This window comes from Lampetra fluviatilis, chromosome 28 (assembly GCF_964198595.1).
Source record: "Lampetra fluviatilis chromosome 28, kcLamFluv1.1, whole genome shotgun sequence".
NCBI classification, from domain to species: Eukaryota; Metazoa; Chordata; class Hyperoartia; order Petromyzontiformes; family Petromyzontidae; genus Lampetra; species Lampetra fluviatilis.
Window position 1 is genome coordinate 6,371,053 of NC_136302.1, and position 104,493 is coordinate 6,475,545.

Below are 104,493 nucleotides of genomic sequence, written 5' to 3' on the forward strand. Positions count from 1 at the left end.
CATATGTTTGTATAAGTCCATGTGTGTGTGTCTTAGTCGATGTGTGTGTGGGAATCGATGTGTGTAACTCCATGTGTGTGTGTGTAAGTCCATGTGTGTATCAGTCTATGTGTGTGTGTGAGTCGCTGTATGTGTGTAAGTCCATATGTCTGTGAGTAAGTCGATGTGTGTGTGTCGGTCGATGTGCGTGTGTAAGTCGATGTATGTCTGTACGTCGATGTGTGTATGTGTAAGTCCATGTGTGTGTGTCAGTCTATGTGTGTGTGTGAGTCGCTATGTGTGTGTGTAAATCGATATGTCTGTGTGTAAGTCGATGAGTGTGTGTGTCTCTATGTGCGTGTGTGAGTCGATGTGTGTGTGTGCGAGTCTGTGTGTCAGTCGATGTGTGTAATTCGGGGATGTGTGTGAATAACTCAATGTGTGTGTAAGTCGATGTGTGTGTGTGTGTGTGTCTATGTGTGCGGGGTGGGGGGGGTAATGGCTCGCGCACCGCGCTATGAACATGGTGACTGGAGTCCGATTCCCCATCAACAGCTGGCATCAGTGGTTTTGCGATATTTGAATTGATGCTGTGGCCCCTCGATTCACCAACCAACACCACCCAGGAGGGTGAAGTATGCTGAAAACATCGCCAATGACCGACACAGCATCACTGTGGACGCCTACATCTAGCAGTGGAGACTGACAAATAAACTTCACGGTAAACACGCATCGTTGGGCCATCGTTGTCGGCACGTGGTTGGAACAATCGGACGCCGTTGGTCCAAACGTTCCACGTTTTCACATTTTTTTTTGCCGGGTGTATCTCGGCTTGCGCCGCTGGGGCTGACGTGTATCCGATGGAACAAATACACGAAGGCGACCTCTGCCACAGTTTGGAATTTCTCGTAAGATCTTGGGTTTTTACTGCTAGCCATGAAAAACAGGAGGAAGCTACAAAGTCGCATGGTCAGTGTTGAGTATTTACCAGCAGTGCGCGCGATACCGGCGGCGCGATTGTCTCTGGCGGCGCTTAATCGCGCGTGGTGAGATGACATTTCCTTCCCAACTTTCAACGACAGCGAGCTGAGCAAACGCGTAGAACACGCGCGCGCGCAAACAATACACAGGAAAGAGAGAGAGAGATAGAGATTCGCATAGCCGGCTGACTTTCATTTTCCGTGAGCTGCAAAAATTCGGTGGGGGTGCGGGGGGGGAGTTTAAACTAAAATAAATAATTTGAATGAATCTTCTTGGTTCTTTCGGTAAAGTTACGTAGAATGGAAATAATAAAATAATAAAACATTATCTCACGACGTTTCGGCCACAACGCAAGCAGCCGTCCTCAGGTGGAGAACAGGTCTGTCAAGAAGACAAAGTCTGTCGAGAAGACAAAGTCATTGTCTTCTCGACAGACCTGTTCTCCACCTGAGGACGGCTGCTTGCGTTGTGGCCGAAACGTCGTGAGAATTTTTTTATTACGTTTTATTTTTATTATTTTATTATTTCCATTATACGTGACTTTACCGAAAGAACCAAGAAGATGAATCCCTGCAGTCACGAAAGCTTTAAATCGAAATTTGAATGAAGTTAAATAATGCTCCAGGCAGAGCCGTCCTTCGGGTGTATGGCGAATCGGGGCGACCGCCCCGGGCCCCGTGGTCTCGGGAGGAGTACTTCCGGTTTCGTGTGAAAGCGTCGAGGGGAGCCCCACGCGGTTTGATTTGCCCCCCGGATCTCGCACCGCCCTCCCCCCCCCCTATGGACGTTCCTGGCTTAAGGTGGTTATAGACTGTGGGGTGATGTGGTGGGCAGCAGACGGCTATTGCAGCAAAACCAATTATTGTACTATACTCATTTTATCCCACCCAAGGTCTGTATTCTGTCGAGCGCCACCAATCCATACTGACCGGCATAGTGAAGTATGGTAATTTAACCCCAGTGGTAACTCCCTCACCCAGTCGTGAATTGACTAAGAGCTGCACATGTAAAACTACATATTAAAAACATACATGTGAAGTTTATTCCTGTCTGTTAATTATATATTCGTAACTCAACGTTCCCCACCAGGCAACACGATGGTTATACCATGATTGTTTTGCTCTATGAACGTGAAACTCGAGTGACCCTTGCCAATAACATCAGCCACCAGAATAGGCATTTCGTATAACCATATCACCATTTAAAAATACATTTTTACACTTGTTGATATTTCCTGTAACCAGTTCAAGTTCATTTATTAGGTATAGCCCTGTGAGCCATGCGGCTCTTAAGTCGGGTGCAACCGCAACAACCAAAATATGAACACAGAACATCTTAAAGCGACGACGCGTAACAGAAACATCCTGGGATAAACCAGAAAATGTAAAAACACGTATTAAAACGCTGTGTGCAAAATCCCAATGTGGTGCAAGTCAACAATAACAACCATAAGACAATTTAGATTAACCATATGTTTTCGAATCACCAAAATAAAGCTATAAAAACAATGTAACAACAGTAATCATGGGAACAGTGATTCAAATTTTAACAATAAACGATATACATAACACGTACGACCGAACTTGCAGCCATAGCTGGCAGCATGACACTCCCAGTGTATGATGTGTGAGTGAGTCAGTGGTAGTGTGAGTGAGTGTATGATGTGCGAGTCAGCGTATGATGAGTAAGTCAGTGTATGATGTGTGAGTGAGTCAGTGGTAGTGCGAGTGAGTGTATGATGTGCGAGTCAGTGTATGATGAATGAGTCAGTGTATGATGTGTGAGTGAGTCAGTGGTAGTGTGAGTGTGTTTATGATGTGCGAGTCAGCGTCTGTAAAAAAAATCAAACAATGTCAAGTAAATACGCATTAACACTGCCTTGAAATAAACAAAATATATAATAGGCAACATTTCAGGTCTAGACCTTTCAGAGAACATAAATGGACGTGCTATATTTGAAGGCCCATTACTTGAATCTACGTCTATTATCTCTGTTTTCCTCTTTTAAGGCCACACACAAAAGCGATGGGTTTTTTCTGACTGTGCTTGTGCACCGCTGCCAACGTAGCAACAGCAGCAGAATCACCAAACAATGTGTGTCCATACGGTACTGTTTAATGGTACATCCTCAGAAGATGGTTAATCGTCACGGTAATCCGTGGTCTATCCACTGTTGGATACAGACAGACCCCCCCCCCCCAACACCCATCGCCATCTCTCATCACGGTTTACTATGCAACACAGACAAAATAGCTTGAAGAAGTCTTGTTAGCGAGCACACATGTAAAAAGAACGGCACACGAAGGGGTAGGTAGCCAAAATCACGCCCGGCCGTCTTTGTCTCCCAGTAGCGATGTTTACACACCACACCAGATACGCATTTGAGGCTGAGTCGACCTAGGGGAGGCCCATGCCCCGGTTCAGACAATCGTCACTGGTGTAAGCGGGAATTGAACTCGGGTGGCCGGGTTCGTAGCGCAGCGCGCTAACCGCCCCACTACCCCATTGCAACAATCCACGCATCAACATGCGCATGAGATGATTGCGTTGGTCCATCTGCGCGGGGGGCGTCCTTCTCTGTAATTTACTCGGCTCCCGCTCGCGAGCCGTGGGCTGCTGCTGTCGACCAGAGAATGCGACCTTCGCCGCTGGGGATGAAACGCACCAAAGGAGACTCGCAAACACTAGCGGGAGGTTTTTTTTGTTTGTTAATGTCATCGGTGTTTGAACACGCACACAAAGGCAAAGCAGATCACCCGTGCAGAGCTGTGGAAGAGCACACTGGTGGGTGGACAAGTGCTGCAAAGCGAGCATATCTGTTCGGAAGGAGTTTCTGGACCGGTGGAAATGTCGCCGCTGATGTTAGCCGTGACCGGGAATCGAACTTAGACTGCGAGGTTCGTAGTGCAGAGCGGTTACCCCTCCACCCCGACAAAGAGCCCCGTACAGCCTTCAAAGGACTGTTGGGGCAAGTGCTGTTAGTGAGGATTCATTAAGGGGTGGAGAGAGCAGCACGCCCGGCCGCCTTTGTCTCTCCAGCGGTGATGTTTACACACCGAACCAGCTCCTCATTTGAGGCTGAGTAGACCTAGGTGGGGCCCGGGACCGGTTGAAATACCCGCCACTGCTTTTGGCCGTGATTCGGAAATCGAACTCGGCTCACTGGGTTTCGTAGTGCAGAGCGCTCCCGACACACACAGACAAATAAAGACAAAGATCCGCCGTATAGCCTTCACATACTTTGCTATATTTCTGCCTGCCTCAGCAGTCCGCCTGCTGTATTTTTTCACCTGAAGACGATTGCTCGTGTTGCGATCGAAACGTCGTGGTTTTTAAAAATTATTTTTTTCCCTACGTGACTTTACCGAATGACCCAAAGAGTATCAATTCCTGCAGTCACGAAAGCTTTAAGTCAAGACTTAGCAAACTGCTGAGTCAAGTGCTGCGCACGCACACACACACACAGACACGCGCGCACTTTACCCACAAACATAAGATAAAGATCCCCCGTATAGCCTTAACAGACTGTTGGGCAAGTGCTGTTAGCGAGCACCTATGAAGGCCGGAACGGTACACGAAGGGGTGGGTTGGCCAGCACTACGCCCGACCGCCTTTGTCTCCCCAGTGGCGATGTTTACACACCGCACCAGGTACTCATTTAAGGCTGAGTCGACATAGGGGAGGCCCAGGACCGGTTCAGATAATCGTCACCGATGTTGGCCTGTAAGCGGCAATCGAACCCGGGTCGCCAGGTTCATAGCGCAGCGCGCTAACCGCTACACTACCGCTCCCCACACACACATACACACATACACACACACAGACACACACACATACACACATACACACACACAGACACACACACATACACACACACACTACGAACACACGCGTGCACCGTGACAGGGGGCGCTATGCCCATTGGCTAACGAACCCATTGATGACTCACGCGAGCGCAGCGATTTATGAACCAAACATGACAGCTCGAACAGATTCACATTGCATACCCACCCGTCTACCCACCCACACGGACACGGAGACGCGCAGCTGTACGCAACGTAGTGGACCGCACGAGGTCCCCTGCAAGAGCCACCGCAGAGACCGCCCTCCTATCACGACTTCATTGCAAGTTGTCTTCACCAATGCAGTGGTCATTTTGGTGCATTTGCTCTCTCGGTGTACCCGGAGGATTTACGCTAACTGCACTCGACAAAGCAGTTTGGAGATAACGCAGCTTCGCCGAGGGGGGCCTAAGTCCAGCTTGGAAGGCTTCAGTCTCGCATCGGTCCAACGTGAAGTCACCAGGCAGGAGCGAGAATAATTCGACGTCTTCAATTCGCGTGGGGCGCGTGAGTTTGACTCGACAAACATCGTGCGTGTCCGTGTAGGTTACAATGAACTCGGATCATTCAGGATTGACCAAATGATCAAGACGGCTGAAATCGAGGCGTCGCAATCGAACACGCGGAGGCAACAGACACACACACACACAGAGAAAGCCAAACAAAAGCAAAGATCATCAACAACAACAACAACAACAGCGAACTTCGTGTGACACGAGACGGAGGAAGAGCATCATACATGGGTTAGTCACCACTACTGAACGCACTGGCTTGCTTCCTCACCACTCGCTGAGCGCTGCTGCCGCTGCTAACTGCAGTGGGCGGTCGAAGACTCGGCTAAACCTATTCCTCCAGATTCCAAATGCTGGCGCGGGTCTGCGATGATGATGATGATGCCGATGATGTGAAACGCCGAGACAGCGCCGCAGCGGGGCCCTGCTATGGACATCAGCTGTAAGTAATTTGCTTTACGAGAATAATAATAGTTCATTCGATCCAATTGCTTGCGACGGGACATTGGGCGATGTTGTTCGTTTGCAACGGGTGTTTCCGAGCGTCAATTCGCGCATCATTGCCGACGTAGCGATCACGAGAATAACGAAACGGGCAGCAGCAGCAGGGCACGATAGGCACGGGGAATGTGCCTCCAACACCCTTGTGAAGTGTGACAGCCGCCGTGCTGTCATTCATAACACTGGTCAACAACAAAAAAATTCTGGCCTGGACTTTTGCAGCTGTTCTAGACTAATTTCAGGGTGCTGATTCCAAATCTGATCTCAGATTTGCTCTATCACATCTCATTTTATGCTATCGGTTTCCCCCATTTTCAATTATTTTACCCGAAATTAACTCTGTCACTTATGATTGCAAGTTGTTGCGAGTCAGTGACTGCTTTAGTGTTAAAATATGGTGCTGTATTTTTAGGATAGTGTGTTTATAATATAATTTTATGTAGATATCCACATTTATTTAATAGTTTTCTTCTGCAGTTTTTATTGAAAATGTAATATTTGACATCTCAAAAACCTGATGTGATAGACAAAAACTGATGCCAAATTTGGAATCGGCAACCCAAAATTACCTTAAAAACCGTTGGAATACATTGTGCCAGAAAAAGTGTGTTGACCAGTGTAATGTAGAACGCTGCCGTGGATGCACTGGCTAGCGCAGTGAACCTGCAATCCATAGGTCGCCCGTCCGACTTCCCGGCGCGGCATACGTCCTTACAGCAGTAAACACGTGGGCACGCCGCACTTAAGCTGATGGGCAGGTCGTGTGTGGTGGTGGGGTAAAGTGTGGGTAACCCCCACCCCCTCCCCTTCTTCCCCCATCTCTTCCAAGACGTTTGACCAGCGTGGAAAAGTAGACCAAGGTATCGTCACGAAATTTAGATGGGGCTCCTTAGAGCTCTCTTTAGTGGAGACAGAGTCTGTCTTCTCGACAGACCTGCTCTTCACCTGAGGACGGCTGCTTGCGTTGTGGCCGAAACGTCGTGAGAATTATTTTATTATGTTTTATTTTTATTATTTTATTATTTCCATTTTACGTGACTTTACCGAAAGAACCAAGAATAGCAAAATAGTCTAAACGCACGTTTGTAAATGTGGAGGGAAAAACCGGAGGACCCGCAGAAAAAAATCCACGAGACCACGGGGGGAACACGCAATCTCCATATATACAGGCGTCAGGGTCGGGATCGAACCCACGACCTCCTGCATACCAGGCGTGGTAGTTAATAGCTCGCCACCGTAACGACAGGATAACTTCGTCCAGAGGAGGAGAAACATAAACCACGGTCGGCTCGCGTCGAAATTAATCCAATCCGTCGGTTGGATGGATTGTTGCATCGCGAGACGACACTGAGAGATGATGATGATGAATGCCTATTTTAATAATAACAACACGGATTGTGTGGATTAAAAGTGCATGCAATGGTAAACAATTTCGTCCTGTGTGGTGCAAGAGTGCATTCCCGAGGAGTGTCTTGTTTATACAAAGCTAAGGCTCGAGTTTGCAGTGGTTGTAGCATGTCATTGCACGTGCATATTGCGGAATCGGCAACTGCGGATGGAGATGCAACTTTGGAGCACGATGCCACACACCTGGAATAAGACTCGAACTGACTAATTACACTTTGTGGTCGAACGGTAACTAATATGCTCGATGCGTACCACTTATTAGAATTACATGTTTGCAATTACGTTGACTCACTGTGGTCCCATGTATGTATGTAATTAGAACTTCTTTTGCGCCGTACGTAGCTGACCGCGCTAATCGAAGGTGTGGGGAAAGGATAACAAACTAAACACAAAAAGCAGCTCTAAATAAATGAGTTTTCAATCTAGATTAAAATGTGCACAGCTCCAAAAGCTTCCTAATATCGGCAGGAAGAGCGTTCCAGACGGCTGCAGAAGCGCATCTGAAAGCAAGCGATGCAGTGACCATGACCATACAAAGTCGACGTGTATATATACATCATTGATACAGTTTTAATAATTAACATTTAGAGGACATTGAATTACCACAGGATCTCATAGCTGCTTACATAAATAAAAATTAATCTCTAATTTTCCCATTGCAATTGTCCAAATATTCCAAAGGAGGGACCTCCTGAAAAGCAAAATTTAGACCCACCGAGAAATTTCATGGAAAATAAGACGTGAAATATGCTATTTCTGTTTTATATTTACAGTCATGCGTATTGGTCGTTACATAATAATTGTATGTATTTATTTATATCTGATCTAGGATCTGTTTTTTCCTTCTGTGTATAAAGTGCTTGCTAATAAAATGTATTACGTACGTGGTTTTGTTTTACCAGTTAAGGCCCACTGAAGTTTTTTCAGAAGCGACCTGGCCAAAAATGACAGCTCAACGAAGCGGTTTGTTTGATGGAAATTTATAGCAGCCAAATACTCTATATGCATACTCTTTGGTTCTTTCGGTAAAGTCACGTAGGTAGAAAAATAATAGATCACGACGTTTCGATCGCAACACAAGCAATCGTGATCAGGTGGGATAACCACAGCAAGAAAAAACTGCTGAAGTAGGCGATAGATTTGCCGTGGCACGAGGTTATGTAGGCCTCGGTAGTAGAGGCGGGAGAGAGAAGGGGGGAGGAGGACGGGGCATAAAGCGGACCCCGCAGTTTCTTAGTGTGGAGGGAAAAACCCAAAGGACCCGGAGAAAAATCCACGCGACCATGGGGATCACATGCAAACTCCAAATATACAGACGTCAGGGTCGGGATCGAACCCACGACCTCCTACATACCAGGCGAGGGAGTTAACCTCTCACCACCGCGGCGCCTCTGTTTAAAAAAGAAATGTCCATCGGTCTCTAACCAAACCTCCCAGAATGTGCCTGACTATTAATTTTAATTTCATTTTTTACCTACGTGACTTTACCGAAAGAACTAAGAGTATGAATCCTTGCAGTCACGAAAGCTTCAAATCTAGAATGACCTCATGAGATCTCAGAAGCCAAGCAGTGCCAAACCTGTATAGTGCTTGGATGGGTTACACTCCAACCATGCATGACAAATTGTTATAGGCTGCTGTGGGTCTATGTTGCATGCAGCAGAGAGAAATGCAGACAATTCCATTGTTCTTAGGTTTTTTCGGTAAAGTCACGTAGGTAAAACATTAAAATTAATAAAAGTAAAATAAAAATAAAATAAAATATTTTTATTAATTACATTTTTTTACCTACGTGACTTTACCGAAAAAACCTAAGAATATGAATCCTTGCAGACACGAAAGCTTCAAATCTAGAATTCCATTGTTGCGTTCTACTTCCGTGCTTCCGCAACGATGCATCTCCGCCTTGAACAACTCGGCACGCTGACCAGCGTCGTGAAGTACGGTCACATTACCCCCCACGGCACGCACGGCGTGGGGGGTCTCCTATCCAGCAGTGGATTGACAAAGGGAATGCGCAAAAATGCAACGATGGTATCGTCTGTACAACGTTAATAACAATATAAATCACTGTGTTCCATGGTGTGTAATGTTGCAGTACAGTAGAAACAGTTTACAACACAGACATTCTTTAGGGGTCTCCCTTCTGCCTGGTTGTGAAACATTTTACACAACCCGCTGCCAAACGACTGTGAGATCAAGCCCTTCCTCACGCCACGGACCCAGCTTCCAAATCACCCATGCACAACAACAAAAAATTAACTCGTAAAAAAAAGTTTTTCACTATAAATCCTTTATATGCGTGGCGGCTAGAGTCCTCTCGTCCTCTGGCTTGAGATGGCTGCCACCTATGGGTCAGATGATTGCCTGCCACCATTAAGCAATTGGTAATTAAATATAATTTATTTTTTCCTAAAAAGTGTAAAATTTTGGAAAACATTTTTGACGAAAATAAATTGTCACTCACACCGAGTCTGTGTGCAAAATGTCAGCTCGATTGGATTACGGGAAGTGGGTTAAAAAGACCGAAAGATTTGCACGGTCGTAAGCAAGCAAGCAAGCAAGTGAACTTAATATAAAGGATTTAAAAACCAACATGAATTACCATGAGCAGGCAAAAATAATATTCTTGGCCAAGTAAATAGCAATGTAATGATTCACAGTGTGGACGGAGGAGGGGCCGGTTACCGAGACAATAATTGGAGTGATTTCCATGGTTGATGGGGGCATTCCAACAAATGGTCCCACTTCTTTGACGACCGTCTATAGTCCAGAAGCTTTTCATTCATTCACACTGCGAAAGGTGCAGCGTTTCTCAGTGGGACACTGTTAGGGGTACGTGTTGAAGGCTGCTGTGTGTCTACTGTGCAGCATCTGCGGGATTTGATAGCAGGGAGAAAGCGTTGGCATTGAGGTGTGTAATGGCTCCGGGTTGTGTGGCCATACTGCACCATGCTGGTCAGTGTGGGAAGGGGTGGGGTGAGAAGGCTGCCAGGACTGGTTTAATTATCGCATACCGGTGATATGGGGCACCACGGTGGCTTTGAGGTGTTAACTACCTCGCCTTGTATGCAGAGGGTCGTGGGTTCGATCACGATCCTGATGCCTGCTGTATACTTGCAGTCTGCATATTCTCCTCGTGGTCACGTGAATTTTTCTGCCGTCCTACGGGTTTTCCCTCCACATTTATAATGAATATGCCTTTAGAGTGTTTGGCTGCTGGAAATTTCCACATGATACGCCACTACGTTGATTAATCATTTGTGGCCAGTCGCTTCTGAAAAAGAGTTATATAGAGCTCAGTGGGGCTTCACCTGGTAGAATAAAAGTAGTTTCGTTTTTTAGTTTAGATATTATCTGTGGCTAGGAATCATACTCAGGTTAAGCCACGTAGATAGAAAAAAAATGAAAATTATATCACGACGTTTCGATCGCAACACAAGCAATCGTCTTCAATATGTATTCCTACAGTCACGACAGCTTCAAGTCAATAATCATTACCCAGGTTTTTGCTGCTGTCCCCCGATCATAAATAGTTTAATTCATTTAATCGTTCAGGGTTGTTTGAACAGCAGGCAACGATTTCCTCTCGTTTTCTAGCAAAGCTGTGCCTTCCGCTTTTCATTCCGCCTATACTAAGAACTTGCGAGGCCCTAATGGGAATAGGAACAAATAAACACAGGACGCGGATAAAAATACACGCGACCACATGGAGAGAGAACACGCAAACTCGAAATGCACAGCAGGCGTCAGGGTCGGGAACGAACCCACGACCTCCTGCATACCAGGCGAGATGGTTCACATCTCGCCATCGCGGCACCAAGATTGGTGCTTGAATGGACGACAGGCAACCGTGCACAAGCAGGTTGCTACCATAGAACCTGCGGGGCGACAGTGTGGGGCAGTCGTGGTGACATCCACTGGTGACCTGTAATTTTATGCACCCACGTGTATGCTGCTCGCTCTCGTGAACTCGAACCAGTGGGGTGAAGTATGGTCCAATAATGTCCACGAGCTGCGCGGCATGGTAGGCCCTTATCCAGCAGTCGACTGAAAATGGGGCTTTTAAATGGTGATGATGATGATCTTGCTTGCAGTGCTAATCACTGTCGAGACACACACCATGTCAGTCATGGGAAGTACAATACTATCATTCATAATATAGGTGTTTTGGGTCAGATCGCGTTATTTATAAATGTGTCGTAACCCTCCACCAACCGAAACGGCCAAACAGTAAAAAAATATGTGACGTTTTCAAAGGACAGATTAATTGACTTCTTTAGCCCACCGGTGTGCTGAAGAGAGAATCAACAGAAAGCCTACGTGGTAAACAATACTATCAATCCATCCAGCTGTAGATTGACGAACGTTGATTTTTGTATGGCCATGTGGGCCTTTCCGGCACAGACGAGCGAACGCTCGCTGGCACCACCGTTGTCAGATCGCCTTTTGTCGCGCGCTGCCTTTGCAGTCCCACTTGCTGTACTGCTCGTGTTCATTGCCGGGGAGGCGGGGCCGAGCTTCGCCGGCTCCCAGGCCGAGACGTGTCCCTTCTCCAAGGACACGCGCACCATGCAGCGCTACCAGAACAACTCGGAGGACGCCGTCCGTGAAACGGTGCTGAACTTCCCCATCCACACCAACTCCACTCACCCCACCACCACCACCACGACCCCTCCCTCTCTCCCTTGCTCTGGAGCCGGGACCACGCACACCATCCACCACCTCTGAAAAATAAGAATAGGTTTGATCCGTTTTTGGCAATTATTCAGGAGGTGTTTAGATGTTGGAATACCACATAGATAACTTTTTGCAAGGATTTAAGTCTGCATTGAGCCGACCCACTTTCATCAGACCCACAATCCGACCTGTTTCCATTAGACCCACAACCCAACCCACTTTCATCAGACCCATAACCCGTCTCGAACATGCACACTTCTTTTTTTCAATAATATCCGTCTTTGTTTGGAATGCTCCGCTATTCGCGCAGTACGGTTTCATTGAAAGCATAAACATTCTAGGTCGTATCACGATAATTAACGAGAGTATGGCTATCGATAATGAAGACAATTGTGTATGATCCGTGTTATATGTCGCAGCCGTGCTGCTGTCAGTGTCATACATTGGGTTGGTGAGTGTGTGTGTGTGCTGTCATTGACTCGCGTTTCTCTGTGCTCAGAAAGGAAGCACCATTCGTATGAAGATCGTGCTTCCAGAACGGGGGATGCACTTTAAATGGAGGTTGCAGCCTGTAAGTAATTCCTTTTCTATTGCTTTAAATCTCATTGTTCATATTCTCTTACTGTTGTATTGTATTCCTTTACTGTCGTATGAAGCAGGCTCTGGGAGCCTATGGCCCAAGGGCCGTATGTGGGCCACAATTTCATTTTGTTGGCCACATGAGGCCGACTAACTTTGAAACGGCCCACAAACAACATGTATCCGTCAATGCAAGCATCTCAGCCGCACCAATCGGGTCCTAGAGGGGTAATGTGATTCACCTGGCAGCACTAGGCTTCTAATCTCTTCGTCTTATTTGTATTGTTTCTCAATTACTCTTTGGTTCTTTCAGTAAAGTCACATAGAAAGAAAAAACGAAATAACTAATAGATCACGACGTTTCGATTGCAACACAAGCAACCGTCATCAGGTGAGAACTGTATGTAAAAGCAAGCTCGGAGAGAGACAGAGAGAGAGAGAAACAGAGAGAGACACATAGAGGAGAGACACACAGAGAGAGAGAGACAAACACACACACAGAGAGACAACACAGAGAGAGAGAGACACAGAGAGACATACACATAGAGGAGAGACACATATACAGAGAGAAAAAGAGAGAAACACAGACACGGAGAGAGACAACACATAGAGAGACACAGAAAGAGACACACACAGAGAGAGACACAGAGAGAAACACACACATAGAGGAGAGACACATAGAGAGACACACACGCAGAGAGAGACACACACAGAGACAAGATTGTTTCTCAATTGTTCGGGCTCGTTTCTACCGTTCTTCCTCCACTCCATTAGCCTAATCGTAACTATGGCGAAACATGTAGATATTTTATTTTATAGATTGTACATAATTGATTCTCAACCGCAAGATTCAACGGATATGTCATTAATATAATACTACAGTAAGTCCTCGTTTAACGCGGAAGATACGTTCCTGAAAAGCGACACGTTAAGTGAAAAAATTTCCCCGTTGATAATGTCATGATAAAGTTTGTGTGAACTATGATGTACGCAGAGTAAGATGGCGGGACAAATAACTGTGGGCACGTCACCGCGTTGCTGTATTCCGCGTACCATATCCTACCGCTCAGCTGCACAGCTTAAAGAAGTAGTTCAGAATCAGAATCTTTATTTAGACTGGAGGAGGAAAATCCATGACCTATTAAGCTCTTTTTCGCAGATGTCCAGGAGGTCCAGTAGATAGTTCGTCGTCTACCGCTCAGAAACCGCGTTATAACGGGTGATTCCCGCGTTATAACGGGTGATTCCCGCGTTATAACGGGTGATTCCCACGTTATAACGGGTGATTCCCACGTTATAACGGGTGATTCCCTCGTTATGACGGGTGATTCCCGCGTTATAACGGATGATTCCCGCGTTATAACGGGTGATTCCCACATTATAACGGGTGATTCCCGCGTTATAATGGGTGATTCCCACGTTATAACGGGTGATTCCCACGTTATAGCGGGTGATTCCCGCGTTATAACGGGTAATTCCCGCGTTATAACGGGTGATTCCCGCGTTATAACGGGTGATTCCCGCGTTATAACGGGTGATTCCCACGTTATAACGGGTAATTCCCACGTTATAACGGGTGATTCCCGCGTTATAACGGGTGATTCCCGCGTTATAACGGGTGATTCCCGCGTTATAACGGGTGATTCCCACGTTATAACGGGTGATTCCCACGTTATAACGGGTGATTCCCACGTTATAACGGGTGATTCCCACGTTATAACGGGTGATTCCCACGTTATAACGGGTGATTCCCACGTTATAACGGGTGATTCCCGCGTTATAACGGGTGATTCCCACGTTATAACGGGTGATTCCCGCGTTATAACGGGTGATTCCCACGTTATAACGGGTGATTCCCGCGTTATAACGGGTGATTCCCACGTTATAACGGGTGATTCCCACGTTATAACGGGTGATTCCCATGTTATGGAAGAATCATGTTAAAGCGAAAACGCGTTGCGTGATCACCACGCTTGTTTGCACTGGCGACGAGATATTCATATTTGGGGCTATTGCTTGCGAGTGCGGGTGAAGGGCGGATGTCTAAAAATAACAGAACCCGGTTCGTGATCCAGTGTTTATGTCATTGTTGGGGAGTAGATTGCAGTCGTGTTTGCGGAAGTGAAAGATGTCTATAGATTTAGAACTGCGTGGCTTTACTCCAAACTTCCACGGTGGATGCTGCAAGTTGTATATCCTGTGTCTTGACCCACTGCTTAGTTTCCAGGTTCTAAGCCGCTGCTGCTGCTGCTGTGGTGCTGAAATTTCCTACCTTGGGTATTGTAATTCCATTAGCGTTGCTTCTTTTAGATTTGTCTTCATGTGGAAGGGGACTGTGATGCCAAATGTCTCGATTTGCAGTCATGTTCAGTCATATTCAATTAAACGATGTGCTGTGATTTGTGACAGCATTGTATTTCACTATATCCTCGCTTAGCCCTCTCCTGCCCCTCCCAACCCCCCTCTCCCACACTGGGGTCACCCTTGAAAAATAGCTCTTTAGTTCTATGGACCCTACCGCAGGTGGACAAAGTTAAAACAATAACCTTCACCGAGTGGATGTGAGCACTAGGCAAAAAAACAACTCTATACAGTCGTGATAAGAATAAAAATAAAAATTCTAATACAATTATAAACCTGCAATGTTACTTGCGAACAAAGCTTTTTGTGGTAAAAACACATTCAAGTCAAATACTATTAAAATAATCTATGCCTTGAGTTTCCTGGCTGGCTGCTGGCTGCTGGCTGGGCTCCTCTCTACCCCAACAGTGGATACCTGTGATAAAGAGCTTTATAGCTCACCGGATTCTTCCGGTAGAAATACATTTTTGACTTTGATTCGGACTCTCAAAATAGTTAGTGGCCGGGCCGTTTGTTGCCACCGAAATTAGCTGGGTAACCGGCTGAACGGGATTTTCTGCGCAACAGATAAATGTTGAGTTGAAGCAGCGGAACAAGTTGGGAAGACGTCATATATATAGCGACTACCAAAGAGGTAGGGAGTGAGGAATATGGGAGACTGACAAGGTTCGTTTAAAATTTCTGCAACCTTTTAATTTGTGCTCTTATCAATGTCATTATTTCGCCAGAATATTCTTTAAATCCTATATAATCTTGGCATTTTATTACGTAAAAAGGCAGATTACACCATTGGAACCTCATTTGCCAGTAACACATGGTGTTGGACCAGATGACGCCTTTTGGCTCTAAAGAAAGCTGTCTCGGGTGTGGACCAATCAATTTCAACGACAGTGCATACATTATCAGAGTTATGTTTTTTGTTTGCATTCCGACTGCAGACATTGTGGTCAATGCAAACATGACTCCTTGTAAAAAAGGTGTCAGTTTTGTTGCCAGATAAAAGGGTAAAAAAATCAATTATCAAGGCAGGTTACGTTGAGTGCTCCGAGTACATTGGGATTGTGACACATTTATTAACATGAACAGCTGTCTCTTATTTTCCCGCTGCAGAGCAACGGGTTCTCTACTCGTAACGTTAATAATACAAAATCAAACACAAGCCTGTAATTTACAATAAATTACATCATTGCTCTCCCATACACTTGCCAAACTTCTGGGCCAATGTTTTCTAGCGGCATTCGTTCAAGCGCGCCAGTCTCTGGCCCGGTGTTATTGGGGCTCCACGGTGATGAGACGTTAACTACCCTGCCTGGTATACATGAGGTCGTGGGTCTGATCCCAACCCTGACCCTTTGCATGTTTTCCCCGTGGTCGAGGGGATTTTCCTCCGGGGCATCCGATTTTCTCCCTCCACATTTAGAAACATCCGTTTAGAGCATTTGGCTGCTATACATTTCCACGTGATAAGCCACTTCGTTCAGCTATCGTTGGTGGCCTGGTCGCTTCCGAAAAAGAGCCATATAGTTTCTGAGTGACAGCAGCAGTGTCCGGCCTGTTAGAGAATTGCTGCCCGGTTTCCTGATGCTGTGTTGGGGGAGAGCCTTTCACGAACGGCGTGGTTTAGGGTCGTAGCCACTCAGGAACGTACAACGAAAACGTGGACATATCACGGAAAGAATCGGTCCGTTTATTTCGGATAAGGCCCATCCAAGGTAGCCATAATAATATCTCACAATACCAGCAGAGGGGAGAAACTCCACCTAAATCTGGTGTCTTGTAGTATTATTTTTACTATGGCAATAATATCACCGGGGCTCTGAATATTCCGGAAAGACTATCAGGACAGAAGCTGCCTCAAACAAGAGGATGATTCCTGGGGCGTAAAAAAAAAACCCAGGACAGGTGGCAAACCCTGTAGGAGCCAGTGAGTGCAAAAGCATCGATAATGTTGCTTCGCCAGAGCTCGGTGGAAGGGCTGTGAGCGTGACGCAGGGGGACATCCTCTGTAGGGGGGGGGGTGTTTGTAATGTAGGTCACGGCTCACCAAGCTGCAATCGCTTCCAGCGCGGGGTAGGGGACCTCCGCGTGCTTTTTTTTGGTCTTAAAGCAGCCCAGTCTCTCACACGTGACGGGCTTTCTGGCCAAATATCGTGCGGCGCACGGTCAGAGAACGTGCACGTTGATGCGTGTTGTGTGTGTGTCAATGTATATGTGCTATGTTGGAGGGGCGGTAGTGTAGTGGTTAGCGCGCTGCTCTGCGCTACGAAGCCGGCGACCCGGGTTCGATTCCCGCTCACGGATAACACCGGTGACGATTATCTGAACCGGTCCTGGGCCTCCCCTAGATCGACTCAGCCTCAAATGAGTACCTGGTGCGATGTGTAAACATCGCCACTGGGGGGACAAAGGCGGTCGGGCGTGGTGCTGGCCACCCACCCCCTCGTGTGCCGTGCCTGCCTTCATAGGTGCTCGCTAACAGCACTTGCCCTTACAGCCTGTTAAGACTATACGGGGGATCTTTGCTATGCTAGGGGAGGGGGAGCGGTCGTGTAGCCGCTAGCGCGCTGCGCTACGAACCCGGCGACGCGAAATCGATTTTCCCGCTCACGGACAACACCGGTGACGATTATCTGAACCGGCCCTGGGCCTCCCCCTAGGCTGACTCAGCCTCAAATGAGCACCGGGTTGCGGTGTGTAAACATGGCCACGGGGAGAGACAAAGGCGGTCGGGCGTGTTGCTGCCACACCCGCCCCCCCTCGTGTGCCGTGCCGGCCTTCATAGGTGCTCGCTCATAGCACTTGCCCCCTACAGCCTGTTAAGGCTACAAGGGGGATCTTTGTCTGTTGTGTGTGTATGTTGAGCTTCTTTCGCACCGTACGCAGTCAATTAGCAAGCGTGGAGCCGTCGCCCAGCGAAAGACTTCACGCAAACGCTGTCGAGGCTTGCCGATTAATTATTTATAGAAACTTAATGTGAACAGCGCGTGGTGGTTTCTTTATTTAAAATTTTCCCACCAACCCCCCCTCCCCCCTCGTTCACCAGCGGTCAGGTGGGTCTCGCTGGGGGGGTTGGGGGGTGAATGGGAGAGACGAGTTGTTGTTGAGTTGTTGACGAGTTGTTGATGAGTTGTTGACGAGTTGTTGAGTTGTTGACGAGTTGTTGAGTTGTTGACGAGTTGTTGACGAGTTATTCACGAGTTGTTGAGTTGTTGACGAGTTGTTGACGAGTTGTTGATGAGTTGTTGACGAGTTGTTCAGTTGTTGACGAGTTGTTGTTGAGTTGTTGACGAGTTGTTGATGAGTTGTTGACGAGTTGTTGACGAGTTGTTGATGAGTTATTGATGAGTTGTTGAGTTGTTGACGAGTTGTTGACGAGTTGTTGACGAGTTGTTGAGTTGTTGACGAATTGTCAACGTTCTCGGCAGTGCCGGCCCGAGCCTCTTGGGGGCCCTAAGCAGAATTTGATTTGGGGGCCCCCCTCCCACCACGCAGACTCATCTGTGCTAGAAGATTATTGACACAAATGTCACACTATAATGTTATAGCGAATATTATAAACGAATACAGTGAGGTTATGTATTAATAAAAAATAAAAACAACACTTAAAATACTTCACTCTTTTATTAAAACTTCTGAATACAAACGGTCACAAAAAACATATTAAATAAATTATTTGCAAATGTGCATTAAATGTGCAATCTTTTAAATAAAACCAAAATAGACAAACATTAATCTAATCAAAAATAGAATGTTACAAAAAAAAAGATACTTAAATAATGAAAGCAAACATAAGAACAGCAAGGGTTCAACAATGTCAACTGTACAACAATGACCTCAAAATCGTTCCTTCCTAGCTTTTCTGGAGGCAAAGTCACTAATGACATCATTGTATGGTATTGCTTGGCCAACTTTGTTATTAATACTAATGACTGCAAGTCCACTTAGTCTTTCCTGGGCCATTGAATTGTCAATGAGCCGTGACATCCGTGAGCCGTGACAAAGCAGCAGTTGTCGACAGAATTTTCTTGTCTTGAATCATTTATTCATTCATTCATTAATTCATTTATATCACTTGTTTAAGTTATTTAATTGTAAAAAAAAACGATTCGGGGGCCCCCTGGTGGCCAGGGGGCCCCAAGCAGCCGCTTAGTTCGCTTATGCCTCGGGCCGGCCCTGGTTCTCGGCCACGGTGAACATAGGCGGCGTGCCACGTGTGAGCTGGTTCTGGATGAAGCCCCCCCCCCTACTACTACACAACTATGGGGGTTGTTTGACCATACGGGGGGAATGGGGAGATGATGATAGCAAAGTCAGACGCCACTCAGCGCTGAGCTTACTTAGCCTTGGCCAGCAGTCTCACTCAGTGGTCGTGCGCTTCCCACTGCGACACCACTGCACGTCCACGTCGCGGACACACACGTGGCGTGCAGTCCTTCAAGTTTACTTACCCACCCCACACACCCCCAGGGTCTTTGCCTTCCCCTCGACACGAGTGAGTGACTCCCACTGTATGAACCCACTTGCCCTCGTCGCTCGGATGTGACCCCCATGCGCACTCGACGTCCGCTCTCACTTCCATCCCCATTCTCCTCCTCCTCCATCTCCTACTCCAGCCCCCCCTCCTCCTTCTCCTCCGTCTCCTCCTGCCCCCCCCCCTCTCCTCCTGCCCCCCCCCCCTCTCCTCCTGCCCCCCCACTCCTCCTCCTCATGCCCTCCTCCTGCCCCTGCTCAGTTTGTTTGCAACGTGTCTCTTATTTATTGTGTGGCGCTTCAAGACGTTCAGTTTACCCGATTTAGCTGAATATGAATTAAATCTGTCTTTTTGTTGCTGTGTACATTATATATTTACTTTAAGAGTCGGGACAACAGGTAAATAGGCAGAGGTCGAGAGGTTAACGTCTTGAGACTGGAGCTGCACAGGGAGCCGACAGCACGAATGGCTGGGGGAAGAGAAGAGTCGATGGCGCTGTGTGCAATGTGGTCCGTGCGTGCTGTCATGTAGGGGTGTCTGTGTGTGCGTGGGGAGTGGTGGTGTAGTGGTGTCTGTGTGTGCGTGGGGAGTGGTGGTGCAGTGGTGTCTGTGTGTGCGTGGGGAGTGGTGGTGTCTGTGTGTGTGTGGGGAGTGGTGGTGTAGTGGTGTCTATGTGTGCGTGGGGAGTGGTGATGTCCGTGTGTGCGTGGGGAGTGGTGGTGTCTGTGTGTGCGTGGGGAGTGGTGGTGTCTGTGTGTGTGTGGGGAGTGGTGGTGTAGTGGTGTCTATGTGTGCGTGGGGAGTGGTGGTGTCCGTGTGTGTGCGTGGGGAGTGGTGGTGCAGTGGTGTCTGGGTGTGCGTGGGGAGTGGTGGTGCAGCAGTGTGTGTGTGTGCGTGGGGAGCGGTCAGCGCACTGCACTACGAACCTGGCGGACCGAGTTCTGCTCCCTCCCATGGCCACCAACGCAAGCGACGAGAATCTGAAGAGGTCCCCTCGGCCGACTCGGCCTCAAATCACCTGCCGTCTTGTGCCGTCAGATGCCGGTGAAGGCGCGGGAGGTCGTGGAGGGCCTCGCGTCGCTCTCCCGCGCCCTGGAGCCCGTGAGCAACGCGAGCGACACCGTGCGCACCGTGTGGCTGGACATCAGTAACCTCGTCGCCATCGTCACGCAGACCGACATCAACGTAAGGGCCGGAGGTCTCCCCCCCGTGAGATGAGCCCGGACCCCGCGCGGCCAACGCCGGTGGCGATTATCTGAACCGGTCCTGGGCCTCCCCTAGGTCGACTCGGCCTCAAATGGGTACCTGGTGCGGTGTGTAAACATCGCCGCTAGGGAGACAAAGGCGGCCACCCACCACCTCATGTGCCGTGCCGGCCTTGCTAGGTGCTCGCTAACAGCACTTGCCCCAACGGTATCTGCAGGCTATACGGGGGATCTTTGTTTTTGTAAGTACAACACGCAGCATCTTCGTGGTAGCCTTGCGCCATACGAGTGGCGCGTGTACCGAATGTTCTGATGTATTAAAGATTGAAATTTCGATTTAAAGCTTTCGTGACTGCAGGGATTCATCTTCTTGGTTCTTTCGGTAAAGTCACGTAGAATGGAATAAAAAAAATAAAACATAATAAAATAATATAATAATAAAATAATATAATATAGTAATAGATATAATACAAAAATAACAAAAAAAAAATACTATTATAATATATTATTATGTTTTATTTTTATTATTTTATTATTTCCATTCTACGTGACTTTACCGAAAGAACCAAGAAGGTATTAAAGATATATTTCATTTACACTGCCGAGTGGACAGAGGCAGTGGTATGAAACAAATATCAAAGTGCAGCACCAGGAGATTGAATTCAACGGGGCGAACTCTGCATGGCAAGCCCGGTGTGCTAACTAACACGCAGCCTCCGATTCGCACGGCTCACTATGTACGGCGCGAAAGAAGTTCAACTTACATAGATACTCATCTTCTCAAACATAATAAAATAATTATGTTTTATTTTTGTTATTTTATTATTTCAATTCTACGTGACTTTACCGAAAGAACCAAGAAGATGAATCCCTGCAGTCACGAAAGCTTTAAATCGAAAAATTACATAGAGACATCGCGGGCTCTGTGTGCCATGCTGTCATTTTATGACCGCGGCGTTAACAAAATGAAGTTCTACGTGTTTTCCATTTTTGTCTCCAGTGGCAAAGTGCTCCTCCGGTGAGGAAGGATGCAAGGCCGAGGACAGTGGGCCTCAACATGGTCATGTCGGTGTACAAGGACTTCATGAGGGGCAAGGTTTGTCTCTTCCTGCAGGAGCTCTGCAGCCTCACGCCCTGCTTCTGGAAAGACAAGGAGCGATAGACACACCGCGGCGTGTACCCCAGTTCGCATCCCTGCCGCTCAACTACTGTTCCAGTGGCTCGTGATGGTGGTGGCAGCGGTGGCGGTGGTGGTGGTGGCGGCGGCGGTGGCGGCGGTGGTGGCGGTGGCGGTGGTGGTGGTGGTGTTGGTGTAAAACTCGCTCTTCTCTCTATTTGGCTGCATTCAGGGCTTCAATTCAGCCAGGTCTGTCGAGAAAATGTTCCCATATCCGGGACACCACATCCACCATAACTCTCGCGATGGGATGTGGAGATCCGGACAACAAAAAAAAACCTCTCGCAGCGTTTATTTTGCCGACACTGCCGGAACCTTCCATCCGACCTTTTGGCAAACAGCCCCCCAAAAAAACAATCGTCAGTGAAAGTCGCCTTGGCGTGAACGCAGGACAAAAGTAAATGTGACATGACTTGGAAGACACGGACTTAGCCGACACACTTTGCGAGAAGTGTTTAAAAATAAATATGTATGTCCTGTCGAAAGAGATCGATAAAGAGGAAGAAAGAGTTGGACTGTGTTGAGTTGTGGCCAGCACATTGCTTCGTGGTTGCGTCGCCACAATGTACGGTGTCATGTTTATACTGGTAGGAACCTCCTGGTTACACCAGCCCACAGGGGATTATTGTGTCCGTCGTGCAGGGAGGGGCTTGGTGGGGAGGGAGGGGCTGGGTGGGGAGGGTGGGGAGGGGCTGGGTGGGGAGGGGCTGGGTGGGGAGGGTGGGGAGGGGCTGGGTGGGGAGGGTGGGGCTGGGCGGGGGGTGGGAGGGGTGGGGCTGGGTGGGGAGGGGCTGGTCACCCCGTGGTGCCCTTATAAAACTCAACGTTTAACCTGCTCACGCCGGCTCACAGTCGGGCATATTTGCAGAATACACCACGCCGTTGTTGACCCTGGCCACTGACCAAGCAACCCAACGTTCCTACCAGCTCCCTCCGCAGGAATGTGTTTGTGTTTTCTCGAGTCAAATGCATTATTGTGTGGAATGTGAGCAGAGCGTTCCGATAGTGAACCTGGAGGCTGCGTGACAGCGGTTTTGACGAATAGCCATAATCCAATACCAGACCTCAGTTTCATGAGCTTATTGTTTTTACAACAACAACAAAAATTCATCACTGATAATTATAATTATGAGAAGAGCTTGCTTATATATTTTTTGTACATTAGTACCAACAAAATATATTTGTTATTTGTATTTACTCAAACACATAAGACACAAAGCAAAGTTTTATGACTGAACACCTTTACAATATATTGCTTGGTTTATATATACGCGTTAGATTTTTTCATATTGTTTGATATTGTTGTACTATATTTTTTATACATTTTTGTTAAGTTTAGTTTTTATATTATATGCTAAAGTTGAGCAAGACTGATATGAATAAAGTCTAGATCGGAATGGGTTTCCAGAGTTAGCTGGATGTAATGGGTTGGCAGTCCTTTTGTTAAGTAGAGTACACAGTGCGTAAACTAGTTCAGTATGTGTATTCACGACTAGCGTAGAGAATAGCTTGCTCACACAATAGCAATCATCTCTTAGAGCAGTGGTCTTCATTGCAAGGCCCGCAGGCCACTGACAGGCCCTGGTGGTCTTTAGTGCGGCCCCTGACATGCGGTCTCCAACGGTACACAACGAGCCAAAACACCGCCCATCATCGTGCTGCTGTCAAACCACGTGGTTTCAAATGGTGTAGCGGCCCTGACACTGACGATAATATACACCTACGACTGCTGCTAAATAGTCTTTGCCCTTAATACAGTGGTTCTAAGAGCAGCGTTCTTCTCTAACTTTCAGTGACACTGACGATAATACATCGTCAGTGTCAGGGCCGCCACACCATTTGAAACCACGGGGTTTGACAGCAGCACAATGATGGGCGGTGTTTTCACTCGTTGTGTACTGAAAGTTAGTGAAGAACGCTGCTCTTAGAACTATTAAGGGCAACGACTATTTAGCAGCAGTCGTAGGTGTATACACATTTGATTCCCTTTCCAGAATAGTGAATATTGAATGTACAGCCCTTTGTCAATCCACTGCTAGAGGAAGGACTCCCCATGTTGTGTGGGTCTTGGAGGGTTCCTAGGCTTGTAAAGATACACCTACTACTACTAGTATGCCGGGTGTGGGGGGGGGTGGTGCAGCGGTTAGCGCGCTGCGCTAAGAACCAGACGAGCAGAGTTCGATTCCCGCTCACGGCCAACACCAGTGACGATTATTTGAATCAGTCCTGGGTCTCCCCTAGGTCGACTCAACCTCGAATGAGTACCGGGTGCGATGTGTAAAACATCGCTACTCGGGAGACAAAGGCGGCCGGGCTTGGTGCTGGCCACCCACCCCCTCGTGTGCCGTGCCGGCCTTCATAGGTGCTCGCTAACAGCACTTGCCCCAACAGTCTGTTAAGGCTATGCGGGGGGACTTTGTATTTAGGCTTCTTAGACCATGCTTCACAATGGTCAGATTGGTGAAGTGGAGATTGGCGACGCAGGACTAGTTCAGATGTTGGCCATGGTCGGGAATTGAATTCATGACTTCATTCATTATTTGCGAATGGTGGGGGTGGCGCCGGGGACGGTGGGGCAATGGTTAGCGCAATGCACTGTGAAGCAGTTTGTGACCCCTGGTGGCGAGTGAGTGCTGAAACTGTTCCCGTGCGACCCCTTTTACTAATCCACACCGACCACGATGACCGACACGACGTGGGAAGGCCTTCACGCATCAGTAAAATTGACAGAGAACTAAAAATAGCTATAAACATTGTATTAGCCATGTACACAAATTAGTACCGCTAAGCTTTATCTGCCTTAGGTAATATCGATAAGTGCATTGCGTCTATGCTTGGGCTTACTTTGTGCTGGAATGCATTTCAGTGCACGCAGATCTTCAACATTAAACGAGCACTCGGATTGAGCGTAATTCTCGGCAAAAAAAAAACATTCCAAAAAAAGAAATCTCTCATCTCAATATTTGCTTCGGATAAACACATACCTACACGCAAAAGCAATCCATCTTCCTCCCATTCGGGCGACGACACTTTCTACTCAGTAGTTCATTGCACCTGAACACCAAGGCTCAGGTGAATCCAATGACCTCCGGGTGATGTTCATTTCTGCGATTGTACGATTACTTTCGGGAAACAAAAACAACAACCCAACAACGCTATTTTTTACATAAGCACGCCGTGATTTTCATTGTTGCCTCCATTGCACTTCAGCTATGCATCAACTTCAAATCGGCATTTGTTTGTGTCAGGGAGTCACGTGTTGGCAAGAGAACGCGAGCCTTGACTTTGGCAAGAAAGCTCTGGTTTTGCGCAAAACAAACGGGCGTGTGCTATGAATTGTATATGAATGTGCGCCATAAAAATGCAGTTATAGCAGCTAATGTTAAACAAGTGCTGCAGCTTTAATGTGCCTATGTTGGGTTCATAGGGAGATCGGTGGCCTTAGCGACTCGGCACATTGTTCTGTAAACATCCCTGCTTCTCCGATACTGGTGGCTCGAGTTCAATTCTCGGGCCAGTGGCTAAGAGAGATATCTTAACCGGTCATTGGTCACCCCCCGATCACCGATCCATGCTTATCTGTGTGGTTAAGTACCATCAAACACAACCTCCACGATGGACAGTCTGGAGAGGCCTCCATCCAGCAGTATCAGGTTCACCGTTGCAGAGCGTGCCTCTAATTAGCGGTCACGGAGGTAAAGTTGCATTTCGGGTTCGGCATAACGTTGGTGGCTCCGTAACGTGACAGGCCACGTTTGAACGCAACGGAAGTGTTCTTGTTATGTTTAATTGCCTGGATAATTGGCTCAGATGGCGAGATAAGGAATAATGAGTTTGGAGGTCACTCGTGGACTGAATGAAGCAACTGGGGAGAGTCGGCAATTGGAAAAAAATATTGGAGGAGGCTTTTATACAGCAGCGTGGAGTTGCTGGCTGACAACGACTAATCAGCTCCAAAGTTGAAGCAAATGCAAAGAAAAAGACACAAAGACACTTGAAGAACACAACCTAACGTAGAGGGCGCATTAAATGTAACTTTGCGTGCGTTTTATTTTATTTAAGATGACAATCAGTGCAGGTATCTGGTTTTTGGGCATTATATGTACAATGACATCATGTTCACTGAAAAAAAAACAAGCATTGTACTGGTGCTTTGATGTTTATGACGGCTTCCTTACGCATGTCTGTTTTAATAATGCATTTACTTGTGAAGCTCCAGTGTGACTTGTTTGTGCAGTGGTGGTCTTAAACGCAAGCGTCGGTGGTGGCTGTGGCGATGGAAAGGGCCCAAAGGATTTGTTAGAACAGATCCTTTATGATCCGCATTGCCCTACGTTCAACTTGCAATGTTTTATTCGGTGTTGACCACTTTCTCTGATACTTTGTAACGCCTGGCAATATAGCAGCATTTGGGTTTAACGAGCCTGACTCTACTGATGACACCCAGGTCAATAACCCCATCGAGAGTTTGGCTACTTGAACAAAAATGCTGTGAGGAAATATTGGTCCAGACGGGTCATATGCTGATGGAATAAAATAAATGTTTATTTTTTTTTTAGTTGCAAGAGATGGACTTTAGTTTCTTTTCTTGACTTTGATTTCTGACCAACTTTTATGAAGTCAGAGCGCTCCCCAAGGCTTAGTCAAAATAACGCTCCACAAATGCGTTGCTTGAAATCTGAAAAATATTGCATTAACCACAAAAAAAACCTCGATTTTATTTCCTATTGAATGCATGAAATCAGAAATGTATTTAATATTCCCCAAGTTAAAAATATAAATTCTTTTTGTTTCCAGATTCGTACTTAACCAAGTTGGTTGCTCACAAATGACAAAACTAATTTTCAAGAATGTTTTCTTTGCACCTGACTTGGATAATTGTCTTTCATGACAGGAAGGGTACATCCTCTCTTAATAGGTTCTACCCTTGATCTTTCTCTTCACGAACGTTTCATTAAGCGTGCTGAATTTGGGCACTTTAACAAAACTTTCAAAAGTAACCCTTTGAAATCCAAGAACTATTCCACAACTTCATGTCCGAGTCTAAAAGCAAGATCGCTTTTTTTCCACGGTCTTGTTTAACTGAGCCACTGCATACGGGGAAGGGGTGGGGGGGGGATGATTTTAGGAAAATAAATTAACATTTGATCGGACCTTTGCTATGATCACTCTTGGCTCAAAACTTCTCTCTACACTTGCACTTTAATGTTCTAAATGTGTGTTTTTTTAAACTCAATTGAGAGGGGTTAAGAGTCTTGGAGAACGGCAATGGAAATGGATGTATGGGGTTTAAACGCTGGGGCTTTAACGGTAAAACTAAGTTATTGTATTCTAAATTATTTAATGCACATTGTAAGCACTTTTGTAAATACTAGATGAATATATTTTTTATATAAATGCTATATATTTTTTACATGACTATAAATGCTACGTAAAATGTTAATAAAGGCTTGTTTATTTTATATTCGCATGGAATTCATGTACGTGTCTTATTTTTTACACACCAGCACTGCCCACGCATTCATGCACCGCCGATGTGGAGGGTGGGAGGGTTGGGTGACGTACGCACGTACGGACCCGGCTTCAACGCTGTGGAATGCGGGTGACGTCATCACGCAAGCGTGCGCGGTGACGTCATCATCCCCGCGGGTCAGTCAGTCAGTCAGCCAGCCGGCAAAACTTTTCTCTCTCTAGAATTTTTATTTTATAAAATCGTAAAAGAGTTCACGATTACACAACTCCCGTCTATGCTTACGGCCACTGAGCCAATTCTAACGAACATCTATTGCAGGATGTTTAATCTGACGGACTTCATCACACCAGTTCATGGTGGGGAGATGGGGATTGCAAATCTGTTGTGTGGGGGGCCACCGTGATAGTGATTCAACTAGGAGAGTGAACTTGGAGGAGCATTTGTTGATGCAGGGCCCAGCCCACCCACCCCAGTGCTGGCTCTGCCTTCTATGCATCCAGCAGAGTCCTCGAACGTTTAAGATTTCGAAGGTCGGTTTATTTAAAATAAGTCCAATCCAGTACAGAAATTGTCACTTGTCTGTTTTCCAATGTTCTGATTATCTACAACTCCCCCCCAACCAAAACCTGTAGAGACTAAACCAATCTGAAAATGCATGAACACACTCATAGCGAAGAATCGCGATTTGACGGTGATCGTTTAGGGGTGTATCGATGTATCGGTTCATAATTATTGGTTCCACAACGGCGCACACATCGAATCAAGTGCTATATGCAACCGATGATGTTCCATTCATGTACGTTCTATGTAATGGATTCACGTCACTCGTGCAACTGTTATATTACAGGTTGTTCGCCCCCGGCCTTTGGAGTCAAACCATTGCAAGTCTTCTGCGCAATGTCCCAGATGTGCCATGAAAATCGCTTACAGTTGGAAATTGTGAGGGTGTCTTTTGCGAGGTGTCATCGTGGGTGTGTGGCGAGCTGCCTAAAGAGCTGTCGCGATCGCAAGAGCCGCTTCGTCTCTTGCCGGTGCCGCTGCCCATTGGTCTGGAATGCCAAATATTTTCCAGAGTTGGGCCTCACAAGACAAAGGTTTTTCAATCTAGATTAGAAGTTTTCGTGACTGCAGGGATCCATACTCTTTGGTTCTTTCGGTAAAGTCACGTAGGTGGAAGAATAACAGATCACGACGTTTCGATTGCAACACAAGCAATCAACATCAGGTGGGAAAACCACAGCAAGATTTTTTTTGCTGAAGTGGGAGAGAGAGTTGCCGTGGAAAGAGGTTACATAGGTAAGAAAGGGGGAGGAGCAAGGGGGGAGAGGGAGGGGTGGGGGAGTTTCATTTCTTAGGTATAGCCCTGTGAGCCATGAGGCTCTTGACTCGGGTGCAACCGCAACAAACAAAAACATGAACAAAGAACATCTTGAAGTGACGTTTCGCAACAGAAACATCCAAGAAAAACCAGTAACAAAAATCTTCCAGAATAAAAAGCACCGTACATCAGCGCTGTGTGCAAAAATTCCAATGTGATGCTAGATGCTCCTGATGTACGTTGAACTTCTTTCGCACCGTACGCGGCCAACCGTGCTAATCGGAGGTGCGCGGGTGGGGGTGGGGGGGCAGCAAACTAAACACAAGAAGCTGCAAGTGCTGTTAGCGAGCGCCGATTGAAGGCCGGTACGGCACACCAAGGAGTGTGTGGCCAGCACCAGGCCCGACCACCTTTGTCTCCCCAGTGGGCGACGTTTACACACCGCACCGGGTACTCATTTGAGGCTGAGTCGACCTAGAGGAGGCCCGGGACCGATTCAGGTCATCGTCATCGGTGTCGGCGGTGAGCGGGAATCGAACTCGGGTCGCCGGGATCGTAGCGCAGCGTCGGGAATCGAACTCGGGTCGCCGGGATCGTAGCGCAGCGTCGGGAATCGAACTCGGGTCGCCGGGATCGTAGCGCAGCGTCGCGCTAACGGTTGCGCTATCGCTCCCGACACGGTCATACGGGAAACCACTCAAATAATAAGATCCCCTATTAACGCTAATTGGCTCCTACGTCACCAACACAACAGGAGCTCGAGGCAGAGGGAGCGCACGAAGGGCTGTCATCGGCAAAATTCGATGGAATCACCATTCGAACCGCGCATGCAAATGAATGAATAATAGGGGTGATATTAATATGTCGGGTTAAATAGAAAATGTTTTCCACATCAATGTCAAAAAGTGTTGGCTTTTTTTTACAAAATGTTGGTCTGGTAATGATTACTAGTAAAATGGACCACTGAGCAGCGTGGCGAGGTGTGTCACGCGGTGCATGGAGAGGCCCTCATCCAGCAGTGGATTGGCAAATGGGCTGTGCATGTACAACATTAATAAAGTTATCATTAAAGTTAGAATTTCATAAACCAAATCAACTGCCATCAAAATCAATGTTTATAAATACGCATTCAACACTTCCACCATTGCTTATTGCCACAATGTACACACACAAGTGCGTTAGATTGTCCATGCACACTGCACGGCGCGTGATATAACCGAATCGATGTATAAACAGTCTAGATGTGTAAGCGCCGCATCTATAAATAAGACGTACTTTAATATCGCCCCCGTCCGAGTTTTTACGACGTCTGGCCAACGTTGCTTTTCAACTTTTGTTCTCATGGCCATCTCTTTCTCACATCAATGAGCAAAATACCGCAACTTATATTGTCATCGTCGGATGTTTTAGCTTTCTGTCCAAATAATAACTCTGTGGGCCTCGCCTGGTAAGAAACACAAACTGTTTAGCTTAGTTTAATTCCTTCACTCTACACCATTCATACGTCTGACGGTAGTTGTGGCCCTCTTGATTGTGCTTCACGCAAAACATCAACACGCTTTATTAGCACGTTCTGTTTGGGGCTATCCATCTAGTACGTACGCATGGAGGGGGGAGGCGGGGTTAACCCAAATGCTACGCTTGCGTATGGGGGGTCTACTGACAATGTACGTAAGGAAACGGGGGGGTGGTGGTGGTCTACATTGGCCTTCAAAAGAGTTGGATAGTCCGGCGGTGGACTGCTTGTTTAAACACGTTAATATTATTTATCCTTGATCGTTATTGCGTGGATTAAATATTGGCCGTTCTATAGGATTCGGGGGGGGGGGGGGGGGTGCGTCAGGCGTACGTACGCAGGATGGGGGGGGGGTAAAAAGTCCGCGTGCATACAGGGCGGGGGGAGAGGTCAAGTTTTGACAGATTTTTGCGTACCTACTCAATGGATGGCCCCTTACGTGAAAAATCTAGCTGCGTCGGGTGGTGTCGCGGGTTTAAGGGGCCGTCCATAAATGACGTAACGCACCTAGGGGGGGGGGGGGTCAGACATTTGTGATAATGTGACGAAGGGGGGGGGGGGGGGGTTGAAAAATGTGACGTCACATCAAAATGCGCAACTTTATATAAATATAGACAACACGTTCTACTTAATTAAATAGACTTTTTAATAAATGTTTTCTCCTACAACATCAGAGTGCAGCGCCACATTAAATACACACTACAATGACAATAGTTTAAAGCGATTTGAAGCATTTTTTTTGGGGGGGGGCAGAGCTTTGTGACGTCATATTTGAGGGGAGGGTCTGACTTTTGTGACGCCGTGTGACTAGGGGGGGGGGGGGGGTCAAAAATCGTCCAAAATCTCGTGACGTCGTTTATGGACGGCCCCTAACGACGCACTTAAATTTACGCGATCTACCCCAAAAAAAAAATACCTTTATTATGGACGCTTCATTGGTTTGCGCGTAACAGAGCAGTCCAGTTGCTAGCGATGGGGGACCGACCCATTCCAACACCCGCATCCTGAAGGCTTTTACAGATTCTGCGTACGACGTTAAACGCCGGTGGCAGTTTACTCTTCAACGCCTGCACCGAATGCGTTGGCGCGTTCTGCACGTGATCCGCAAGCTTCGCGTGATCATAGGACACCGCCGTGCGCAATCCGTTGGTTGTACAGAAGACGGAGAGTTCGCAAATGAGCGGCCGAAGCTTTTTCCTTGCACACACGGAGGGTGGAGAGTAGGCGAGGGGGGATGGGGGTCTGCGTGAGAGCCAGACCAGAGCACACGACAGACAAGCCCCGAGCCGCTTCGTTGCTCGTGACTTCCGCTTAGCATTAAACGTTTCCATAACGTTTATTTAGCATCGACTTTTTTGCCCTTTCTGCGTTTTTTTATGTTACCACCCCCACCACCGCAGCCGCCTTTACAAACAAGGTCACGCTACAGATTGTGCACATTTACACAATCCAAGGGTGATAATCCTCGAGCAGCAAAAAAAAGCCACGTGGGAGTTCATCAATGCGCGTGTAAACGGACACGCGCAATAATGATGTGGGGTTGGGTCGAAAAAATTTGCTACGAAGATCGGAAGATTTTTTTTAGGTTTGTTTGTCTGTTTGTTGAGTGGAGACCAAATGAGGAGGGGAGATTGAAGACTAGATTTGAAGCTTTCGTGACTGCAAGGATTCATACTTTTTGTTTTTTTTGGTAAAGTCACGTAGGTAAAAAATTTCATAAAATAAATGAAAACTAAATTAAATCACGACGCACTTAAGCGGTTGTGCTTTCGCTACGCTGTCCCCGCCTGAAGAAGGACGCTTGTGTTGCGCCCGAAACGTCGTGATTTAATTTAGTTGTATTCATTTATTTAATTGAATGTTTTACCTACGTGACTTTACCGAAAAAACCGAAGAGTAAGATTGAAGACATCTGTGCTTGCACGCTCAGGTCAAGTCGTGAGGCAGTGCAGCTGCCGTGCACTGCTCTTTAAAGCAGATGATATAAGGTCAAAGTCAAAACGCTGGCACATCTGGTACATTGCGCAGAAGACTTGCAATGCTTTGACTCCAAATGCAGCGGGCGAACAACCTGTAATTGGTTGCGTGAGCTGAAACATACGAAACAAACATGCGTGCGAAAATGTATTTCAACCCAGCAAAAAATATATATTTACAAAATTTAAGTTTAGTTTTCTCTCAAATGAAAATAAAGGGAGCGAGAGAAGCGCGTAGCGGACGGGCGCGTACAAGGGGCACAGATTCACAGATTGCAACGTCGTCATCAAAAATAATGATGCTAATAAACTCGGTTTTCGACAGCGCAATGCGCACAATGCATCGAGGCGCTTAACATAAAGCTTCAGTCACGGATAAAGCGCGTTGTAAAAACAGGTGAGGTTTAAGATGCGATTTTTAAAAAATGTAACAGACTCAGAGACTCCCTAACTCACCGAGGAGGAAGGGAATTCTACAATCGCGGAGCAGCAAAAAGCTCCGTCTCTCACAAAGCATCAAAGCCTGGTCTCCAGAATAATGAGTAGTGGAACAGAATCAGCAGATCTACGTTATCGCAGAGAAACGTACAACGTACGCGGATCTGTGATATCAGAATCAGAATATGTATTTATACTGGGGAAATCCGGTGATCTATAAAGCTCTTTTTCACAGATGCCCATTAGTTTTCACAGATGAACAGTTAGTTTAGATCTTACGTTTTCGTGACAGCAATGTTCCATACTCTTTGGTTCTTTCGGTAAAGTCACGTAGGTATAAAATAAAAAAATTAATACATTTTTTTAAAATAAAAAAATTATAAATGTTTTAATGTTTTTTTTATTTTTATTTTAAATTTAGATTTTTTATAAAAATGTTTATTTTATTTTATACCTACGTAACTTCACCGAAAGAACCAAACAGATGAACAGTTGATATGTAGGAGTCCACTAATTCAGGGCCTTAAACGTGAGAAGAAAAAATAATTGAAAGTCGTTTCCTAAAGTCGATTCCGGAGCGAGGTAACGACCCCTGTGATCTCTCATCAAGTTCGGTTTCGAGAGGTTGTCCTGCTGCAGCTCCGTGTGAACGCAAGCCCGGTGATTAAGTTTGAGGGGGGGGGGGGGTGCAGGCCCTGTCAGCACTAGCCACCCGCCAAACCAAGGAGGTTAAACAGCGGATGGGGGCGGTAGTGGGCGGAATGGTTTGTTGCTGTAGATTATTTTGTGAATGGCAGCTTCAGAATAACTGGGTTGCAATGCGTGTCATCTAACACATGCCAGGATCGGAAACTATTTAGGTCATAGAATTGCGGGGGTAAAGGCGGCAATACGATGCAAGCACCAAAATAGGGCATGGATTTGGTAAAAAAAAAATTCAAGTCACCAGCCTTAGAAGACTTAAGATGTGACATTTTTAGTTTTGTAGCAGTAAGCGGTCATGCTGGCTAGATTTGTCAAGACAATCTAATGACATTGATATTTTGAAACTTGCGAAAAGAACATGACCAATGTCGATTTTGTAATTGAAGCCAAATCCTTGGGTCATTAATCACCCAAACGTCTGTTCAATTATCTTGATCATATCACGATTATAAAACATTTATTTTGTACAAAGCGCGTTTGTATATTTTGTATATTTCATAACATTTGCATACACAGCTATTTTGTGAACAGGGGCATGCACACATGTTAATAAAACTAAACATTGCATCCGTGTGTAATATTCTGCATCAGGAATAAAAAAGTAATCAGTACGGGCACCAAACAACCGCGACTTTTGCAAAATCAGACTCATCCGGGGTCTCTTACGTTCTCAACCGGTTAAACCAAATTAAACTTGAAACTTTAAAACGGGCCCAAAAGCCACAAACAGCAAGTAGCCAGTAACAAACACGACTGCCAAGGTGATTCCATCGCAACTATCAGACAAACTCCGGTCATCCCCGCAGCAGTTTTTGGCGAACAATCGAACAAAGACGGTGGCCACCGCATCGCGCGGGCATCAGATGTGCTTTTGCGGACTTCTGGAACGCTCCTCCTTCCGACATCAGGGAGCCACTGAATCTTGACTGAAAACTCAATTCTTCAGAACTGTCTTCTTGGTTCTTTCGGTAAAGTCACGTAGAAGGGAAATAATAAAATAATACAAATAAAACAATAAAATTCTCACGACGTTTCGGCCACAACACAATGGCACGCTGTCTTTCCGACAGCTCTGTTTCTTCACCTGAGGACGGCTGCTTGTGTTGTGGCCGAAACGTCGTGAGAATTTTTATTTTATTATGTTTTATGTTTATTATTTTATTATTTCCCTTCTACGTGACTTTACCGAAAGAACCAAGAAGACGAATCCCTGCAGTCACGAAAGCTTTAAATCTTTAAAACTGCTTTTTGTGTTTAGTTTGTTGTCTCTCCCCCGCACCTCCTATTAGCATGGTTGGCTAGTACTGTGCAAAAGAAATTCAACATATATACATGTTTCTTATAATATAAACAAAAACACATTATTGAGCAATTTTAGTTTCCGCGACCTCTCTTACAAAAGTGAATATGTAAAAAAAAAAAAATCTACATTAGAAAATATATTAATCTACATATTGGTAGCTCAAGTTTCTATCAAATCGATTCGGCTCGCTGACTGCGGTGGCTTGAACACTGCATTCAGAAGTGACACGTGTAAAAAAAAAGAGACAAGTGGTTTATATACACAAGGCATGTCGCGATACATCAATCAATTGTTGAAAATCCATTTCAATATTCAAGCTGATGCACGAACTGTGCGTGTGAGAGTCAATGGTTCTACGTCGTACGAAACGGGTTCACACTGGCTCGCACAGTCACTGGAGGTGCTACATTCACCACCAATGTAACCAAAACACTTTCAGCAGGGTGCTCCAAATGTCAGGACGCAGGGTTATATTTATTTTAACAAATGACTGACGGTTAATTCATGTTTCAACAAATGTTTAAACTGAATTCCATGAATATGAATGCATGCGTTTTCTTTGGAAATTCACGCGAGACTTTTTTTTTTACATTCATAAATTATCTTTTGTTTTCTCAATTCCTTCACAGTTCTCGGTCCAGATTTTTTAATGACGGGTTTGAGGTGGCCCCACAGGAAGAAGAAAAATAAATACTAATAATTATAATAGAAATAATATTAGCTTAAAGAATAAACAATAAAAATGTTTTAATGCCAGTGTCAAAATAAAAGAAAGAACCCGATGTCTCCTGACAAGTGGGCCATCTGGTATAATGCGATTCTTGAACAGAATCGTGGCAAATTATTAAATCACGGCAAAGCAAATTGTTACGTTAAATAAGCAACGCTCGCATAATGTGTATGTGCGAACACAAGCCATCTCTGACAAGGCATTCGCAGAGAGCCTACAGGGAATGGGAATCCACTTTTAACAATCGATGACCCCCGTATAGTGGTCAGATCTCCCGTATCGCCTGATCAATGCCCCACCTGCACATTAAGACAACGTCACAACGACGGTGTTAAGGCAATGCAGAGACAATGATGACAAGGATGGGAGCGAGGTTGGAAGCGCTTTCGTAAAAACACGAACTTAATAATGCAAAGGAACGTACAATGTGCCCAAAGGAGAATGCTACTCAATCAGCTGTGTGCGTGTCACCTGCTGTGACGCACAAGTCAGACACATGGAGGCTGACGAAGAAAAATGGGATGTAAGCTGAAAAGTGGGCAAAGGATCGTGGAGAGTCGTGTGCTTGCTCGGACTTACGATGAGAGTTAGGAAGGGGAACAGGCGGATGGGAGAATGCACGCAAGGCGGGGACATTGTATTGACTGTTGAGACAATTAAGTTGGCTTTGGCAGGACACATCGCAGATAGGATGACGAGATTGACCACAGAGTGGCAGCCAATGGGGTTTAACGTCGGCGCAGAGAAGGAGCAGTCAAATGAGTGTGTGTGTGTGCAGCAGCTAGATAGAATCTCAAGAGCCGCGAGAGACGGGGATGGCTTGGGGAGGCCTCCATCCAGCAGTGGATCGATCGTGGCCGAGAATGATGATAATACCATGTTGCCTGGCCTGCAGGGTAGTTGTGCAGCGACACATAAAAAGTCATTTTCGTCCTGTGTGGTGATTAAGTGGTCTCGTCCGGAAACGCGTTCCATAAACAGTTCACTCGGGGTCTTTATGTTTAAACTATACCAAGCGAAGCTCTGGCAACGATGCGTCGAGCTCGAGGAGCTGGGGAAGTCACGGCCCGTCAGACAGCCGACATCAGAGCCGGGACGATCTTGCCACTTATGAGGTCCTCCATGCCTCTTTGCAGCTGCAAAAGAGGAAGGAAATTCGGGGAAAGAAAATGACACTCAGCAGACGCGCTCCCCCGTTACGGCTCGTGACCCGTTGCCTCGGCGGACATTTGAGCAGTGTTCGTGCGCTGTGTTCTCTCCGGCACGATAAAATCGATCGGCTAGCTGAAAAAAGCAGGCGGGAGGCCACTGGAAATGAAGTCTGTCTTCTCAAGGGAGAACTAATCAGCGGCTTTCGGCTGACCATCGAGCAATGACGGCCACTGCATCGCGTGCTCCGGACCAATTGAAATGGGAATTGGTTGAGATGAGACGTGATTAATGTAGGCGGCTACGAGGTGCTGTGGGATTTAAATGCCCTCTACGAATGTAAATCGTTCAATCTGTGTCAATAATGTGACTGTACACGTGGACTTTATATGGTCACATCATCGCGTGCGTTCAGATGCGCTTCCGAGGCCGTCTGGACGCTCTTCCTCACGATATTAGGAAGCCACTGGAGCGATGCACTTTTACATTTACATTGAAAACGAACTTCTTTGGAAGTGATTTTGTGTTTAGTTTGTTGTCTTTCCCCCCATCCACCCACCCCCGATTAGCACTATTGGCTACGTACGGTGCAAAATAAGTTCAACTTATATACATACATGCAATAAAAAAAAACATGCTCAATCAATACTAAGCAGTATTAAAAAGACCATACACTAACGATACACATTCATAGTTAGCAATGCAGCAGTATGCAATGCAGAAATTTTATAACATTTTCCACAGTTCTGTATCACAAGGGTGCGTAATCCTAAAATGAAATAGGGTTACTAAGTGGTTGGCACAGTGCGTTGTTAGACCCAGCCACGACCCGAGCTCGATTTCTGTCAATGGTTAACATTGGTGGCGAGTGATATCAGAAACCATCCTCTGCCCTCCGTCCTGCCTTTACCAACACACACCGGAGCAGCGTGGTGAAGTATGGTTAGAAAAAAAAAGTTTGACTCGCACGGCATGAAGAGGCCTGCATTCATGTGTGTAGATTCAGAACGGCTCGGAGGTTTTTGTTGTTGTTGTTGTTGTTGTCGTCGCGATCCCTTTTGCGAAAACCCAGAGCGCAAAATGCATCTAAAATCGAGTGCACATTTATTTTTTCCGCCAGAAAGTCCCCTTTAAGTAATTACCGATGGGTCTCAATGGGTTCACCAGTAAGTTAGTGACGCAGATGACAGAGTGGGGTGTTTGATGCCACTGAGTGAAATAACGACTGAAGGTTCCTGTTATCTTGTTAAGGACATCGGCTGATGTGAAACCTCCCGCACATCGCTGACATGGAATATTTCTGTTCAAGAGAATTGCTGAGTCAGATTCTCTTTTGAACTCTTTGTGACTTATCTGGACATTATGCAGTGCGGTCGGTCTGTAGAAATACAGTACTTAAGCTGGATGAATGCGAGTGTGTGTGTCTACGCACAGAGTGGCAGTGTAGCAGTTCGCGTGCCGTGCTACGAACCCCGAGTTAAATTCCCGCTCAAGAACCAATGACGATTATCTGAATCGATCCTGGGCTTCCCCTAGGTCGACTTAGCCTCAAATGAGTACCTAGTGCATCGTGTAAAAACATCGCCACTCGGAAGACAAAGGCGGCCGGGCGTGGTCCTGGCCACCCACCCCATCGTGTTCCGTGTCGGCCTTCATAGCTGCTCGCTAACGGCACTTGCCCCACCAGCATGATACGGCTATACAGGGGATCTTTGTCTTTGTGCACACAGAGCGGAGTGGCGATGGTTAACACACAAGAAGTCCAAATCATGTCCTATCCTTCGTTCTCTGGAGGCCTGCAGCCTCTCCCCCTCGTGTGTCTAACCGAACCATCCTCCGAGTTCAATCTCCTGTTGCGGCAGTATTGACCAATGCTTCATTAAATCCCCTCTCCGCCTCCTCTCTGTCCACCCGCAGGGTACGCACATGGGTAGACCACCGTTACTTGATCGGCGAAAGACGTCTGGTCCACGCTGAGCAGACGTCTTGAAAGACGTCTGGTTAGCGTGGAAGAGTAGGCCAAAATTCCCACGAGAGCTCCCTCTAGTGGAGGCCCTTCCGCCAGCAGTGGCGTGAGCTAGCAATTCCTGGGTTGCTCCTTTACCATTTTACCTGTTATGCCCTGAGTGTAAATGTAGAAAGACAAACCTAATATCTGGCACGCGAAATGCCGTTTGTTGGTGACAGGGTATGATTTCTAGCTTTGCCTTCATCTGACACGTGCGTGTGCGCGCTGTTTGATTACTGTTCCAGGCAAATATTTAGAAGGGCATCCGTGGCAATGGGTGATCTATTGCCATTGTCCATGCAGCAAATGGCTCAGCAGCAATTGGTGTAGGGACTATGGACTAGATCACTGTATGTATGTTGAACTTCTTTCGCACCGCATGTAGCCAACCGTGCTCATCGGAGGTACGGGGAAGAACAACAAACTAAACACAAAAAGCAGTTCTTCAGAAATTAGTTTTTTTCAGTCTCGATGTAAACGTCCACAGCTCCAGTGGCTTCCTAATATCGAGAAGGAAGAGCGTTCCAGATAGCCGCGGAAGTGCATATGAAAGTGCGTGATGCAGTGGCCGTCTACGTTCAATGGCTAGCCAAAAGCCGCTGTGGGGCAGATTTGACAAAGTCGGGGGGGGGGGGGAGATTTAAGAAACTTGCACCATCGTTTCAACTGCCGCGCCGTGAGATAGAATCGAACCGGTGCCCTCTGGATTGCAAGTCCAGCGTGCTGACCATTACACTGTGGCAGCATTCTCACTTAATCTCCATTACATCAGCCTCTCCTCTCTCACTGCCCTCTCTCTCCAGACATTTTACAGCGTTGCCAGACAGACACATGATTTAGCAGTCGGTCTGGCACTGGGCAGCAGCAGCAAGCCCGTGCCATTGCAATGCTCAGCTGAACAGAAACGTAACATTTTCCTTTCAAATTCTAACCAAAAAAACTTTCAAGAAGAAGGGGTGGCTGGGTGGCCCAGAGCTCGGAGCATAAGAAGCCTGGGTTCAAATCCAGGAAAAGGCCTGTAATTGAATCTGGGTGCTGTAGTATATTGAGTGGGATGATCTCTCCCTGGTCACCAATGACTGCATAACGATACAAAGAAGTGTAATTAAATTTGTTTTTGCAGAAAAAAATAGTTTCTATATTAAATTAAAAATGAAACAAATATTTCAAGAGTTGTCACTCCATGAACATGACGCTTTGTGGCAGGGCGGGTGGGGAAGTGCTGCCCTCTACTGTGAGGAACAGAGGTCCCCGGAAGGAATCTCAGCGGTAGCTCTGCAAGATCTGCTTCCAACGGACGTTCTACACCTTGAAGGGTTGCACTGCCGTATGAGAGATCCGAAAGGACACTTCGTCCGATGGCACCGAGAGACCGCAAGAGAATTTGAATAAGCGATCGGTCACCCACAAAGGTGAGCGTGGTGGTAGGTTGGGTGAGGGTGGTGGTAGGCTGGGTGAACATAGTGTTAGATTGAGTGAGTGTGGTGCTAGGTTGGGTGAGCGTGGTGCTATGTGGGGTGAGGGTAGTGCTAGGCTGGGTGGGGGTAGTGCCAGGTTGGGTGAGGGTAGTGCCAGGTTGGCTGAGCGTGACTCTACGCCGGGTGAGCGTGGCGCCCACCTCTGCAAGTGTGACAGCCCCGACGAGCCGCCCGGCCGACGTGACGTAGATGAACTGCAGCCCGAGCAGCTCAAACAGCTTGTGAGCCTGCGAGGAGATCACAGCATGGGGGGGGGGGGGGGAGGGGCTCAATCTCTGGCGTCCGTGTGCTGGTGCCACGTTGCCACTGCTGGCTCGGTGCTCGGTGCGCCGACTGGGCTAGTCCCACGGCAATCGACCCGGAATGTCACAGGGTCAATGCACGTAATGTATTTTGAACTTAAATTTCGATTTAAAGCTTTCGTGACTGCAGGGATTCATCTTCTTGGTTCTTTCGGTGAAGTCACGTAGAATGGAAATAATAAAATAATAAAAATAAAACATTATAAAATAATTCTCACGACGTTTCGGCCACAACGCAAGCAGCCGTCCTCAGGTGAAGAACAGGTCTGTCGATAAGACAGAGTCATTCAGACTCTGTCTTATCAGAATTATTTAATGTTTTATTTGTATTATTTTATTATTTATGTTCTACGTGACTTTACCGAAAGAACCAAGAAGATACTTTGAACTTATTTCGCACCGTACGTAGCCAATCATGCTCATCGGAGGTGCGGGAGGAAGGAAAACAAACCAAACACAAAAAGCAGCTTTCAAGAAGCGAGTTTGTCAATGGAGATGATTTCAAAGTGCATTGCTCCAGTGGCTTCCTAATATCGGAAGGAAGAGCGTTCCAGACGGCCGCGGAAGCGCATCTGAAAGCGCGCTTTGGGTGCGAGACGTTCGCTCCGTGATGCCGCTCGCTTAGTTTGACTTTCCAGCCACGTTTGTGGTTCGGAAATATACGGCCAAAATTTAAACGAGTAAATGATAGTCCTGAGCTCACCCACCCTTCGGTGCTATCCACTCCCTGATTCTGTTCAAGTTCAGGCTCAAACCATTCTATGTTTCCTCTGCCTATGATCAACTGCCTCTTTCTCTCTGTAAAATAAACACTCCCATTGTTTATGTGCAGCGTCTTGAGATGCAGTCACATTTAGGCGCTGTATAAATCCACGTCAATCACATCTGTAAATGACGAGAGAGATGCAAAAAAAACCCCGATCGTAATAGAATCATCGTGCAGGCTGCAAGACCATACGTTTCAAGCAAGACACGAAAATTAGTAATAAGCACACAATGATGTCCTCAAGAAGTGCATTGTGGTAAATACACATCGTATCTTAATGTGTGTAACACATTTATTTTTTGTTCCTGGGTAGTAAGTGTCATTTTCCAATTGCTTATGCCTCAAAAGTACAGACAATGGCTATTATTCCCCACAAACTTTGCTTTTAAATGATAAAACGTGGTGTGCATTTGTGTCATTCCTTCGCACAAAGTCCTGGTCACAAAAGCAAAGTTTGTGGGGAATAAGAGCCATTTTCTTTACTTTTGAGGCCTAAGCAATTAAAAAATAACACTCACTACCCAGGAACAAGAATCGTGTCACATCGTGTTATCAGTGTGGTCAAATTGGGTGACACGTGGTGCTGGTCACACCACCGTCAGTGTACCGTCCTGGTTTAGCTCGGCAGCAATCTTGTATATGTGTACCTGCTGGATGCGATTGTTCCAACAGCAGTGAATGATTAAAAGTGCTCATTGTTTCCGAATGTAGATATAAAGAAGAAGTCTCTGGGAAATGGTTGGGGTTGGGTCTTGAGGAGTTGCAGTTGATATAAATCATTGTGTGTGTGTCGTGTATCATTTGCAAGTAGTGAAATGTTTTTCATAATAAAGATTTTTTGGGTTAGATCGTGTAAGGATGAACGTGACCTAACCCTCCACCACCCGACATAGCAAGTAAGGTTTGTCGCGTAAACAACTGGCGAATTTGAGTAATTGTTAATGTTGTGGATTTACTCTCCAACACACCGGTGGGCTGAAGTAGTAACTAATTGTAGTTTTTTTTTTATATTCTTGGTTCTTTCGGTAAAAGTCACATAGAAGGGAAATAATGAAATAATATTAATATAAAACAATACAAATTCTCACGACGTTTCGACTGCTGTGGATTTCACACCTGATGATGATTGCTTGTGTTGCAGTCGAAACGTCGTGAGAATTTGTATAGTTTTATATTTTTATTATTTTATTATTTCCCTTCTACGTGACTTTACCGAAAGAACCAAGAATATGAATCCCTGCAGTCACGAAAGCTTTATATAAAAATGTAATTGTAGTTTACGTGACAAACCTTACTGTCTGTGTCGAGTGGTGGAGGGTTACGACACATTTATACTTAGGCGATCCAACCCCAAAAACCTTTATTATGAATCATATTGGTCGCGGAAGCTTACGTGTTCAAGTGAAATGTTTACTGAGAGTACCTGATAGAGGGACGTCTTTGGAGAAAGCTGAAATGTGATTGGCTCAATGTCGCATCCGTCGAGTGTCTTTGGGGATTCCAACTCCTGGAGGGAAGGAGAGATGCATGGGGTGCCAATGATTGCCCCGCTTCATGTTGCTAAAATACACGTTGTCTGCTCTTCCACGATGGAATTCCAATTGTGCTATGGATGTCGTGTGGCATTAGAGAGAAACGTTTCCATTCGTAAATCTCGTACAAAGCAGTGCATCGTCACCACACGTTAGAGAATGGCCCCTGTTAGATAATATTACGGAATTACGATCCATGGTAGATTTTGTTTGGGCTGCGCCATATATTGGCCCGGTCAATTTTCTGGCGAAAGACCCCGCACCGCCCGACATAGCCAAACAACTTACATGGCCGCGCAGTTGCACGCGCGTCTAACAACGCCCCAATCTACTAATAGGGGTTTCCCCCTTTTTTCTGGCAACAAAACTGACACCTTTTGCAAGGAATCATGCTTACATTAACCACAATACTTGCAGTCAAATGCAAACAAAAAACAATACTCTGATAATTTATGCATTGTCTTTGATACTGATTGGTCCACACCAGAGACAGCTTTCTTTAGAGCCTAGTCTCATATGGTGTTCGACCAGATGACGCCAAAAGGCGCCCCAATCGTTGCTGATTCCACTCGAGCGGTCAAGTTGAGAGCAACTCTCACAACCAACTTTAGAAATCGTGTCACTGGTAACCCGCGTCGTGGATCTTCAATAAAATCCACGTGGTGGGAAATAAAAGTCAAGAAGTCAGAACAATCAATCAGCCTTCTTCAGCAGTTTTTTCTTGCTGTGGTTGTCCCACCTGATGCCGATTGCTTGCGTTGCGGTCGAAACGTCGTGACCTATTATTTTTCTACCCACATGACTTTACCGAAAGAACCAAAGAGTATCAACGTTTATATTTGCTACGAAAAACGTAACCACGGAACTACTTTCGAGAACCTTTCAATCCCATCTTATCCATACGATGGGTGCTGAACATTTTCTACTTTCCCTGATATCGAGGTGTTTGCTGCATGTCAATCAAACCGACACATTTAGTGATCACCACAGCTGGAAAAATGCAGAAATACCCGAACACCGAATTTAATATTACAGAGGTTTTTTTTGGCGCAGTATTTGATTTGTCGGGCTGAGACCATCCACCCGCTATGCTTGAGGACCTGGTTTAATCATGCTCGGCCAATTATTTTGGCGATGCTGGCTAAGCGCTCTGACACGATATTACCCCCCTGAGGCTGCTGGCCACCCACACAATCCATTGCTTTACTTTCACAAAGTACGGTACTCTATGCTGGCCAAATCGGCCCGAATGCATCCGATCTCGTCAGATCTCAGAAGCTGAGCAGCTTTGAGCCTGGACAGTGCTTGGTTGGGTGACCATCGTGCATAAAAGAGGTGTTCGAGACCAGCGGTCCCCAACCTTTTTGGCACCAGGGACCGGTTTTGTGGAAGACAATTTTTTCACGGACCGGGGGAGGGGGGGGGTCATCATTGGGTCTTTCCCCCTTTTCAAAGAAGCTCTCCAGCGACGCTTGTTTTTGACTCATCTTGGCCAGGGGTTAGAGCTTGTGGGCTTACCAACACTGTGACTGAGACAAGTGCGCAGTGTGGGAAAGAGGCGCGGATGAAAGTGGCCAATAATAAAACAATGGGGGCGGGTTCCACGCGCGGTCTCACCGCTCTCACCTCCTGCTGCTGTGCGGCCCGGTTCCTAACAGGCCACGAACCCCTGGTCTAGACTGCTTCGGCTATATGTTGTCGGCAGCAGAGGCCAGCAGAGGGCAACACAATCAATTGCTGTACTGTACCATGCTCCCACCAACCGGTGCTAACCAGCGCGGTCAAGTACGTTTAAATAACCCCCAATGAGCTGTTCGACATGGGCAATGCCCTCATCCAGCAGTAGAATAACAAAATGGCTGCACTGCCCTCTGCTGACCACCAGCTAGGCCCGCAAGCCACCTGTGCAAGCTGGCCACTCCTCAGAGCAATGTCCAAGCTCAAGTGTGCTCAGCTTCCGAGATCTGCGAGATTGGGGGCAATTCTGGGCTGATTTGTCCTGCAGGCACAGACTTGGGGTGTGTCGCCGTGCAGTCTGATACATCGCCCGCAGTGAGACTCACCCCATCCGCGGCCCGGTTTCTCATCCAGTGAACAAGTTCTGGTCTCCTCACCGCGCCCACCAGTATCATGGAATCTGAGACGAGAGAGAAAACGCAAGCAACTTCCCGTTGTTTGGAATAAAGATTCTAGATTTGAAGCTTTCGTGACTGCAAGGATTCATACTCTTAGTTCCTTCGGTAAAGTCACGTTGGTAAAAAATTAAATTAAAATTAATAAAAAAATAATGGAATAAAGATGCAAACCCGTTTCACGTGTGAAACCTGGGAGTATAAATATCATGGCAGTTTGGGGGCGTTGTTTTCTCGCCACCAACACACTTTGTTATTCCACCGCTGATTAGCACGGTTGGCTATGTACTGTGTGAAAGAAGTTCAACATAAATACATACACTCACCCTCTCACTAAACCCCAGAGGTGGGACAAAGTCATTGTTATGCAAGTCCAAGTCGAGTCGCAAGTCATCAAATTCATGACTCGAGTCTGACTCGAGTCCAAGTCACATGACTCGAGTCCACATCTCATAGGTGGGACAAAGTCATTGTTATGCAAGTCCAAGTCGAGTCGCAAGTCATCAAATTCATGACTCGAGTCTGACTCGAGTCCAAGTCACATGACTCGAGTCCACACCTCTGCTAAACCCACTCACTCGCGCACTCACGGTTGGCTACGTACGGTGCGAAAAAAGTTCAGCATAATGACGAATCAAGAAGGAAGGCAGTTAGGGTCTGTAAAATCAGCCCCAATCTCAAGACTGTTCCCAAAACAAAAATGCGTTGTGATCGACGAGAAACTTAAATGGCAATTTTCAGACGCACAGACAAGACACGGTCCGTGGGTCCACATGCCCCATTCTGTGTTTTGAGAATGTCGTCAGGCGCCGAGCGTTGCCACTCACTGTCGGCGTCCACCACGGGGTAGGCTGTGAGGGGCAACGACTTCAGGATCTTCTTGACGTGTCGCTCCGAAGAATCGCGCGTCAGGTAGCTGATCTTGGTGTTCATGAACTGCTCCACTAGAATGCCGTAGGCCCTGCGGCAGCGGACACGGACGAGCAAAAAGTAAGACAAAGATCCCCCGTGTAGCCTGAACAGACTTTGGGGGCGAGTGCTGTTAGCGAGCACCTATGAAGGCCGGCACGGCACACGAGGGGGTGTGTGGCCAACACCACGCCCGGCCGCCTTTGTCCTCCATTGACTGCTGTATTTACCCAAAAATGTCAGTGTGTAACGTGCGTGACGTCACTCCACGTCGACCAGCCCCCCTCATTAATAATCATTATAAGGTGACGTCCTCCAAATGGACACCCCCCCCCCATCATTAATAATCATGAGCGGGTGACGTCACTCCACATGGGGGGGCGAGGCGCCTCCTCCCCCCTCCTAGGCGTCAACTTACAACCCTCACTACAAAGGCAGAACCGTCACGTCACGCGATCTCCGTAACGCTGTTGAGACATCAAAGTAAAAAGGACGTCATGATGAACAAGGGATTATAACCTTTAAATGAAATAGGTCTGCATCACCGTGCCCTTACAAATTGCACACGAATTGATGCAATGAATATCACGTCGCGGTCTGCTTTTCGCTTGCAAGTTTCAGATTTACTGCAATACACCCCGTCATTGGACGGGCAAAAGGCTAGTGTTGCGATGTTTACACACTGTACCAGGTACTGGTATGAGGCTAAGTCGACCTAGGGGAGGTCCAGATAATGGTCACTGGTGTTGGCCATGAGCAGGAATTGAACTCGGGTTCAGTGCCGGATTAAGCTAGTGCGGGGCCTGTAGCATATGTTATCAAGGGGCCTTAAAAAAAAAAAAGTAAATATTAAAACACACATTTTTTACTTGCACAGTAAAGTAATTGTATTTTTCAATTTGCTATACAGCCAGATAATACGACAAATCACTAACCTTAAACACCCAGTCGTTCGTAAAAGTTGAAGGCGGTATAGTACTGTAGTAATAGAGCAAGTGCAGAATCACTGAACCGGAATTGATAGCTGGAAAGCATTTAGCGCGGGGCCCTTGAAAGTGCGGGGCCCGTAGCTACTCCATACGTAGCTACTTGTGCTACCGGGATAATCCGCCACTGGAAAAGTGCGAAGCGCCTGGCGATCCTTACCCGGTGCGGCCCGCGCCCCTCAACTTGGGGAGGTAGGGCAGCTTCTTAATCATGATGGTGCCGTCGTAGAAGGACGGCTGGAACTTCTGGGCGATGGCGTTGGCGACGAGCACGGCCACGAGCACGGGCAGGATGTGAGCGATCTGGCCCGTCACCTCGAACACCAGCATAGCCGTGGACACCGTGTGAGTGACCGCGCCGGAGAAGGCGGCCGCTCCTACGCAGCCATGCGGGGGACGGCAGGGGAGGATTTGCACGGGCGGTACGCGGCACACACCGATAAAGCGAAACAATTTTTTTTATTTTTAAATCCTTTATATTAAGTTCGCTTGCTTGCTTAGGACCGTGCAAATCTTTCGGTCGTTTTTTAACCCACTTCCCGTGATCCAATCGAGCTGACATTTTCCACACAGACTCGTTGTGCGTGACAATTAATGTTCGTGAAAATTTTTTTCCAAAATTTTACACTTTTTAGGACAAAAATATTATATTTAATTTCCAATTGCTTAATGGTGCAATGCAATCATCGGACCCATAGGTGGCAGCCATCTCAAGCCAGAGGACGAGAGGACTCTAGCAACCACGCATATAAAGGATTTATAGTGAAAAACTTTGTTTTTACGGGTTATACTTATACCAGGTATGGCTCACTGAGCTATGTAGCTCTTTTTCAGAAGCGGCCTGGCCACCACAAATGATCGTTCAACGAAGTGGCTTATCGCGTGGAAATGCATAGCAGGCAAATACTCTCAACGCGTGTTTCTAAACGTGGAGGGGAAAAACCGGAGGACCCGGAGAAAAATCCACGCGGCCACGGGGAGAACGCGCAAACTCCAAATATACAACAGGCGTCAGGTTCGGGATCGAACCCCACAACCTCCTGTCTCCCAGGCATCGTAGGTAACATTTCGCCACCGTGGCACACCGATTGCACGGCACGGTCATGGAGGAGGAGGGAGGGCGGTATTTCGTTATCTTTGTGCACAAACGGAGGGACATCATTCTCACCGCGTGCGCGCGGGTGCCTTTGTGTGTGCGGCCAGTGCGACCGTGACGCGCTGCGAAGCCGCACCTGCCAAGGCGTAACCTCCCGGCGTGATGTACACGACGGTTCCTTCCGACTTGATTCCGTTTGGGAAGATGTAAGCGAGGACCTCGCCAACCAGCCGGCCCAGCGCGGCGCCTGCCAAGCACACGTGCTTATCGCTCCGTCGAATACGACCGCCCGCGCGAGGTGACCGGTGAAAGCCTTGCGGCGTCTCGAAACTGTGGCACTGGGCCTTTGCAGAGTGTCTCATCGCTCATTAATTGGCTGCAAACAATCTGCCAATAAAGAGGGCCACAGAGCTTGGGCAATTGTTGGTAGCGCCGGTTCGCTGCCTGGCTGGAATTCCTGTCCGCCTCTGGTTCTTCAGTGGTTGTGCGGTGAAATTTGCATGAATGATGACGTGTCGCATGAAAACTAAAACATTTACACGAGCGATGGGCTCTGATGATGGAGCGGAGCAGGGTGTCGCACACTGCAGTCCTCGCGACCCACCACAAATCCACCACCTTTCCACGTTTACCCATCTGCTCCGGTGTTTGTGCTCGTACGCACATTGAACTTCTTTCGCACCGTACGAAGCCAACCGTGCTAATCGGAGGCGCAAGGGAAGGATGACAAACTAAACGCACGCACAAAAAAATTACACGTGAAGTTGTTACGCACCGCACGTGCCTGATGATTGGTATACATGCCGCCACATACGGGGGTGAACAGGCAACGTTGGAGCAGAATACGTTGGAGGTACACAGCGAAAAAATAACGTGACATGAAATTATTTTCAACCGACTGCCGGACGAAGGCCTCCGCACACTGTTCCGGTGACGGGCGTTGTTTGACCATACTTCACTCTGTTTGTCAGTGCGGGTTTTGTAAAGTGGGCCAGGGCGCCTGCGACCGGTTCATTTATCACTCGCCACTGATATCAGCCGTGAGCGAGAATCGAACTCAGGTCGCCGGGTTTGTAGCGCAAGTTTGAGAACTGCTCTGCCGTGGCTCCCTCTGACTGGCTTTTATAGAGATGGGAAACTACCACACGGGAGAAGAGTAAACTGACGGTTGAGAAGCCTTTTGTAATTCTAGATTTGAAGCTTTCGTGACTGCAAGGATTCATAACTCTTAGGTTTTTTCGGTAAAGTCACGTAGGTAAAAATAAATAATAATAAAAAATAATAGAAAATAATAATAGAAACGCCGTGATTTATTATTGAATTTCTAGAATAAAAAAAGCATTTATTTATTTATTTCCCCCCTACGTAACTTTACCGAAAAAACCTAAGAGTTTGAACCCTTTTGTAATTACTTGTGATGATGATGGTGGTTGTCTTGATGATGATGATGTTAATGATGAACCAACTCACCGTAAACAAACACGGGCATGAAGTATCCAGCGGGAAGGGGCATTGTTGTCGCGAGAATGAGCATCCAGAACTAAGAACACACGGCACAACAGCGGACGTGACATTGCAGCAGCGGAACCCAGTGCACTGTTAATGCCTCCCGACTCAGCAGATTCGCCACAACTCAGACTCGTGATTAATTTCCACCACTTGGGAGCCGTTATTTAAATAATATATAATATTTTTTTTCAGTAACTCTAGCGGCTGAACGAGTTACATGAACCAAGGACATATTATTATAATAATAATAACAATAATAAAATGTAAAGAATCACAGCGATTTGTCAACCATTTGTGATGGCCAAGTCGCTTCTGAAAAAGAGCTACACAGCTAAGTGGGCCTTACCTGGTAAAATAAAAAATAGGTATGAAATAAAACAAATCACGACGTTTCGGCAGACCATGCTTTCCCACCTGATGACGGACGCTTGTGTTGCGCCCGAGTCGTCGTGATTAATTTTATTTTATACCTACGTGACTTTACCGAAAGAACCAAAGAGTATAACAAATATCTTCTTGGTTCTTTCGGTAAAGTCACGTAGAAGGAAAATAATAAAATAATATAAATATAAAACAATAAAAATTCTCACGACGTTTCGACTGCTGTGGATGTCACACCTGATGATGATTGCTTGCGTTGTAGCCGAAACGTCGTGAGAATTATTTTATTATGTTTTATTTTTATTATTTTATTATTTTCCTTCTACGTGACTTTACCGAAAGAACCGAGAAGATGAATCCCTGCAGTCACGAAAGCTTTAAATCGAAATTTAGCATAAAAAATAGCTTATAGTTTTATCGGCATATGCCGCGTTCTGCCCCCCTCTCTCTTCCCCTGCATGGCTGTGCAGGGTCAGCCGCCTTCTCCGGCACGGTGACCCACGGGGTGGGCAAGCGGGACGCAGAGGTCGCAACCGGGTACCCGATACCCGGCTACCTGTACCCGGCCGGGTACAGGTACACGTTTGCGACCCTGGTGCGGCCGCGTATGGGTACGGGTAGGCCATGAGTCACTGGTGAGTCACCGTTTGTCACTCATTTCCCAACGTCTTGTGTCTTCTCACAATTCAAGTTCCTAAAATCAACCCACCCGCGCCTGCAACATGGCTTCATCCCAGAGGTCGCAATCGGGTACCCGTACCCGTACCCTACCCTTTACCCGGCCGGGTACGGGTAGCCGGGTATCTGGTAGGGTACGGGTACCCGTTTGCGACCCTGGTGCGGCTGGGTACGGGTACGGGTAAGGAATCAAAACCCGTTTGCGACCTCTGGCGGGACGGCGCTTGGCACCTTCATGACGATGAAGACGCAGAGCGTAGCGAACACGCCGCCGCCGTCGGGGTTCGCCCACTCCAGCCACAGGCTGCTCTGGTTGACCGGCGCCGCCAAGTCGGCGCTTCTGTTCGCCGACAGGACGAACCACGTGTCCCGGTCGAACATGGAGGTCAGCAGCTCCTTCATGGTGAGCTTTGTGGACGGAGATGGGTGACGCACAACAACAACAACAGCGACAAACAACAACAATTGTGTAAAGGATGTCACGTATGGCAGGGGAGGGGAACTTACAGCCTGTAAAACTAAACAACAAATTATGAATTCAACTTTTTTTTCTCTCCAGGCAAAGCCCACTGAGCTATGTAGTTCTTTTTCAGAAGCGACCTGGCCACAAATGATCGCTCATCTAAGTGGCTTACCATCACGTGGAAATGTAATGCCGCCAAACACTCTAAAATCACGTTTCTAAATGTGGAGGGAAACCCCGATGACCCGGAGAAAAATCCACACGACCACGGGGAGAACATGCAAACTCCAAATATACAGGAAGCAAGGTCGGGATTGCACCTACGACCTCCTGTATAACAGGCGAGGTAGTTGACATCTCGCCACTGCGAGTGGATGATCCGGACAGGGCCGGCTGAAGCTAGGCCCTGGTTATGCACCCTTACACGCTGCCGATTGCCACTGATCTTTTGCCTGACCATGAATTGAACTCGGATCCTCAGTTTCATAGCAGTCTTGGCTATAGTGCACACACGACTGGAGATGCACTTCCCCAATACACGCAGGGTGCATGCACTACGGTCGGCTCATTTGTGCATTCCTCTCTGCAAGATGTAACGTTCATGAACCGCTATGGCCGCTAAATGTAGGTTTAAGTGGCTCGTAAATCCATCATAGACTATCGTGAAGTGGTCGGCAGTAAACTTTTGGAGGGATAGTTTAGTTTCTTTACTTTGTGCCAATGGCCTCCCACCCAGAACTGTGAGGCTGTAATAAAACACTTAAAAATAGCATGCGAAATATACACACGCCCTGATTGAAGAGAGCACTGATTCAATGAAAGATATGGATTGTGTGTGTTTCCCACAATCACAGTGGGGAACACAGGTGGTGTGTCTGTCGGTCATCTCAGTCAGTCCACCTATGGCACCTGGGTCTGTCCCGTGACCTCCTGCCAGCGAGCCTTCGACACTTACAACTACAAAAAAGTATTCATATTTAAAATCTTGACTTTTTTTTTACCACGTAAGGCCCACTGAGCTATACAGCTATTTTTCAGAAGCGACCTGGCCACAAATGATAGCTCAGCAAAGTGGCTTATCACGTGGAGATTTATATCAGCCAAACACTCTAAACACACGTTTCTAAAAGTAGAGGGAAAACCCGGAGGACCCGGTGAAAAAGCCATGCTTAGCTTCCGAGATCTGAATAGATTGAATGCATTCCGGGTGATTGGCCCTATAGAAAATTTCGCATGGATATACAAGTCACGGCTGACACAACGGGTGCCATCTGCACTGCATCAGCATTCAGTCATTTTTACAATTACATTTTTTTGTTTTATGTAATTTTGTTTATGGATGTTTAATGTATACCAACCAGACATTATGACATACTAGCACTGCATTGTAAAACATTTTTTCTCAACGATTATTAATAGGGGAGAGCAGTGGTGTAATGGTTCGGGAACCATGCTATGAACCCGGTAATCTGAGTTCGATTCCTGGCCCTGGCAAACATCATCAGTGGGGGAGTGGTCTGTGAAGCAGTCCTCCTGGGGCCCTTCTTTACCAACCTGCACTGACCAGCATGGTGAAGTATGGTCAAAAACCCCCCATGACTGACATGGCATGGAGAGGCCTTCATCCAGCAGTTACGTGAACGAACGGATGTAAATTGAATACTTTTTATTAATTTCACTGGTCAACACACTTTTTCTGGCATAAGGTATTCCAACGGTTTTAACGTAAGTTTGGGGTGCTGATTCCAAATCTGGCATCAGAGTCAAATATTGCATTTTCAATAAAAACTGCAGAAGAAAAATATTAAATAAATGTGGATATCTACATAAAATTATATTTTAAACACACTATCCTAAAAATACAGCACCATATTTTAACACTAAAGCAGTCACTGACTCGCAACAACTTGCAATCATAAGTGACAGATTTAATTTCTGGTAAAATCAATGAAAATGGGGTATGCCGATAGATAAAAATGAGATGTGATAGAGCAAACCTGAGATCAGATTTGGAATCAGCACCCTGAAATTAGTCTAAAACAGCTGCAAAAGTCCAGGCCTTTTTTTTTGTTGACCAGTGATATTAATAAGTAATGGTGCATTACTGCATCTTGGAGCCACGTGCCAGTTAGCGTTAATCAAGGTCAGCATCGCCTGCAACGCGAACCAGATTCAACGCGAACCAGATTCAACGCGCCGGTTGTCGACAAATTCAAAACGTGACGGCCAAATAAATGATTAGATGTCAATCGCATGACACGTAGGGTGGCACAAAAGTGAAACGGTGTTTTTAGGAGATCGAAAGGCGCGGAGAACAAGAACAAGAGCGTTTGCCCGTGCAAAAAATATGACCACAGTAACGCAGGCCGCAGCCGATCTGAAAGCGAAGGCAAATTTTTCCGTACGGCAAAGTGAAGCGTGTGCTCAGGATCTCCATAAAATAAAGGAACGGGTTTGCAGCTGCACTCGATTTGCCCAGTGTTTTCATTGTCAAAAGGCAATGCAACTCGATGAACTCGTGACAATAATGCGTGTGAGTTCCTAACCCGCACCCCTCCCCACTGCACAGACCACCGCCGCCTCTTTTTAATTCTGCTAACAAGTGATAATTATTTAACCTTACACAATAGGGCAAGCACAATATATCACATCGGTGACTTTTTTTTTAGAACGGCCGTACAGAATGTAGGAGATGAAATAACGACGCGAGACGAAATGTTTATTCCAACTTCCGTTCTTTGATCCGAGCTGGCGGCTGGGCTATTAGTTTTACATTCTCCATCGGGGGGCATGCGATGTGTTCTCATAAGCGAGCGAGACAGATCGTTACAGGAATATTGTACAAGTTATGAAATGACATAATGTACAGAAATACATAACCGTCCGTAACAAAAGGCTCGGGGTGGAGCACTGCACTACTAGCCACAGCCATTTGAGTTCAATTTCTGGCCTGCGACGGTCAACATCACGGTGGCAAGCGATATCTGAACCTGCCCTGGGTTGCCTTTTAACCCCTTCACCGATCCACAATGGCCAAGTCATTAAATGTTATTTGGTGAGGCTGCGTTGGCAGAGGTGCACAAGCACTACACAAAACTCAGCGCATTCGTCATTATCGATGTGGCCTCAAAAGGAACGATGTATAAATGGAAATTGCCCACCTTCGAAGCACGTGATGTATGTAGTATGTACGTTGACCTTCTTTCGCACCGTACGTAGCCAACCGTGAGTGTGTGAGTGAGTGGGTCAGTGAGTGGGTGAGTGTATGTATGTATGTTGAACTTCTTTCGCACCGTACGTAGCCAACCGTGAGTGTGTGAGTGAGTGTGTGAGTGAGTGGGTCAGTAAGTGGGTGAGTGTATGTATGTTGAACTTCTTTCGCACCGTACGTAGCCAACCGTGAGTGTGTGAGTGAGTGAGTGAGTGGGTCAGTGAGTGGGTGAGTGTATGTATGTATGTTGAACTTCTTTTGCACGGTATGTAGCCAACTGTGAATGGGTGAGTGAGTGAGTGAGTCGGTGAGAGTATGTATGTTGAACTTCTTTTGCACGGTATGTATCCAGCCGCGCTAATCGTTACGAAGAAGGGCTACTGATTTATGCGCTATGAAGAAGGGCCGTTTCCCAAATCCTCGCCGATTATACATTTAACCTTTTAAGGCCACGGTGTGATTGACTGACTGTGTCGAGTTTTTTTCTTGTTGTTCAGTTCGTATATCGATGCCGTGTTCTCAGATTGCAACGCGTGGCAAATTCAGTTCCGTTTCCCGTAGAGGGCTTCTAGCGGGTGGCGCATGCCTCTCGCGCCCCCAACGGCACAGTTCCTATGATTGATTTTTCATGGCTTTCATAGCTTTATTTTGGTGATTTCAAAAAGTGTATTGGTTTAGCCATGTTTGTTTGTTGTAGTACAGAGTTAGACTGATGGCCTTAATCTAAGTTGTCTTGTGGTTGTTGTTGTTGTTGTTTGACTTGCATCCCACTGGGATTTTTGCACACAGCGTTGGTGTACGGTGTTTTTTCTGCAATATTTTGCTGTTATTTCTTGGATTTTCTGTTTGCACTTAGTCACATATTCACTTTAAGATGTTTTTGTTCATGTTTTAGTTTTTTTGTTTGTTGCGGTTGCACCCGATTCAAGAGCCGAATGGCTCACAGGGCAACACCTAATAAATGAACTTGAACTTGAACGGCGCACGGTACAACGCGAGAAGGCACGGGGAGCGCAACGCGGACATTCTTACCCGCGCGGCCATGAACTGGCCAAACCCAGGCGGGAACGTGATGACCGCCAGCAGGAAAGCCACCGCGGTGGAGTAGAGGGCCTTGCTGCGGGTGCACAAGGAGCATTCAGGTCAGCGGTTGGGTTCACTGTGACCTCACACATTCTCTGACCTATGTGTACACGTACGCGTGCAGCAAATATGTGTTAATCCACTGCTGGATGAGGCCCTTCCCCGTGCTTGTCGTGTGAGTCGTGCAGGCTATGTGGCTGTATCCATAAGACAGTTATTTTTAGGGTTATTAAACCCCCGCCATCACTGACACAGCCAAATTAGTAATGTTTGTCACGTAAACAAAAGGTGCCAATTAGTTATCAATTCAGCACACTGGCGTGTTGGAGAGTAAACCCACGACATTTACAATTCGAGTCCGACGTTTCGCTGGTGATTATGACCAGCTTCGTCAGGCTATTAGCCCGAATCGTGAAGTCCTCCTGCTTCGGTCTGAAAGAGAGGAGTAAAGGTGATGTCACCACCGTCAGCCTATCAGGTGCGACGACCAGAGGGGCGGTCAATGCCGTCATATAAATTACAACGGATCACGTTACAACTGTGACCCATGTGTACATCCATAATGCAGGTTTTTTTTGGGTTAGATCGCGTACATATATAAATGTGTCGTTAAACCTGCCACCACCCGACACAGCCAATTAGTAAGGTTTGTCACGTAAACAGAACGTGCCAATTAGTCACTAGTACAGCACACCGGTTGTGTGTTGGCTGTTGTGCGAGTCGTGTAGTCTACATGACCGTACTTCCCCACGCTGGTCAGTGCGGCTCGGTGAAGGTGGAAAACACAGACACGGGAGCGTAGCAGTACAGTACAACAATGGGTTTTGCTTCAGTGCCCATAATGTAGCCACAGAGCCTGTAACGCCCGTTAAGTATGTTGGCAACAAATCCAAGCATCGGGATCTTATGAGATGTGGCCCATGCGCCCTACCAGGGCATGGGGTAATGGATGATACGAGGAGAATTAAACATTAATTTGACAAACGAGTCTTGAAAACATGCCTTCTATCAGCAAAGACAGATTAAAGAATGGCGAGGACAGAATGGATTGGTGACATCGATTAATAGAGCGGTATCAAGACAGGAAGGTGATGTAGAAGTGTGGAGGGCCAGGTTAAAACGGAGATCTGTTGCTGCCAACCTCTTACCAATAGAGAGGACGATTGATTAATCGATATCGGTCGTGACGGAAGCATTCTCGACACTGTGGCCGCAGCTGGCTGGTGAAAGTCACCCGACGTCTAAAATTCCCACTTACTCGCTGGCCAGGAGCTTAGCGGTCACTTTGTTCTTGCGGACGTACGCAAAGAACGTGCGCTGGCAGTAGAGGTAGGCACAGCTGACCCCTCCGCAGATGACACTGGGGGGGGGGAGGTAAGCAGCAAGGCGCCATGGATCCGTTAGTGATGCCACAACTGCCACAATCCACGTGGAGGAGAGCGACGGGTCGGCTGTTACCCGCTCTAGGGTTAATACAAATTACTGCCCAAAGGATCGCTCTTGCAAATGAGACTCTTGATCACCATGGTACAAAATTTAATAAAACAATTGAACTCTCAAGTCAGGTTTGCGAGAGAAAACGTCATTCCAGAATTCACAGTCACAAATTGTGGGGGAAATATTGCTTGAAGGTGGCATCACGAAATTCATTAAAACAATTAGCCCCATCCATTCATCATAAACACTGCCGAATCAGAGAAAAGTATACCGCACACACATACCGTGTTCGCCAGATTATAAGATGCACTTTTTCCCCCCCTGTATTTTATAGCAAAATTTGGGGGGTGCCTCTAACGATCGGGTGGTGCGTGTGAGCGCGAGCGACCGGATTCGTAGCATCTTCCAACCCACAGGATACGGTCGGAGTCTGCCATTTCGAGCATTGGCCCTTCCACAGCGCAAATAGAAATCCGACTTGTGCATTTAACCACGTGCATGCGACACCAACGGTAGTCCCTTGATGTCCGTGTTTAATTTAGACTGCAGAACCACCTTGCGGAGTCCATTCAATTCGGTTCTCTTACACCACGTGGCCTTCCTCCAAGCTGCATAGAGCATGCTTGTTGTGTGTCAATACATTGATACTTTCATTCCCTTCATCTTATTGGTTCTTTCGGTAAAGTCACGTAGAAGGGAAGTAATAAAAAAATAAAAAAAATAAAAGCATAATAAAATAATTATTTTATAAAAAGAAAAGCATAATAAAATAATTATTTTATTATGTTTTTATCTTTTTATTTTTTTATTACTTCCCTTCTACGTGACTTTACCGAAAGAACCAAGAAGATGAATCCCTGCAGTCACGAAAGCTTTAAATCGAAATTTTCATTCCCTTGTCATTTGTCTCCTGAATTTCATTCAGATTGTGCTTTCGATCGTTATTTCATGAGAGGCGGAACTCATTCGGATATCTCGCAGAGTAGGACAGCCCTCTGAGTTACTAAACGGCCCGTGGAAGTGGACATCACAGAACTCCTTTTGAGAGTTCCGTTCACGTGACCTCTGGTCCAAGCAGTAGCGAGCAGCACTTCTCGGCAGAGTAATGCTCATTGCGTGACAGTCAAAACAGATATTTTCAATACACCGAGCTGGAATTTAACCAACTTGACCGCAGAAGCAAATTAAATGCCATGGCGTTCTCTTGTGCAGTCATCGTGACCGGGTTGAGGCCATACCATTAACATTTCGCGGTTGTGGTATGTTAACTATCTCGCCTGGTATACAGGAGGACGTGGGTTCGATCCCAACCCTGATGCCTGCTGCTGTATATTTAGAGTTTGCGTGTCTCTCTCTCTCTCATCATCATCACGGTGGCTAGGAGATGTTAACTATCTCACCTGGTATACAGGATGTCGTGGGTTTGATCCCAACCCTGATGCCGGCTTCTGTATATTTGGAGTTTGCGTGTCTCTCTCTCTCTCATCATCATCACAGTGGCTAGGGGATGTTAACTATCTCGCCTGGTATACAGGAGGTCGTGGGTTCGATCCCAACCCTGATGCCTGCTGCTGTATAGTTGGAGTTTGCGTGTCTCTCTCTCTCTCATCATCATCACGGTGGCTAGGAGATGTTATCTATCTCACCTGGTATACAGGAGGTCGTGAGTTTGATCCCAACCCTGATGCCGGCTGCTGTATATTTGGAGTTTGCGTGTCTCTCTCTCTCTCATCATCATCACGGTGGCTAGGGGATGTTAACTATCTCGCCTGGTATACAGGAGGTCGTGGGTTCGATCCCAACCCTGATGCCTGCTGCTGTATATTTGGAGTTTGCGTGTCTCTCTCCCCGTGGTCGTGTGGCTTTTTCTCTGGGTCTTCTGGTTTCCCCCTCCACATTTAGAATCCCACGTGCGTTTTGAGTATTTGGCTGCTATGCATTTCCAAAAGACAAGCCATTTCTTTGAGCTATCATTTGTGGCCCAGGTCGCTTCTAAAAAAGAGCTTGATAGTTCAGTGGGCCTTACCTGTTAAAAAAGAAAAGGTTTTAGTTGAAATAGTTGAGTTTTTTTACCAACTCACTGCCCCATTTAATCACAGGCAAATCGAGGATCTCAGCGGTACCTGCTCAGGTCGCTGACCTCTGAGCCGCCTCGGCCACCCCGCATCTCCACTTTAGACACCCTCCTCATTGTTCCGTGGACAGCAGAATCTGTGTAAATTGTACGCGACGTCTGCGGTTTGCGGTTCCCACGCGGTTCCCACGTGGTTCCCACGTGGTTCCCAATCGGTTCCCACGCGGTTCCCACGCGGTTCCCAATCGGTTCCCACGCGGATCCCACGCGGTTCCCAATCGGTTCCCACGCGGTTCCCACGCAGTTCCCACTTGGTTCCCACGCGGTTCTCTCGCGATCGCAGGGCCGAGCGGTCTCCTCTCACCCAAGCAAGGCGAAGAAGAAGAGCTCGGGCAGGTCGAACGGAAAGTCGACGAGGAACTGCGTTTTGAACAGAGCCACGATGGTTTCTGAAACAACAGCAGACGAGAGCGACGACGTTAACGCGCGTTGCCGGCGTGCCTGGGCGCGCACGGACGAGCGTTTGTCGCGGACGGCGTGCGAGCGTCGCGCGTGCGACGAATGGATTGGCTGGAGTTGAGACACCCTCATCTGGACACTGACACAGGCAATCGGTTTAATGTGGATTCACAGCCGCACTGCCAATCAGCTGACATGCGAATGAACGCCAGGTAGACCATTGGTACCTCATTTGCCAGTAAAAAATATGATGATTTGGTTTTTTACCCTTTTATCTGCCAACAAAACTGACGCCTTTTTTACGAGGAGTCATGTTTGCATAGACCACAATACCTGCAGTCATAATGCAAACAAAAAACATAACTTTGATAATGTATGCACTGTCCTTGAAGTTGATTGGTCCACACCCGAGACAGCTTTCCTTAGAGCCTAGTCTCACATGGGTTGGACCAAATGACGCCAAAAGGCGCACAACTCAAAGACAACGCACCATCAGAGCATGAGAGCTCGGGGTAAGCATTTACACCATTGGTACCTCATTTGCCAGTAGCAAAATATGATAATTGGTTTTTTACCCTTTTATCTGGCAACACCAGGTAGGTCGCGTGAATCGTTTTACCGTACCTCACCATCCTGGCCGGTACGCTCAGCTTCGGCTACGCTTGGGATGAGGGTGGTGGGGGGGGGGCAGTAGGGCCGTTGTGTGTGGGGGGGCCACCACAACGGTGATTCACCACTTAGGAAAGTGAACTTGGGTTGGGTGCCATAGGGATATCTGTTTGGTGCAGGGCCGACCCCAGCACCCGCGTAGCGCCGGCTCTGCTGCTCAGAGAGGGCGGTTGACACGAGGCGGGGGGGGGTGGGCCCTGACCATTTTAGAAATCACTCGCACACCGAATGACGTTAGCCGTGGCTGAAGGAATCGGGGGGGGGGGGGAGGGGGGGGTTCGAAGCGCAGTGCGCCAACCGACCGCGTCGTACTTACGTTGAACTTCTTTCGCGCCGTACGCAGCCGACGTGCTAATCGGAGGCGCCTGACACGTGGGTGCTGAACGGACGAGCGGGCCGAGCGTGGTCTGAGGGGGGACGGGGACACTCTGGAGAGTTCTTGAGACCCGAGCCATTTGATTTTCGCGACCCCCTGGTCATGAGGTCGCAATCTTTAGACACAAAGTGGTTGCCCCTGATGAACCACAACACCTCCCTGATCTCGGCAAGGAGAATGAACCATCATGTCAACTCCGGCTATCTTCGCGGCAGTGGCTTTTGGCTAGCCATCAATTAAAGACGGGCACCGCATCGCGCGCTTTAGATGCGCTTCTGCGGCCGTCTGGAACGCTCTTCCTTCCGATATTAGGAAGCCATTGGGAGCTCTGTGCACTTTTCAATCCAGATTGACAAACTCATTTCTTGAGAACTGCTTTTTGTGTTTAGTTTGTTGTCCCTACTCAGCACCTTCTATTAGCACGCTCGGCTACGTACGGTGCGAAAGAAGTTTAACACACACACACAGCACGTGCTTGCGTACAGCGCACGCGGCCCGTCTCCCGGAGCGTCCCACGAACCTTGCTCCTTGTTGAGCACGGAGAGGATGCGGAACATGAGGGCCCCGCACGACGCGGCGAAGAATCCCCGCCAGTAGTCGCGCACGGCGAAGTGACTCGACATGACCTCGACGCTGAAGAGCACCCCTACAGGCACGGTGGGGAGGGGGGGGGCCGGGGGGGACGGGGGTCAGCGGTCACTCTCCCTTGGTGTGGGTCCTTGCCTCACTCTACTGATGAGACCCTGTGCGTCGAAAACCGGTCCGGAGCTTTTGCTTGCGTTGAAACCAATGCTGCTGCCGAGATTACACAACTCACAGATGGTCGCGCAGTTAACGGGATGCGCGACAGCCGCACGCGCGCACTTTGAACTTCTTTCGTACCGTACGTGGCCAACCGTGCTAATCGGAGGTGCGGGCAAAAACGAATGCACGGTGATGACAGTGGTGGTGACAGCAAGTCAACGTGACCTCACCGCTAACAGGAGCTCCGAAGCAGCATCCCACGCCGACAGCGGCGGCTGCCACCAGCATCTCGTACTGCCGCGCTGCGTTCTGTACACACCAGGACATGGGGGGGGGGCGATATCCCGCACGTGACCCTCAACAACGAACCCATCGGTTCTACGGGTGAGAGTTCAGACACGCGGCATCGCAAAAGCGGCACGCCCGGCACCGCGCCTGGTCGCGGAGAGATCTTGAACGGGCGGAAACGTGGACAGTCAAGACAATTCGGGTGATCAAGGCCCACATTTGTCAGGTCCACGCACGGCCCGTTTGTCAATCCACTGCTGGATGAGGACCATCTCGCGCAGCGCGGGTCGTGGGGTTTGTTTGACCATACTTCGCCGCATTGGTCTGTGCTGGTTATTAACGCAGGGCGGGAGGGGGGCATAGCCATCGGAGCGGAGTACAGTATAACTATGGACTTTGCAGCACCGTTCTCTGCTGCCCACCATAAATAGTCGCACTGCCTTAACAACCTGTGATGGATAGTGGTCACCCATCCATGCACTACCCAGGCTCAACGCTGCTTAGCTCTTGAGCTTCGGCCATTGGTGTTCATGGCTGGATGGCAAGGCTTTTATACTGGTAGGAACCTCCTGGTTACACCAGCCCACAAGGGATTATTGTGTCCGTCCGTCGTGCAGGGAGGGGCTGGGTGGGGAGGGAGGAGTTGGGTGGGGAGGGGCTGGGTGGGGAGGGGCTGGGTGGGGAGGGTGGGGAGAAGCTAGGTGGGGAGGGTGGGGCTGGGTGGGGAGAAGCTAGGTGGGGAGGGTGGGGCTGGGTGGGGAGGGGCTGGTCACCCCGTGGTGCCCTTATAAAACTCAACGTTTAACCTACTCACGCCGGCTTGTGCCCGCCCTCACAGTCGGGCATATTTGTGGAATACACCACGCCGCCGTTGACCCTGGCCATTGATCGAGCAACCCAACGTTCCTACCAGCTCCCTCTGCAGGAATGTGTTTTTGACCCATGCTGGTGGGTCAAGGCGAGGCAAGGCGTTGAAGCATAGTACAGGCCAACAATGAGTTGTGCCGCCCTACCCTCTGCTGCCTGTATGTTGACCTTCTTTCGCACAGTACGTAGCCAACCACGCTCATCAGAGGTGTGCGGGGGAAGGACAACAAACTACATACCAACAATCAGTTCTAAAGAAATTAGTTTTCAATCGAGATGATTTAAAAGTGCATTGCTCCAGTGGCTTTCCTAATATCAAAAGGAAGAGCATTCCACTTCTTGGTTCTTTCGGTAAAGTCACGTAGAAGGGAAGTAATAAAATAATAAAAATAAAACATAATAAAACAATTCTCACGACGTTTCGGCCACAACGCAAGCAGCCATCCTCAGGCGAAGAATGAAACACCCCAAGCTTGGAGCGTATATTTAAGCTGGGTTAGAGGGGGGGGAGGTGGGAAGAAGAGCGCCTAAACAAAATAATTTGCATATCAAGAGGAATTCAGCATATGGAAAATGCGTAGGAGGTGGGCGGGGGGGGTTCCAAATCAATACTATGCCCGTGCATTATGCAGGATTAGCAGCATCAAAGGGGGGGGGGGAAGGGGGGGAGCATTAACAAAGGAAAGGAATGTTAATAGTATGTAGCTGTAGTTACTAAACAACCACGTAAAAAACTACAGTATAAACTGCATGACAAACTAAAGTATAAACTACATAGCATCATCAGTAAACTTACTATACTCTACAATAAGCTGAGTTACTAACAGTAAGTAATACATGAAAAATTCTACGTTGTAAAAAATTATATAATATGCTTCCATCTAAACTTTATTCTCTTACATCACACGCGTCTATACCGTACTATATACTTCCATAGGCAAAACCAACATTAAATTACATACTGTATTGCTATAAACCACCCTATACCTTATACATTTTTAATATAACACTATGTATTATTCTACCCACCCTAATGTGTATCAAAATGGTTTATTACGTCCTTCCAGTGATTGCTAAGCCAGAATCCATCTTCTCGGTTAAAATTGTCTCTGTGTTTGTAAATGTGGATCGCCTCATGTACGAATCTCTCATGATAGCCAGATGGCTTGCAGAGAACCTCTGTCTTGGAGAAGTCAATGTCATGTGAGCCCACTGAGTTGTAACAGTGATCTGCCACGGCTGAGGTGTTTGTCCTACAGTGTTTCAGGTCAGCTTTATGTTCACGGATGCGGTCCGAGACATGTCGTTTGGTTTCCCCAATGTAACTGCTACCACAGAGGCAACTTAGTTTGTAGACACCAGGGTACTGTATGTCTGGAACCACATCTTTTACAGACGGTACCAGATCACGGATTTTATGTACTGTGTTGAATCGGACCTGGATCTTGTGTTTAATCAGGATTTTGGAGATCTTTTTTGTGACCCCAGCAATGTAGGGTAAGGTGATGGTCTTGAAAGGCTCCTCAACAGGATCTTTCTTGGTGGTTGGAGTGATGGCTTTGCGGATTGTGTAGTCGGAGTAACCATTAGCCTTAAGAGCTTGGCGTACGTGTTTGAGTTCACTGGAAATGTGTTCATGGTCGGAGATGCATTGGGCTCTATGATATAGAGTCTTGATGAGAGAATTCTTCTGGGATGGATGGTGGTGGGAATCCGGTTTTAGATAAGCATCCGTGTGGGTGGCTTTCCTGTAGACAGAGTGGCTCATTGAACCATCAGGTCTCCTTTTGATTAGGACATCTAAAAAGGGTAGCTTGCCATCATTTTCGACTTCCATGGTGAATCTGATGGCTGGGTGTATGGAATTGATATGGTCGAGAAATTGGTCTAGAGCAGGCCGGCCATGTGGCCAGATGACAAAAGTGTCGTCTACGTACCTCTTCCATAAGGTCGGGCGTAGAGTCGCAGTCTGGATGGCGTCCGTCTCAAATTTCTCCATGAAGATGTTGGCTACAACCGGAGATAAGGGGGAGCCCATTGGGGTGCCCTCAATTTGCTTGTAGAAGGTTCCATTCCAGGTGAAGTATGTATTGGTTAAGCAGTGTCTCACCAGGGGGGGTACCCCAGCATTCAGTCCTTGATGAACCAAGTCTTCAATGATTGCGATGGTGTCAGGCACAGGCACCTTGGTGAACAAGGAAACCACATCAAAACTGACAAGCAGGTCGTCTGGGGACAGGGCAATCCCCTTGATTGTTGATACCAGGTCAGTAGAGTTTAGTACTGCAGAGGTGGTTTTTCCAGTGAAAGGCCGTAGGATTTCGGACAAAAAACGAGCCAGTTTGTAAGTCGGGGAGTTGATAGTAGAGACAATGGGACGAAGAGGTGTATCTTCTTTATGTATCTTTGGCAAGCCGTACAATCTTGGTGGCCTGGCTGCAGAAGGTTTCAACGAGAACTGTTTGGTCTGATCAATTAATGCGGTTGAAGCAGAAATGATGTTGTTGGTTTTGGAGACGAGGCTGTTGGTGGGGTCTCTTTTTATTTTTGTATAGCTGCCATCGGTGAGTAGTTTTTGAATTTTGTTGTTGTATTCTATTTTGTCCATGATGACAGTGGCATTGCCTTTGTCGGCTGAGAGGATGACAATGTCATCCCTCTTTTTTAATTGAGCTAATTCAAAACGCTCATCTTTGCTGATGTTGCTAGCTGGCATCTTAGCGTTTTTGAGGGTTACAGAGATTTCCGATCTTGCTACGTCTGCAGCGATGTGACTCAAGCCCTTGAGAGCTACATCTACTCGAGCAATTATATCATTAACTGGTATGTGTCTAGGTGTGACTGCAAAGTTTAGTCCTTTAGCTAAAACGGATTTCAAACCTTCAGAAATAGGACTGTTACTGCGATTAATTACGACTTTGTTAACATCTAGCTTTTCAATGTGTGGGTCCGGTTTCTTGTTTGAGAGGCGGTTGAATTTGGAAATCAAGTTGTCCTTACATTTAGTCGACATAGCGGCAGCTGAAGAGGCAGTCATTTTTTCCACATGTTCCCAATCCGATGTGGACATTGTTGCACTCAAGGATAAGTGTGATTTGTAGAGTGTCTTGTCTAACTGATCTAGTTCGGTGCGCGTAAGTCTGATTTTCTCTGAGATAAGAGCTAAGCTAGTTCTAGACAGAATTCGTTTCGCATTAGAAGAAGTTACAGCAGCAGATGTTAGTGTAAATGCGTTCGCAGCCAGGCCACCAAGATTGTACGGCTTGCCAAAGATACATAAAGAAGATACACCTCTTCGTCCCATTGTCTCTACTATCAACTCCCCGACTTACAAACTGGCTCGTTTTTTGTCCGAAATCCTACGGCCTTTCACTGGAAAAACCACCTCTGCAGTACTAAACTCTACTGACCTGGTATCAACAATCAAGGGGATTGCCCTGTCCCCAGACGACCTGCTTGTCAGTTTTGATGTGGTTTCCTTGTTCACCAAGGTGCCTGTGCCTGACACCATCGCAATCATTGAAGACTTGGTTCATCAAGGACTGAATGCTGGGGTACCCCCCCTGGTGAGACACTGCTTAACCAATACATACTTCACCTGGAATGGAACCTTCTACAAGCAAATTGAGGGCACCCCAATGGGCTCCCCCTTATCTCCGGTTGTAGCCAACATCTTCATGGAGAAATTTGAGACGGACGCCATCCAGACTGCGACTCTACGCCCGACCTTATGGAAGAGGTACGTAGACGACACTTTTGTCATCTGGCCACATGGCCGGCCTGCTCTAGACCAATTTCTCGACCATATCAATTCCATACACCCAGCCATCAGATTCACCATGGAAGTCGAAAATGATGGCAAGCTACCCTTTTTAGATGTCCTAATCAAAAGGAGACCTGATGGTTCAATGAGCCACTCTGTCTACAGGAAAGCCACCCACACGGATGCTTATCTAAAACCGGATTCCCACCACCATCCATCCCAGAAGAATTCTCTCATCAAGACTCTATATCATAGAGCCCAATGCATCTCCGACCATGAACACATTTCCAGTGAACTCAAACACGTACGCCAAGCTCTTAAGGCTAATGGTTACTCCGACTACACAATCCGCAAAGCCATCACTCCAACCACCAAGAAAGATCCTGTTGAGGAGCCTTTCAAGACCATCACCTTACCCTACATTGCTGGGGTCACAAAAAAGATCTCCAAAATCCTGATTAAACACAAGATCCAGGTCCGATTCAACACAGTACATAAAATCCGTGATCTGGTACCGTCTGTAAAAGATGTGGTTCCAGACATACAGTACCCTGGTGTCTACAAACTAAGTTGCCTCTGTGGTAGCAGTTACATTGGGGAAACCAAACGACATGTCTCGGACCGCATCCGTGAACATAAAGCTGACCTGAAACACTGTAGGACAAACACCTCAGCCGTGGCAGATCACTGTTACAACTCAGTGGGCTCACATGACATTGACTTCTCCAAGACAGAGGTTCTCTGCAAGCCATCTGGCTATCATGAGAGATTCGTACATGAGGCGATCCACATTTACAAACACAGAGACAATTTTAACCGAGAAGATGGATTCTGGCTTAGCAATCACTGGAAGGACGTAATAAACCATTTTGATACACATTAGGGTGGGTAGAATAATACATAGTGTTATATTAAAAATGTATAAGGTATAGGGTGGTTTATAGCAATACAGTATGTAATTTAATGTTGGTTTTGCCTATGGAAGTATATAGTACGGTATAGACGCGTGTGATGTAAGAGAATAAAGTTTAGATGGAAGCATATTATATAATTTTTTACAACGTAGAATTTTTCATGTATTACTTACTGTTAGTAACTCAGCTTATTGTAGAGTATAGTAAGTTTACTGATGATGCTATGTAGTTTATACTTTAGTTTGTCATGCAGTTTATACTGTAGTTTTTTACGTGGTTGTTTAGTAACTACAGCTACATACTATTAACATTCCTTTCCTTTGTTAATGCTCCCCCCCTTCCCCCCCCCCCTTTGATGCTGCTAATCCTGCATAATGCACGGGCATAGTATTGATTTGGAACCCCCCCCGCCCACCTCCTACGCATTTTCCATATGCTGAATTCCTCTTGATATGCAAATTATTTTGTTTAGGCGCTCTTCTTCCCACCTCCCCCCCCTCTAACCCAGCTTAAATATACGCTCCAAGCTTGGGGTGTTTCATTCTTCGCCTGAGGATGGCTGCTTGCGTTGTGGCCGAAACGTCGTGAGAATTGTTTTATTATGTTTTATTTTTATTATTTTATTACTTCCCTTCTACGTGACTTTACCGAAAGAACCAAGAAGATGAATCCCTGCAGTCACGAAAGCTTTAAATCGAAGAGCATTCCAGTTGGCCGCAGAAGCGCATCTGAAAGCGTGCGATTCAGTGACTGTCGTTGATCGATGGCCAGCCAAAAGCCGCTGCGAAGGATGACCAGAGTTTGCGTGATGGTTTAAGATCCTTGACAAGATCAGCAAGTACTGGTAGGAACCTCCTGGTTACACCAGCCCACAGGGGATTATTGTGTCCGTCCATCCATCGTGCAGGGAGGGGCTGGGTGGGGAGGGGAGGGTGGGGAGGGGCTGGGTGGGGAGGGGAGGGTGGGGAGGGGCTGGGTGGGGAGGGTGGGGAGGAGCTGGGTGGGGACGGTGGGGAGGGGCTGGGTGGGGAGGGTGGGGCTGGGTGGGGGGTGGGAGGGGTGGGGCTGGGTGGGGAGGGGCTGGTCACCCCGTGGTGTCCTTATAAAACTCAACGTTTAACCTACTCACGCCGGCTTGTGCCCGCCCTCACAGTCGGGCATATTTGCGGAATAAACCACGCTGCCGTTGACCCTGGCCATTGACCGAGCAACCCAACGTTCCTACCAGCTCCCTCCGCAGGAATCTGTTTATTGTGGTTCATTTGTAGCAAGCACTTTGTGTGCAATGGCAAGTAGGGAGGATGTACCTCGTAAGTTCCAGCCACTCTCGTCATCACTCGACCAAGGAAGGTGGCCAGCATGCTGGATATGTGCACAAACGGGCCCTGTGAAATTAAATAACAGTTAAACTGTAATATATAACACAAAAAAACATACATTTGTAACACGCCGGACAGTTTCTGTCAGATTCAGAGATGCGGGAATCCACAAACCAGTCGGAAGGGACAGTCAGGAACCGGTGCCAACAATTTCCCAAGCTCTGCGGCCCTACATTGGGATGTTTGGCCAACTCCATTCAGAAGATGTTGCTACACGTGGGAGGAAAGCGGGGTGCCCAGAGAGAGAGAGACAGAGCCTGCACGCGTGCGAGGGACTTACATAGCGTGGACTTACAAAGTGTTGAGATCTCTGGACACTGCACCACTAAGAGAAGCATACCGTGCTCGCGAACTTGGAGAGGGACACGTATTTATACATTGAATGATGATGGGCGTACCCATTTCGTGGCACAAGCTTGTGCACTGCTCACTGGGAGAGCTCCGGATGGAAATTCCTCCGACGGCCGACTGGAATGTGGATCAACAATTCGGAGTTCGTAACGCTGGTCTTTGTATCGCCACTCTTGAGGGTAAGGATTTGCGAGCACAGCGTAGGGCCCTTGGATACATCGGCATCTCAAAGATACCTCACATCATGCAAACACCAGTTCATGGACCCGATAACACCTTGACATGTCGAGAACAGCGGAGCTTGGGAAACTGTTGGTGCAGGCTCACTGTGTGGCTGCGATTTCCTGTGGTTCCTCGTGCCTCTGAGACGAAGTGAATACTGAGCGGTGGATTACAAGTTGAAGTTATGACGATGTCTCATCTCAACCATTCCAATGCCCTACTACAGTCTGGCCAAGTGGACCCCCACCCCCCGACCTCCAGTGGCAGCTGACCCTACACAGCACAAGGTGTATGCAGCAGCGGCCTGCAAGTGGGCATTGTTCTGCCAGTAGAGGGGGTGGGGGGCGATGTTGCTACGTGGTTAATCCCACTGAAGCTAATTGGCAAGTAATTGATCAAAGTTGGCTGCATCGTGCATAGCGCTGCCGCTGCTGTGGTTGTATTGGGCACCGCGGTGGCGAGAAGTTAACTCCGCCGTCTTATATGCAGCAGGTCGTGGGGTCGATCCCGACCCTGACGCCTGTAGATTTGCAGTTTGTGCGTTCTCCCCGTGATCGCGTGGATTTTTCTTCGGCACCTCTGGTCCGTCCGTCCCCCACCCCATTTAGAATCAGGATGCGTTGAGAACATTTGGCTGATATAAATATCCACGTGTTGATAAGCCATTTCGTTGAGCGATCATTTGTGGCCAGCTCGCTTCTCAAAAGGCGCTGCGTAGCTCAGGGGGCCTTAGCCGATACAATACAAAATATCTCACCATTTTTCATGGTTTATTATTCTGCCAGTAGGGGGGGGGGGGCGGGGGGGGCATGTCGCCACGTGGTCAATCCCACTGACGGGTCATCGATGAACGTTGGCTTGCAGGCTGCACTCATCCGCGCGCGAGCACCAGGGGTTACCACTTTGCCGAGGAAGATCGTGCTGCCGGCGCTGAGGGTGCACGTGAGGCCGATGACCTTGGCGGCGAAGGTGCGTATGGAGAGGTACTCCTCCAGCACCACTCCGCCCAGGATGGTCTTCAGCTCAGGGATACCCGAGCCTAATCAACCGCGCGGGAAAGAGAGAAAAACACACAAAGATCCACCACCCCCCACCCCACCCCGCCACCACCACCTTGTAGAACCTTCACGGACGACTGTTGGGGGCAGGTGCCGTTAGCGAGCGCCCTACGAAGGTCGGCGTGGCGCACGAGTCGATACTGCGGTGAGAGCAATGCCCGCCCGCCCGCCTTTGTCTCTCCCAGTGGTGAGGGTTTACACACCGCACCAGTTCCTCGCTTAAGACTGAGTTGACCTACAGGAGGCGATCGTCGTCACCGGTGTTAGCCGTGAGCCCGTGACTGGGGATTGAACTCGGGTGGCTGGGCGAGGGTCGCAATGCGTTAACCACTTACACGATCACTGCCCACAACAAGGATGCAGGGTGCATACAATCAAATTAAAATATCCCCTGCATAGCCTTGCATGGACTGCTGGATCAAGTGCTGTTAGCGAGGTAGTTGTGGCAATATCAGCATAACGGTAGCATCGATTATGGTGCCACTTAAGAAATAGTAGATCCTTAAGCCGCACCTCCGATCGACAGGGTCGGGGTGAAAGAAGATCAACGTACAACAACAACAACCTCCATTCGCCACTAAGTGGCGGTGACGTCACCACGACGCTTGTGCCAGGCCATGTGCACCTTGAGGCCACGTGAAGTGTCGAACGCCCGCTGGCAGGAGGTCACGGGGCAAACCCAGCAGGTGCCACGGGTCGACTGACCGAGATGACCGAGATGAACGTACATGCACACAGACACCCGCACATAACGCCGCTCTCCCTGCGCGTTTTCTCACCTCCGGAGGCCGGCGAGACGCTCTGAGCAAAGCCCGTGGAGAAGGCGGTCAGGGCCATGGGGAAGGAGACCCAGGCCACCCACTGCAGCAGCCGGTGGTCCTGCAGCTCGTCAAAGAGCATGCGGTGCACTGCGCCGGCAGCGACAACGATCGACGGGAAAAAGGACGCGTTAGAAGGTCGAGCGCACGCAACGGCTCTGCCACGCGAACGTCAAGTTGTCTAGGAGGTGGCTATGAGATGTTAACTCGCTCGCGCGGTGTGCAGGAGGGTCGTGGGTTCGATACCAACCCTGGGCGCCTGCTGCTGTATATGTGGAGTGTGCGTGTCTCTCTCCCCGTGGTGCCGTGGATTTGTCTCCGGGTCCTCCGGTTTTCCCACTCCACATTTAGGAACATGCTGAAAACGATTCCGCCTGTGTTGCGATCGAAACGTCGTGATCTATTATTTTTCTATCTACGTGACTTTACCGAAAGACTCAAAGAGTATGCTTTTAGAGCAGTGGTTCTTAACCTTTTTGGAGGTACTGAACCCTACCAGTTTCATATGCGCATTCACCGAACCATTCTTAATTGGAAAAATAAAATATTTTTTCAAATTCAAAACATAGGTATATGTTTTACTGGTGCACAATCATGAGTCAGGTGTGTGTCTTAACCTCCGCCGAACCCCTGAGACTGACTCACCGAACCCCTGGGGTTCGATCGAACCCAGGTTAAGAACCACTGTTTTAGAGTATTTGGCTGCTATCATGTGTGGCCTGGTCGCTTCTGAAAACAGAGCTATACAGCTCCGTCCGTCATACCTGCTAAAATTAAATAAAACATGTTTTTGAATAGTTTAGTTCAAGTAGAGTTAGTCATGCAGTTCTGACAGCGGCAACATCTCCAGCGCAGCAGTCAATTGCTCCGAGGTCCTCCAGCACCCTCTAGTGCAAACCCCTTCACTGCGTGTGTTATGGGGCCGTCCATAAATGACGTCACGCGATTTTGGACGATTTTTGACCCCCCCCCCTCGTCACACGAAGTCACAAAAGTCAGATCCCCCCTCAAATGTGATGTCACAAAGCTCCCCCCCCCCAAAAAAAAATAAAACATGCTTCAAATCGATTTAAACTATTGTCATTGCAGTGCGTATTTAATGTGGCGCTGCACTCTGATGTTGTAGGAGAAAACATTTATTTAAAAAAAGTCTATTTAATTAAGTAGAACGTGTTGTCTATATTTATTTAAAGTTGCGAATTCTGATGTTACGTCACATTTCTCAAACCCACACATCGTCACAAATGTCTGACCCCCCCACCCCCACCCGCGTGACGTTATTTACGGACGGCCCCTTTATGTGCACAATCGCTCACCATCATTGCCATCAGCCAGGGTCAATCCACCGCTGGATGAAGGCCTGCGCGAGCCGCAGCTGTCACCTTTAACAAACCCACCCACCCACCCATGCCCTGAAACGAGTGAAACAGGGCCGCCGCCACAGAGTCACCTTTAACAAATCCACCCACCCACCCAGCTGTGCCCTGAAACGAGTGAAACAGGGCCGCCGTCACAGAGTCACCTTTCTGCAGCTTTGCCGACGTGAAGTCCATGGTGAAGCTGATGAGAGCCATGAGCATCCCGAGCGCGAAGAGGAACCACCAGTCCTCGCCAGTCTTCATCAGCAGACTCTTGGCCACGCGCAGGCACGCTGCGACACGACGGGGAGGGTTCATTGTCAGCAGAAGAATCCCCGGAACGGTGTAACCTCGTAGCTAATGAGTTCATCCTCTTCATCCCCTACGGGACCCCATACCTACGTGACGGTAAAGTCACGTAGGTATGAAATAAAAAAACATCGCGATGTTTCGATCGCAACACAAGCGGTCGTCCCGTTTAGCAGTTCCACTGCTGGATTATATATTTTTTTCCGCCTGAGGACGACCGCTTGTGTTGCGATCGTAACGTCGCGATTTATTTTATTTTCCTACCGACGTGACTTTACCGAAAGAACCAAAGAGTATGGATCCCTGCAGTCACGAAAACTTCAAATCAAGATTGAATTCCCTCCACTTCTTCTTTCCTGTCCTTGGCAACATTGCGCCGAGCTTCGCCCCAACAGAGGTCGATCGCTGCTGCCAGCTCGTCCTTCAGGGCCTGGCACCGGGTGGTCGTGGGTCGCTCAAGTTTCCCTGTTGCCCCGTGGTGTCCATCTTCGGGCAATGTTCGTAGCTTACGGGAATCAACGGCAAGGGATCCCCGTGTTCGTACCGCATTTCAGAATCAGAATATTTATTCATACTGGAGGAATCCGATGAGCTATGAAGCTTATTTTTTAAATCCTTTATATTAAGTTCGCTTGCTTGCTTAGGACTGTGCAAATCTTTCGGTCGTGTTTTAACCCACTTCCCGTGATCCAATCGAGCTGACATTTTCACACAGACTCGTTGTGCGTGACAATTAATGTTCGTGAAATGTTTTTTCCAAAATTTTACACTTTTTAGGACAAAAATATTATATTTAATTACCAATTGCTTAGTGGTGCAATGCAATCATCTGACCCATAGGTGGCATCCATCTCAAGCCAGAGGACTAGAGGACTCTAGCCGCTACGCATATAAAGGATTTATAGTGGAAAACTTTGTTTTTACGGGTTATACTTATTACAGATGTCCAGTAGCATTTGCATTTGACATTGGAGCGCGTCTCCTTATTTCTCTGTTTAAACCACAAACCTGGCTATTGTGGCTTCAACAAGGCCTGCGGTGGCGAGATGTTATCTGCCTCGTCTGGTGTGCAGGAGGTCGTAGGTTCTACGTCGAGCCTGACGCCTGCTGCTGTATATTTGGAGTTTGCATGTTCTCTCCGTGGTCGCGTGGATTTTTCTCCGGATCCTCCGGTTATTCTCTGCACATTTAGAAGCATCACGCGTTTAACAGTGTTTGGCTTCTATAAATGTCCACATGATAAGCCACTTCGTTGAGTTTTGTGGCCAGTTCGCTTATGAAAAAAAAAGCTGGATAGTTCAGTTGGCCTCTACCTGGTAGAACAAAAACAGTTTAACAGCCAAGAGTCCCAGCAATGCACCCCCGTGTTTGCGGTATGAATAAACAGTGGGTACGAATTAAGAGTTTGATTTAGCAGACAAAGCGCCGCGTACATGCCCATTGTTTACAGTCACAACACGAACGAGTCGACTATGATAACACAATGAGTTGTGCTTTAGAATACAGGTCAAAATGTCACGTCTGCGTGATGACGCAATCTCGTGTAGAGGGGATAATGCCAGTGCTTAATTTTAGCCGGAACAGTCGGGAATGCTGTTCCGGGAATTATTATTCTGGTACGCCACATTCATCTCGACTTGTGTTGTCTTGGTGATACAGAACTGTGGTTTTGTGTGCCGTAGTGACCGAACACGTGCCCCAATAGTGCTTTGTTCACATAGGGTACAAGAATATAGGATTGTTACGTACTCTAGTGGCAGTGCCTTACGCTGATAATCCCTACTCAGAAACAGCCGAGACAGTGTTCCGAAAAAAATATCGAGTGACAGCTTGGAAGATAATATTTGTTATGTTGACTAAAAGTATAAAAAGTATGAAATCCACCAAAGGCATGAAGGGCCTCCCCATGCCGTGTCGCTCACGGAGGTTGTTTGACCATACTTCACCTCGTTTGTGAATTTGGGGAACACTCCAGGAAACTGTTCAGACACCGCTCGCCATTGACGTTAGCCGTGGCTGGGAATCGAGCTCCGGGTCACCAGGTTCCATAGTGCGTCGAACTAAACGATTTTGCCGTCGCTACCACTCCTCATTAATAACTGAAACATTTCAGAAAAATGCAATTTGCAGGAGGGCGCGTTGTTTGACTTTGCCATTCTGAATGTGCATGTCCGTGTAACCTTGAAGAATATTACACTCCATAACTTGTCAATAATCAACCAAGCAATAACACCTTGGCAGTTCCAAGTCGGCACACTTTAAAACTAATTTCTTTAAAACTGCTTTTTGTGTTTCATTGGTTGTCCTTCCCCCATACTTTCCTGCAGCTTTTGCCTGGCAAAAATGAGGATGCCAAGGTACATATTGGAGGGTAAGGCAGTCATTGACATCGTCTGATGTGTAGTGTGTGTGTGTACACATCAGCACTCTGGAGACAGGGGAAACTATACCAGCACTTGGTTAACCGTGCCGGCCTTAATAGGAAGCCACTGGAGCTATTCATTTTTAAATCTCGATTGAAAACTCATTTCTTGAGAACTGCTTTTTGTGTTTAGTTGGTTGTCCTTCCCCCGCACCTCCGACTAGCACGGTTGGCTACGTACGGTGCGAAAGAAGTTCAACATCATACACTTTCAAACAGCAATCCCTAGGTCCTAAGTCTAGCATCGAAATTCCACATTGTTACAAGATCGGGAAAATGTGTACACAAGACAATTGTGCTGAAACTCTTACCAAAGCGTAAAGACTCACAAAGTCGGGTTAACTTTAATGACCCTGGAGGCAAGGATAGACCGATTTGTTCCTCGAAATATAAAGTTATATTCATTATTATTTGATAGTGGAATGGTGATGTAGTGATCCGTGCACTCCACACGATAAGCCACTTCGTTGAACTATACTCTGTGGCCAGGTTGCGTCTGAAAAAGTAGCTAAAAGTTCAGTGTGTTTTACCTGGTAAAATAAAAATGTTAAATTGTATTTGTGTTTTTGTGTGATTTAGTTACCTTGCCTCAACCTTGCACTCCTATCATGTGTTTGTACTGTTTGTTTTTGTCACGTTCTTACCCGCCCCTACTGGACATTTGTGAAAAAGCGCTTTATAGCTCATCGGATTTCTCCGGTAGAAATAAATATTCTGATTCTGAGTGATATCTGAACCGTTTTTGCACCCCTCCCAACCACCGCTTCACAGCATGGTGAAGTATGGTCAAACAACCCCAACAAACAGCGTGGCACGGAAGGGACTTTAGACAGAATTGGATTGACAAAGTGCTCTAAATTACTCGTGCACATCTATACCATTACATATTTTATATACGTAAAGATGACCGTGACTGAGTGACGAGTGTAAATTCTAATATTTTTCTTTCATATGGCTAATGTAGATGCAGATTAACAACGACATATTGTAGCTGTAAAATCTAATGATGCTCTCTAAGTGATGGCAAGCAAGAATTTGGCACAAATTATAAAAAACAAACAAAACCGTAAAATTTCCATTTTCCATTTTAGCTCCCAAATATTACGACCCGGAAGTTGACTGGCTTGACACACTGAGCAAAGTCGGTCTAAAAAAAATCCCAATCTGCTTATGCTGAACATTCAAAAATAGCACGGGTAAATATTCAACTCCTATCGTCAGTGTGCATTTAAACACGTACAGCCCTTTCGTCGCTCCACTACTGGATGACGGCTTTCCCATTTCCATGCAGGTCATGGGAGTTATTTGACCAGCTGGTGAAGGGCATGGGCAGCATTGCACGTGGGAGTATAGTACAACAAAGCCGCGGCTTTTGCTGCACTGCCGAATAGAGAGAATCCTGACTCCAAAAAAGCAAGTTAAATCCGAGACAAAGCAAGAACCCCCTCCCCCACCACCAAAATAGTGACCGGTTGTATATACGCAAACACACCGACGATACCGAGACTCACTCGCACAACCTTGAGCAACAAAAACACAAAAAAATTAACCCGTAAAAACAAAGTTTTTCACTATAAATCCTTTTCCTTGGTTCTTTCGGTAAAGTCACGTAGAAGGGAAGTAATAAAATAATAAAAATAAAACATAATAAAACAATTCTCACGACGTTTCGGCCACAACGCAAGCAGCCGTCCTCAGGCGAAGAATGAGAACATTATCAAGCTAGGAGCTTATATAGGTGTAGCGAGGAGGAGCGCCTTAACAAAAGAATGTGCATATGAAGAGGAATTTAGCATACCAATGGGCAATGAGTAGGAGGTGGGCGGAGGGGTTTCAAAGTCCCATTATGCCCATGCCATTATGCAGGATCAACAGCACCACGGGGGGGCGCAAGGAACAGCGTTAATAAAGGAAAGGAATGTTAATGATATGTAGCTGCATTTACCAAACAACCACGTAGAAAACCAAAGTAAAAACTACATAAAAAACTAAAATATAAACTGATACTTACTATACTCTACAATAAGCTGAGTTACTAACAACAAATAATAAATTACAATTCTACGTCGTAAGAAGTATATAATATACTTCCATCTAAACTTTATTCTCTTAGCATATACAGTACTATATACTGCCATAGATAAACCCAACATTAAATTATATACTGTATTGCTGTAAACCACCCTATACTTTATACATTTTAATATAACACTATGTATTATTCAACTCACCCTAATGTGTATCGAAATGGTTTATTACGTCCTTCCAATGATTGCTAAGCCTGAATCCATCTTCTCGGTTAAAATTGTCTCTGTGTTTGTATATGTGGATCGCCTCATGAACGAATCTCTCATGATAGCCAGATGGCTTGCAGAGAACCTCCGTCTTGGAGAAGTCAATGTCATGTGAGCCCACTGAGTTGTAACAGTGGTCTGCCACGGCTGAGGTGTTTGTCCTACCGTGTTTTAGATCAGCTTTATGTTCACGAATGCGGTCTGAGACGTGTCGTTTGGTTTCCCCAATGTAACTGCTACCACAGAGGCAACTTAGTTTGTAGACGCCAGGGTACTGTATGTCTGGAATCACATCTTTTACAGACGGTACCAGATCACGGATTTTATGTACTGTGTTGAATCGGACCTGGATCTTGTGTTTAATCAGGATTTTGGAGATCTTTTTTGTGACCCCAGCAATGTAGGGTAAGGTGATGGTCTTGAAAGGCTCCTCAACAGGATCTTTCTTGATGGTTGGAGTGATGGCTTTGCGGATTGTGTAGTCGGAGTAACCATTAGCCTTAAGAGCTTGGCGTACGTGTTTGAGTTCACTGGAAATGTGTTCATGGTCGGAGATGCATTGGGCTCTATGATATAGAGTCTTGATGAGGGAATTCTTCTGGGATGGATGGTGGTGGGAATCCGGTTTTAGATAAGCATCCGTGTGGGTGGCTTTCCTGTAGACAGAGTGGCTCATTGAACCATCAGGTCTCCTTTTGATTAGGACATCCAAAAAGGGTAGCTTGCCATCATTTTCGACTTCCATGGTGAATCTGATGGCTGGGTGTATGGAATTGATGTGGCCGAGAAATTGGTCTAGAGCAGGCCGGCCATGTGGCCAGATGACAAAAGTATCGTCTACGTACCTCTTCCATAAGGTCGGGCGTAGAGTGGCAGTCTGGATGGCGTCCGTCTCAAATTTTTCCATGAAGATGTTGGCTACAACCGGAGATAGGGGGGAGCCCATTGGGGTGCCCTCAATTTGCTTGTAGAAGGTTCCATTCCAGGTGAAGTATGTATTGGTTAAGCAGTGTCTCACCAGGGGGGGTACCCCAGCATTTAGTCCTTGATGAACCAAGTCTTCAATGATTGCGATGGTGTCAGGCACAGGCACCTTGGTGAACAAGGAAACCACATCAAAACTGACAAGCAGGTCGTCTGGGGACAGGGCAATCCCCTTGATTGTCGATACCAGGTCAGTAGAGTTTAGTACTGCAGAGGTGGTTTTTCCAGTGAAAGGCCGTAGGATTTCGGACAAAAAACGAGCCAGTTTGTAAGTGGGGGAGTTGATAGTAGAGACAATGGGACGAAGAGGTGTATCTTCTTTATGTATCTTTGGCAAGCCGTACAATCTTGGTGGCCTGGCTGCAGAAGGTTTCAACGAGAACTGTTTGGTCTGATCAATTAATGCGGTTGAAGCAGAAATGATGTTGTTGGTTTTGGAGACAAGGCTGTTGGTGGGGTCTCTTTTTATTTTTGTATAGCTGCCATCGTTAAGTAGTTCTTGAATTTTGTTGTTGTATTCTATTTTGTCCATGATGACAGTGGCATTGCCTTTGTCGGCTGAGAGGATGACAATGTCCTCCCTCTTTTTTAATTGAGCTAATTCAAAACGCTCATCTTTGCTGATGTTGCTAGCTGGCATCTTAGCGTTTTTGAGGGTTACAGAGATTTCAGATCTTGCTACGTCTGCAGCGATGTGACTCAAGCCCTTGAGAGCTACATCTACTCGAGCAATTATATCATTAACTGGTATGTGTCTAGGTGTGACTGCAAAGTTTAGTCCTTTAGCTAAAACGGATTTCAAACCTTCAGAAATAGGACTGTTACTGCGATTAATTACGACTTTGTTAACATCTAGCTTTTCAATGTGTGGGTCCGGTTTCTTGTTTGAGAGGCGGTTGAATTTGGAAATCAAGTTGTCCTTACATTTAGTCGACATAGCGGCAGCTGAAGAGGCAGTCATTTTTTCCACGTGTTCCCAATCCGATGTGGACATTGTTGCACTCAAAGATAAGTGTGATTTGTAGAGTATCTTGTCTAACTGATCTAGTTCGGTGCGCGTAAGTCTAATTTTCTCTGAGATAAGACCATCACCTTACCCTACATTGCTGGGGTCACAAAAAAGATCTCCAAAATCCTGATTAAACACAAGATCCAGGTCCGATTCAACACAGTACATAAAATCCGTGATCTGGTACCGTCTGTAAAAGATGTGATTCCAGACATACAGTACCCTGGCGTCTACAAACTAAGTTGCCTCTGTGGTAGCAGTTACATTGGGGAAACCAAACGACACGTCTCAGACCGCATTCGTGAACATAAAGCTGATCTAAAACACGGTAGGACAAACACCTCAGCCGTGGCAGACCACTGTTACAACTCAGTGGGCTCACATGACATTGACTTCTCCAAGACGGAGGTTCTCTGCAAGCCATCTGGCTATCATGAGAGATTCGTTCATGAGGCGATCCACATATACAAACACAGAGACAATTTTAACCGAGAAGATGGATTCAGGCTTAGCAATCATTGGAAGGACGTAATAAACCATTTCGATACACATTAGGGTGAGTTGAATAATACATAGTGTTATATTAAAATGTATAAAGTATAGGGTGGTTTACAGCAATACAGTATATAATTTAATGTTGGGTTTATCTATGGCAGTATATAGTACTGTATATGCTAAGAGAATAAAGTTTAGATGGAAGTATATTATATACTTCTTACGACGTAGAATTGTAATTTATTATTTGTTGTTAGTAACTCAGCTTATTGTAGAGTATAGTAAGTATCAGTTTATATTTTAGTTTTTTATGTAGTTTTTACTTTGGTTTTCTACGTGGTTGTTTGGTAAATGCAGCTACATATCATTAACATTCCTTTCCTTTATTAACGCTGTTCCTTGCGCCCCCCCGTGGTGCTGTTGATCCTGCATAATGGCATGGGCATAATGGGACTTTGAAACCCCTCCGCCCACCTCCTACTCATTGCCCATTGGTATGCTAAATTCCTCTTCATATGCACATTCTTTTGTTAAGGCGCTCCTCCTCGCTACACCTATATAAGCTCCTAGCTTGATAATGTTCTCATTCTTCGCCTGAGGACGGCTGCTTGCGTTGTGGCCGAAACGTCGTGAGAATTGTTTTATTATGTTTTATTTTTTTTATTATTTTATTACTTCCCTTCTACGTGACTTTACCGAAAGAACCAAGAAGATGAATCCCTGCAGTCACGAAAGCTTTAAATCGAAATATAAATCCTTTATATGCGTGGCATCGGTTTTATTTTATTATTCATTTCTGTTTTTCTTGAGTAAGAGTTTCATTTTTATCACATTGGTATTTGAAACGGGCGGCTAGAGTCCTCTCGTCCTCTGGCTTGAGATGGCTGCCACCTATGGGTCAGATGATTGCCTGCCACCATTAAGCAATTGGTAATTAAATATAAAAAAATTATCCTAAAAAGTGTAAAATTTTGGAAAAAATATTTTCACGAAAATAAATTGTCACGCACAACGAGTCTGTGTGCAAAATGTCAGCTCGATTGGATCACGGGAAGCGGGTTAAAAAACGACCGAAAGATTTGCACGGTCGTAAGCGCGCAAGCAAGCAAGTGAACTTAATATAAAGGATTTAAAAACAGCGACGTGAACACCACCCAGCGCTGATGTCCCATCGCGCGACCAACCTCGCTCCCTTGGCACGCTCGCGGTGGGAACATCGCCAGCACTCGCCAGCGGCCAGGGCGGGTGGTGGAGGGTGGTCGACACAGCCGACGGCCACGCGCGCTCCTCCGATCGCCTTTACGAGACGGTGGCAGCGTCTCAGAGCGAAGGGGGGGGGGGTGGAGGAAGCTGCTTGGCGTCAGCGTGAGCTGAACTTTACAATGGGACAGACTCGAGCGAGGGAGTCGCGCCAACAATAGGAGAGGAGATGGGGGGGGGCTTCTCTCACCACCTTCTCTGCCTGTAGCAGCTGAAGAGCATCCTACCTGGGGGTCACGGGGCGTTGGAAATCTGCGGCGATGATCGCGTCCTGAGTTGACGGTTCACTGAATTGTGCGCGGGGGTATGAACGCACGTTGAACTTTTTTCGCACCGCATTGGCCAATCGCGCTTATCGGAGGTGCAGTGTTGAGTCTATGGGCAGTGTTGAGTCTATGGGCAGTGTTGAGTCTATGGGCAGTGTTGAGTCTATGGGCAGTGTTGAGTCTATGGTGCAGTGTTGAGTCTATGGGCAGTGTTGAGTCTATGGGCAGTGTTGAGTCTATGGGCAGTGTTGAGTCTATGGACAGTGTTGAGCCTATGGGTAATGTTGAGTCTATGGGCAGTGTTGAGTCTATGGGCAGTGTTGAGTCTATGGGCAGTGTTGAGTCTATGGGTAGTGTTGAGTCTATGGACAGTGTTGAGTCTATGGGTAATGTTGAGTCTATGGGCAGTGTTGAGTCTATGAGCAGTGTTGAATCTATGGGCGGTGTTGAGTCTATGGGCAGTGTTGAGTCTATGGGCAGTGTTGAGTCTATGGGCAGTGTTGAGTTTATGGGCAGTGTTGAGTCTATGGGTAATGTTGAGTTTATGGGCAGTGTTGAGTCTATGGGCAGTGTTGAGTCTATGGGCAGTGTTGAGTCTATGGGTAATGTTGAGTCTATGGGCAGTGTTGAGTCTATGGGCAGTGTTGAGTCTATGGGCAGTGTTGAGTCTCTGGGCAGTGTTGAGTCTATGGGCAGTGTTGAGTCTATGGTGCAGTGTTGAGTCTATGGTGCAGTGTTGAGTCTATGGGCAGTGTTGAGTCTATGGGCAGTGTTGAGTCTATGGGCAGTGTTGAGTTTATGGTGCAGTGTTGAGTCGATGGTGCAGTGTTGAGTCTATGGGCAGTGTTGAATTTATGGTGCAGTGTTGAGTCTATGGGCAGTGTTGAGTCTATGGACAGTGTTGAGTCTATGGGTGATGTTGAGTCTATGGGCAGTGTTGAGTCTATGGGCAGTGTTGAATCTATGGGCAGTGTTGAGTCTATGGGCAGTGTTGAGTCTATGGGCAGTGTTGAGTCTATGGGCAGTGTTGAGTTTATGGGCAGTGTTGAGTCTATGGATAATGTTGAGTCTATGGGCAGTGTTGAGTCTATGGGCAGTGTTGAGTCTATGGGCAGTGTTGAGTCTATGGGCATTGTTGAGTCTATGGGTAATGTTGAGTCTATGGGCAGTGTTGAGTCTATGGGCAGTGTTGAGTCTATGGGCAGTGTTGAGTCTATGGGCAGTGTTGAGTCTATGGTGCAGTGTTGAGTCTATGGTGCAGTGTTGAGTCTATGGGCAGTGTTGAGTCTATGGGCAGTGTTGAGTCTATGGGCAGTGTTGAGTTTATGAGGCAGTGTTGAGTCTATGGTGCAGTGTTGAGTCTATGGGCAGTGTTGAGTCTATGGGCAGTGTTGAGTCGATGGATAGTGTTGAATTTATGGGCAGTGTTGAGTCTATGGGCAGTGTTGAGTCTATGGGCAGTGTTGAGTCTATGGGTAGTGTTGAGTCTATGGGCAGTGTTGAGTCTATGGGCAATGTTGAGTCTGTGGGCAGTGTTGAGTCTATGGTGCCGTGTTGAGTCTATGGGTAATGTTGAGTCTATGGGTAATGTTGAGAATATGGGCAGTGTTGAGTCTATGGGTAGTGTTGAGTCTATGGGTAGTGTTGAGCCTATGGGCAGTGTTGAGTCTATGGGCAGTGTTGAGTCTATGGGCAGTGTTGAGTCTTTGGGTCGTGTTGAGTCTATGGGCAGTGTTAAGTCGATGGGTAGTGTTGAGTCTATGGGCAGTATTGAGTCTATGGGCAGTGTTGAGTTTATGGGTAGTGTTGAGTCTATGGGCAGTGTTGAATCTATGGGCAGTGTTGAGTCTATGGGCAGTGTTGAGTCTATGGGTAGTGTTGAGTCTATGGGCAGTGTTGAATCTATGGGCAGTGTTGAGTCTATGGGTATTGTTGAGTCTATGGGTAGTGTTGGGTCTATGGGTAGTGTTGAGTCTATGGGCAGTGTTGAGTCTATGGGTAGTGTTGAGTCTATGGACAGTGTTGAGTCTATGGGTAATGTTGAGTCTATGGGCAGTGTTGAGTCTATGAGCAGTGTTGAATCTATGGGCGGTGTTGAGTCTATGGGCAGTGTTGAGTCTATGGGCAGTGTTGAGTCTATGGGCAGTGTTGAGTTTATGGGCAGTGTTGAGTCTATGGGTAATGTTGAGTCTATGGGCAGTGTTGAGTCTATGGGCAGTGTTGAGTCTATGGGCAGTGTTGAGTCTATGGGTAATGTTGAGTCTATGGGCAGTGTTGAGTCTATGGGCAGTGTTGAGTCTATGGGCAGTGTTGAGTCTCTGGGCAGTGTTGAGTCTATGGGCAGTGTTGAGTCTATGGTGCAGTGTTGAGTCTATGGTGCAGTGTTGAGTCTATGGGCAGTGTTGAGTCTATGGGCAGTGTTGAGTCTATGGGCAGTGTTGAGTTTATGGTGCAGTGTTGAGTCTATGGTGCAGTGTTGAGTCTATGGGCAGTGTTGAATTTATGGTGCAGTGTTGAGTCTATGGGCAGTGTTGAGTCTATGGACAGTGTTGAGTCTATGGGTGATGTTGAGTCTATGGGCAGTGTTGAGTCTATGGGCAGTGTTGAATCTATGGGCAGTGTTGAGTCTATGGGCAGTGTTGAGTCTATGGGCAGTGTTGAGTCTATGGGCAGTGTTGAGTTTATGGGCAGTGTTAAGTCTATGGATAATGTTGAGTCTATGGGCAGTGTTGAGTCTATGGGTAGTGTTGAGTCTATGGGCAGTGTTGAGTCTATGGGTAGTGTTGAGTCTATGGACAGTGTTGAGTCTATGGGTAATGTTGAGTCTATGGGCAGTGTTGAGTCTATGAGCAGTGTTGAATCTATGGGCGGTGTTGAGTCTATGGGCAGTGTTGAGTCTATGGGCAGTGTTGAGTCTATGGGCAGTGTTGAGTTTATGGGCAGTGTTGAGTCTATGGGTAATGTTGAGTCTATGGGCAGTGTTGAGTCTATGGGCAGTGTTGAGTCTATGGGCAGTGTTGAGTCTATGGGTAATGTTGAGTCTATGGGCAGTGTTGAGTCTATGGGCAGTGTTGAGTCTATGGGCAGTGTTGAGTCTCTGGGCAGTGTTGAGTCTATGGGCAGTGTTGAGTCTATGGTGCAGTGTTGAGTCTATGGTGCAGTGTTGAGTCTATGGGCAGTGTTGAGTCTATGGGCAGTGTTGAGTCTATGGGCAGTGTTGAGTTTATGGTGCAGTGTTGAGTCTATGGTGCAGTGTTGAGTCTATGGGCAGTGTTGAATCTATGGGCAGTGTTGAGTCTATGGGCAGTGTTGAGTCTATGGGCAGTGTTGAGTCTATGGGCAGTGTTGAGTTTATGGGCAGTGTTAAGTCTATGGATAATGTTGAGTCTATGGGCAGTGTTGAGTCTATGGGCAGTGTTGAGTCTATGGGCAGTGTTGAGTCTATGGGCATTGTTGAGTCTATGGGTAATGTTGAGTCTATGGGCAGTGTTGAGTCTATGGGCAGTGTTGAGTCTATGGGCAGTGTTGAGTCTATGGGCAGTGTTGAGTCTATGGTGCAGTGTTGAGTCTATGGTGCAGTGTTGAGTCTATGGGCAGTGTTGAGTCTATGGGCAGTGTTGAGTCTATGGGCAGTGTTGAGTTTATGAGGCAGTGTTGAGTCTATGGTGCAGTGTTGAGTCTATGGGCAGTGTTGAGTCTATGGGCAGTGTTGAGTCGATGGATAGTGTTGAATTTATGGGCAGTGTTGAGTCTATGGGCAGTGTTGAGTCTATGGGCAGTGTTGAGTCTATGGGTAGTGTTGAGTCTATGGGCAGTGTTGAGTCTATGGGCAATGTTGAGTCTGTGGGCAGTGTTGAGTCTATGGTGCCGTGTTGAGTCTATGGGTAATGTTGAGTCTATGGGTAATGTTGAGAATATGGGCAGTGTTGAGTCTATGGGTAGTGTTGAGTCTATGGGTAGTGTTGAGCCTATGGGCAGTGTTGAGTCTATGGGCAGTGTTGAGTTTATGAGGCAGTGTTGAGTCTATGGGCAGTGTTGAGTCTATGGGCAGTGTTGAGTCTATGGGCAGTGTTGAGTTTATGGTGCAGTGTTGAGTCTATGGTGCAGTGTTGAGTCTATGGGCAGTGTTGAATTTATGGTGCAGTGTTGAGTCTATGGGCAGTGTTGAGTCTATGGACAGTGTTGAGTCTATGGGTGATGTTGAGTCTATGGGCAGTGTTGAGTCTATGGGCAGTGTTGAATCTATGGGCAGTGTTGAGTCTATGGGCAGTGTTGAGTCTATGGGCAGTGTTGAGTCTATGGGCAGTGTTGAGTTTATGGGCAGTGTTAAGTCTATGGATAATGTTGAGTCTATGGGCAGTGTTGAGTCTATGGGTAGTGTTGAGTCTATGGGCAGTGTTGAGTCTATGGGTAGTGTTGAGTCTATGGACAGTGTTGAGTCTATGGGTAATGTTGAGTCTATGGGCAGTGTTGAGTCTATGAGCAGTGTTGAATCTATGGGCGGTGTTGAGTCTATGGGCAGTGTTGAGTCTATGGGCAGTGTTGAGTCTATGGGCAGTGTTGAGTTTATGGGCAGTGTTGAGTCTATGGGTAATGTTGAGTCTATGGGCAGTGTTGAGTCTATGGGCAGTGTTGAGTCTATGGGCAGTGTTGAGTCTATGGGTAATGTTGAGTCTATGGGCAGTGTTGAGTCTATGGGCAGTGTTGAGTCTATGGGCAGTGTTGAGTCTCTGGGCAGTGTTGAGTCTATGGGCAGTGTTGAGTCTATGGTGCAGTGTTGAGTCTATGGTGCAGTGTTGAGTCTATGGGCAGTGTTGAGTCTATGGGCAGTGTTGAGTCTATGGGCAGTGTTGAGTTTATGGTGCAGTGTTGAGTCTATGGTGCAGTGTTGAGTCTATGGGCAGTGTTGAATCTATGGGCAGTGTTGAGTCTATGGGCAGTGTTGAGTCTATGGGCAGTGTTGAGTCTATGGGCAGTGTTGAGTTTATGGGCAGTGTTAAGTCTATGGATAATGTTGAGTCTATGGGCAGTGTTGAGTCTATGGGCAGTGTTGAGTCTATGGGCAGTGTTGAGTCTATGGGCATTGTTGAGTCTATGGGTAATGTTGAGTCTATGGGCAGTGTTGAGTCTATGGGCAGTGTTGAGTCTATGGGCAGTGTTGAGTCTATGGGCAGTGTTGAGTCTATGGGCAGTGTTGAGTCTATGGGCAGTGTTGAGTTTATGAGGCAGTGTTGAGTCTATGGTGCAGTGTTGAGTCTATGGGCAGTGTTGAGTCTATGGGCAGTGTTGAGTCGATGGATAGTGTTGAATTTATGGGCAGTGTTGAGTCTATGGGCAGTGTTGAGTCTATGGGCAGTGTTGAGTCTATGGGTAGTGTTGAGTCTATGGGCAGTGTTGAGTCTATGGGCAATGTTGAGTCTGTGGGCAGTGTTGAGTCTATGGTGCCGTGTTGAGTCTATGGGTAATGTTGAGTCTATGGGTAATGTTGAGAATATGGGCAGTGTTGAGTCTATGGGTAGTGTTGAGTCTATGGGTAGTGTTGAGCCTATGGGCAGTGTTGAGTCTATGGGCAGTGTTGAGTCTATGGGCAGTGTTGAGTCTTTGGGTCGTGTTGAGTCTATGGGCAGTGTTAAGTCGATGGGTAGTGTTGAGTCTATGGGCAGTATTGAGTCTATGGGCAGTGTTGAGTTTATGGGTAGTGTTGAGTCTATGGGCAGTGTTGAATCTATGGGCAGTGTTGAGTCTATGGGCAGTGTTGAGTCTATGGGTAGTGTTGAGTCTATGGGCAGTGTTGAATCTATGGGCAGTGTTGAGTCTATGGGTATTGTTGAGTCTATGGGTAGTGTTGAGTCTATGGGTAGTGTTGAGTCTATGGGTAGTGTTGAGTCTATGGGTAGTGTTGAGTCTATGGGTAGTGTTGAGTCTATGGTGCAGTGTTGAGTCTATGGGCAGTGTTGAGCCTATAGGCAGTGTTGAGCCTATGGGCAGTGTTGAGTCTATGGTGCAGTGTTGAGTCAATGGGCAGTGTTGAGTCTTTGGGTCGTGTTGAGTCTATGGGCAGTGTTGAGTTGATGGATAGTGTTGAATCTATGGGCAGTGTTGAGTCTATGGGCAGTGTTGAGTCTATGGGCAGTGTTGAGTCTATGGGCAGTGTTGAGTCTATGGGCAGTGTTGAGTCTTTGGGCAGTGTTGAGTCTGTGGGCAGTGTTGAGTCTATGGTGCCGTGTTGAGTCTATGGGTAATGTTGAGTCTATGGGTAATGTTGAGCCTATGGGCAGTGTTGAGTCTATGGGTAGTGTTGAGTCTATGGGTAGTGTTGAGCCTATGGGCAGTGTTGAGTCTATGGGCAGTGTTGAGTCTATGGGCAGTGTTGAGTCTTTGGGTCGTGTTGAGTCTATGGACAGTGTTAAGTCGATGGGTAGTGTTGAGTCTATGGGCAGTATTGAGTCTATTGGCAGTGTTGAATTTATGGGTAGTGTTGAGTCTATGGGCAGTGTTGAATCTATGGGCAGTGTTGAGTCTATGGGCATTGTTGAGTCTATGGGTAGTGTTGAGTCTATGGGCAGTGTTGAATCTATGGGCAGTGTTGAATCTATGGGCAGTGTTGAGTCTATGGGCATTGTTGAGTCTATGGGCAGTGTTGAGTCTATGGGCATTGTTGAATTTATGGGTAGTGTTGAGTCTATGGGCAGTGTTGAATCTATGGGCAGTGTTGAATCTATGGGCAGTGTTGAGTCTATGGGTAGTGTTGAGTCTATGGGTAGTGTTGAGTCTATGGGTAGTGTTGAGTCAATGGGTAGTGTTGAGTCTATGGGTAGTGTTGAGTCTATGGTGCAGTGTTGATTCTATGGGCAGTGTTGAGTCTATGGGCAGTGTTGAGTCTACGCGCAGCATGTATGTATGTTGAACTTCTTTCGCACCGTACGTAGCCAACCGCGCTAATCGAAGGCGCATTCTTAGGGGGAATCAACATCAGTTCGAACGTGCTGGGGATAGTAGTAAGATCAAGATGCAACGGTGCAACCCCCCGCAATTGCTTGCCTGCTCGCACGGCTGGGAGGGCATCCTGTTTGGGAGGGACATGGACTCGTGCGAGCTCTATAGAGGTGTATTTGGTCTCCTCTTCCACGCCGACCAGACGTGTTGGAAGAGGCGGGAGCATCTACACTTTACCCGGCCGCAGGCTCACCTGCCGATCGACTCGCTGTGGTGAACCCATTGATGCTGCTGTATGGACAGAAGCCGGGGGGAGATGGGAGCGGGGGGGATTTAAAAACTGCCGTGCCACGGGTGATGGGATCAAACAGGGGACCCTCCTGTTTGCAGTGTACTAAGCATTACGCCGCAGCAGCTTTGGTTAGCACAGTGGACTTGCAATCCAGAGGCCGCCGGTTCACATCCATCTCCCGAAATGACCCTATAATTGTAATAATATACAGGTTTTTATTAATGCACGGCTCAATGAAGGCCTCCCCGTGCCTGTACGGATTGTGATGATTATTTGACCATGCGTCACCACGCTGGTCAGTGCGGGTTGGTGAGAGTGTAGAGAATAGACTCGGAAGCATATGAGTATAGTACAACAATGGCTTTCGTACAACAATGCACTACAATCCAGTACGCACCACGTAGCCCCGTGGTTTGTGGACAAAAAAAACTTTGAATGTATGCGGTCACCCATCCAAACTGCTATGCAGGTTCAACACTGCTTAGCTTGCTTGATCCGCGGAGATCGGGAATATGCCGATTTGGTCACAGGCCAGTTTATATATGTTGGCTATGTATTTATATTGTACTCATACATTGAATAGCAACATCCGTTTCAACGCATGGCGTTTGTTAATGCCTATGCGATATTGCTCTGTGATATAAAAAATAATTATAGTCTATTTTTGTCAATCCACGAGTTTATGGTATTTCCCATGCAAGTATGAATCAGGCTCAATGTTGCCGAGCTTTCGAGATCCTATGAGATCAGGCAAATTCAAGGTCATCAGGTCGCAGGGACGCAGGGAAACTTGGCCGTTAAAGGCTCTATACAGTCCGTAGATTAAACACTTAAGTAATTTCCTTTTAAAATAATTAAATGTTATAGTATAGTGTAATTCATGCTAATTGCATCCCATAACGCTGTACATCAATTATATATAAGGACTAAATGTTGTATACAGCGACTACTAAGCAAACGAAACCCCTACTGCCAAGCAAAATGTAAAATGAATAAACAAGTAAAGACATGGTTGGTATGTATGATGGTCAGTTCACCAGTGGAATGTGCTGTGGAGCAATCGGTTCCAGTCTAGGAATGTGTAATACTGGTAGGAACCACCTGATTCCACCAGCCCACAGGGGATTATTGTGTCCGTCCGTCCGTCGTGGATCCAAAAATGGGAGGGGTGGGGCTGGGTGGAGAGGGGAGGATGGGGAGGGGTTGGGTGGGGAGGGGCTGGGTGGGGAGGGTGGGGAGGGGCTGGGTGGGGAGGGGCTGGGTGGGGAGGGTGGGGAGGGGCTGGGTGGGGAGGGTAGGGCTGGGTGGGGGGTGGAAGGGGTGGGGCTGGGTGGGGAGGGGCTAGTCACCTCGTGGTGCCCTTATAAAACTCAACGTTTAACCTACTCACGCCGGCTTGTGCCCACCCTCACAGTCGGGCATATTTGCGGAATACACCACGCCGCCGTTGACCCTGGCCATTGACCGAGCAACCCAACGTTCCCACCAGCTCCCTCCGCAGGAATGTGTTATTCCACGACTCAGTAAGGAGCGCCAATGGAGAGCGTTGTTAAAGAAAATATTCTGGTTCGGTTGTTCGGCTAATTTTAAATAATTAATTTGGGTGGATAGCCCTCAGAATTATTTATATATTAAGTTCCTAAAGAAGCTCCCAGCACGTGGAGCGAGACGTAAGACGTTGGCATGAAACACGCACCGTACAACCTGGACACATACTGGAGAAGCCATACAGCTCGGGTGCGAAGAGCTACACGGTGATTGAGCAGGCCTTCCGACAAATAACATCAAGTGAATGTGATTATTTGTGTCAAATCAATTTTAAATGTTGGCCGCGATGCCAAATAAACTGTTCTCTACGCCTAGTATTATCCTACAATCCTGAACAGTGGACACATTTAACGCATTTTATATAGAGCTGATACAATGAGTCGATTAAGTCACACTCAAACTTAGCCTTCATTTCAGCCGGTACTCTAATGCCCATTGAGCGAAGCAGCTCGATTATAAGAACAACAAAACAATCCCAAACCAGAGTTGCAGGACATTGCAACGAGGGAATGCACAAACTAACAAGACCTAAAACTAAAAATTACCGACATTAAACTTACTCTTTGGGTCTATCGGTAAAGTCGCGTAGATAGAAAAATAAAAAATCACGACGTTTCGATCGCAACACAAGCAACCGTCATCAGGTTCTCCTGCTGTGTTTGTCTCACCCGATGATGATTGCCTGTGTTGCGATCGAAAGGTGATTTCTTTTTTTCTATCTACGTGACTTTACCGAAAGACCCAACGAGTATGAATTACTGCAGTCACGAAAGCTTTAAATCAAGACATGAAACTTGCCAAAAATGTACTGCAAACAGGATGAAGAAATAACTAGTGCTTAAATACTCAAATAATGGACAAATTGTAATCAACTACACTTTTTGGTGGATTCCTCAGACCCCAGCTGAAAAGGATGGCCGCTCTCGCATCCTCCATCCCGAAGGCAGGACACCCCCCGAAAGCCACGCCCAGAGAGAGATGCGGTTGATGACGCCGATGACGTCACCAAGCCCCGCCCACAACCATTTAATTGTTATCCAATTAGTGGAGTGATCAAATCGTTAGAGTAACCAATAATCGTTAGAGATCATCGTCACAGTAACCGATTGGATATCCTAGCTCGAAATATTAATACGCTTTGGGGCTCGAGTAAAAATTATGTGACAAGTTGACGTTGCTGAGAAACGGTTTAAGTGTTTATCTTTTGGCAGTCCTTACAATGACATGAACGACATCCTCCGATAAGGTACACTGTGTTTCTGACTTCCGAGCGTGACTGTTGCTCCTACGGAACACGGGGTGACTCGATGTGATTCAATGAAATTGGTAAGAATTTGACTAAATTTCAACCTGGCACCACGCTCCAATGGCTTCCTAATATCGACAGAGCGTTCCAGACGGCCGCAGAAGCGCATCCGAAAGCACGCAATGCAGCGATCGTCTTTGTTCGACGATTATCGACAAGTCGCTGCGAGGATGACCAGAGTTAGCGTTGATGTCCTCATTAAACCATGCCATCTTCTTGGTTCTTTCGGTAAAGTCACGTAGAAGGGAAGTAATAAAATAATAAAAATAAAACCTGAAGACGGCTGCTTGCGTTGTAGCCGAAACGTCGTGAGAATTATTTTATTTTATTATGTTTTATTTTTATTATTTTATTACTTCCCTTCTACGTGACTTTACCGAAAGAACCAAGAAGATGAATCCCTGCAGTCACGAAAGCTTTAAATCGAAAATTAAACCATGCCATTCGTGGTGGTTGTTTCACTATGCTTCACCACGCTTGGTCAACGTATGTTGGTCCCAGCACCAGCGCAGACAGCACTCGGCACTGATGTTAGCAAAGACTGGGAACAACGCTCAGCTGGTGGACTGGTTTCACAGGTCAGTGCGCTAACCACTACGTCCACCGCTCCACCTGGCGTGTGATAATCACTCGCCCTCTTGTCAATCCACTGCTGGACGAGGCTTACCTCATGCTGTGACGGGCATAGGGGCTGTTCATCCATACCTCACCCACATCAATTTAACTTACACCCTTATTATGATTTCGTATCTTGCGTATAATCACATCGGCACGTACGCATTGCTCCAAAGTGCAGATTGCACGCGCTCTGTATTGCATGTTGGCTATTTATATAAATTGTATTTGTGAATTTTATTTTTTTGGGCGGCAGTTTGCAGTTTCCGACCATTGTTTTTCAAAATTAGACGACGCCCCCCCCACCCCCCTCCACACTCATCATCGCGCGTTCGCGTTCGTGTCGCCTGTGCGTGTGCAGCTTGAAGGCGATGCGTGTTTTATTGCAGGAAATCGTGACACACGACGCATGCAGAGACAACGGTCCGGTCTCGTTCCCTTGGTCCTCCCCTCCCTATCCTTGATTTATTTCATTTGGCCAACGTCTCCAAGTTAGTCTATGACCCCGCCCCCCCTCCAAACCAAGGGCGTGTACGAGACATCTGTAATTACACGGCTCCAAGTGGCGCTGGTTTGTGGTTCCTATCGAAGTCTCAGGACCCAACGGGGCCCCCCTATGCTCAAGGGCTCAAATGTGAATAAACTACTCGATAATAACCGCGTTGCACACACCTACGGTGTACGATGTACGGCCCTCTGTCAATCCACTGCTGGGTGACGGTATTCCCCTCCCGATACGCACACCGACCTCCAATGACCAGTGTGGCGAAGTATGGTCAAAGAACCCGCCAGATCACCGACACGGCGTGGGTCATGTCTCAAGCAAGCATTTGGTTGACAGAGTACTTTAGATTATTATTCATAACGACGACGATGATGATGATAACAAAACAAATATTACACAAATTCCACAACTTACCTTGTACGTGCCCTCTCAGCTTTGGCCACGGCTGCTTGTCTGTGTTGTCCAAAAGGCGGTGTTCGTGTTGCATGGTGAGATGAGTGGTGAGTCGAGTGGTAAGTTGAGTGGTGAGGTGAGTGGTGAGTTGAGTGGTGAGTCGAGTGGTGAGGTGAGTGGTGAGTTGAGTGGTGAGTTGAGAGGTGAGGTGAGTGGTGAGTCGAGTGGTGAGTTGAGTGGTGATTCGAGTGGTGAGGTGAGTGGTGAGTCGAGTGGTGAGTTGAGAGGTGAGTTGAGTGGTAAGTCGAGTGGTGAGTTGAGTGGTGAGTCGAGTGGTGAGGTGAGTGGTGAGTCGAGTGGTGAGTTGAGTGGTGAGTTGAGAGGTGAGTTGAGTGGTGAGTCGAGTGGTGAGTTGAGTGGTGAGTTGAGTGGTGAGGTGAGTGGTGAGGTGAGTGGGTGAGTCGAGTGGTGAGTTCAGTGATGAGTCGAGTGGTGAGGTGAGTGGTGAGTTGAGTGGCGATTCGAGTGATGACTTGAGTGGCGATTCGAGTGATGAGTTGAGTGGCGATTCGAGTGGTGAGTTTAGTGATGAGTCGAGTAGCGTGCTGAGTAACGAGTCCCGTCTATCTGGTGAAGGGTAACGCAGTCCCCGCGCTGGAGTCAAGAGGCAGACTCAGGAAGGGAGAGAGAACGGGGGGGGGGTGGGGGTGGTAATGTGGAGCGGTTTCACTCACGGCCGCTGTGAGTCTCAATCCACGGGGCCGGGTCATTCAGCACGGGGACTCCGGCTCTAGCGGGTTTTGTCCCAGTCCGGGCGAGATTTTATTAACATGATGCGCATAGCAAACAGCCGAGGCTGGAACGCATTATTTATTTATTATTATTCAAGGTGACACACGGGACCTGTAACGGACGTGGCAGACAATAAATAAGTTTACGTTTAACCCAAAGCGAGAGCCCCATTGTCATCACAGCTCGCAGCAGCCGTTTAGTAATGAATGAGATTTGTGATCGATTCATTTAATCAGATTAATTATTTTCCCGCACTTTGTCGTTGTGAGCAATAAAGCCGAGGGTAATGGAAAGAAAATCACTTAAGCCCTTAATTCTGCTTGTCGCTGGTTTGTAGAGTACACTTTAAAAAAGACGGAAATAGCTGGGGGAGCGGTGGCGCAGTGGTAAGCGCACTGCGCTGTTGACAATAGAACGCGGCTCTACCCACGTTCTAACATTGGTGGCGAGTGATATCCGAAGCAATTCTGAGACCCACTCACCCTGCAACTTCACCAACACACACTAACCAGCGCGGTGAAGTATGGTCAAACAACACCCTTCATTTCGATTTAAAGCTTTCGTGACTGCAGGGATCCATATTTTTGGATCTTTCGGTAAAGTCACGTAGAAGGGAAATAACAAAATAATAAAAATAAAACATAATACAATTCTCACGACGTTTCGGCCACAACACGGCTGCGTCCTCAGGACGGCTGCTTGTGGACGGCTGCTTGTGTTGTGGCCGAAACGTCGTGAGAATTGTATTATGTTTTATTTTCATTATTTTTCTATTTCCCTTCTACGTGACTTTACCGAAAGATCGAAGAATATGAAGACCCTTGATGACGACAGGGCGTTAGAAGGCCTCCATCCAGCAGTGGATTGGCAAAGGGATGTAAATTATCGTGATTATAAACATAGAAAAAAAAGGAGTTGCAAGCTACATCTGCATGTGTGTGCTGTAGAATGGAATGTTGAAAATGTAGCGCCCGACAAAATTCTGAAATTGAACAAAGTGAACAAATAAGCAAGACTAATACATTCTTGATTTGAAGCTTTCGTGACTGCAGGGATCCATACTCTTTGGTTCTTTCGGTAAAGTCACGTAGGTAGAAAAGTAATACAAAATAAAATAAAACAAACAATAATATATCACGACGTTTCAATAGAAAAACTAATCTAATAGTGGAACTGCTGAACCCGCTGGTTCAGCAGTTTCACTGCTGGAATATTTTTTCCCACCTTAGGACGACCGCTTGTGTTGCGATCGAAACGTCGTGATATATAATTTTTGGTTTTATTTTATTTTATTATTTTTCTACCTACGTGACTTTACCGAAAGAACCAAAGAGTAAAGACTAATACATATCCGTCCGTTCACATGAAGTATAAATGTATTATTTTGTACACCTCCCACAATGCACACGCGCCATCTGGGAGTGCGTAATTTCAGCAGCATTGGTTCAACACAAGCAGCACTCCGCATGGACCGGCTTCGAAATTCCGTGTCTCATCAGCAGTCTTTCTGGCTCGAACCATTGCTGGTGTGACCTGCCAGATGTTATAGACAAGGGTCCCTCTCTCTTAGAGATGGCTCCTCTAGTTCGATGCCTGATAATTATACACAACACAAAATAGCAATTATGTATTTCACGTGAACAATTACACGCCAGGTAAGTGCCACGAGGTGATCGGAATATATTAATTTACCATATGAAGAAACCCATAAAAATTCCAACTCGTTACATTAAGTAAGAACAAGTGTCAATTGTCTTAACAATACAGTACAGCAACTGCGATTACGATTAAAAGAACAGACCGTGCAACGTATAACGAGGCAATCCCCGATCCCCAAATACGAAGGGAACACGACCACAGCGATACACTCCGCTGTTCCTGACGCCGTTAGCTGTGGCCTGACCACCTGAATGTGAAATGGAAGTTGTTGTTGCTCTGCATCTACATCAGCAGCCGTACGAAAGAAGATTAAGATTACATCTACAGTATCGTGCCATCCACTGTTGGATGATGACTCCCCGAACCCGTGCCGAGCCGTCTTTGTACAGCCATTCACCCTGTGGAGTTCCGCTGCAGTAATCGTTATATAAGCCTCGTAACGTCATGTATGGCGTCCTTTGGACGTAAGGATATAAGCCTGGGGATTTACGAGGCCTCCTCAATCGACGTGCGTTATGAGCCCTGCCACCTGAGTTATTACTGCGGTGGCTAGGAGATGTTAACTACTTCGCCTGGTAAACAGGAGGTCGTGGGTTCGAACCCGACTCTGACGCCTGCTGTATATTTTGAGTTTGCGTTTCTCTCTCTCTCCCCGTGGTCGCGTGGATTTTTTTCCGGGTCCGAAAACGAGCTCCGGTATATAGCTCAGTGGGCCATGTAAAATAAAAGCACAGTTTAGGTTTTAGTTTCGTTAATTATCCCAGCTACCTCATTACATTAATGGTTTGGTGATGCTGTTGCGTTGGCAGTGGTGCACAAGCACAATTGACATAGACATTCGGTAAACAAATAAATGTCTAATACAAAGATAAAAACCCTCAACGCATTCGTCAATAACACCGTGGCCTTAAAATGACGCAATCTTCATCACTCCAGCTGCGACTGAGTTCGATTCCGGGCCGCGGCTAACACCAGCGGTATCAGATGTGGTTGTGAGTCTTCTCTCGGCTGACTCGGTCTGAAAAATGAGTGCCTGTCGCGGTGTGGAAACATCAGCACTGGAGAGACAAAGGTGACCGGGCGTGGTTCCAAATATCGCCACACCACTCCCTCTCGCTCCGTGCCCGCATTAATAGGTGCTCACTAACAGCACTTGCTCCACAAGTCCATGAAAATGTTGCACGGGGGAGCTTTGTCTTTTTTTATGGATGTAAATGCGTATAATCAGTCGAAAGTATAAATGTACTGTACATGTAATTACACTGCGCAAGCTTCTGAATGTTGTATTTTTAAACATGAATAAGACCTTGACTGCTACAACGAATCAGGTTAATTTGAATAGGTCGGTAGGCATTAAAACCCTTCATCAACCTGCAATGACCAGAGTGGTGAAGTATGCCCCCACCCATGATCGATAATTCGGGGGGCAACCTTCATCAATTTGTGGATTCTGAGTGGCTGGAAACTCCACATTTTCCTGAACGCTGCTAGGCTGACTTGGAGTTGAGAATTTTCGGCGTAAGGCACTACCACTACAGTACAAAGTACGCCTTGCGCGTAATACTATTTAAAATAAACTTACCACATTCATAAACACTGCCATAGCGCAGTGAAAAAGGGCCATTGTCTGAAACGCCGCCTATTATAAAGTTGACCTTTCATGGCAGTGTTATTGTCGTTACGTCCAGGCTATCTGCACATGGATCGCGTAGACGATGATGGTGACGATTCTACCTTCAATTAAGCACTGGCCTAATCCATTCTACGCAAGATTACGTCATGACGCAGACAAGACACATTTTTGACCTTCTACTCTGAAAGAAAAACTCCTTGTGTTGTCGTAAACAATGGGCATATACGGGCGGGGAGGGGGGCGCTTTGTCTGCCAAATAAAACTCTTAATTCGTGCCCACTGTTAATTCAGACTGCAAACACGTGGGAAGGGGGTGTCATTTGCCGTAGACTCCGACCCGGCCGATGCGTCGAAGGCACCGATCGTCAGCTGTGTGGTTGAAACAGAGAGGCGAGGTGGTGACGTCATCCCCAATGTGCGGGTCACGTGCTCCAGGTGAGATCCGCGCTGCTTCGCCCCGCTCGAGCGCGCGTCGATGATTAACTCGCGCGCCGATGAAATCGCGGCTCTCTCTCTCGGCGAATTCGCCCAAATAAAAAAAAGGCCCCGCGGGGTCAACTTCCTACACAGCTCCCACTCAACAACAACAACCGCAGCTGTGGTTACATCAAAGAGCCCGCTCTTTAAGCGGGGGGGCGGGGGGAAGATACATTCTCTTATACCTATCCAGAATTAATTACTGCACTCGCTTGCGTTGTTGTTGTCCGCCGCTGTTGTTGAGAATTCATTGAACGTGTCCTAAATCTCAATTTAAAGCTTTCGTGACTGCAGGGATTCATGTTCTTGATTCTTTCGGTAAAGTCACGTAGAAGGGAAATAATAAAATAATAAAAATGTAACATCATAAAAAAATTCTTATTTTATTATTTCCCTTCTACGTGACTTTACCGTCACGTGCAATTAACTCAGCCGATTGAATGATTTAGGGCACCTTCTTGGTTCTTTCGGTAAAGTCAAGTAGAAGGGAAATAATACAATTATTAAAATAAAACATCATAAAATAATTTTTATTATTTTATTATTTCCCTTCTACGTGACTTTACCGAAAGAACCAAGAAGGTGCCCTAAATCATTCAATCGGCTGAGTTAATTGCACGTGACGTGCCGATTTAGAGCCGTGTGTTAAATTGACGCGCGAGGTCCTGTCCATGTGTCGCTCGGCTCTCAATCGGCAGTTCCCGTCGAGGTCTTTGTGGCTGCTGCCACAGTCGCTAATCCGCCAACGCGATTTGTACATTTTGCTCGTCGTTAGTGAATATGCGAAGTTGAGGCCCTGACAATTGCTTGCTCACGCCGACTGCTGACCAGGGCGGTGAAGTATGGTCAACCGGGTTGCAACAAACACCCCCCTCCACCGACACCTGTGAAGTATTACAACACCTGGCATGTTGTGTTACGTGACAAACCTTACCAATTGGCTGTGTCGGGTGGTGGCGGGTTTAACGACACATTTATATTTAGGCGATCTAACCAAAAAGACCCCCTCTGTATTATGGTTTACAACAAGGCCGTAGCCATGGAGTCAACATTGGGGGGGACCAAATCTTCCAGGGTGTCTGGGGGTCCCAACCCAGAAAAAAAACATCTAAATTTGAAAACTCATTTCCTGCATAAAATATTTATAAATGCACTAACACATGGGATGGGCTTTAATTTATTTTTTACAATAATGTCTAATAGTGTATTGTATTACATTGCTCTGTTTTTACTTTTTAAACCATTTCTTGATTCATTGTATGTAATGGCAAAGATTAGGGATTAATAAATTACAACCATAACCACAATCATATAAACAGAAATCTATGCATTGATTTATATGAAGAAAAGTCCAGATATTGTGGCCAAGGTTTAGCAAATAGTTGTTTTTATTTACATAGCATAGCAATTATTTTTCTACCAATATATTGGGGGGGATATTTTGAGCATATCTATTATATTTACGGCATTGGTTTACAACACCTGTTGAAATTTCGTGGACGGTGCGTTGGGAGAATTGTCAAATGAGCGTCAGGGTTTTCTGGTGCAACTGGATTCCTCGCAAGCTGCTGCATCGCACAAAGCAATGCGTGGCGTGGGGTAACTCTATCCGGTTCGTTCGTATTTCCTCGTCAATCAAATGGCTTCATTCGCTTATAAATTGGACAAGAAAAGACAATTTTAATTCGTAGGTCACTTATACGGCAGTGTGCCAAGTGCTAACCATGTCACCGCGGCTGCACGGTACATTGTGTGCACCTTTAAAATCAGCGGACACCTGACGGATTAACATCAACACTTTATTGATTAACAGTAATATAATTTACATATCACATGCGAGGGATGGCTGGTTTCATGTTAAAGATTAGCCAATGTGCCAGGCTGGACTGTACTGTGCAATAAAAACTAAAATCCATTGTAAATCAACATTCAGCCCAATCCAAGCCAACATTATGAGTGTAACCTAAAGGCAACGAAGACAAATATCCCCGTATAGTCTTCACAGACTTTAGGGGCAAGTGCTATTAGCGCGAGCACCTATGAAGGCCGGAACGGTACACGAAGGGGTGGGTGGCCAGCACCACGCCCGACCGCCTTTGTCTCCCCAGTGGCGACGTTTACACACCGCACCAGGTACTCATTTGTGGCTGAGCCGACCTAGGGGAGGCCCAGCAACCGGTTCAGATAATCGCTAACCGCTACACTACCGCTCCAACACACACGCAAATGCACAGGTAGTGTAGACGACACTCGATAGGTGGCCACGTGATCTCTCAGGATGTGAAAATGACCCTTGATAATCTTCTTGGTTCTTTCGGTAAAGTCACATAGAATGGAAATAATAAAATAATAAAATAAAAATAAAACATAATAAAATAATTCTCACGACGTTTCGGCCACAACGCAAGCAGCCGTCCTCAGGTGAAGAACAGGTCTGTCGATAAGACAGACCTGTTCTAAGACAGACTCTGTCGATAAGACAGACCTGTTCTTCACCTGAGGACGGCTGCTTGCGTTGTGGCCGAAACGTCGTGAGAATTGTATTTTATAATGTTTTATTTTTATTATTTTATTATTTCCATTCTACGTGACTTTACCGAAAGAACCAAGAAGATGAATCCCTGCAGTCACGAAAGCTTTAAATCGAAATTTGACCCTTGATAAGTCCGTCATTAACGTATGAAGTTAGTGGTTAGTCGAGCGTAGTGTTCTTCACTCGTTTTCAGAAGTGGGGGGGGGGGGGGGTCGGGGGGCACTTTCACCGCCAAGACATCGTCAGTGTGAGAGCCGACACACCGCCCGCAAGGAGCCGTTGTTCACAATTTGTCGGATTGACGGCGTCCGCACGTCCCGGTGCCGAACTAAAGGGAGCCAGTGGCTCCCGGGCCGTGCAGTGAAGAAAACTGCTCCAATGCTCTTAGGTTCTTTCGGTAAAGTCACGTAGGTAGAAAAATGTAAGAATAAATCACTTGTTGAAACAGCCCTTTCTTGATCAGCAGTTCTACTGCTGCATCTTTTATACCTGGTGGCGATTGCTTGTGCTGCGATCGAAACGTCGTGATTTATTGTTTATTTATTCTACCTACGTGACTTTACCGAAAGAACCAAAGAGTATGGATTCCTGCAGTCACGAAAACTTCAAATCAAGACTGCTCTCATGCTTTAGTTATGGACTTCTGCGCGTAATTTTTCTAATCGTTGCGTTGATTCACCAAAGGCGATTTTTGTTTTTCGCCTGTGCAACCATCGCAGCAACGCATTGGAGCCACAAAAAAAGTTCGGGACGCCCAGATGTCCGAGCTTCAAGCCGCCCAAACATAGTCCCACCATTCCGTGTTTACCCCTCATTTTTTTCCAAGTGGATGTTCGGCAGTGATTCACTGTTGATGGCTGTGCAGGATAACTTCTCTTACCCGTGGCGATGTGGGGGGACCGATATCTGCGGCTCTTTTTATCCGCAGGGGGTCATGCGTAAAGGTAACCCACGTATCCGCAGGACACATTTTTTTTAGGGGATAATTGGGACGAATAGGGCCGCTGATGATGGGACTTTTCGCGGAACTGCGTGGCTCCCACAGGTAATAGGAGTCGCGGTTAATTCGGTGACGGATAAGAAGGAGGAATGATCCTGTACAGGATGGACCGACCACAGGGAAGAACATATATTTGGGATTGTGGGTTTGTTTTGCATCATGTCACACGTTCAAACACAACTCCAGTATAGCAATACCAAGATTCGTAAAACCACACAGTAAAATATATAATTCTTCGTGACGAATTCGCGTATTTACAACACACAATTGTCCAAGTAGAATGTTACACAAACCGACGCACACGTGACTATTGCCTTCATTCCCTTTTACACATCAAGCATCATCCATGCATTGCACTCGGTGGCAACGTTCAAGCAGAGCTGTTTTCTACCCCTGCACTACTATAGGCATTGGCTACGTGGCCACAGCTACTGTGAACAACTCTAGCAGAGAGGGGGTTGAAGCCAAGGCTTCAGAACGAACACAATCTGGGACGCTACATTAACAGACGCGCGGCTTCACTACTGGCAATCGTAAATAAAGTACGTGCACTATCCATCCACCATTGCCCCATAGCCGAGTGGATTATAACAAACGTGACATTTATTGCTGTGTTTAAAGTGTCAGTTAAAAATATTACACATTTTGTTTTTGTTTTAGCAGCGAAACAAAGGTATACGTCGATACTGAAGCACGTTTACTCTCTCCGGCTGTCGTTTTCGACGTAACACAATTTGTGCAAAGTTACATTGCTCAAGTCAAAATTGCAGACACCATTTATGAAACCGGCACACAGAGGAAGAGACGTGTGGAAAATCTTTCGCCAAAGCCGATAACATCGCCACAATCAAACTCCTTGTGATTCACACTTTCCCCGTATTAGAACAAGATCTGTAAAGGAAACCTGGGGTCACTTATAATTACGGTTATAGCAGTACAGTTAGATGAAATCACATTGCGATTGCAATTATAATTAACACATTAACACCTTGCAATCATAATTACGGTTATAGCAGTCCCATTAGCTGAAATCACATTGCGATTGCGACCATTACGAATCACACAAATCACAAATGTAATTGACCCAGGTCTTCTATAAAGGCTACATACTATACGTGTATACGGTATACACACACACACACAAAACAATTCAACTCCTAAACCGAATCTAAGGTCACCGAACGATCCGCAATGTGACTGTAGGGTCACCAACTCAACGCTGTCTGCCCCGCTGACTTGCGGGCAATATCCCCCACCCCCCGACATCCACCAAGCCTCCAGCAGCGGCTACTGGATGGCTGAATAACCTCCATATCCACGCGCGCGCACGCACACACGTACTGCACGTGACGTTGCGAATGTCACCTTGCCATACGAAACAAGAGAGAGAGACACTGATCCAGAATGTGGTCTCGCGTTGCCACACAAGCACAACTCGCGGCGTCGATGTGATGACTCTATACATGCAGCTGCCTTTACACAAAACACCCCCCCCCACCACCACCACCTCCGATTTTTGTTTTACATGAAACTAAAGGCGTTTAACAGGATCCGATTTTAGTCCATTTTCTTGGTTCTTTTGGTAAAGTGACGTAAATAAAAAACAAAAAAAAGATGAAATAAAAATAATAAAATAAAAATCATACATTTTAAATAATAAAAGCAAAAAACCCACGACGTTTCGATCGCAACACAAGCGGTTTTCATCAGGTGGAGAGAATATGTTTTTTTTATCTTATCATTTTATTTTTATTTTTAGATTTCTTTTTTATTTACGTGACTTTACCAAAAGAACCAAGAATATGAATTCCTGCAGTCACGAAAGTTATAATTCTCGATTTTTGTTCGTTAAATAAAGGAGTTCTCCTTTATACAACAGTTGGTTAAACATCGTCAACCCATTTCGATTTAAAGCTTTCGTGACTGCAGGGATTCATCTTCTTGGTTCTTTCGGTAAAGTCACCGAAAGAACACCTGCCAAGACTCACGGTGATGAGATCACCTTTACTGCTCCATTTCAGACCGGAAGACTTCTTCACAATTCTGGCAAATCGCCAGCGAAACGTCGAACTCGAGTCGTAAATGCTGTGGGTTTACTCGTCAACACACCGTGTGCGGAAGCAGTAACTGATTGGCACGTTTTGTTGACGCGACAAACTTTACTAATTGGCTGTGTCGGGTGCTGGCAGGTTAACGACACATTTATATATTTACGCGATATAAACCAAAAAACTTGATCGTGCAAAACATCGGTCGCGAAAGCCTACGTGTTAAACTGACATATACAGTATTCATACACAAAGACAAAGATCCCCCATCTAGTCTTAGCAGACTGTTGGGGCAAGTGCTGTTAGCGAGCACCTATGAACGCCGGCACTGCACACGAGGGGGTGGGTGGTCAACACCTTATTTTCCAAATTCTAAAATGACACCGCAAATTACTCATTTGGGATTAAACACATAGTCATCATCATGCCACCCCGACTGGCAGACCAATGCCCCAGGTGACTCTTGCAAGCGAGACTATCCCGGTCTCTTGAGTTCTCACCCGGTAAAAACGAAAGAAGCTTTCAAACATTTATCTTGTTTAAAATTGCCCCTTCAAAAGAAAAAGTGTCAGACTCAGGCTCCCCAATTCACCAACGAGGAAGGGAATTCCACAGTGGTGAAGCCTGGCTGCAAAGAAAGCTCCGTATCCCGTAGAGTAACAAAGTCTGGCCTTTGGAACAAAAAGTAGTGGACCAGAATCCGCAGATCATAGTGTTTTTTGCGGTCGAATAAAACCAACGTGAGCAGATCGGTCTGGAATTTAGGAGCCCGCGCATTCAAGGCCTTGGACGTGAGGATAAGAATCGTAAAATGAATTGTATACTTTATCGGGAAAAAATGATAGGTGGAAAAATGGTCACACAATTTAGATCAGGGCTGATGATCGTGACAGACATAACTAAAAACTCCTTCACAAGGAAAACGTTTAGCAACCACAATCATGCCATTGTGTAACATGGGGGGAAACATTTATACGTGATTAGGATTGGCACAGCAAGAACTTCATCGCGTTTCCGTGTCCTCCACAGAGAGAGAGAGAGAGCACGCTATGTACACCGACGTTTTTACAGAATTTGCACGGCGAATTCAATCCCCGATGCTACCTTATTTGCATCAATCACAATCAGACCCCCCCTCCCTCCCTCCCTCCCTGCCCCCCCCCTCCTCCTCCTGACCCCCTCCTCACCTGCCCCCCTCCCACCCTGCCTCCTGACCCCCCCTACCCTTTTCCGAGTAAAGTATTGGGTCACTTAACTCACCCTTCGAGCGCGGGCATATATATTTATATATATATTAAAGTACGAGAGATGCAAAATGATCCCTTCCTTTGCCCACGTCGTTTACACAACACAACGGTGACATCAGCTTCCCCTAAAAAAAAAATCCCACCGCAGCAGAGCAGAGAACGAAACCCAAACGCGTGTGTTTTGGCGGACGTCACGACGCGTGCTTTTCATCGCGCCCCGTGTCACCGGCGGACACTTAGACGTGCTCAGCGAGGCGTGGAGTCCCATTTGGCGAGACAGCTTCTGAACCAGCGGCCTAGTGGCGACGTTATCAGCTGACGGGAGCGGCACTCGGTCAAGTGGGGCCCCTAATATTTGATTTGTCTCGCACGGCCGCAACTTTGGCTATTAATTATCGCGGCTCCTCTCGCCTAATCACATCGTCGTTAGGCTCACGGTCTCGAACATTTAACGCTGTAAGGGGCGCTCCGTCTTCTTTTACACTGTTGTCGAAAACTTATCTCACGGTGGCTGTCGGGGGGGGGGGGGCAACTCTTAGCTTTGGACACCAGGGGCATGTCAAGGCATCCTGTGCCCCCATGATGAGTCACGCCACCGATCTGAGTGAATGCTCGTTGCTTAACGACACTACGACGTGGATTTTTTAAGGATGTAAATGCGGCGCAACTGACGGACAGCCCGTTTGTCGCTCCGCATGAACGTTCCATGTCTGTTAGTCCACCGACCTATGGGTGCTTTGCAGACCAACATTGTCCAGCAGCATGTGATCCCTTCTACGTGACTTTACCGAAAGAACCAAGAAGATGAAACTGTGGACAGTCTAGATTTGAAGCTTCCGTGACTGCAGGAATCCAT

The 104,493-nt window shown here is 46.9% G+C and overlaps 1 protein-coding gene across 1 annotated transcript; it reads right to left on the reverse strand.

Moving 5' to 3' along the window:
* Positions 1-35,754: 35,754 nt before the first annotated feature.
* Positions 35,755-92,491, reverse strand: LOC144942843 (chloride channel protein ClC-Kb-like). The gene is made up of 19 exons (XM_078869849.1): positions 92,270-92,491; positions 71,779-71,907; positions 70,218-70,346; positions 69,280-69,419; positions 67,736-67,813; positions 60,827-60,905; positions 60,373-60,498; positions 58,713-58,797; positions 56,096-56,197; positions 54,787-54,871; positions 50,312-50,488; positions 48,983-49,052; positions 47,649-47,759; positions 46,577-46,793; positions 45,349-45,482; positions 44,453-44,526; positions 42,281-42,364; positions 39,930-40,016; positions 35,755-36,290 (listed from the first exon to the last, which is right to left on the reverse strand). The coding sequence occupies exons 1-19, from the start codon at positions 92,340-92,342 to the stop codon at positions 36,225-36,227; spliced, it is 2,046 nt and encodes a 681-aa protein (XP_078725975.1). The 5' UTR covers positions 92,343-92,491; the 3' UTR covers positions 35,755-36,224.
* Positions 92,492-104,493: the final 12,002 nt, after the last annotated feature.

What these genes read in the sequence shown, in the direction of transcription:
- LOC144942843 (XM_078869849.1), bottom strand. Translation starts at nt 92,342, where the DNA reads ATGCAACACGAACACCGCCTTTTGGACAACACAGACAAGCAGCCGTGG. An exon ending in CTTCGGAGCTCCTGTTAGCG is followed by an intron (nt 60,499 to 60,826) that starts GTGAGGTCACGT and finishes CCGTGCCTGTAG; the next exon opens with GGGTGCTCTTCAGCGTCGAG. An exon ending in GCCAGTTCATGGCCGCGCGG is followed by an intron (nt 50,489 to 54,786) that starts GTAAGAATGTCC and finishes CCGTCCACAAAG; the next exon opens with CTCACCATGAAGGAGCTGCT.